We start from the raw sequence: 144,179 nt of genomic DNA, 5'->3' as shown, positions 1-144,179 counted from the left end.
TTTTCTTAAAAGTACCGAGACCAGCCATATACTGTATGTTTAAGTTCCAAAATTAATATTGTTTATGGCCTTCACACGCGTTACAGTATGCTCCTATTCTTTTTATGCTCAGGTACTAAGATTTCCCTTCAGTGGTAAAATTCCATATAAATATTCAATACTTAAACGGGCACAGTTAAGACATTAAATATACATATACATACTGTATATAGTACAGTTTGCATACGGTAATATGTTTATGTTCCTAAATCAATCTCTTTTATGAGCATGTGAAAGGCATGGTGAATCGATTCTCAAAAATTACTGTACTTTGCATGATTGGAAACAAATGCGTGATTACGAAATGCTGTGGTGTTACTTTTACAAAGACGGTCAATGAAAAAAAGAATGTGGACCATGGCAATACTTTGAGTTTACAGCTTGTCCAAGGTCATTCATTATTAATACTATTAGTAATATCTTCTTTAAAGACTTTGATGGCGACAGCTCAAACATGAGAGGTTGAGCTTTATTAGCTCCACCTTGCGGAAATTCCAGATACTATTATTTTGCTTGCGGTATTATAGGAGAATTTACGGTAACTAGCGGTATTTACCGGTAACTCGCGGTAGACTGCGTAAAGCGCACTGCAAAATAATGCGGTATCGCCCGCGCATTTTGAATGGCTGCATCTGTACCATATTGCATTTTTTTTGTACTTCCTGGCGGAAACGGGCTTCCATAGGAGAGAGAGGTGAACATTATTATGCAGAAGACAAAGATAACGATTTACGTTGCATTGCCAGATTGTGAATCAATAAAAATATTTAATTCAACACGGGTTTGCGATTTAAATGGAAATGGGGGTGACGGGAACTCTTAATCTAAATAAAAATAAAATAAATAAAACAGGTTTCGATAGTTAATAACCATTTTTTTTCCTCCTGATCTGTTTAGAAATCTGTGTACGCTGTAAGGTTTTCACTTCCTAATTAAACTTTTAAAATACAGGTTTCGAATAGAATCACCATATGCTTTTCTCTTCCTGCTATGTAGAATAGATCAGCAAGTTTTTTTTTCTCCAATCAGAGAGGTGTCAGGTGGTGTCAGCCAATCACCATTCTGAAGCCTACCGTAATCTCTGGTATAGGGATACCCCAGAATTCTGTCGCATTTTCATTTTAGGAAATTATTAAACGCTTGGTTAAAAGCAAGGGAGACTGTCCATTTTAGTGGACATAGAAAAGAGTTTGCTGTGGCGTTATTGGAAACCCAATTTTAACACAAATCGCAGGCATTATATCCTAAAAGACACAGACAGGCGCCAGACCAGGAGAATGCCTGGAGCATTAAAAAAAATTCAGACGAACTTGGGATTGGACAGTTACCAATTGCTTGTACAATCGATGGAAATGTTCAAATAAATGTGCAAAAGAAATAAAAAATAATTTATTCCTTTATCATATTGGATAGCTAATATCCTCTCTTTGCTAGTTACCTGTGGCTATGTTTCTGCGTTGCGTAGCAACGAGTGACTACATTCTCAGGCGCAAGAACGTAAACAGCTTAATTTTCGTGTAAAATAATTTTTTAAAATTAAAATTCATTCTATACAGCAATCGCATATTTGGGGACCGTTTCATAAAACTTTGATGCTTAAAATGTTTAGGGAGAAATGGAAGACTGGTGTGTATTTTTTCTTGAAACTACCAAGATAAGCCATATACAGTACAGTTTACATACAATAATATGTTCCTAAATTAATATCGTTTATGACCTTCAGATGTGTTATGCTCCTCTTCTTCTTATGCTCAGCTACTAAAATTTCCCTTTAGTGGTAAAATTCCATATAAATATTCAATACTAAGCGGATTAAAACGTGCACAGTAAAGAGATTAAATGATTAAATCTTTTCACTACCGACCAATACACCACAAGTGCCCCTGTCAGTCATTTTGGCCAGCCAATCACTTACCGGACTGCGGTGGCTTGTGGGTAGTTGCGTGCGGTTACGGGTTTAAATACATTTAAAAAATATATTTAAAAAATAAAAACGATTACAATCTAATCTTTCCACATTTGATCCCAAAAGTCAAGAAAAATAAATCTAAATAGGGAGAGAGCTATGCTGAAAGTTTATTTTAAAAATCTTAAGATTTCTGTATTTATGTCTTTAGTTAGTGGTTTCATTAGTGACAAAGGCTAAATGTTCTTGGAAAAATGTATTTTATGTAAACCATGTTTGCAATTAATTCACTTAGGGCTCACTGACAGATTTGCTGTTTTTTATGCATGCCAAAAAATTTTGGTGCCGTCATTAAAGGTACCCCCGTGCTGGAAGAATTTGACCTTGGAACGTTTGCCCAGCGTACTAATATAGGCACATCGTGGAAAGCTTGGATTCCCATGGACAGTATCTTATACACATATCTTTTTCTGTTGTCTTTGTTGATCTCTTGAGGGTCCTTGTGATATTTTGAGCTCTCATTGAATGATAAAAGTGTCGCAGTTTAAATCATTTTCGTTGTTAGAAATTATGAAACGCTCTGTTAAAAGCAAGGGAGTTTTTATATCTGTTATAGTAAAAGAAAATGCCCGACGAACTAGGGATTGAACAGTTTTTCAGTGCTTGTACAATCGATGGAAATGTTCAAATAAATGTGCTAAAGAAATAAACAAAAAAGTTAGTTATTCCTTTATCATATTAGCTAGCTAATGCCCCATTCTTGTTAGTTATATATATAACGAAATGCTGTGGTGGGTGTTACTTTTGTCGATAAAAAAATAAAGTCATACAAATAGTGTGGACCAGCGTAATACTTTGAGTTTTACTGGTGGAGCTCATACAGCTGTGTCTGGATATCTTGGTCAAATATTCGGCTAGTGTGTATTGTCTATTTAGGGTTCTGTAGCATTCCACACGGCTGGGCAGCTTGTTACCCCCTCCTGCTGAAGACTCGACCACTTGAAAAAACCTGTGAAACCGGTTTAATTTGTCACAGCCAGCACTCCCGCAGAGAGTGATGAAAACCACATGTAAGACTTTGGTGCTTAAAATGTTTAGGGAGAAATGGAGTATTGGTGTGTATTGGTGTGTGACTTGCGGAGTTAAAAGCTGCCTTTATTTTCTTCTCCGTCACCAACCTGCTCTCCCGCCAGAGAGAGACACACGACGAGCCCTGCTAATAAAGCACCTTGAAATAAATTGAATTGAGAGAGATGGGGGGGAGGGCAAGAGAGAGAGAGAGACTGTGCTCCCACTGCCAGCGGGGAGAAATAGAGACAGAGGTGCTCTTCCTACTGCACTGTGACAGATACTCTGGGATTAGAGAAACATTCTTCCCTAAACTCAGAAATCTAGTACCAGAGTTCCCACACCTGCCTGAATCACAACGGGTCCCAATCCTACTGGGAGAGGGAGGAGGGAACTCAGTTGAACTGGCAGCCCAGTATGTGATCTCCTGTCACAGCCTGAAGAACAGTGAGCCTGTCTCCCAATAATGCTCCTTCTGTCTACATTATATGTAAATATTCTATAATATGTCATTGTTGTAAATGTCTGTAATATGTCTGTAGATTTAAATTAATGTTATTTTTTGTTTTGTTTCATTTGAATTTCATTATTTTATTTGCTTTGGCAACACTGATTGTACCCATCGGTCATGCTAATAAAGCACCTTGAATTGAATTGAGAGGGCGAGCGAGCAAACCAGCAAGAGAGAGAGAAACACCCAGGGGTGTAGAACCAGGGAACTATTTACATATTAAAACTATTTCCCAATTTTAATATGTGCTTTTCTATATTTATCGTCAAATTAATTGTCCATAATATTGCTATTCTATTTTTTCAAAAAAATGTTTGTTAAAAGAAAAATTGCAGCACCTGTTGGATTTGAACACACAGCCTCTGGTTTATATGTTGGGAACATAGACCACAGTACCACCAGCAAGATCGCATGTGCACAGGTGAAACAGCCCTACACATACAGAATCAACAGACATTGTACAGCGTGTACTACTGTGTTGCAGTATATGAATATAATTATATCGTTATTAATTTCTTTAGATACGCGATTCCATATTAAATTAGCAGAAAAGCTTAAAACTACCACTTTTTTACATGCTATTTCACATAGTTAAAGACTTCGTTGTATTTTTTCTTTAAAGTACCGATTCCTGGAATCTGACTGGCTGACACCCTTCTGAAGTGGTTCCATAATATCTGGTATACGGAAAAGAAAGCATAGATAAAAAAGCTTGGATTCTCATGTATCTGATACAAGTATCTTTTAATACATTATGAAATTATGAAACGTTCCGTTAAAAGCAAGGGAGTTTTTATGTCCGTTACAGTAAAAGAAAATGCCTGACAAAGTAGGGCTTGGACAGATTCCAAGTGCGTGTACAAATGTGCTAAAGAAATGAGCAAAAAAAGTCATTTATTCCTTTATCATATTGGCTAGCTAAAGTCCTGTCCTCGTTAGTTAGATCAACGAAATGCTGTGGTGTTTGTCAAAGAAAAAGTATTTTCGTTTAAAATGACGGTTAGAAAGAATGTGGACCAGCGTAATACATTGAGTTTACAGCTAGTCCAAAGTCATTCATTATTAATACTATTAGTAATATCTTCGGTAAAGGCTTTGATGCATAAATTATTTCTGCATAACTAAAATATTTATGATAAAGGTAGGTTGTGTACTTTTGTCCAACTGAGCAATCTTGCTTTCATAAAATAAACCAACTTTTTAATGACTGATGATTAACATGCTGTAATACACAGTTTAAATTTAAAAGCTCAAATGCTGTACATGAGAGGTTAAGCTTTATCGGCTCCTCCTGGCGGTTTTACAAGGTGATACTTTCCAGCATGACGTCAAATAACTGCGTTTTCATGCAACACGCCCACCGCGGTGTACCGCGAAATACCCCACGCGTTTTGAATGGCTAAATCTGTATAAAAGTAAAAACCTTTGTTGAGTTTGCACAAGAGACAAAAGGTACCTTTTGAGAAGTCACTTGCAAAGAAGCTGATTTTGACAAACAACTAATTTTGCTTGAAGAATTTAAATCTGTCTGTACTGTAGCTTTATTTAATTGAGCAGAAAGTCACCTTTCTCTTACAAGTGGTTCTGTTAAGCAGAGTTTGTGTTAGCACACCACACCCTTTTGAATGAGTTTTAATCAACTTTGTCTGTCCAGGGGCAGAGTGATGGACAGTGAAAAAAGTGACCATGGGTACTTTTCCTTTCCCCCCAGTGCGAGGTGATAATGCAGAAAACCTGTTAACATTGAGTGAGCACTGGCGCGTACAGTGAGATTAACACAGTGAGATTACTGACCTTGCCCCCATGAAATTGTGGGAAAGAGGTTTAGTGGGCAGCATTACTCACAGTGTAGTTACCATAGAGTGTTAGTTTTAATACACTGTACAGTATAACAGTATAAAGCAATTATGTTTTTTTATGTTTGTAAACGCTTTTCTTGCAAATGTTGGTATATTTTATGAAAGCAAGATTGCTCAGTTGGACAAAAGTACACAACCTACCTTTATCAGAAATATTTATGCATCAAAGCCTTTACTGAAGATATTACTAATAGTATTAATAATGGATGACTTTGGACAAGCTGTATACTCAAAGTATAATTTCTTTAGCACATTTGTACAAGCACTTGGAATCTGTCCAAGCCATACTTTGTCAGGCATTTTGTTTTACTTCAACGGGGCATAAAAACTTCCTTGCTTTTAACAGGGCGTTTCATAATTTCTAGCTACGAAAATGATTTAAAATGCGACACCTATCATTCAACTAGAGCTTAAAATATCACAAGGAAAAATACACACTGGTATTCCATTTCTCCCTAAACTTTGTAAGCTTCGAAGTCTTTAACTAACGTGATACCGGAGTCAACAAGCATACTTTTAGAATTTGATTAAAAGGGAATATAATATGGAATCGCGTATCTAAAGAATTTAATAATGGTATGATTATATCCGTGTACTGCGGCAGGGCTGTGTAGGGCTGTTTCGCCTGCCTGATCATGCGAGCTCTCTTGTAGCCTACTGGTCTAGGTGTGTGACTACCAACTGGCAGGTTGTGTGTTTGAATCCAGCTGGTGCTGGACTTTTATTTTAACAAACATTTCTTCGAAAAAATAGGTAAGCGATATTATGGACAATCAATTGACTTTTATATTTCAAAATATCGCAACATGATCGATATTTGCGATATTTTGAACATATCTTCCCTTCTGACAGCGGTTCCTGCTTCTATTGTGTGTGTGTGTGCAACAGTAAATTTTTATAGAGAAATGGAGGCTGGACAGTTTGCGTTACAATATAAACATTTATATTGATTTAAATCGTGTTCTGATTTAAATCGCAAACACGTGTTTAATTATGTGTTTTTTAATCATAATCAGGCTAATGCATTTCTACATTTTCTGTATGAACCAGCTTAGAGGTTCATACAGAAAGACAGCTTGTGTTTAAATTGAGTGTAAGGTAATTTATGCTTCTAAAGTCATGGTCAGTATTGTTGTACTGTGCTGTACTGTGTCACATTATTTTATAGCGTTTTTATTGCGTTATTAAATCCGGTGGCGCTGTGTTAGTTTCCTGACTCACATTATTTAAACTGCGACACTGATCATTCATCTCTAAATAAACTTTATTTTATATAGCGTTTTAAGCGAATAGGTAATTAGATTGCTCATAAACCTAATCACTTTTTCTACATAAACACAGCGTGATTGCTCTCTGAAAATGCTTTTCCTTTATTTTTAAAGTAGGCTCAGATTTCAACTATAGATCGTATTATTATAAACTTTCTTGGAAAAATGTATTTTATGTAAACCATGTTTGCTATTAATTCATTTAGGGCTAAAATACGTTCATTGTCTTCCAATCGAGTCGAGTTGACATTGGAAGCCTGCCACACCCGGACCGTTAAACCAACGCATTAGCACGTCAAAGCCCATTGAGCCAGTATTGGCTTTAGTATCCCCCCCTTCTCCCCTCAATTCAATTCAATTCAAGGTGTTTTATTTGCATGACAGATGGGTACAAGCAGTGTTGGGTACTGTATGTATATTGTAACGCTTACGGCAGACAGGCACTGTGTAGGAGCCGACGCACCAGAGCAGCGCCTGCAATTTTTATATTTATAACTTCGTTTTTAAAATTAGTCAAGCAATACGAAGCATCTCCTTTTACTTAGTGCCTGAGCATACTGCAACGCGTGTGAAGCCCATAAACGATATTAATTTTGGAACTTAAACATACAGTATATGGCTGGTCTCGGTACTTTAAAGAAAACATACACACCAGTATTCCATTTCTCCCTAAACATTTTAAGCATCGAAGTCTTTAACTAACGCGATACCGGAGTCAACAAGCATACTTTTAGAATTTGATTAAAAGGGAATATAATATGGAATCGCGTATCTCCAGAATTTAAAGACCAGACAATCGCAAACTCGTTTTCAATAAAATTATTTTATTCATTCAGCAGTTTGTGAGAGGGACATCCAGCAGGGAGAGACACACACACCGGTTTTCATTGACAACATTGTTTTTTTTTCAATTCCTCTTGTCTAACAGGAATGTTTTGTTTGTGGACAGACTGTTAGACAAGAGGAAAAGACCGCCTCCTCCTACGAAGCATTTTGTTGATCCGATCACGAATTCTTTTCCATTCGTACGCAGCAAGGGTTGAGAATCTCCGATTCACCATCGTACTAATGGTTTCCCGGAGATTGCAAGGCAAGGCACTTTTGCCTCTGGACCCATCGAAATTTACAGACGTGGTCCACCCCCAGTAAATTTCAAAAGTCACAAGATTTCGAAACACGAGGGCGGCGTAGCGGTCGGCTCTTGCTTTCCCGTCTATGCCGATGCACTGCAAGTACAACCCCCCCTCCATCTCCTGGATGATGGGTAGCAGTTGGACATCTGGGAGAATTATTCGTCCCACTGGGATCTGTGAATTCCGCTGTGCTTCCTGGGGGGAGATAGCCGGCGGGGACACCATCAACAGATTCCTGCACGGTGGTGAACTGAGAGGCCGGGATGGAGTGTCCTGAGGCGGTGTGTGCTCTGGGGGGGGCAGAGCTTCCGCCAGGCATTGCAGCCTGCGCGGCGGGGAGAGGCACTTTTCGGGAGACAGCTGCTCAACTGTTTGACTGCTGGAACTCTAGCCTCCCAATCCTCCCCAGTAATGCATCGTAATGCTCCCGCTGCTGCCGAAATGTCTCCATACAGGTGCTGCTTCTACAGGTTGGCACCCTGGCCAGTGGCCGAGAGCAGAGACCCACGGCCTGTGGCAAAATAACATAATTCATGTAAGAAATAAAGTCACACAGTAGTATTCATCAGTCGCGGAACAGAAGTCAAAATAAACTTTTCTTTTTTTCCGTCTTACCGCTTTCTTTTTTACTGTCCTGGTGGTAGATCGTTTCGCCCGTGCGGTGTTTTCTTGAAGAACAGGCTACGAAGAAATAATTATAATTGAATTTAAAATTCAAAACGGCAATAATACCTTGTAATATGCGCTGTAATCGCGTATTTCAGATGAAGTCTGCTGTATTTGCTTACCCTTCGCTCTTTGGAAGCTGGGGCGGCAGAAGCACCCCGTCTCTTCCCGTAAAACGCCTTGGTCTCCATACTGTACTATGGTCGCTGTAGTGCAGGTTCGCAGTTTTTTTTCTGTGATGGGAGCTCACCCAATCCCTTGGTGTCTTTTATGCGTCACACATACTGTATTTCAGCGCCATATATTTCATGGATATTATGGAATATAATGGATGGATATCTTAGTTATCTTTCTAGTTCACAGGTTTGCATGCATAATTTAATTTTGAAAGCCACTGAGACATCAGGTACTACTGTTGTATTTATGAAAAAGAAACAAAACAAAAAACATACTAACAACTGTGCCATCCTACTCCTTAGTTAATACATTTTATTATTCATAAACAGTTAACATTGTTAGCAAAATATTTTGAATTATATTTAACCCTATTTTTTCTTTAGTTTTGTATTTAACTTATTATATGATAGTCAGACTTAATGTATATTTGAACAATGAAAATATATTTTTACAAGATTTTACATTAAGCACTTAAAATTAATATGGTTAATAATAGTAAACTGTAACATGCTGTAACAAGATCGGTTAAACTGCGAAGAAAATGCTTTCAGAGAAAATGTTTCAACCAAACCTGTTCCCACACACCCCGCCCCCACTACCATTAGAATATACACAAACATTTTAGCATTTTATTCTGAGCAGAAGACCCTCACACCTGAAGAGTGCTGGCTGTGACGAATTAAACCGGTTTTACAGGTTTCAATCACAGACCATGTGACATGGGACTCAGTAAACTACAGTAACACCGTATTTGATAACGTTTTAAAAACGCTATAAAATAATGTGACTTGGCACAGAACAAGTTTACAGCACAGTACAAAGATAAATGCTGACCATGACTTTAGAAGCATAAATTGCCTTACACTCAATTTAAACACAAGCTGTCTTTAGCCCTCTAAGCTGGTTCATACATAAATGTAGAGATCTAGGCTCAGAACACACAGCTTCATTAGCGAATACATATGCAGGACAACTAGAGAAGATGTTTTACAGAGGATGGATTTTTAGAAACATCCCATCAGACATCCCATCATATTCACAACGTGAAATCTAGAAAATAATATTACGTAACCAAAATCTGCAATATGGAAACAGAACCTGTGTAATTGTTGATAGATGATGTACTCGTAACATTTTTTCAAGACGAACTACAACATTTAAAAAATGACTTGTATGTACTTGATATCTCTAATCAATCCACGGGTCCCAGCACAAAACGAAAGTAAAACGCATACCGTTTTGCGCTTCTTATTAGTTGCTCAAAAGTAATTTGACCGTATGAAATGCATAATATAAACCTAGAAACATATACGTGAGCAGTACTTAAGCACTGTAGTATCGGTGTTAAGACATACCTCTCAAATACTGTAAATCAAGTTAAAAATATCTCAAGACCGATTCTGGTCGTAATGAAACCATGCAAGGGAGTTTTTATGTCCGTTGCAGTTCTTTTGCAACATGAATATAATTATATCGTTATTAATTTCTTGAGATACGCGATTCCATATTATATTCCCTTTTAATCAAATTCTAAAAGTATGCTTGTTGACTCCGGTATCACGTTAGTTAAAGACTTCGAAGCTTACAATGTTTAGGGAGAAATAAAATGTTTGTATTTTTTTCTTTAAAGTACCGAGACCAGCCATATACTGTATGTTTATGTTAAGATTTCCCTTCAGTGGTAAAATTAGATATGAATATTCAATACTTAAACGGGCACAGTTAAGACATTAAATATACATATACATATTGTATACAGTACAGTTTGCATACGGTAATATGTTTATGTTACGCGATTAAAAAATAAATAAATAAAACTGGAAGGTCCAGCACCACCATTATGTTTATATGGTTGTTTTTGTTGGTTGGTTGTTATTATGGTTGTAGCGGTGAGGCTTATTAATAAGGCAGAATTAAGTGTTTCTGAGCTTTCCCAAATTAGGCCTAATTTCTCTGTTCATCTCTGTGGTGCAGCCACAGAGAAAGAATTCATGCAAGCTGATTTAAGATGTTTTCTTGTGATAAGAAACCAGCTCCCAAAGGGGGATGCACTTAGCTAAGCCTGGCTATCATGATCAATGGTCATCCATTGGCGCCTATCTGTCTAGGGAGTGCGAGTTGGACATCTGGATTGCATTCCTAAGTGTCAGGAGTAAGTGACTCATATCTCACCTTGATCAACCAATCAGGGACTGGTAGGGCCGAGTAACCCACGTGGGACTCTGATGCCCATGGAACTTTCAGCCAATCAATGAGCTGAAGTTCCTCCAGGTAAAAACAGGCAACACAGAGATTCAACAAGATTCAGAAGGGATTCTGGAGAGGATTCTGTGGACTGTTCTAAAGGGAATTCAAAGGAGAATTCCAGGGCAGGACGGCCCAGGAGCAGAAGGCTCCCAAGGGCAGGACATCCTCGCAGCGCGCCTCCTGACCATCCTGAGACTCAGCCCGTACAACCACGGAACGGCCAGTGTGTCCGAGTGCCAGAACTTTCCTTTGTTCTAAGAGTCTAGAGTGGAGGTTGCCAGAGAGTAACCAGCAGCAGGCCTCGTGAACAGGTCGGAACTGTGGAAAGCTGAATCACTATTCAGAACTAGCTCTTCATCAGGAACGAACCGGTCCTCTTCCTGACTTGCTGGGACCCACAGTCATCTTTTCTCCTGTGCACAAACTTTGCTAGTTAAAGCCAACAATGAGCATCAGCAGCGCACCGTCACAAGCCGCACAGCACAGCCTGGCACCGAGCCAGAGAGCGCGGATTGGACAGCAACAGCCTGCAACTGTTTCTTTGTGCCCGCAGGAGATCTGAATCCCCAAAGATTGGATGAGTATTCAACTTCAATGCATTACAGCTCGAGAATTCAATTGTTATCCAAACCAGTTGATATCAATTTTATTCCTAAGAGTTATGTACTTGTTTTGAGTATCTAATGTAGAAGTTGTAACCAAGTTCACTTTACGAAACGGTCTTAATGAATGATATACTGAACGTATGTCCTCTTGATGTGTAACTCTTTGTAACTGATTGAATATATATCTTTTGTATTCTGATAACCCTCACGATAAGATTGGTTAGATTTACATGCATATTCTATGTATTAATAAATGTATCCTCGTGTATTAGTACCTGTGTGTGCGCGTTGTTTGAGTTATGTCGCATGGTTGGATTCTAAAGCCATCAAAAGAATCAACTTTGTGATTTACTGCTACAATTAATAATTGTCTCAGTAAATGCCCAAACCCTACAGAACTGGTGCCTTCAGAGAGCCACTATGATTACATATTTGGCGTCCCTGAACCGTTTTTTCCTACATGGTTATTAATAATACGATCTATAGTTGAATTCTGAGCCTAAATAAAAAGAAAAAGCAAGTGATTAGGTTTATGAGCAATCTAATTACTTATTCGTTTAAAACGCTATATAAAATAAAGTTTATTATTAATTTGCTGGACAGAGCGGTGAACATTATTATGCATAAGACAAAGATAACGATCCTGATCAGTTTAGAAATCTGTGTACACTGTAAGGTTTTTACTTCTTAAACTTTTAAAATACACGTTTTGAATAGAAAGAAATCCTCTTCCTGGCACAGTGTGTATAGCACACCAGCACGTCTTTTTTCTCCAATCAGAGGGGTGTCAGATAGTGTCAGCCAATCACCATTCTGCGTTGGGTAGCAACGGGTGACTGTTCTCAGGCGGAAGATGTAAACAGCTTAATGTTCGTGTTAAATGTTTTTTTTTTAATTCAATTAAACGGGCACAGTTAAGACATTAAATATATATATACAAACTGTATACAGTACAGTTTGCATACGGTACTATGTTTATGTTACGCGATTAAAAAATAAATAAATAAAAATGAAAAGTCCAGCACCAGCTGGATTCGAACACACAACCTGCCAGTTGGTAGTCACGCACCTAAACTATGTTATACATGCAGACACTCCCTCGGTGCCGCGCCGGGTGTAAATATCAAAGTATACATTCCCAACAAGAATTGTACCCATCTGTCATGCAAATAAAACACCTTGAATTGAATTGAATTGAGGGAGAGAGGGGGGTAGGGGGACAGAGATACTGTACTGTAGACAGGACTCAAGGCAAATAAGATACTTATGGGTACGCAGGCATTCACGACAGCAACATACGAAACGTTTGCACGTACTGTATAGTTAAGTTATTACTTGGTTTTCAAAGTGCAATGAAATACAATATTGTTGTTGCTGCTGTTCTGGTTGTTTTTATCCCGTAAAGCGTTTTGAGAAGCCACCTTTAAAGGCGATATATACTGTAAAACCGCTGATTCTTATGGAATGTGTTCCGCAGGAGATTCAAATTTTTATTAATTTATTTTTTAATCGCGTATCTAAAGAAATCTCAGTATAACTTTGTTCATGAACAAACAGTGGCATGTTACATTATCATTAGTTTTTTTAACAAGGCTCGCCAGCTAATGTGAATCGAAACCTGTCTTGCTAGCTTTTAAAGTCGTGCATGTGTAAACTGTACTAGAGGGCATGCAAGTTACTCTGCCCCTTTCAGCTGCAGGGAGTCCCTCTGCTGCAACACACAGCAGACAGAACGGGAGACTATTGCCTTTCATATCTGACACCAGTGAAGTAAAAGGGGTGTCTAAAGGGGTGATTTCAGACCACATTTTAGTTACTTTATTTTGTTTACTTTTAACATTTCTGTAATTTACAGTAGATGTCACAATAGAAGCCCGAAGCCTATTATACTCAGTCTAGCCTTGGATCCTCTAAGTCCCATGACTCAGTCTTGTCTGCTTTCCTAGAATAAAACCAGTTAAGTCTTGTGTACTATGCAATTTATATTTTCCGATTCCATGCATTCCCTTAATGTTTAGAGTTTACTATATTCTCCAGACTCAAACACATAAGTACTAATAGCTCTGTCCCTTTAGGAGACTCTTTGCAGTAATTTGTCCCACTACCCCCATGAATTCTTTAGGTTGGGTCTAATATTTTCCAGTAATATACAGAATGGCATTCAAAATGCTGTCAGGCAGGTAACAGAAAAGAGAAAAAATATAAATATTTCCATTTTACAGACGTTCACACATTTATAACATTTTGGCTCAATAAAAAGCTTACCCAATAATTAAATGTGATAAAGTATAGTTTGGATGTTTATACATTCATGTTAATCGTATTCTTGATTTATTTCAATAAGTGTTCATGTTTCATTTGCTTACTTAGAGCATATTGTGCAATGAAGAATAAAATAGCTGCATGACAAGTGACTTCCTTCTCTCAGTGGAAATTAAAAGGTAGCCTGATAAATTATAAGACAGTAAGAAAGGTTCCAATCAGGAGGAAACAATTCTTTCCATTTTTTTTTGTTTGATTGCTGGTAGCAAACTGATCTGAGGATCTACTCCAGCTCTTTCTCTTTTTATCATACAGTAAATTTTATTTTCTTGCTTTCTGAAACACAATATAACAAAAAATAACCTCACAAACTCAAAGAAAAAATCCTTGCTCCCCCCCCTCCCCTTGGCAGTACTTCCTCCCATGCTCTTAACTAAGGGCATCTAAAATACTGTCAAACAGCTACAATGGTATCTCTGTACAAGGCTTTGACTGTGTCAATCACAGCACCTACCGTTCCCTTACCAGCAACAACATGGATTCTAACACTCAGACATTAAAAAAAGTCAGGCCAAGAGAGAAAATACTGAGCTTTACAACATGCGGTACCAGTAACATTTTACCCACAGTAGACTCACCAACCAGATGTGTTTCAGTTTCTGTGATAAGCCTAGATTAATCATATCCTCTCCTCTAGTAGGAGCACCAAGTGTAAACATGTAACGTCCCTATTAAAAATAATGGCAAAACAGAAGTTCACTCTTTCTAGAACATACCTTCCTATGGACACTCCTAAAATGTATAAAATAGTGTCCACAGCATCTCATAATAGAGGCAAATGGGGAACTACAAACTCATTTCATACAATGCCATCCATGAGGGGTTAAATACACCCTGAGAGAAATTAATTTCTGGATAATTCAACGGCTGTGAATTCTGGAATATGTATTATCCCAAATATTTTCAAAAGAAATTGAATCATTTCAATGAATCTGTGCCATTCAAGTACCTTCTCCAGACAGTAACCACTGCTAAGGGTTTATATGAAGCTTGCATTAAAAGACTTTAAAAAAATGTCATGTTCCCATAAAAAAGTCATGCCTTGGAGTATAGACCCCCAAAGGAATGCCATAGACTCAAACTGCAAAATAAACACATATAGAAAGAAAGTATTTGTATTGTAATTGCAAATCCTGGTATGAGTGATTGGTATGACTTTCCTCATTACAAATCTCTTATTAGAATTTAAATTTCTCTGTAACTCCAGGTCAGAACAGAGAAAATGTAACTGCCTTAAGGAGTTTACGATTATGAAAAATAGAAGGATAAGCATGATACGTATGTCTTCTGTCATTTTCTAAGTCATGTTACTGAGCACCAAATCTTATTGAGAATATGAATCCATTTAAGGTTTATACCATTAAAGTAAAGGTTTATTCCATGCTGAAAATGTTTGTACCAGACTTTTTTGAGGCCTGTTTAATTGTGTCTGAAGTCTGATGTTGTAAATTTTATTGTTAAAAAGATCCATGAAAATGTCACTACTAAAGTTAGCTGGTACTGTTGGTATTGTAAGTGGCAAGTAGAGCTCATATTTTAGATTTTGTGTAGTTGCTAGCGTTGAACTGTGTGTTGGATGCACATGAATTGAAGGAATGGGCAAACATAGCTGATGTGGATCCACAGAGCCAGCATATTAAGATGTTTATAATTAGAGGCAATTTGTTTAAATAACTAAGTATGGATACTGATGTGCAAGAGAGGTGGAAAGGCTGTTTCCTTAAGCCAGCACTATAAAATATTTTATTCTCAGTGAGATGCTGCCATTTCATAGTGGGTTTCTAACACTGTGTATAGTTCCATCCACACAGTGCCTTTACTTCCATCCATTTCTAATCTCTTTATCCAGTACAGAGGATTTGGAGCCTATCCCAGTAAGCGACGGACACAAGGCAGAATACACCCTGGACATAGCGCCAGTCCATCACAGGACAGACAGACACAAACACATACACACCAGGGCCAGTTTAAATCTTACCTCAGAACCTTTCTTTTCAGAAGACTTAGTGTCTGTATCTGCTTCATTTTCTAATTTTGGTAGCACCTCTAACTGCTTGTCTTTCTTATATGCATTTACTTTGTAATCTGTGGTCCTTTTATCTGTTTTTACATCTACTGTATTGCTTTGAGATGCCACCTTTAATTGTGATATATCAAATAAAGTTTTTTATTATTGTTATAGGGAAACATGATCAGATTTTCCCTGGTTCAGAAAAAAAGATCTAAAGTATACTAGTTTGTCACTCTTCTCATTCCCTTTGCTAAATGACTTTTCATACTAATCTGATCAATCTAACTGCCAGTTTTCTGTGCTTTCTCTATCCTGCTAGATTTGCAATTATTCTGAAAATTTTCATCTTGAAATAACTCATTTCTAAATACCTTTTTCACTGTTAACATCTTGCAGCAACTCTGCAACAAAATATACACTCAGCTCAACCTGACAGTTCATCCTGCTACCAACATTAAATAAAACAAATCTTAAGATTTCTATATTCTATATGTCTTTATTTAGTGGTTTCATTAGTGACAAAGGCTAAACTTTCTTGGAAAAATGTCTTTTATGTGTTGCGGAAAAAACTGACTTGCTTTAACAAAATATGTTTACAAATCCTTTCACCTGGCATTTTTGTAGTTAGAAATTATGGAACGCTCTGTTAAAAGCAAGGGAGTTTTTATGTCCATTGCAGTTCTTTTGCAACATGAATATAATTATATCGTTATTAATTTCCCGAGATACGCGATTCCATATTATATTCCCTTTTAATCAAATTCTAAAAGTATGCTTGTTGACTCCGGTATCGCGTTAGTTAAAGACTTCGATGCTTAAAATGTTTAGGGAGAAATGGAATACTGGTGTGTATGTTTTCTTTAAAGTACCGAGACCAGCCATATACTGTATGTTTAAGTTCCAAAATTAATATCGTTTATGGACTTCACACGCGTTGCAGTATGCTCCTATTCTTTTTATGCTCAGGCACTAAGATCTCCCTTCTGCTTTGTGTAAGGATGGTATCAACAGCAATCTTAAGTGGTGAGAAAGCTGTGCTCAATGTATTTAAGGGACTTAAAAGTAAAAGGAGATGCTTCATATTGCTTGACTAATTTTAAAAACTAAGTTATAAATGCAGACGCTCCCTCGGTGCGCTGCTCTGGTGCGCCGGCTCTTACACAGTGCCTGTCTGCCGTAAGCGTTACAATATACATACCCAACACTGCTTGTACCCATCTGTCATGCAAATAAAACACCTTGAATTGAATTGAATTGAGGGGAGAGGGGGGGAATACTAAAGCCAATACTGGCTCAATACCCTCAATGGGCTTTGACGTGCTAATGCGTTGGTTTAACAGTCCGGGTGTGGCAGGCTTCCAATGTCAACTCGACTCGATTGGAAGACAATGAACGTATTTTAGCCCTAAATGAATTAATAGCAAACATGGTTTACATAAAAAACATTTTTCCAAGAAAGTTTATAATAATACGATCTATAGTTGAAATCTGAGCCTACTTCAAAAATAAAGGAAAAGCATTTTCAGAGAGCAATCACGCTGTGTTTATGTAGAAAAAGCGATTAGGTTTATGAGCAATCTAATTACCTATTCGCTTAAAACGCTATATAAAATAAAGTTTATTTAGAGATGAATGATCAGTGTCGCAGTTTAAATAATTTTTGTAGGAGGGCTTGGACAGATTCCAAGTGCATTTTTGCAATTTACGTTGCATTGTCCAATGTTCTGTTGTAATACAGGCTAGAATACAGTTACAGTAGTCTAAGCTTTATCAGCCTATTTAAAATATTTTTTTTGAATCCCCGGCGGAACACACTCCTTAGGAATCAGCGCTTTTATACAGTATATCGCCTTTAAACACATATATTTAAACACGCGTTTACAATTTAAATCAAAACGCGATTCAAATCAATATAAATGTATATTTTGTAACGCATAGGTGACTATTCATTGTTATTAAAAAGACTTAAATTCGATCATGTCATGATATTTAGAAATATAAATTTGTTTGGTGCGAGTTTGGTGAGGTTTTATTTAATCTCTGACCAAGGGAAACGTTTCATTTTTTCAAAGAAATGTTTGTTAAAAAATAAAGTCATAGTTCCATGGGATTCAATCACAGACCATGTGACATGGGAGTCAGGAAACTAACACACAGCGCCACTGGATTTAATAACGCAATAAAAACGCTATAAAATAATGTGACTAGGCACAGAACAAGTTTACAGCACAGTACAATAATAAATGGTGACCATGACTTTAGAAGCATAAATTACCTTACACTCAATTTAAACACAAGCTGTCTTTCTGTATGAACCTCTACGCTGGTTCATACAGAAAATGTAGAAATGCATTAGCCTGATTATGATTAAAAAACACATAATTAAACATGCGTTTGCGATTTAAATCAGAACACGATTTAAATCAATATAAATGTTTATATTGTAACGCATACTGTCTAGCCTCCATTTCTCTATAAAAATGTACTCTGTTGCACACACACACACAATAGAAGCAGGAACCCCTGTCAGAAGGGAAGATATGTTCAAAATATCGCAAATATCGATCATGTTGCGATATTTTGAAATATAAAAGTCAATTGATTGTCCATAATATCGCTATTCTATTTTTTCGAAGAAATGTTTGTTAAAAGAAAAGTCCAGCACCAGCTGGATTTGAACACACAACCTGTGCGTTGTTAGTCACGCACCTAGACCAGTAGGATACAAGACAACTTGCATGAACAGGGAGGCGAAACAGCCCTACACAGCCCTGTCGCAATACACGAATATAATCATACCGTTATTAAATTCTTTAGATACGCGATTCCATATTATATTCCCTTTTAATCAAATTCTAAAAGTATGCTTGTTGACTCCGGTGTCACGTTAGTTAAAGACTTCGAAGCTTAAAATGTTTAGGGAGAAATGGAATACTGGTGTGTATTTTTTTCTTTAAAGTACCAAGACCAGCTATATACTGTATGTTTATGTTCCAAAATTAATATCGTTTATGGCCTTCACACGCGTTACAGTATGCTCCTATTCTTTTTATGCTCAGCTACTAAGTAAAATTCAGTGGTAAAATTCAATATCTACAACGGGCACAGTACAGACATTTACAGTAAGTCTTTCTACGACTGACCAACGGACCAAGAGTGCCCCTGTCGGTCAACCAATCACGCACCGCGTCATAATGCGTCATGATACGCGATACCGCAGCCAATTACCTGCGGTACGTGTCTGTACCGCGCACTTTGAATGGCTGCATCTGTATCCAGAGGAATATAAGAACAATGAAAAGTATATATGCAAGGAAAACATTGGGTTTCTTGGAATATTTACCAACTGTGATTATCTCATTCAAAGTACTTGGCACAAATACCAGGTAAAAGGGAGATTTTCTCTGTATGACAGTTCTTCAGCAAGTGTCTTCTTTGTGGCTCTCACAGGACTGAAAATAACAGATACAGGGAAATACCGCTGGGCAGTGACTCTACCTGGATTTGATCATTACAGTGAAGTACAACTTGAAGTGAAAAAAGGTATGTAATTAAAAACATATTTTATTTTAACCTTGAACTATGGATTTTTAGCAAAACCTCAAGGTTTTTCAACAGTAGTGAACATCTGTGTCTGGATCTGAAACAATCCTGATAATATTGATAAATATCTTCCTAGATTAATTATGTAGTTTAAAGCAGTTCTCTGGGACTCAGACAGTGGTATGATGACAATCTCTAATATAAAAGAAACCGCTACTTGATGATTGTATTATGAATTATTTGTTAGTGTGTTAGTGTTGGTGAACCAGAGCCTTTCCCAGCATGCAACAGATGCAAGGCGGGATGGGACACTAGTCCATCACAGGGCACACACAGACACTCACACCTATTTTCCCTAAAGCCAATGAACTTACTAGCATGTGTTTGACTGTGGGAGGAAATCAGAGCCCCGAAGAAGATAAAAACTCTACACAGATAACCCTGAAGATCTAAAGGTGAATGCAGGGCCCCAGTGCAGTAAGTCAGCAATGGTAACTACTGCACTACAATGTCACCCATACTAACACTCTTCTACTGAAATTAAGTATGGAACTTAAAATATCCAATACATATTATCAGGCTAGTTAAAATTATCTTATAATTTAACATCGATTGGAGTACCTTCCATTTATTATACTGTAGTGTTATGAGATGAGAGTTTGATTCACTTAAAATTAAATGTGGTTACTAATTTTAGAGTTTTAGAGACCCTTGCATTCGTAGGAAAAAAAAAACATATTTGCCATTGATAAGAGTGAATTTGATTGTGTTCACAAATTTTTCCTTTGCAGATAACAATGAATGCACATACTGATGCAGCCATTCAAAATGCGCGGTACAAACCTGCGGTACAGTAAACTACCCAAAAGCCACCGCAGGGTACCGCGGTAAGTGATTGGCTGGCCAAAATGACCGACAGGGGCACTCGTGGTGTATTGGTTGGTAGTGGAAAGATTTAATCATTTAATGGAATTTTACCACTAAAGGGAAATTTTAGTAGCTGAGCATAAAAAGAAGAGGAGCATAACGCATCTGAAGGTCATAAACGATATTAATTTAGGAACATAAACGTAACTGTATGTACGTAAACTGTACTGTATATGGCTGGTCTTGGTAGTTTAAAGAAAAAATACACACCAGTCTTTCATTTCTCCCTAAACATTTTAAGCATGAAAGTTTTATGAAACGATACCCAGATATGCGATCGCTGTATAGAATGAATTTTAATTTTAAAAAATTATTTAACACGAAAATTAAGCTTATTACATCTTCCGGCTGAGACTAGTCACCCGTTGCTACCCAACGCAGAAACACAGCCACTAACTAGCAAAGAGAGGACGTTAGCTAGCCAATATGATAAAGAAATAAATGATTATTTTGTTTATTTCTTTTGCACATTTATTTGAACATTTCCATCGATTGTACAAACACTTGGAAACTGTCCAATCCCTAGTTCATCAGGCATTTTCTTTTACGCTGCGGGCATTCTCCCGGTCTGGCACCGGTCTGTGTCTTCTAGGATATAATGCCAGTGAACTCTTGTTTTTATGTCCACTATAACAGACAATCTCCTTTGCTTTTAACCGAGCGTTTAATAATTTCCTAAAATGAAAATGATTTACTTTATTTCCCTCATGGGATCAATAAAAGTATCTATCATCTATCGAAACTATGGGACGGAATTCTCCCCATACCAGAGATTATGGTAGGGCTTCAGAATGGTGATTGGCTGACACCATCTGACACCCCTCTGATTGGAGAAAAAAGACGTGCTGGTTTGCTATACATACTGTACCAGGAAGAGGATTTCTTTCTATTTGAAACGTGTATTTTAAAAGTTTAAGAAGTAAAAACCTTACAGCGTACACAGATTTCTAAACTGATCAGGATCGATATCTTTGTCTTATGCATAATAATGTTCACTGCTCAGTCCAGCAAATTAATAATAAAGTTTATTTTATATAGCGTTTTAAACGAATAAGTAATTAGATTGCTCATAAACCTAATCACTTATTCTACATAAACACAGCGTAATTGCTCTCTGAAAATGCTTTTTCTTTTTATTTAGGCTCAGATTTCAACTATAGATCGTATTATTATAAACTTTCTTGGAAAAATGTATTTTATGTAAACCATGTTTGCTATTAATTCATTTAGGGCTAGAATATGTTCATTGTCTTCCAATGAAAGAAGGGTTCCTTTCGCCGTAGTCGAGTTGACATTAGAAGCTTGCCACGCCCGGACTGTTACACCAATGCATTAGCATGTTAAAGCGATTTCATTGAGGAGCCTAGCTTTCTTAACTAGTAAGTACTGTACTTACTGGGTTTTTGAAGGGGGGAGGTGTCTTTCGCTGGAAATCTCACCCCCTTCTACTTTGAAAATACCTGTGAAACCGGTTTAATTCGTCAAAGCCAGCACTCCTGCAGAGAGGGGGGTTGTATTTGCAGTGCATCTGTTATACAGTAGATGGGAAAGCCAGAGCCGACCGCTACGCCGCCACGTGTTATGCTCTTCGTTAATGTCTAAGCTGGAACACATCATTATATCTCATTTTGTATTTCTTAAAAAAAAATAAAAATCATTTGCCCAGCCTAACAGTATTGTTCTTATTGTTTTTAACCTGTAAAGCGCTTTGAGGAGCCACCTTTAAAGGCGCCATATACAATAAAGTTCATTATTATTACTATTGTTAATTTGCTGGACAGAGAGGTGAACATTATTACACAGAAGACAAAGATAGCGATTTACGTTGCATTGTCCATTGTGTTGCTGTAATACATTTTTAAATAATTAAAAGTCCAAACAGTATCAGCTTTATTTATGGGTTTTAAATAAAGGCGATTTAAACGCGATTTAAATCAATATAAATGTTTATATTGTAACGCATAGGTGACTATTCATTGTTATTAAAATAACTTAAATTTGATCATGTTGTGATATTTAGAAATATACATTTGTTTGGTGTTGTTCCTAAATGAATATCGTTTATGACCATCAGACGCTTTATGCTCCATTTTTTATTTTTCCAGTGGATTGAACAGGGAGAGGCATTTCATGATGTACTTTTCACTGATGAAACAACAGTGGCTCTGGAACAGTTTTCAACCATGTCGTTTTATAAAAAGGGGAGATATGTGAACAAGCAAAACCCAAAACAAACATGTATGCCATACAGCGTACGTTACTGAAGCTAAAAGTTTAGCCTTTGTCACTAATGTAACCACTAAATAAAGACATATAGAATCCCTACGTTACAGACTGTATATGGCTGGTATTGGTAGTTTAAAGAAAAACTACACACCAGTATTCCACTTTCTCCCTAAACAGTTTAAGCATCAGAGTCTTACATGTGGTTATTTCGGAAACGTTTGTACGTGCTCCTTCTGACCATGTTACTGTTTACTGTTACTGACCATATTAAGTTTAAGTGCCTGTGGGCACTTTTCCTGTCCGTGGGGGGGTGGACCGTCTTTCATTAGAAGGTTAGTCTGTTCTACTCTGAGAATGTAGAGGGGGTGGAAAGTGCCCGTGGCCATTTAATTAGAATTAAAAGTCGCACTGGTTCCCTTGCGAAGATACGGACATAGGAATATTCGTGCGTGGTCAAAAAAATGGCATAAAAATGACAAAGTGAAGGCTGTGAAAACATTCACAATGTACTTTATACACAGCAAGTGTTTTCACAATTCTAGGAGGTTTCGTGAAAATGCTACAGGCGTGCCAAAATCTTTTTTTTTAATTCAAGGTGACTTTACCGTGGTTTTCATTTTCAGATTGTGAATCAAAAAGGCATTTAATTAAACACGCGATTGCGATTTTAATCAATTACTGTATTGATTGAAACACACATTCTGTACAGATACAGTACAGTCACATTCTCCTGTCGTCCAGTGGTGTAAAACGAATTAGCAGGTGATTGAGATAACAATGCACCGCCCACTGAGTGGAATGTTCTCATTTGTTCTAAATTGTAAAAAGAACTGATAATTCTTAATAATTCCGTGTCGCATTAACTAAGCTCTTCAGTTTATTCCGCCAGACAGTACATGAATATAATTATATCATTATTAATTTGTTTAGATACACAATTCCATATTATATTCCCTGTTAATCAAATTCTAAAAGTATGCATTTGTTAGATAACAAGCGAATTCACAGAAAAGGTTAAAAGACTATCACTTTTCACAAAGTATATAATCCTAATATAAGCCTAAATCCTAATATAAGTCTAAACAGTATCAGCTTTATTTACGGGTTGCAATTTAAAAAAAGTTGAAAACCACACTCAAAATGCAATTTAAAGCTTTCTGGCAAGAGGAGACATCCAAATTAATAATGTAACATGCCACTGTTTGTGCATGAACAAGGTTATACTGCTGTTTCCTTAGATACGCGATGCCTGTCTGTCCTGGCTGTGCTCTCTTGCGCTCTCTCTCTCAATTCAATTCAAGGTGCTTTATTAGCATGACAGATGGGTACAATCAGTGTTGGGTATTTACTTTGCTTTGAGATTCCACTTTTAAAGGCGATATATAAAATCAAGGCTTTAACAATAATTAAAGCAACTTATACACTTATATAGCACTTTTCTGGACACTCCACTCAAAGCACTTTACAGGTAATGGGGTCTCCCCTCCACCACCACCAATGTGCTGCATCCACCTGGATGATGCAACAGCAACCATAGTGCACCAGAACGCTCACCACACATCAGCTATTAATGGGGAGGAGAGCAGAGAGTAATGAAGCCAATTCAGAGAGGGGGATTATTAGGAGGCCATGATTGGTAAGGGTCAATGGGAAATTTGGCCAGGACGCCGGGGTTACACCCCTACTCTTTTCGAGAAACACCTTGGGATTTTTAATGACCACAGAGAGTCAGGACCTTGGTTTTACATCTCATCCGAAGGACGGCACCTGTTTACAGTATAGTGCCCTCATCACTATATTGGGGCATTAGGACCCACATGGACCACAGGGTGAGCACCCCCTGCTGGCCCCACTAACACCTCTTCCAGCAGCAACCTTAGTTTTTCCCAGGAGGTCTCCCATCCAGGTACTAACCAGGCTCACACGTGCTTAGGTTCAGTGGGTTGTCAGTTGTGAGTTGCAGGGTGATATGGCTGCTTTAACTCTGCAAGTCTGAGTTCTTGTGTCTGTCCTATCCGAACCCAAAAGTATTACAATATGTATCTTTATAGCAGGTGGTGTACAGCTTTTTAGTATAGATCAGGTGGGTAGCTGCACGCCCCACTTTTCATTTTTTTATTAGTTAAAAAAGTTTCAAAAATCCAATAGATTTCGTTCCACTTCACAATTGTGTCCCACTTGTTGGTGATTCTTCACATAAAATAAAAAATTTATATCTTTATGTTTGAAGCCTGAAATGTGGCAAAAGGTTGAAAAGTTCAAGGGGGCCGAATACTTTCGCAAGGCACTGTATGTAGATGGCTGGGCATTTACTGCTGTCTGGGTGATCCGGAATCTCTCACACCTGAAGAAGGCTCCACGGCCGATACGTTGTGCTCTCTTTTTTCTTTTTTTCAGCATGAAATAAACCTATTACTTGTTCCTTTTTAGTATAGATTACACATTTCTAAAATGTATTTACAATTACAATCTAATCTTTTCACGTTTGATCCCAAGATCCCAAGAAAAATAAATCAAAACGGGGAGAAAGCTATGCTGAAAGTTTATTAAGATACTTAGAAGACAAAGATATCAATTTATGTTGCATTTGTCTGATTGTGAATCAAAAAACACATATATTTAAACCCGCGTTTGCGATTTAAATCAAAACGCGATTTAAATCAATATAAACGTTTATATTGTAACACCTAGGTGACTATTAATTGTTATTCAAAAAAATTAAATTCAATCATGTTGTGATATTTAGAAATATAAATTTGTTTGGTGCGAGTGAGGTTTTATTTAATCTCTGACTCAGGGAAACGTTTCATTTTTTCAAAGAAATGTTTGTTAAAGGAAATTCATGGCTCTAGTAGGATTCGATCACAGACCGTGTGACATGTGAGTCAGCAACCTAACCCACAGCGCCACCAGCAAGGTCACATGCAGAGTGCTGAAAAAGCACTACAGAAACATTATCAACAGACAATGTACAGCGTGTACTATTCTTGTGTTCCGGTACATGAATAGAATTATATCGTTATTAATTTCTTTAGATACGCGATTCCATATTATATTCCCTTTTAATCAAATTCTTAGTTAGTTAAAGACTTTGATGCTTAAAATGTTTAGGGAGAAATGGAATAATGGTGTGTATGTTTTCTTTAAAGTACCGAGACCAGCCATATACTGTATGTTTAAGTTCCAAAATTAATATCGTTTATGGCCTTCACACGTGTTACGGTATGCTCCTATTCTTTTTATGCTCAGGTACTAAGATTTCCCTTCAGTGGTAAAATTCCATATAAATATTCAATACTTAAACGGGCACAGTTAAGACATTAAATATACATATACATACTGTATATAGTACAGTTTGCATACGGTAATGTGTTTATGTTCCTAAATCAATCTCTTTTATGAGCATGTGAAAGGCATTGGGAATCGATTCTCAAAAATTACTGTACTTTGCATGATTGGAAACAAATGCGTGATTGCGAAATGCTGTGGTGTTACTTTTACAAAGACGGTCAATGAAAAAAAGAATGTGGACCAGGGCAATACTTTGAGTTTACAGCTTGTCCAAGGTCATTCATTATTAATACTATTAGTAATATCTTCGTTAAAGACTTTGATGGCGACAGTTCAAACATGAGAGGTTGAGCTTTATTAGCTCCACCTTGTGGAAATTCCAGATACTATTATTTTGCTTGCAGTATTATAGGAGAATTTACGGTAACTCGCGGTAGACTGCGTAAAGCGCACCGCAAAATAATGCGGTATCGCCCGCTCTTTTTGAATGGCTGCATCTGTATAATACAGCAATCTGTGGCAGTCATGCTGACTGTTGTAACACACCAGGTAGCTACAGGTGTATCTGTCATCATGGGTTCGGCAACACAGAACATTCCACAGGACACTGCGCAGGTCTTTCTCTTTAATGTTGATTATTTGTAACCAAAAGACTCTTACAATGATAAGTGTCTTTCACATTCAGTGCATTACCACAAAATTATCAAATTATAAGTGAAATTAGTCAGCATTAAGAAATACTTTTAAATGTATTTACAATTACATCTCTGTCGGTCTGGTCGAGCTACACTATCTGCATACGCTCAACATGTTTGATCAAGATGAAGATTTTCTGTTCGTCAGCGAAGAGCTCGCGATTATATGGACATGTACCTTACCTAGAGGGTACTACAGCAACATCGAGCATCTCATGCATGAAATGAAACGTGCTGTGGAAAAATCCAAGTTATCTTATGTAAGTTTGAAATACAACCCCATTAGCCAGTCTGTAAGGATTGTTGGTGTTAACCTGCTTGTTATGCATGTGCATAACTGTTTGGAGCGGGTGTTGGGTTTCAAATGGGTGTCGGAAGTGTAAAATCACCGTACCCCGTCAATATGACTGGTGGATTTAACACCATGTATATATACACAGATATCATAGAACACCAGTTAATAGGTGACGTCTACGCATCGCTTTTGCGTTGTGTGCCCTTCAAAGGCGTGGATGGGGAATTCGTCACAGAATTGTATGACAAGCCCCATTACGTGCCAGTGAGCATCGACCATTTTAATACCATCACTATTGAAATAAAGAGGGATCAAAATGAACATGTCATTTGTTCCGGTTCTGGTCGAGAGGGAACGCTGGCGCGTTTGGTTGCCGCTCCTCTCACCAGTTTTTCATTTTTATCTACTTATTCATGTTTTTTTTTTCCTTTCTCTTCTCGGTGACACTGATTTCTCATTTATCTATTTTCATCCGCTTTGCGTTATCCACTCCACATTACAAATTCACAGATGCGGCTTTCACTTGCATCGTGAATTTGCTCAACTGAAGACCTTCACCACTTGCTACCGCCTTCTCTGGATTTCCTTCCCGCCTTGATTCATCGATCATGTCTCTGAGATACACTGCAGTGCAACTTCTTCAACTAAAACAAAGCTACTTCCTGGTGAAAGACACATTCGATTATTGCCGTTTTACTGGGATTTTACGACCGAGTCGCTACATCCATCGCAGCACAGGACGCCGCTTTTTTCGTTCGTCTGCCAGTGGAGTCTCTATCCCTACCTTTCGGCGCACGACTGTAAGTCCATCACGTACCGGCGCCGACCTCAAAAATCTCCTCTCACTACCGCACCTGGAACGCACTCCGCTTCCCCCTGATTCCCTGAGACTGGCCAGATCAGCGCTACTCAACACCTGCTCCATTAACAACAAGGCTCTTCTTTTATGTGACATCATCAAAGAAAAAAAAACTGGACCTTCTGTGCTTAACTGAAACATGGCACAAACAAAACGATGGACTCCTGTTCAACCAACTAGTTCCTCCTGGATATGGTTTGTTTGACCTTCCACGTCTTTCAGGCAGAGGCTGGGGCATTATTGTTATTTACAACATTTTTTACTGTCTAAGTCCTATCACTATACCTCTTCCCTCTTCTTTTAAGTGTCTTGTTTTAAATATTTCTATCCCCCAATCTACTATTATTGCCACAGTTTATAGACCACCCAAACCCAGTGGAGCCTTCTTAGGTGAGTTTGCTGATTTTCTCTCATTCTTATCCCTTAAGTTTAAAAAGATCCTTATTCTAGGGGACTTTGATATACACATCGATTCAACCTCTTCCAGTCTGGCTAAAGACTTCCTTTCTCTTTTGGGATGCTTTGACCTTACTCAGTTTGTTTGTACCCCTACACAAAACAAAGGACACACCTTAGATCTAATTATTGCAAATGACTCCTTTGTCTCCCACTGCTCTCCCCTTGATCTAGGCCTCTCTGACCACTTAGCCATTCTCTTCAATCTGGAATTACCTGTTTCTAACACCTCCTCCCCACGCTCTGTAAATTTCTGCAACTGGCGATCAATTGATGACCCAAGGTTTGCAAATTCTGTTCTGTCCTCCTTATCCTGTTTCTCTTCCTCTGACCTTCTAGAGGACAAAATACAGTTACTTGACAGTGCTCATTTATTGACACCTTTGCTCCTTTAAAAACTCGAACCATCTCTTTTTCTCGCCCTGCCCCCTGGTACAATGACCATCTGCGATCCATGAAGACAGCCTCTCGCAAACATGAGCTTAGGTGGTGTCTTTCCGGTCTAATGTACATTACCAGGCTTGGAGAAATTACTTATCTGATTATAAGGTTACCATAGAGTCTGCTAGATCCACCTACTTCTCTCACATCATTGAAAATCACCAAAACAACCCCAGACATCTTTTCTCCACCATCAACAGACTGCTCAAGCCAAACTGCCCTACCACATTACCTCCCTCATCACAACTTTGCAACACATTCTTAGATTTCTTTAGTTCTAAGATTGACAACATCCGGCATCACATTCTCTGCACTAAGCATATAATTTCCATACCTCCTCCCTCCTCATCCAAATTCTCTGGTTCCCTTCTCTCCAGCTTCTCTCTTCTTGACTCAGCATCCCTCAACAAACTAGTTACACGCATGAAACCCACCACATCTATCTTAGATCCCATTCCCACCACTTTATTCCTGTCCTGTTTCTCTTCTCTCTGTCCCATTGTCCTCAATATTTTACATGAATCCTTGAGCACTGGCGTTGTACCAATGGTCCTCAAAACTGCTGCCATTACCCCCATGCCAAAAAAGCCTAACATGGCTCTCAACAATCTTAACAATTTTCGCCCTATCTACAAATTACCCTTTCTTTCTAAAATTCTGGAACGTGCTGTCAAACTTCAGTTACATAACCACCTCATGACAAACAACCTTTTTGAACCCCTCCAATCTGGCTTCCGTCAACTTCACAGCACAGAAACGGCACTTGTCAAAGTCACCAACGATCTTCTAATAGCTTCTGATTCTGGTTCTCTTTCTATACTCATCCTTCTTGATCTCAGTGCTGCTTTTGACACTGTTGACCATAACGCCATAAAGTTCTGGCAGTGGCAACGGTCCTACATATTTTTGGCTTTCTGAAGTGTTCATCAAGTGTGGAAAATGCCCCTTAGCCCCAGGGAATTCCATGGCGATGGCAATTTGCTTAGTTTCTTAGGGAGAAAGTTTAGAGAATCAATAAATCTGATGTTCAGAGCTTTTACGGTCATACACATTATTTTATCACCCTGATTAATTAGTTCAACGTCCACCTTTTCATCTAGCAACAGTCTGATTACTAGGTAATTGTCATATCCCTTGCCAATGTGTGAAAGTATAGTTTTAGAAACGCCCATCGATAATTTACGCACAAAATCCTTTAAACAAGTTTCACCATAAAATTCCTAGCTTCGTTTATTGTTAATATGAAGGACATGGACGGAATTTGGAATGTGCGTCCCAGTTTCTTGCATGCATTCAAAGTCGAAAAAAATATACTTGCTTGAAATTTTGGGCTTGTCCAAAGGCTGGATGTAGCACAAGTGTGTGTCAGGGGTGTCGAATATGTTGTTACACCGCGAGCACAGTTTCTCTTTGCATTTGTGACTTGCGAGGTTATAAACCCCACATTTCTCACAAAAGGACCTGCTCTCACATTTAGAGAGCTAAGACAAAAGACTTTACAGACCGGGCAATTCTGAATTTCTGCATCAATTTCGCAACACTGGGGATCTAAACAAGTTTTACAAGAATTAACACGGGCGTGTGCGTTCTTGTGACTATACGCGGCATGGCTGTTACTGCAAAAATACGCCGACCCCACAAAAACTTGAATATTTAAAACCCCATAGAAATGATCTTCATGCAGTAGAACAAAAAGTATTTTAGAATCTGGCAGTGTGGGACCTGTTGTAAAATATTTCCAATCACCCTGATTGTGGTACAAAATTTAAAGTACCTTTAAATGTTTTTCGAAAGTTGTAATGTCAGACAAACTAATTTTCTGATTCTCTGGAAAACTCAACTCTTTGTGCATTTGTTTAGTGCCCTGTAACCGATTTCCCCATCGGTACAACCTTCATTCAATAAACCATACACACTACCGGCGAAACACAGATTACCACCCGTGTAATGTAAGTCAATAAGGTGCGCTTTTTTCCTCTCAATTACCCTGCTGTACAGAACAGATTTAAATCTTCTGCGGGCACCCCCCTGCATATTCCTAACTATCGTCACTACTAATCGGAGGCTGTCATCGGTGAGAACTTCTGTGTGGCTCTGTAAGAGGTCTGAGATGTGGTTTAAAACATCGGCAGCATTTAATTCTCTGGGGCGACTTCTGCGTGAGAACAAGGGTTTGTAAAACCCTCCCAAAGACAAACGCAACTGTACAAAATCATTCTGTCCTACAGATGGCGAAAGTTCATCCAATATTCTCTGGACTGCACCATGAACAGCGTCTATAGCCTGTACATACGACGCTATTCTGTCAAGATTAACAAAACAAAATTCTTCATAGTGCTCTGTTGGTCTAAAATTATTATAAGACCTATTCTAACTACGTATACGCTCCAGGAAAACTAAGGGGTCTCTATTCGCACCGACACCGCCGCCAACCTGATTCCCATCGTTCATCACAACCGGTTCTCGGTTTTCAAAGTTATCGCCATCCGGTTCTGCTACAGCACCCCTGGCCATTAAGTTATTTTCTACCAATGCATTCTCATTGTGTGGTTCAGGCTGACCTTGGGAAATCTGATGCCTCTCTCTGAATCTTTTATGTCTCAACAAACATGCTTTTGCCATTTTTAGTCTTTTATTAACATACAAACGCTTGTGCACAAAGTGCAGCAAACTCACTCCAGAAGTTCAGCGAGGATCTCTGAATGATCCAATGTTGTCCTAAATGACTGATGGTGATAAATAGAATCCACCTGTGTGTAATCAAGTCTCTGTATAAATGCACCTGCTCTGTGATAGTCTCAAGGTTCTGTTGAAAGCGCAGAGAGCATCATGAAGACCAAGGAACACACCAGGCAGGTCCGTAATACTGTTGTGGAGAAGTTTAAAGCCGGATTTGGATACAAAAAGATTTCCCAAGCTTCAAACATCCCAAGGAGCACTGTGCAAGCGATCATCTTGAAATGGAAGGAGTATCAGACCACTGCAAATCTACCAAGACCTGGCCGTCCCTCTAAACTTTCAGCTCAGACAAGGAGAAGACTGATCAGAGATGCAGCCAAGAGGCCCATGATCACTCTGGATGAACTGCAGAGAACTACAGCTGAGGTGGGAGAGTCTGTCCATAGGACAACAATCAGTCTTACACTGCACAAATCTGGCCTTTATGGAAGAGTGGCAAGAAGAAAGCCATTTCTCAAAGATATCCATAAAAAGTCTCGTCTAAAGTTTGCCACAAGCCACCTGGGAGACACCCCAAACATGTGGAAGAAGGTGCTCTGGTCAGATGAAACCAAAATCGAACTTTTTGGCCACAATGCAAAACGATATGTTTGGCGTAAAAGCAACACAGCTCATCACCCTCAACACACCATCCCCACTGTCAAACATGGTGGTGGCAGCATCATGGTTTGGGCCTGCTTTTCTTCAGCAGGGACAGGGAAGATGGTTAAAATTGAGGGGAAGATGGATGCAGCCAAATACAGGACCATTCTGGATGAAAACCTGTTGGAGTCTGCAAAAGACCTGAAACTGGGACGGAGATTTATCTTCCAACAAGACAATGATCCCAAACATACAGCAAAATCTACAAAGGAATGGTTCACAAATAAACGTATCCAGGTGTTTGAATGGCCAAGTCAAAGTCCAGACCTGAATCCAATCGAGAATCTGTGGAAAGAGCTGAAAACTGCTGTTCACAAACGCTCTCCATCCAACCTCACTGAGCTCGAGCTGTTTTGCAAGGAAGAATGGGCAAGAATTTCAGTCTCTCGATGTGCAAAACTGATAGAGACATACCCCAAGCGACTTGCAGCTGTAATCGCAGCAAAAGGTGGCTCTACAAAGTATTAACGCAAGGGGGCCGAATAATTTTGCACGCCCCACTTTTCATTTTTTTATTAGTTAAAAAAGTTTCAAAAATCCAATAGATTTCGTTCCACTTCACAATTGTGTCCCACTTGTTGGTGATTCTTCACATAAAATAAAAAATTTATATCTTTATGTTTGAAGCCTGAAATGTGGCAAAAGGTTGAAAAGTTCAAGGGGGCCGAATACTTTCGCAAGGCACTGTACGTATATTATACAATGTTGCATCTATAGGTAACAACACGGCTACATGAGACAAGAACACGATAGTAACGTTGTAATTTTATCTCACAATAAGCCAAATATACATACCTGAGAAATGTTGGAAATCGTCATCATCTATCAAGTCACGTAGTGTTAGGTTTGAAAAAACTGCGTCTTCAGAGTGCGGTATTTGGTCGCTGTGGTCCATTCTTCTCCAATTTTCTGACAAGTTAGTTGATCACACGAGACTGACAGACTCGGCCACTAGCTACCACCTACACTTCGTGTCCTTATACACTTTGATCTGGACCCCCGATAAGCATCCACTTCTAAGAAACACGTGTTTGTAAGACAAACATTTCTCTACACCCCATGTCCTTTAATATTAGGTACCATGGGGTGTGACCGTGTTGGGATGCAGACATTTTTTTAAAGAAACATTTTTAGAAAATATTTTAGAAAAGACCTTTATAATGTTAAAATCTATATTATTGTAATTTATACATCTGTGTCTGCCTAAATGTCATCGCTGTTAAAATGCGGCGAAATGTGGACTGCTGTTTGTGACTGATTCAACATCAGACCTCTATGAATATTATTAAGAAAAATGTTTTTTATTAATGGTATCGCTATAAGAAAATGTATCTTTTCTTTATATCAGCGTGTTCACAAACCTTCCTTGATGTTTTGGGGGGTTTAATTTACATTAATTTAAACCTAAAACGTATATACAAAACAACATTTAAAACAAAAGAAAAAAATATAACCAGTATAACCATTAGTTTATTATCACTGTTCATTGTGCCTGTATAAAAATTTTAAACTTTTATAAACTATGAGCTGTAAGGGTGCCTAATTGTCCACATGTGTTTGTCAAATAAAACATACATTATCTCTACACCACATAACCTTTAACGGACGATCCAGTTCATGATTCCACTCCCCTCACGACTCCCAAAGATGACCGCGTCTGTGTCATAAAAGTGTTATAAGTATTTCTTTTTTTTTTGTTCATGCTTAAAAGTTATCGCTGCTAAGCGTGTCTTATTAAGTTATTTTAATAACTTTAAGACCAATCCACTGGTGCTTAAAATGTATCACTGGTAAATGTGTCTTATAAAATTATTTTATAACTTGAAGACACACACCGCTCGTGCTTAAAAGTTATCACTGCTAAATGTGTCTTATTAAATTATTTTTAAAACTTTTATGACCTAGCCACTAAAATTTAAAGACCACCACCACAATGCTCTTCTCAAAAGATAAAATAAGTTTAACATTTTTGGTTCTATGTAATTTCTTTTCTGCGCAAACCCACATCATTTGAGGTTTGTGTTGCATGTTAATACTTTTAAGGTTTAAAGACTTTACATTCACGGTATGTGGAAATTAATTTCAAACTTTTGAAAAGCTGTCGAGAATTTGTCATTAAAAATAAGCTGATGTAGCGGCAATGCTTGTTAATAAGACAGAATTAAGTGTTGCTGTGCTTTCCCAAATGAGGCCCCATCTCTCTCTTCATCTCTGTGGTGCAGCCACAGAGAAACTATTCATGCAGGCTGATTTAAAGATGTTTTCTTTTGATAAGGGACAGCTCCCAAATGGGGATGCACTTAGCAAAGCCTGGCTATCATGATCAATGGTCATCCATTGGCGCCTATCTGTCTAGGGAGTGCCAGATGGACGTCTGGACTGCATTCCTAAGTGTCAGGAGTAAGTGACTCATATCTCACCTTGATCAACCAATCAGGGACTGGTAGGGCCGAGTAACCCACGTGGGTCTCTGATGCCCATGAAACTTTCAGCCAATGAACGAGCTGAAGTTTCTCCAGGTAAAAACAGGCAACACAGAGAAATTCTAAGGATAATCTCTAAGGAGTATTCCAGGGGTGCGAGACAATTCCAGGGCAGGATGGCCCAGGAGCAGAAAGGCTCCCAAGGGCAGGACATTCTCGCAGCGCGCCTCCTGACCATCCTGAGACTCAGACAACCACGTAATGGCCAGTGTGTCCGAGTGCCAGAACTTTCCTTTGTTCAAATAGTCGAGAGCGGAGGTTGCCACGAGTAACCAAAGGATCCACCCCAGGTTAGCATCAGCAGCAAGCTTCGTGAACAGGTTGGAACTGTGAACAGCTGAGTCACTATTTAGAACTAGCGCTTCATCAGGAACGAACCAGTCTTCTTCCTGACCTGCTGGGACCCACAGTCATCTTTTCTCCTGTGCACAAACTCTTGCTAGTTTCAGCCTAAACTAACTAGCAAAACTAACTAGCCCTGCGCTTCAGAGAGCATCAGCAGTGCACCGTCACAAGCCGCACAGCACAGCCTGGCACCGAGCCAGAGAGCACGGATTGGACAGCAACAAGCCTGTAACTGTTTCTTTGTGTCCACAGGAGATCTGAATCCCCAGAGATTGGATGAGTATTCAACTTCACTGCATTACAGCTCGAGAATTCAATTGTTATCCCAACCAGTTGATATCAATTTAATTCGTAAGAGTTATGTACTTGTTTTGAGTATCTAGTGTAGAAGTTGTGACCAAGTTCATTTACAAAACGGTCTAAATGAATGATATACCGAACGTATGTCCTCTTGATATGTGTAACTCCTTGTAACTGAATGAATATATGCCTTTTGTATTCTGATAACCCTCACGATAAAATCTGTTAGGTTTACATGCATATTTTATGTATTAATAAATGTATCTCGTGTATAAGTACCTGTGTGTGTGCGTTGTTTGAGTTATATTGCATGGTTGGATTCTAAGGCCATTAAAAGAATCATTTTGTGATTTACTGCCAAAATTAATAATTGTCCCAGTAAATGCCCAAACCCCTACAGAACTGGTGCCTCGTGAGAGCACACTACACTGATAAGTGATTACTTTTCGCTCTCGATAAAACACGTGTGATTTTGGGGGTGGGGAGATATGGTGGGGCGTTCTAAAACATCACAACCAATTGAAAAATGTCTTGAGTTATGCAGGCGCGGTTACGATGTTGGCGCTTATTCTTAAATGCAACGACTTGACGGTGGTGAAGCGTATTACTTGAGCTGTCAGGCTTCTTTGAGTGGCGAAACATCGGATTCCTCTGCTCTGCAAAGTGAAGAGGTAGGCTGCTAAAATATTTTTTCTGATCGTGGAATTGTTTCAATCTGCGCTTAGTGTATGTCATTTTCTACACTTGGTCTTCTTTTTAGCAAAAGCCAACCCTGCCCTCTGCAGCGTGTGACAGTGGCTGTCATGTGAGCTCTGACGGCGAATCAGGTGTTGGTGACCCATCAATGACTGATGTTGAAGAGTCGCTATAAATGGTACAGATGCAGCCATTCAAAACAAGCGGGCGATACTGCATTATTTTCCGGTGCGCTTGATTATGTTAATAATAATAATAATGTTTCTTTATTACCCCTATACAATTTCTTGCATTAGGAATTCATCTTTTCACATCCCCAGCTTTTCTTCATGGAGACACAGACAGGGAGAGAAGCTTGGGGCAGAGGGCAGGGTCTGCCATTGTACAGCACCCCTGGGGAAGTTAGGGTTAAGGGCCTTGCTTAGGGGCCCAACAGAGTATGACTCCTCTGCCAGCCACAGGATTTGAACCTTCCAGTCACAGGCGCAGATCCTTAGCCACAGAGCCACCGCTCCACCCCTTGACGCAGCATACTGCAAGTTACGGTATTAATACCGTATATTCTCGCATAGCGCTGCATGAAACCGCATGATACTGCAAATAAAATAATAGTATCCTGAATTTCCGCAAGGTTGAGCTAATAAAGCTCAACCTCTCAGGTTTGAGCTGTTGCCATCAAAGTCTTTACCGAAGATATTACTAATAGTATTTACAGTATAATGAATGACCTTGTACAAGCTGTAAACTCAAAATATTGCCCTGGTCCACATTCTTTTTTTCATTCACCTTTGTAAAAGTAACACCACAGCATTTCGTTGATCCAATCATGCATTTGTTTCCAATCATGCAAAGTACAGTAATTTCTGAGAATCTCCGATTCACCATGCCTTTCACATGCTCATAGAAGATATTGATTTAGGAACATGCAAACTGTACTGTATACAGTATGTATATGTATATTTAATGTCTTTACTGTGCCTGTTTAAGTATTGAATATTTATATGGAATTTTACCATAACATGTGTGAAATCCATAAACGATATTAGTTTTGGAACATAAACATACAGTATGTAAACTGTATATGGCTGGTCTCGGTACTTTAAAGAAAAAATACACACCAGTATTCCATTTCTCCCTAAACATTTTAAGCATCGCAGTCTTTAACTAACGTGAAATAGCATGTGTATAAAAAGTGGTAGTTTTAAGCTTTTCTGCGAATACGCTCGATACCGGAGTCAACAAGCATACTTTTAGAATTTGATTAATAGGGAATTTAATGTGGAATCGCGTATCTAAAGAAATTAATAACGATATAATTTGGTTTCTGTCAAAGCGCATATAACTTGATTCTTATGGACGCCCGGTCCCGCCAGGGATTAAAGAAAAACATGGAATCGCGTATCTAAAGAAATAACAGTATACAGTAACTATGTTCATGCACAAACAGTAGCATGTTACATTATTAATTTGGGTGTCTCCTCTTGCCAAAAAGTGCTAAATTGCATTTCGAATGGGGTTTTTGACTTTTTTAAATTACAAACCATACATAAGCTGATACTGTTTAGACTTTTAATTATTTTAAACTGTATTACAGCAGCACAATGTGCTTTTTCACGAAACCTAGAGTAAAGGAAAGTCTTGCGTTGTACAGCTTTTCAGCTAAATATATTTTTCGCTTACACCTGACACCTGAGGTGCCCGACAAAAACTGGTTGAACAGCTCTGTTGGAGGTTTGCAGATCAGATCAGATTCCCTTTCCCCCACAGAAAGACAGACTTATTAGTCGCTATTCACTGCGCGGCGAGCAGCTCCAATTTCAGGTGTAAGCGATAGATCCCAGTTAAGCCGATCTTGTTACAGCATGTTACAGTTTACTCTTATTTTAACCATATTAATTTTAAGTGCTTAATGCCATTTTTTGACCACGACGAATATTCTTATGTCCATATCTTCGCAAGGGAATCAGTGCGAATTGTAATACTAATTAAATGACCGCGGGCACTTTCCACCCCCTCTGACAGCAGGAACATAACCCATTCTCAGCTCAGCAGTTCATTACAATATAGGGTGTTCAAATCTGTTGCTGCCTTTTGCTGCCTCACAAAGCTTTAGAGAACATTTTTATTATCAACAAATTGTAAATACGACGTTTACATTGGCATTACTAATTTTTAACTTGAGTGTATGGAGGATTGTAAGCTGTCACTGAGAGCAGTTAATTAAATGTATTTTTTGATTCACAGACAAATGCAACATAAATTGTTATCTTTGTCTTCTAAGTATATTAATAAATTTTCAGCATAGCTTTCTCCCCATTTAAATTTATTTTTCTTGGGATTTTGGGATCAAACGTGGAAAGATTGGATTAGTAATTGTTTTTATTTTTTAAATACAGTTTCGAAAAGTGTAATCTATACTAAAAAGCTGTATTTATTTAATACCACTTGATACTTATATTAATGGTGTTTAGTCTATACTGTTTAAACTTTTAATTATTTTAAATTGTATTACAGCATTGTACACATGCTTAAAAGAGGAGAAAATGCAAGCCTTCTTCAGGTGTTAGGGTCTTCTGCTCAGAATGAAATGCTAAAATGTAATGTAGGCTCTGAATGAGTTCAATTATGATTTGGGCTTGATTAAGATCGCTGCCTTTCATCCAAAATCCTGCTTGAATCCTTCTAAACTAAAAATTAGACACGAGAAGGGGCTCTGGTGAAATTTCTCTTTTTTTAATTTCTCTTTTTTTCTTGGAAAAATATCTTACCCGCTGCAATCCGGGCACAGAAGGATTAAAAGAAGCCAGACAGGCAGGGGGAAGAGTGAGTTCTAAATAAAGAGGTATCCAGGTAACAGTGAAGGTAACAGCCGCAGACGTGGCCTACTTAGCCTGCCAGGGTTACCCTACTCTCCCGGAGGAGGCCCACTGGGAGATAGCGCTCCAGGCGTTCCTCTGGGCCCTGGCGCCGACTGAGGTGCAGTGCTATGTGATGCTGGCCACGCCGGTCCTCTTGGAGCAGGCCCTGGCTCTGGCTGAGCAGGCTGATGCCGTATTCGAGGAGACCGGTGGGCACCAACGAGGGGCGCACAGGGAATCAGATGGGGAGGAGGAGACGCCCAGCGCGGCGATGCTGGGGGAGCGACGATGGCTGGTCATCTGCCACCACTGTGGGGAGAGGGGACATATCTCACGGGAGTACCGGGTGCTGGAGCCCCGGGGACTCCGGAGGCCGTCGGGAAACTGGAGCGGGGTTGCCTAAAGAGGAGAAGGCCGCCCTTGAGCGATGCTACTCCCACTCCAGAAAGCCAGAAGGAGCACTTCACCCCGCCTGCTGCCGTGGGAAGGGTTGGCTACAGCCGGGGCTTATTTCTTCCCTGCCTCATTGAGGGCAGACCCTGCCAGGCCCTTGTCAACACCAGTTCGACCATTACCCTGCTGCGGCCTGGTATCCTGCTGGGAACAGAGGCAACCGGACCCCCAGGGCGCTCACCGTGCACTTTGGGGCTGCGAGGGTGAAACACCCCTTCTACAGTACCTTGCCCCATTCCGTGAGGACTGTATCCTGGGGTTGGACTGGTTGCAGCAGGTGGGTGGTTGCCTTGACTTGAGCATGAGGGAAGGGGTACTGCGCCAGGGGTGGCAGGTGCCCTCCAGCGGCGAGGTCAGGTGGCAGTTTGTGGTGGGGCAGTTCTCCAAGCGGTGCACGGCCAGCCGGAGGCTGCCAAGCAGTGACCTCGCCGCTGCAATCCCAGGATATAGTTCTCACGGACTGGGGCAAGGTAGAAGGGGTGTTTCACCCTCGCAGCCCCAAAGTGCATGGTGAGCGCCCTTGGGGTCCGGCTGCCTCAGTGCCCGGCAGAACACCAGGGTGATGGTCGAACCGGTGTCGACGAGGGCCTGGCACGGTCTGCCCTCGGTGAGGCAGGGAAGGAATAAGCCAACTCTTCCCACAGCAGGCAGGGTGAAGCGCTCCTTGCTTAGAATAGCAATATTATGGACAATCAATTGACAATAAATATAGAAAAGCACATATTAAATTAGGGAAATTTGGTTTCAAAAGTCCTCATATGAACGATGCCTATACTGTTTTCCTCTACAGTATGCTAATCTATTGTAGTGCATTCGCCCCCCTCTTAGGCTGCGCAAACGATCTTTTAGATTTTTATAGAGAAATAGAGGCTGTACAGTATGCGTTACAATATAAACATTTTCTGTCAACCTTTAAATCAACAATTGATTTAAAGACGATCTGCCAAAGCGCAATGAAACCTATTACTCAATTCTTATGGATTCCCGGTCCCGCCAGGGATTAAAAAATAACATGGAATCACGTATCTAAAGAAATAACAGTATACAGTAACTATGTTCATGCACAAACAGTAGCATGTTACATTATTAATTTGGGGGTCTCCTCTTGCCAGAAAGCACTAAATTGCATTTTGAGTGCAGTTTTGGACTTTTTTTTTAAATTACAACCCATAAATAAGCTGATACTGTTTAGACTTTTTTTAAAAACTATTTCAGCAGCACAATGTGCTTTTTCACGAAAACTCCTAGAGTAACGAAATGACTTGCGTTGTACAGCTTTTCAGCTAAATACTGTATATTTATCGCTTAAGCCTGATAAGAGGTGCCCGATAAAAACCGGTAGAACAGCTCTGTTGGAAGTTTAGTGAAAAAGGAGGTTTCGTGAAAAAGCTACAGGAGTGCCAATTGTAATCGTTTTAATTTTTAATCGTTCAATGCAGATGGCTGGTGGCATGTTCCATAAGAGTACGGTAATTAAAAACCATTAATACTTTCATTGGAGTTTAAATAAAGTTGATGTTTTATCTAGGGGCTGCTCGCCTGCGCTTGAATAGCGACTTCTAAACTGTGAAAACATGTGTCTGTCTTTCCGTAGGGGGAAGGGAATCTGATCTGCATGGCCCTTTGGCTACAAAAGTAAAAAGAAGGCGCTTGCTCTCTCTCTCTCTCTCTTGATTATTACATCCAATAATCAAAAATGACACTTATATAAACAATTATATAAACATAATAACCATAATAACGACCAACCAACAAAAACAACCATATAAACATAATACCAACCAAAAACAGATAACAACCACAATACAAAATCAAATATGTCAAACCATTAAAGCAAAACCGTCCTCCAATTATCAACAAATCTCAATATCTTGTACGAATTATTCGTAATACAAACCAAAAATAGCCCGCAAACTCTCTCAAATTCCTTCAATTATCATAATCCCGCCCCTTATGCAAAACCAAACCCTCCTCCAATCCCAGTTTATCCTCTTTATCATAAACAAAATCCATCTCAATTTTCAACATAAAGCATTACACAAAATCAATACCTCAACACTCCATACTCAACAACGATAATTCACAAACAGCCAGAACATGTAACTTCACATTCCCAAATAGACCACATTTCCATAGCCCTGCCCCTTATGCAAAACCAAAATCCCTCCTCTGTTCTAGTCAATTAAGCTTACCCATCTTTCACTTCTTTTTCCTTACCTTCAACCTTATCACTCCCCCTTCACTCTCACCATCTGATTAAGAATGAATAAAAGCATTGTATTTTTGTCTGGGTGCTGACAAAGTAAGCACTCTCTCTCTCCGCTGGCGTTTGTAATAGTTTTTATTTTTAAATAAATTTTAGCAGTCATGTATTTTAAAATATCTTAAGATTTCTATATTTATGTCTTTATTTAGTGGTTTAATTAGTGACAAAGGCTAAACTTTCTTGGAAAAATGTATTTTATGTAAACCATGTTTGCTATTAATTCATTCAGGGCTAGAATATGTTCATTGTCTTCCAATGAAAGAAGGGTTCCTTTCGCCGAAGTCGGGAGACATTAGAAGCTTGCCACGCCCCGACTGTTACACCAACGCAGTAGCATGTTAATGCGATTTCATTTAGGAGCCTAGCTTTCGTAACTAGTAAGTACTGTACTAACTGGGTTTTGGAGGGGGGGAGGTGTCTTTCGCTGGAAAGCTGTGAAACCGGTTTAATTTGTCACAGCCAGCACTCCCGCAGAGAGGGGGGTTGTACTTGCAGTGCATCGGTATAGATGGAAAAGCCAGAGCCAACCACTACACCGCCCCTGTGTTATGCTCTTCGTTAATGTCTAAGCCAGAACACATAATTATATCTCATTTTGTATTTCTTTAAAAAAAAATCATTTGCCCAACCTAACAGTATTGTTGTTATTGTTTTTAACCTGTAAAGCGCTTTGAGGAGCCACCTTTAAAGGCGCCATATACAATAAAGTTCATTATTATCACTATTGTTCATTTGCTGGACAGAGAGGTGAAGATTATTACGCAGAAGACAAACATAGCAATTTACGTTGCATTATGCATTGTGCTGCTGTAATACAGTTTTAAATAATTAAAAGTCTAAACAGTATCAGCTTTATTTATGGGTTTTAAATAAAGGTGATTTAAACGCGATTTAATGTTTAAAATGTTTATATTGTAACGCATAGGTGACTATTCATTGTTATTAAAATGACTTAAATTCAATCATGTTGTGATATTTAGAAATATAAATTTGTTTGGTGCAAGTGAAGTTTTATTTAATCTCTGACCCAGGGAAACGTTTTATTTTTTCAAAGAAATGTTTGTTAAAAAAAAAGTCACGCAACGTGTGATGTGGGAGTCAGGAACCAGGAGTCAGGTCACACGAGGAGTGTTGAAAAAGCCCTACAAACATTATCAACAGACATCGTACAGCGTGTACTATTCTTGTGTTGCGGTACATGAATATAATTATATCGTTATTAATTTCTTTAGATACGCGATTCCATATTATATTCCCTTTTAATCAAATTCTAAAAGTATGCTTGTTGACTCCGGTATCTCTTTAGTTAAAGACTTCGATGCTTAAAATGTTTAGGGAGAAATGGAATACTGGTGTGTATTTTTTCTTTAAAGTACCGAGACCAGCCATATACTGTATGTTTATGTTCCAAAATTAATATAGTTTATGGCCTTCACACGCGTTACAGTATGCTCCTATTCTTTTTATGCTCAGCTACTAAGATTTCCCTTCAGTGGTAAAATTCCATATGAATATTCAATACTACAACGGGCACAGTAAAGACGTTTACTGTAAATCTTTCTACGACAGACCAACGGACCACGAGTGCCCCTGTCGGTCAACCAATCACGTACCGCGGTACCGCGCGTCATCTTGCGTCAGAATGCGCGACGCCGTAGCCAATTACCTCCGGTACGTGTCTGTACCGCACACTTTGAATGGCTGCATCTGTATATTCCCTTTTAATCAAATTCTAAAAGTATGCTTGTTGACTCCGGTATCACGTTAGTTAAAGACTTCGATGCTTAAAATGTTTAGGGAGAAATGGAATACTGGGGTGTATTTTTTCTTTAAAGTACCGAGACCAGCCATATACTGTATGTTTATGTTCCAAAATTAATATCGTTTATGGCCTTCACACACGTTACAGTATGCTCCTATTCTTTTTATGCTCAGGTACTAAGATTTCCCTTCAGTGGTAAAATTCCATATAAATATTCAATACTAAAACGGGCACAGTAAAGACATTTAAATCTTTCTACCAACACAAATGATACTAAGCTGAGTATAAAGCACTTGCTGAGAAACGTAATTGATGACCGATCGCCACACGAGTATGTAAGCTCCTTACTTGAACATGTAGATGGAATAATAGTAGACGTGACTTTTGATGCATTGCAAAAGAAACATTATACTTATTTTTACAGAAGCGAAAAAAGATCTATGTAAAACCAGCGCTGTGAAATACTTGCAATGTGAATAGAGCTTTCACTCTGTTTTACATTGCAGATTTCAGATGTATGTCTGAATTCTTACAAAAAGTGCTTTACATTATTCTTTCTACAACGCTTGATATAAAAATCAATGAGTCGAATGCTAATGTCCTTACATTTGTTAAAGAGATAGAGTTGTATGTCAAGAACATGAGTGACATTACTGCACTTCTGCTGTTTTCAGATCAGAAACGGAAGCCTGGCAGGGTCAGCAGTGTGTGTTCCAAAATACAACGTGTTTTGCATAGAATCTGTGGTAACACCATCCCTCTGATTTAACAGGCAATTTTTTTTGCTCTGTTAGATCGAATCGCCCAGTGCGGTTCTCATGGTTTTAGACATGGTGAGTGGAAGAGCATTATGAACGGTTTTTCAGATGCATCAAAGTTTCTGAGCAACGTTGGGGTGATAGTTACATGTACCGAACTAATTTTCCGCACCAACATTTAATTGGTGGTTGCAAATTGGAGTCTGTGTGTGAAAAGTTTAAAAGTGTTTATTGTGATGTTCTGTATTTGAAAACCTACTGATGAAATAAAGTGGTTCACATTTCACATGCTATCTGTCCTGCGAGTTCTTTCCATGTGACTTTATGTAGTCAGTATATGTGTGTGTGAGTGCTTACACACCCTTGATGTTTTTTTTTGAGACGTGCTGTCAGGGTCAACCACTCTGTCACCCGTCCGCGGCAGGTGCCGCTCACACACCGGGATCTCACGGCCCTTATCAGACTCCCCACGCCACCGTAACCCAATTCCCTAGGGTTATAATAGAGCGTGCTCAACCCCGCGGCAACCATGATCACCTTCCAACCCCCATCCCTAATACGTGCTTTAGCCACTTATTTATAAATCGAGGACATGCGGTGGCTGGGGCTTTTGGACCCTGAGGCTCAGGACCACTCGGTGGTGGAAGGCGGGACATCCGACCCTTAACGACACACCATTGGCTCGGGAGGGGGCGGGACATCCGACCATAACAATGCACCATTGGCTGAAAAGGGTGCGGGACATCCGCCCACCGTGGACCCCCCATTGGCTGAAAAAGGGGGTGTGGCACCCGCCAAAACGTTTGACGAAAAATGTCGCTTTATACTACTCTGGTATTGGTAGTTAAAAGAAAAAAATACACACCAGTATGGCATTTCTCCCTAAACATTTTAAGCATCAAAGTCTTACATGTGGTTATTTTGAAAACATTTTTACGTGCTCCTTCTGACCATATTACTGTACGTTTCTATACTTTGTGAAAAGTGATCATTTTAACCTTTTCTGCGAACATGCTCGTTATCGGATTAAACAAAAGCATACTTTTAGAATTGGATTAATAGGGAATATAATATGGATTTGCGTATCTAAAAAAATTAATAATGGTATAACTACATTCATGTACTGTTGCACAAACAGTAGTATAAGACTTTCCACTGATATGTGTTTGTCACATGACTGCCTTGGTAACATGATAGTTTAAGTGACTGATTTATAACTCTGAGGTTGGGTGTTCAATAAATAAATATTCAATACTAAGCAGATTAAAATGTGGACAGTAAAAATATTAAATGATTAAATCTTTCCACTACTGACCAATGCACCACGAGTGCCCCTGTCAGTCATTTTGGCCAGCCAATCACGTACCGCGGTACGTCACGGTGGTGCACGTGTAGTTGTCCGCAGTACGGGTTTGTACCGCAAACTTTGAATGGCTGCATCTGTATGACATTATAGAATATAAGAATGGGAATATGCCTGGTGCCACGGGGGGGAGAGGTGTCGCCCCCCTCAGTTCTGAGCAAAAGGATTTTTGAACACTTTCGCTTACTTAACTTGCGCCCTAAAAATAGTTTTACTTTGTCAATGGTCTGATGTGCAGGAGGGCTATCCATCCAGGAACGGCACATGTTGTTATTGGGTGTAACATTACGATCCTGTTTGCTCAGGTGGACCGATTCCTTGCAGTAGTTTATCCTTATACTTAAAATCGTTATATAACTAAGACTAGTTATAGCAGTCTGTGCTTTCTGTTGGTTTTACAACTATTTGTTCTTAACGATTCAGAACCTCGTTACCATCAATGTAGGTGCAAAAATGAACGTGTATGGTCTTTTGTCGCTCCAGGCAATAATTTTGAGAGTGCTGATGAATGTGAAACTGAACTTAATCTCAAATACCAGATTGCTCATTATTATATCCTATCATGAAACACTAATCGATGGCATAGTTGATTTCATTTAGGTAGCTGCAACTCACGGCTCCGTTTCAACCAAAACATCACTGCCCCCCTCAAAATTTCAGACACCCCCCGAGAGAGTTTTCTCCGGGCACCGACCCTGATGGGGGACAGGTGTCCAGTAATTGGTATCAACTTTTCTTAAGAAAATAAAAATAGAAAATCTATAGGCATTCAAACAAAATTTTAGTAGTTTTTTCAGGCAGGTGGCAAGACCCCATCTGCAAAGCACCTGTATGCAAAGCTTTGTAAATAAATTGCTGCGAAAATAATTTACTTCGTACACTATGTAGATTGCGGTCATACTCCTAGCTACAGCACACACGATATATAAAAAGCCTCGGCACTGTGTTAGATATGTTTTCTACGTTATATATGCGTTTATTAATGTTGTCGAAATTACAGTTGTAATTCAACATTGATTATACATCGCGGCAATGTATATATACGTATAGCCGTTTTTTTGCTGGGTATATACGTATATTGGACGTATACGTCTCACTGCCCACTGGGCTGTTTTCTCAATCACCTGCTAATTTGTTTTACACCACGGGAAGACTGGAGAATGTGATTTGACTGTATCTGTACAATTATGTGTTGTGTATAAAAAATTAAAGTGTTTAAGATGTTTAATTAAAAAGTTAAAAAAATAACCGCTTACACAAAGATTCTAAGATAATTACTAGGTAGAAAAATCACCCTTTTTTGTGGATTTCGTGTTTTTAACTAAACGTTTTTATGGGTTTTAAAACCATGCAATATCTATTTGAGGGACACATGTTATTGTTTTCTATTTTTGATTTTCTTAAAATTAAAAGAATCGGTTGCCCATCTGGCCACACAATATTATGTTACATTTTTATGTATTTGAGAGACTTCAGAAGGCTTCAAGTGATGCATAAAAAAATGCAGCATAATACCTTCTTGCGTTATGAAGTCACTTGCACCTGGGATCCGCTTTATTCAAACTAAAGTTTCTAAAAAAGCAACCAGGTACTAGATATTGTTTAAGTAAAAGCTGTGAAATTTTATACAAATCGTGATCTTTAAACCCGTAGGTTGCAGGCTCTGTGTCATTTGTTTACAAAGTTATTGACATCTGAACATTATGTCTCATAAATAGGTATTTTAATAAGCGAAGCTTATGAAAACCGAAGAAAAAAATGTCTCTGAAAAAAACACAAGAAGCTTGAAAATTATTATTATTAAATTAATGCTGTTAATAATGACCAGACATATTATTAGAGTTTCAGTGGTATTTTTAATACCACTTTGTTATTCTCAATTCTAATTACAATATATATGATTTTGTTTTAAGGCTTGAGGCGTCTGTTAAATTGCCCCACTGAATAAAGTGTTTTGAATTAAACTGGTTGAACAGTTGACAGTACTGACATTTGCTAATTCACATTTTTATTTCATTATTAATATAACTTAACATTGAATATGTTATAATACAGTGCCCTCCAGAATTATTGGCACCCTTGGTAAAGATGAACCTTTTTTGCTCATCTTTACCAAGGGTGCCAATAATTCTGGAGGGCACTGTATATATATATAAAAAAATGTTACTATAATGTACATAATACATCTTGTGTGAATGAGTCAAATTAAAAATAAAACGTGTTTACAAAGATAGTGGATTACAGTAATACTACCAGCTATATAAATACATATATTTATATCCTTAAATTAATATCATTATTAATTTCTTTAGATAAGCGATTCCATATTATATTCCCTATTTAGCGGATTCTAAAAAGTATGAGTTTTTTTACTGCAATAACGAGTGCAAGTATTCATAGAAAAGGTTAATCACTTAACTCACTTAACTTTGAATGTGTTGTGATATATAGAAATATTTCTGAATTTGATTAATAGGGAATATAATATGAAATAATTGTAAAATTCCACATTGATATGCAATATTAAGTGGATTTAAACATGCACAGTAAAGAGATTAAATGAAGCAACCAATGCACCATAAGTGCTGCCTGTCGGTCATGTTTGCCAGCCAATCACATACTGCGGTATAACGAGGTGAACAGTAGATAATTTTGCGTGGGGTTGTATCGTGCATTTTGAATGGCTGCATCTGTAGCAATGCCAACCAATTCATTGGTGGATTTAGCTCTTAAAGTGGACTTGTTAAGCCTGGTGTTCCTCATGGCTTAATACTGGGGCCCATACTTTTCAGCATTTACATGTTTCCACTTGGTCAGCTTTTAAGATCATATGGCCTCAATTATCATTTCTATGTTGATGATATGGATGGCTCAAAATTTCCTTCATCTAAATTATGACATGACTGAAGTCATGCTTATTGGCACCCCACATCAACTTTGTAAGCCAATGCAGTAATCCTGTCTGTGGATAGTACTGTACTTGAGCTTCAGTCAAAATTGAAAAACTGTGGGGGTGATATTTGATTCAGACTTGACATTTGACCCACATGTGCAACATATTGTGACAACATCATTCTTTCACCTCAGAAATATCTCCAGACTACGTCCTCTGTTAACTCTAACTGTTAGTGAAAATCTGATCAACACATTTGGCTTCTCCCGAATTGACTACTGTAACGATCTACTCAATGGGGTTTCTAAATCCACATTGAACAAACTCCAATATGTTCAAAATTCAGCTGCCAGAATCCTGGCCAGATCTAGTGCAAGTGATCACACTACTCTTATCCTGCACTTCTTGCTCTGGCTGTCAGGTTTCATGTGGACTCTGCATGGTTTTGCACCTCAGTACCTGTCTGAGCTACTATCATCCTACTCCCCATCTCGCAACCTACGGTCTTCTAATTCTGGTCTCCTATCTGTTCCCCAAACCCGTTTGCGCTCTATGGGGGACAGGGCCTTCTCCTGTTTTCCCTAAGGATATCAGACAGTCATCTTCCCTAAACTCTTTGAAACATAGACTCAGAACCTTCTTATTTACCAGGGCCTTTACTTAACTGGTTCTGTTATATACCCTTTTGCTCCTATCATGTTCAGTACCCCCATCTACTGTCTCATTTTGTATTTTCATTGTGTACATCTTGTGTAATTTTTTTTTGTTTCTGTAAAGTGCTTTGAGAAGCCACCTTTGAAGACACCGTATAAATAAAGTTGATAATAACAATGATGATGATATAATAATAATAATAATAATAATAATAATAATAATAATAATAATAATAATAATAATAATAATAATAATTCACAACTATACCACCCTATAATTGGGAAATTTGGCTTTTAATATTATTGTGTGCTATGTTTTAGATGAATAAGCAGGCTTTATTGTTACTCCCCAAGTAAACCAATATTTTTTAAATATTTGTTTAATTCACTCTGTCCGATGAGAGAAAATATATCTTTTGAGTTTGTTTGGACATCTGAGATATTAGATTAGATTACAGTAAATGTCAACAATCTCTGGAGTATCTAGTTGGATAATCAGAATCCAAGTGTGTAAAGACCAAACAAAATATAAGAAGCCATTTGACCTCAATCCGTATGTGTTGCTCATGTGAGGATGTGTTATTATTTAACACTTACAAATTGTGTTTATTCAAGGTGTTGTCCAGACTGACTTTAATATGTAATATAATATAAGTATTACCTATCCTGTACTTCTAGTTATTTTCTAATACCCCCTTTCCTAAAAATATTATGTTCTTGTTGAGCTACTGCTATAAGTGGTTATATGCTACTATCAGCATTTACAAATTAAATAATTTTACTTTCTATATGAATACAAGACTTCAAAGGTCCCTTCAAAGGTGTATCCTGACTTGCGGCCATTGCTTGCCAAGATATGGTTCAACTCCTTCACAACAGTGAATTGGATGAAATGCTTAGAAAATGGATAGATGATTAATACAGAAAAAAATCAAATCTTTGCCATTTTTTTAGAAGAGGAACACATGCAACAACAAAGGAGAAATTTATTATAAATAATTCTTATATCTCTGTACTATTGTGGCGGTGTAGTGTATAATTACTACATTTAATAAATAATTAGCAAAACTTCATTGATTTATATTTTACTTCATGCAACTGTTGTTTTTTCAGGAAAATGCACAGTGAATCAAATTGTTGACCCTAAAAGGCAATAACACCTTGTTGATAGCTTTATTGGTATTTATAGAAGCAATGGACATGCATGTGAAATGTGTCTTCATTGGTTAACATAAACTTCTAGAAAAATACCTGGTCATACATTCACAATGAAGTAAAATAGTATTACATTTTAACACAGAAATTATAAAACAAAGCAGCCAACCAAAAAGCCTGAAGTATCTAAAAGTTCTGAGAAGTATAGACATGTTTAAGGCAAAATGATGTTCATTCTTTCACACTATATGTTGAGTTAATGTTTTAACAGAATATTAATTAGGGCAACCAAAGTTCAGGAGTTCTGATGCAACTTCCTTAATCTGTTCGCATTTGGTTTGGAATATTAGGCTTTGACACTCCACATCTGTTGGCCACAACTCAATCCATGTTCCACTGCCAATGAAATACACAAACCTGTAATAGAGGAAAAAGGATAGAATTTAAATGTTCTGCCTGAATAGCAGGGCAAAATACACCAGGAATTCTACCACTTGTTTTTTCATAGAGAGTATTTGTCTAATTAGTTGATTTTTACAAAGTATAGTATAGATATAAATATTCATTATAAATTATTTAAACCTTGACTTATGTAAACTTGTGTATTGTAGACGTACTTACAATTGTGAAACCAATTGTAACCTTAGTTACCAAAACACGGGGGCTACATAGCATACTTTTAAATAATTCAAAGATTTACTAGAAAACTCAACAAAATGTAATGTGATGTAATGTGTAGTTTTTTTTTTCTTTTCAATATGATACACGGCAGATATCAGGGAGCATGATGTTAATTTGGGGGGCCTCACATAACAGACACACTCAACTTATGTACTTAAGTGGACTAACGTTTACAAATCAGGTCAACTTGCACAGTTACACACAGCACTAGCTTTCACTACTACCACATACTGCTGCAGGGTACCCACACATCTGCCCCCCTTTTCCAAGTCAGTAGCAGTGACAATCACCTCATCTTGTACCCCTTTAGTTTGTCTGGTCACGCTCTTTTCCCCAATTTGTTTACCAGTGTGCCGACACAAAAACCAACTGAGCCAGTTACTCTCTTTGACACTCACAGAAGTCACACAGACATCATGAGCAGTGAGCTCTGTTCTCTCTCACACACTCATAACAGACTGATTAAAACAATTTTCAATTACCAATCCTCTTCAGAACTGCTGCTGGAACCCCACCCGTTCCAGGTTCTAGCACGTTCATTCACCTCCCCCTGAGCCCCGGCTTCTCTGAAACTCACTGCAACATACCTGTATGCTAGAGTGTGTATAACTCTGCTGACCTCACTTCTTAACTTGTCTTAAACAGGGAAACTGGGATCTCACAGCTGATGCCAACCCCCTCATTATCTATGTGCATGCATAGGTGGTATATGCCCTACCACTGTTCTATTAAAATAAGCATTTTCTAAATTTGCAAACCAGTGGAGTTCTATTTTACAACCATCTGTTTGTTATACCTATAATTCTATGAACCTAGGTACTCTTTGTCACTCTGATTTCATATACACTAAGTGTTTTGCTCTAACTACTCCTGGGAGATTAGGCATGTATAGTTCCAAAGTTAGACCTGCTGTTTAATATTTCAGAAAAGGTCATAAATATACTAGAAAACTAGAAAATGACATTTAAAATTCTCACCATGTGAGCTAGAAAATGCCTCAGAATCTGTTAGTGATATATGTTAATAATTTAAGAACTGTTGTTGCGACTAAATAAAATAAAGGATAAAAAAGCTAATTTGTCATTGAGTGTTATTAAAATAACTGAGTTTTATGTACTCTCTAAAAACGTAATAATTTAATAAGTAAAATTGTATATCACAAATATGTAATATTAGAGAAAATTGATTATTAATTAAATCAGTAAACTGAAAAAAATGACACTTCTGCTCAGTAATCCTCTTCTGTTTCTCAGTAAACAGGTAATAAAGAAGTCTCAGTATGATGTTTCAAGATTTTTAGGTTTCATTAGGGATCTGCAGTTGCTTTAAAGTCTTATTTTCTAATAACACACCCTTCACTTGTGTTAATCAAGTCCACAGATTTCCCCATGATGAGATAACTTCTTTTCTTTTCAAATCCCAGGGTTTCTCTGCAAGTGGAATGAGCGACAAATGATCTCATCTTTTCCCTGACTCCAGTATCACTTCCTAGAAAATAAGAGGCACAAAGAAGTCAATGGGATTGGAGTGGAAAACGGAGAATTACAGTATACCATCTAAAAATATGCTTATCAACTTTATTTTAAACATGTTTGGGATATGATTTCCCATTTATAATCTATTTGACTTCAGTTTACCAGAAAACAAATGTAGCTCTGTGGATGCTGTGTGATTTTATTTGCTTTTATTTTTATTTCATGAAAATAAGTGTAATATGAAATAAGGCTGGAACAATTTGAAAACAACTAAACTAACGGCTATAGTGCCTTAAAAAATAGATGACAATTTATGTTAACAAAAATTAGAGGAGTTTTTATTCTATATTTTCATGCAATTTCATGTTGTGAATGATTTAATTACAGATTATTTTCAAATTTCACTTTTATTTCAGGCATACCTCATCCATGAACTGCAATAAACAAGGAAGATGAAATCATGCTAATAGGTATTATTTTTGCTATTACTTCTACTTATTTATTATTTATTATTTATTTACTTATTTTATTTTATTTTAATAAGTAAACTGAAGGATAAAAAATAAACTTGATTTACCTTCTTTGATCACATCCTCAATGAGCATTATGTATTTATCAGAGGACTGGACAAATTCAACAAGCTTGACTTTGTAAACTGCAAAAAGAGATAATTGGATTTAAAATTCAAATTTATATTGTAGATTAAAGGCATATTATAACACTTAGATTTACATCTTTACATCAGAGGCTCTCTGACAAGAGATATCGTAAAACTGTATCAAAGCTGAACAGTGTAATGATATATAGCACAGATAAACTCCATCAAGGCACAGCGTGTTTCTCATCAAAACCACAGGTGTAAGATCAGCATCATGCAAAGGAAGGTCCAGCGAGGAGAGATCTGTAGGGTGACTACCAGAACTATTCCTGATAGCATCTCAGCCAAGACTGTTGACTGTTGACTGTTGACAAACCAACAGCAAAGAGCAAGCTGCACCACGTTTGATCATGGACCATTCCACCAAACCCTGTATCACAAATGGGAAGTTTAAATCATCAAGGACATATTGCCAACAGATCTTTGAGTATTAACTTATTTATTCACATTATAGTTCTTGAGAGCTATTATTAATCAATATTATCAATATACAGATGCAGCCATTCAAAACAAGTAGGGTACGCTGGGGTATAACACGGTGGGCGTGTCGCATCAAAACGCGGTAAAAACGAGGTATAACGAGTCATAATCATTATACCTACCAAGTAGGTATATTTTATGAAAGCAAGATTGCTCAGTTGGACAAAAGTACACAGCCTACCACCTTTATCATAAATATTTTAATCATGCAGAAATGTTTTATGCATCAAAGTCTTTAACAAAGATATTACTAATAGTATTAATAATGAATGACCTTGGACAAGCTGTAAACTCAAAGTATTACCCTGGTCCACATTCTTTGTAATCTTCTTTGTAAACGAAAATACTTTATTTTTTTCATTGACAAAAAGTAACATCACAGCATTTAGTTGATCCGATCACGTATTCATTTCCAATCATACAAAGTCTTGAGAATCTCCGATTCACCATGACTTTCACATGCTCATAAACGATATTAATTTAGGAACATAAACATATTATGTAAACTGTACTGTAAATTGCTGGTCTTGGTAGTTTAAAGAAAAAATACACACCAGTATTCCATTTCTCCCTAAACATTTTTAGCATCAAAGTCTTACATGTGGTTATTTCAGAAACATTTTTACGTGCTCCTTCTGACCATATTAATATTATATACTTTGTGAAAAGTGATAGTCTTTTAACCTTTTCTGTGAATTTGCTCGTTATCGGCTTAAACAAACACATACTTTTGGAATTTGATTAACAAGGAATATAATATGGAATCGCATATCTAAACAAATTAATAACGATTTAATTATATTCATGTACTGTCTGGCGGAATAAACTGAACAGTTAGTTAATGCGACACGGAATTATTAAAAATTATCACCTCTTTTTATACTTGAGAACAAATGAGAACATTCCACTCAGTGGGCGATGCATTGTTATCTCAAACACCTGCTAATTCATTTTACACCACAAGAAGACAGGAGAATGTGATTGTACTGTGTCTGTACGGAATGTGTGTTTCAATCAATACAGTAATTTATTAAAATCACAAACGCATGTGTAATTAAATGCCTTTTTTGATTCACAATCTGACAATGAAAACCAGAATAAAGTTAGCTTGAAGTACAAAAACGATTTTGGCACGCCTGTAGCATTTTCACGAAACCTCCTCGAGTTGTGAAAACACATGTCCTTATCTTTGCAAGGGAATCAGTGTGAATTTTAGTACTAATTAAATGACTCCTTTCCACCCCCTCTACATTCTCAGGGTAGAATAGGCTAACCTTCTAATGAAAGACAGTCCATGCCCCCCCCCCCCATGGACAGGAAAAGTGCCCGCAGGCACTTAAACTTAATATGGTCAGTAACAGTAAACAGTAACATGGTTAGAAGGAGCATGTAAAAACGTTTCAAAAATAACCACATGTAAGACTTTGATGCTTAAAATGTTTAGGGAGAAAGTGGAATACTGGTGTGTGTTTTTTCTTTTAAATACCGATACCAGCAATATACAGTTTGTAATGTAGGGATTTCTATATTTAAGTCTTTATTTAGTGGTTACATTAGTGACAAAAGCTAACCGTTTAGCTTCAGTAATGCGTACATCGTATGGCATACATGTTTGTTTTTGGTTTTTGCTTGTTCACATATCTCCCCTTTTTATAAAACAACATGGTTGAAAACTGTTCCAGAGCCACTGTTGTTTCATCAGTGAAAAGTACATCATGAAATGCCTCTCCCTGTTCAATCCATTGGAAAAAAGAAAAGGAGCATAAAGCATCTGATGGTCGTAAATTATATTAATTTAGGAACAGCATCAGAAACATTTTTTTTAACTGCACTGCATCGGAGAGAACATCATAGCTCGTTTTTTTTTTTTACTCCCTGGCGGAAACGGGCTTCCAAAAGAATCAGTATAGCTTCTGGGAAATACATTTTTCCTGCAAATAAAGTTAAACTCGTTCAGAGCGCCCTACATTACAAACTCCAAGCGTTTCATTTTGAGCTGAAGACCCTCACACCTGAAGAAGGATTCACAGCCGAAACATTGCAGACTGACACGGCTACCCACCAAAGTAAATGTATTGCAGTAAATGTTTATATCATTATATCTAATTTTTTATTTCTTTTTTAAAAATAAAAAAAATCGGACACTCCTCCATACACTCGTGAAAAAATAATAACGCCAATGTAAACATCGTATTTACAGTTTGTTGATAATAAAAATGTTAAGTTCTCTAAAGCTTTCTCAGTCAAGTATGATCATTTACATAGGGAGCTGTGTAAGCATGTGTAGGCAGCAAAAGATCAGCTAAACTGGGAAGAAAACACTTTCAGAGAAAATGTTTCAGGTGTGAAGAACACAGATCCCCAATGCAATTTCAACCAAACCTGTCCCCACACACCCTGCCCCCACTGCGAATATACACAAAGCACTGAAATCTTTAGAGTAGATGATCAGGTGTTTCACAGACGTAAGCATAGTACGTAATTTAGACTTTATGAACTCACACCTGGGATTCGATTAACTAGGGTTATTAATTATTAGAGTTCATAAAGCCTAAATTACGTACTATGCCTACGTCTGCGAAACACCTTTGCTAGTTAATGCTACTTCACTTTCTCGGGTGTGATTTTTTTACGCAAAAACCAGGCTAACAGGCTTGTTTTGTGATCTTCCTAAGATTGTTAAGCGCAGTGTCAAAATGTTTCCATATGAAAGGATTCATATGAAAGGCAGTGACGTCACCGTCCTGAGGCGTGTGTGTGTGGCAGATCTGTGATGTGGTTGAGTGTGAATTGTGGTGAGCCTCTGATTGGGGAAAAATAGACCTGCTGATCTGTTCTATGCAGGAAGACAACAGAATATGACTTTTTCTATTAGAAAACGTTTAATTAAGAAGTAAAAACGTTACAGCTTACACAGATTTCTAAGCTGATCAGGAGGAATAAAAATTGCCCGTGGTTTGCACATAAAAAGTGGTTATTAACTATCGAAACCTGTTTTTAAAGCTTTTAAAGTCGTGCAATGTCTAAGCAGGAACAAATTATATTATATCTTATATATGAAAAATACAGAATATATCTTATATATGAAAAAGTGTGTGTGGGTCTCTCTGTACTCAGCTGTACTGAAAAAAAAGCACAGTTTTTCATTCAACAAGTTTCTGAGTCACTGTGTCCGTCCTATATAATAATGCCACAATATTATAAACGCCACAGTTAGGCTGGGCAATCGAAATTTTTTATTTAAAAAATAAAATAAAAAATTAGATGTAATGATGTGTTCCTGCTTAACTTAGAAATTGCATGACTTATAAAAAACAGGTTTCAATAGTTAATAACCACTTTTTGTGTACGAAAAACGGGTGATTTTTCTTCCTCATCATCAGATCTTTCTTGGAAAAATATCTTACCCGTTGCAATTTGGGCATAGAAGGGTTAAAAAGAAAGTCAGGCAGTGGGAAGGGTGAGTTGTGAAACTGTTACCTGTCCTGGATAAAGCTGTTAGAAAATAGGTGGATTTACACCTGTGAAATATGTTCCAATTTTAATGCAATACAGATGACTTTATTCATAAAACATTATCATGTACTGTCTGTAAAATGAAAATGTATGAATGGGACATGTTGCGTATCGCCTCTTTTTACACTTGGAAGAACGTTCCAATGTTAATGCGACACTGAAGATATTATTAATAACCTTTAAAATCTGAAGGGAGATCTTAAGGGATCCACACAGCACAGGTCCCTGCTAGCTATTCAGAGGGAAAGTCGGTGATGTCACCATAAAGGCGAGCAGAAATACCCTCTAATGTCAGGTGTATGCGTTAAATATATTTAGATCTTTTAGCCTCACAACATTGTCCAATAATACTCTTCTTGTGTCTAATTTTTAGTTAAGCAGGATTTGAGCTACAGACCATAAAAAAACAGGATTCACTTTTTTCACATATTGATTATATCAGTAGCAGTTTGAAACTATTCGTTGTTATTAATAAATGGCTTAGATTCAAACATGTTGTGATATTTAGAAATATAAAAAGTCAATAGAGTGTCCATAATATTGCTATTTTGTTATTGCTATTTAAGTTTTTCAAGAAACCTTAAGTTGTTAAAAGAAAATTCGTGGCGATAGCTGGATTTGAACATCCGACCTCTTGCTTATAAATCAGTCACTTAAACCATCATGCCTCTGACGCAGTCACGTGACAACCAGTGGAACCAGTGGAACAGCCGTACACATACAGATGCAGCCATTCAAAGTGCGCGGCACAGACGCGTACCGGAGGTGACTATTCATTGTTATTAAAATGACTTAAATTCGATCATGTTGTGATATTTAGAAATATGAATTTGGTGTGAGTGAAGTTTTATTTAATCTCTGACCCAGGGAAACATTTTATTTTTTCAAAGAAATGTTTGTTTAAAAAAAAAAAGTAATGGTTCCGGCTGGATTCGAACACCCAACGTGTGATGTGTGTGTCAGGAAGCTAACCCACAGCGCCACTGGCAAGGTCATGTGAGGAGTGTTGAAAAAGCCCTACAGAAACATTATCAACAGACATCGTACAGCGTGTACTATTCTTGTGTTGCGGTACATGAATATAATTATATCGTTATTAATTTCTTTAGATACGCGTTTCCATATTATATTCCCTTTTAATCAAATTCTAAAAGTATGCTTGTTGACTCCGGTATCACGTTAGTTAAAGACTTCGATGCTTAAAATGTTTAGGGAGAAATGGAATACTGGTGTGTATTTTTTCTTTAAAGTACCGAGACCAGCCATATACTGTATGTTTATGTTCCAAAATTAATATTGTTTATGGCCTTCACACGCGTTACAGTATGCTCCTATTCTTTTTATGCTCAGCTACTAAGATTTTCTTTCAGTGGTAAAATTCCATATAAATACTCAATACTTAAACTGGCACAGTAAAGACATTAAATATACATATACATATACATATACATACTGTATACAGTACAGTTTGCATACAGTAATATGTTTATGTTCCTAAATCAATCTCTTTTATGAGCATGTGAAAGGCATGTTGAATCGGAGATTCTCAAAAATTACTGTACTTTGCATGATTGAAAACAAATGCGTGATTGCGAAATGCTGTGGTGTTACTTTTACAAAGACGGTCAATGAAAAAAAGAATGTGGACCAGGCAGTACTTTGAGTTTACAACTTGTCAAAAGACTTTGATGGCGACAGCTCAAACATGAGAGGTTGAGCTTTATTAGCTCTACCTTGCGGAAATTCCGGATACCATTATTTTACTTGCGGTACCACGTGGTAGTATGAGGTACTATACGAGAATTTACGGTAACTCGCGGTAGGCTGCGTCAAGCGCACCACAAAATAATGCGGTATCGCCTGCTTGTTTGAATGGCTGCATCTGTATACTACTGTTTATGTTACAGTGCATGAATATAATTATATCATTATTAATTTCTTTAGATACGCGATTCCATATTATATTTCCTATTAATCAAATGCTTTGTATACTCCGATAACGAGCGTATTCACAGAAAAGGTTAAAATGATCACTTTTCACAAAGTATATAAAGGTACAGTAATATGGTCAGAAGGAACACATAAAAACGTTTCCGAAATAAACACATGCAAGACTTTGATGCTTAAAATGTTTAGGGAGAAATGGAATACTAGTGTGTATTTTTTCTTTAAAATACCAATACCAGCAATATACAGTTTACATAATATGTTTATGTTCCTAAATTAATATTGTTTATGACTTTCAGATGCGTTATGCTCCTTTTTATGCTCAGCTACTAAAAATTCCCTTTAGTGGTAAAATTCCATATAAATATTCAATACTAAGCGGATTAAAATGTGTACAGTAAAGAGATTAAATGATTAAATCTTTTCACAACCGACCAATGCACTACGAGTGCCCATCGGTCATTTTGGCAAGCCAATCACGTACCGCGGTACGGTGCGGTGGCGCCACGTAGTTGCCTGTGGTACGGGTTTGTACCGTGCATTTTTAATGGCTGCATCTGTATTAAGCAGTAAAAGGTTTCTAAAAGTCAACAAATACTCTACTTTATTGTCGCAATTTCTTCCAGCATTTTGCCTAAATGATAAAACCCCATATCCCATTGCTAAATCCAAGTTAAATTTGCTTTACCGTAGTCCACACCAGGGTCACATGCTGCAGTAAGACGAACTGGAATATCAAGCTCGTCTTTACTTGATTTCTGCTTGCTGCAACTTTCTATGAAGAGGGAAGAGAAAGACTTAAGGATTTCTACATTGTACACAGGAACAAAATGGTGCATTGAAGGTCTGGTTCTGTGATTCATTGTTCCAGATCGTAGTGTGTTTTTATTTTAAAGCTTTACAACATCTCATCAATTTTAATATTGTAATATAATATTATCTAAGACAAGTTAACTGGTTTTAACACATTGCAGTTCAGATGTAAAATTTAATCTAATTATAGTTTTGTCTTAATCATTATAAAGTGCTGACACAACTATTAGTTTGATGTTTTTTTTACCTATAATATGTGTCTTAGCTTGCAAACAGTTCTCTTTAATTTTCAATTGATTTCTGGGCAAAATGTTTCATTCTTTTCCTCTGTAATGTTCGCTTTGACATTTTACTGCATCACTCATCTGTCTGTTTTCATTGTGTCATTGGTAAAACATTAGGTTAGGAGTGGCAAACTACATTAATAAATTATTTATGATTTAAATATTCTTATCATATGTTAGTAAAATGACATGATACCTTCTGCACATCTGCACACATCCCCTTGACAGATTCTGCTGAGCGTTCCAGTTTCTTTTTCTGGATGATAGAATTTTACACAGCGGTTCTCTGGAATTACATGAGGTTTACAGTGTTACTCACAGAAAAGAGCATAACATAAGAGCATACCATAATGCAAATAATGATGTATCCATTCAGCCATCTATTTTAAACCACTTAATTAAATTCAGGATTGTGATGGTGCCAGACTGTATCCCAGAACGCAAAGGGAGCAAGGCAGGGTTCACTCTAGATGAAATGCCAGTCTATAGTAGGGCACAGACACATAGACACGCATATACTCACACCAAGGTGAGTTTTCTCAGAAGTCAAGTAACCTACTGTACCAATATGTCTTTGGATTGTGGGAGGGTACTGGAGCACCTAGCGAAAACCCGCACAAACACAGAATGAACATACAAACACCGCTAAGCTAGCTCACCGGGTCAGGATTAAACCCAGGACTAAAGAGCTGTGAGGTAGCAGTGCTAACCACTGTGCCACTGAGCCACTTTGCCACCCTAATGACATGTATATTTGGTGTGGCTAAGATTATTAACATCACTTTCCACCTTCCTTTTTCACACTCTGAAACTACAACTTACAGCAGAATTGCTAGACACCAGTGTCACTGTGTGACTGGATACAGGTCAATAACTGTGGCTTTTCTGAGAGTTTTGAACGTGTAATATTATCAGAAAAACACCCTACTATTTCAAGGGACTATATTTTGGTTCAACTATCATAAAGAACAGAAATAATGTCTGAATATGGATACTTTTCATCCATATGAATGCCGGTAGAATTGTAATTAAAATATTTTAAAACACTGAACGAAAAATAAAACTCTACATCCTATATCTGTGTTACTAAAACTCTACATTTTTCTTTCTTCTCAGAGTAGTATCACAGCTAATGCTGAGTTATTAATAATAATACCATTAGCATAGTACTCATAGACAGCCACTGCTGCAGGTTGGATTAGACCCACTTGGTACATCTTGTGCACTTTGAATGCAATTCTGTCAGCCAGCTTGTGGGAGACCTGCCCAAAAAGAATTTATTTTGTCTTAAAACAATACAAAGCAGAGTTTACAATGATGTTTCATTAAAGAGATATTCATTATTTATATTTGTTATTCCTTTTGGCTATTTAAAGCAACTGAAGTCAATATAGAGCATTGTTTATTACTTATGAGATAAATGCTAGAGAGGTGCTTCCAGTATTTAGCCTGAATGAATGGTTTCCACAGTCTCTTCAGGCTCTTACTAAATCTGACGTAATAAGACAGAGCCAGTACAAATAATTCTGAAGACAAATATTTTAAACCAGAATTATAGTTCTGGGTGAGATTTGTCCCTGTTTTTTTTTAGTATGGATCTTCTGTCATGAATCTTACTTTTTTTTAAGAATTACATTTTTTTTTCTACCAACAACAGGATCAAATTAAATTTGATCCTTTTATGGAACAGTTCTTTACCCCTTGGGTCTCAAATATCTGGGACATTAGTGATTCTTAATTGCAGTAGTAATAACGACTTACAGATACAAGGCCTCTTTGCTTTAAAATATGGATTATAAATGTACAAACGAATTACAAGATTCTCATCCCACTTTGAATATGGAAAAATAATTTGAATACAGCCTTAATAAACAATTGAGAAGATTATCTTGTAATTGTTGGTACCAAAACTGAAGGACCTTTAGATGGCAATGGAATTGCTAAACTATCTTAATATGTAATATTCCAGTTGTTTGACCCAAAACTTGTATGCATTCTTCAGAAATATGAAATTTTGACTAAATAACTTTAAGAATTATCTTAATAGTGTTAGCTACCTAACCAAATTCAAACATAGGCCACTATTCCATTTTTATGTCAGCAACATTGTAAATGTCTATGAAGTATTGTCATTCCCTGTATGAACTAATTTAAACCACATGGAATCTTTACTACAATTTGTATGAATGTTGCATTCCATTATAACTGCATGTGAAAGAGCAGCAGCTCCAGACAAGAAATTATTGTCAGGACCACATTACAACTGAAAGGTATAGAGAATGAACTGATGCTCTCAGTTACCTTTCTTATGCAGGACAATTGGTTGGCTGACAATTAAAAAAGTAAGAAGCATGGAAGTCCAATAGTCAGATTGATCTGGTGTCTAAGAGTACCCTTTGTGCAGTATCACCAGAGGAAGAATGAGCTACCGAGTGCCTGGAACTGTGAGTAACTCTCCATGAAGAGAATAGGATGTTTTGAGAGACTGACTTTATGTTAAAGTAATAATAAACTTTAATATATATATTATATATACAGTATATTATCTACTATATTATCTACTCAAAGAGCTTCAGAGGAAAAGTTTAAAAAAATCATTATAAAAATGAAAACAGTAACAAAGATAATAGATAAAATTAGCACAAATGATTTGAAATCTAAGAAAAGACTCAAGGAGAAGACACAGATAACAATTACATAAGTCTTTCTGAAGAAGAAGGTTTTGAGTCTGGATTTGAATGCTCTAACAGTAAGTGACTCGCTGATATCCTTGGGAATATAATTCCAGAGCTTTGTGGTATAACAAGAGAAGACAAGACTCTGTCATCCATATGGTGTAAACAGGCTTGGGGGAAAACAAGGGGACCAGAAGTCTGGGAGAAACCATTTTGGAAACTGGTAAGGAGCTTAGAAATCAAACACATACAGTACCTTGTCCAAATAAATTATAAGGGAGCCTTTTTCAGACAGTGCTTTATCCATCTCAAACTTCTGAATGTACTGGTCCACTCCATTTGATAACTGTTGAAATAATAAATAAACACAATTATGCTGAAAATTCAGCATATTACCAAAAATAAACATTTTAACCATTTTGACTTGATGCCATTCATTACCTTTCTGAGATCCTCAAAATCAGGTATAAATCCAGTTAGCATGGTGACATCAAGAATGGACATTGTTGCATCTGTATCTTTCTGATAACTAGAAAAGAAGACATCAATAATAGTATAGAATGTTTCCAAACTTCCCAGGACATAAAGCCCACAAGACAGATATATCAAGTATCTGCATCAAGTTAACCACACTAAAATAGTATAGTTAAACACATTTACATGTAACTATTGATACATGTAACAGAATCATTTATTGAACGTTTGTTTTAAGAAAGTTCCCCACAAAATAAAAAAATAGGGAAATTATTATGAGGTAATTAAATATATCAAGTTAATTAATGGCATTAAATATTTAGTTAGTTTTTCAGAAACAATTGGAGTGAAAGTAACATGGAAAAAGAAGAGTATTCTTGATAACTTGGGTTGGAGTGGATGAAAAGTTTTAGCAGCAAGGTTAGAGTTTTGTGAGTTGTTTGTTTAGAAGCTGGTAAGCAACTTACCTGTCCAGTGAGATAGTTACAATATGAATGGAAGATGTTAGTAGCTTAAAATGGTTTGGGTTATTGTTTTGGGGGTTACTGCACTGCAAATAAATTTAATTCTGTTTATACTTAATGGCTGTGCCTTGTGTGTCTGTTTTACCAATTAAACGTCCTATTTTTGACATCTCGTACCAGCCTGTGTCACAGGGGTATAATGATGGCACGTTATAACATAAATGGAAAACATCCTGAGTGAATCACAAGGGTACAGTATAATGGAGGCCTTTTGAAAAGCAGATGGAAAATGGAAAATAACCTGAGTGAGGAAAGGAGATTGCTGCTAGAGCGGTGGAGCTATAAGAGAAGATCAGATTTCAGAATGAATAAGGAAATACAAATAAAAATGTTTGACATAATTAGAAATTAAGTTAATTTTGTATGAGGACAATATGCATGCAATCTGGTGTTCTAGTTTTACTTACGTTATTTCAATCGTGAGCTTAAATGTATCTAGGGCACCTTCTGGTCTCCTGGCTTTAAAATATAATAAAATGACTTTTCAGAGTATATACAATACACAATATATAAACTCTGCCATATCTGTGTTTTGGGGAGTATTTAATTAAAACAATGACAATTCCTTCTTTTCCAATATTCTGTATATTGTGGTAACTTTTGATTCTTTGAAAGTTGAGAGCCTTCAAATAATTAAATATATAAATATTCATCTTCTTATCAGATGCAGAGCACAACACAAACAAACATACAGCAGACAGTAAGTAGAACCACCACATACCATATTGTGGTTCCCAAAAACATTTTCTCACTCATTAATCTTCTACCTTTTACAGCAAAATAACAAAAATTTTGCTGAAATAGTTTCAGTACAAAAGTGTGCATGATATACACTTCAAACATTTTTACTGGGGAGAAACTAATGTTAAAAAGAATGCTATGTTTCAGTTCAATATGATCCACAAGAGAAAATCAAAATCTTACAGAAAAAGTATGAAACCAATTTAAATGCTTCCAATTAAAGTTAAAAACTTTAGCTCTTATTTTTTGTTGAAGAAATTCAGTTTTGTTTTCTGGAAAAAAAGCAGTTTGTATTTCCAGAACAATATTCCAGTCAAGGTAATAGTGTACAGAAGAATGTCTTTTTATAACAATTAAATTGTACTTATCTTCACATGACTAAATACCAAGTTTAGAACTGATGGATTAAAACATTTTTAATAGAAGCACTTTTATTACTGATACTTCAAAACTGATGCTTTCATGTCATAATTTGTGTCATTTGTCTCAAGCCACCATCTTTGGTAAATGAGGCAGTAATTATTGTTATTGTTTTATACAGATGCAGCCAATCAAAACGTTAAAACTCGGTGGTTTTGATTGCAGGGTTACCGTATAATACTGCTTAATACCGTTAGTAAGATAATAGTATCTGGAATTACCGCCAGGTGGAGCTAATAAAGCTCAACCTCTCATGTACAGCGTTTGAGCTGTCGCCATCAAAGTCTTTTCCGAAGATATTCCTAATAGTATTAATAATGAATGACCTTGGACAAGCTGTAAACTCAAAGTATTACCCTGGTCCACATTCTTTGTAACCGTCTTTGTAAACAAAAATACTTTATTTTTTCATTTACAAAAAGTAACACCACAGCATTTTGTTGATCCAATCACGCATTTGTTTCCAATCATACAAAGTAATTCTTGAGAATCTTCGATTCAACATGCCTTTCACATGCTCATGAACGATATTCATTTAGGAACATAAACATATTATGTAAACTGTATATTGGTGGTCTTGGTATTTTAAAGAAAAAATACACAGCAGTATTCTATTTCTCCCGAAACATTTTAAGCATCAAAGTCTTACATGTGGTTATTTCGGAAACGTTTTTACATGCTCCTTGCTCCTTCTGACCATGTCACTGTACGTTTATACAGTATACAGTACTTTGTGAGAAAAGTGATAGTTTTAAGCTTTTCTGCGAATACGGTCGATATCGGAGTAAACAGAAGCATACTTTTAGAATTTGATTAATAGGGAATATAATATGGAATCGCGTATCTAAATAAATTAATAACAGTATAACTATATTCATGTACTGTTGCAAAAACAGTAGTATAAGACTTTCCATTGAGATGTGCTTGACACATGATTGCCTTGGTGGCGTGTTCGCTTAAGTGACTAACTTGTTACCCTGAGGTTGAGTGTTCAAACCCAGCTGTTGCCATCAGTTTTCTTTTAACAAATAAAACTCTCTTTGAAAAACTAAAATAGCAAATATTATTGGCGTTATATTGACATTTTTTATATTTCTAAATATCACAACATGTTCGTACTGTATGTACACAGCGGTAGGGCGCAAATTCACGTGAGCCCGAAAGCCCTACATTAATGTGCAAAGGTTGTTATCGCATCTCTCTCTCTCACACTCTCTCTCTCTGTGTTTACATTGTAAAGAAAGAAATTGTAAATTTCACAGATATTTTCAAAGTAGAATAAGGGCAAGTCCACCTCCCCCACTCACATGTTTTCTTAGAAAAACAGATTCATAGCAAGAAGCTGTGTCAGTCTTCTGTGTAAAAAAAAATATATTTGAACACCATGGGTGCTGGTTTTAAGATGCTGCTGAGTAAAGGAATTTTCCTGCTGTCAGCAGTATTGTGTATATAGTTGACCCTTACCTGAATGAAAACAGGACATAAAGAAAGGGTTTCAGAAATCAAACAAAGCTTTATTCCTTTGTTTTGGGGTCTGGGTAATTGGAGGCTATGCTGTTATGTTATTCCTATGGTGATATACGGGTTTTTCGCACAAAGCCAAGATGCGTTATGCTCCTATTCTTTTTATGCTCAGCTACTAAAATTTCCCCTTAGTGGTAAAATTCCATATAAATATTCAATACTAAGTGGATTAAAACATGCACAGTAAAGAGATTAAATGATTAAATCTTTCCACGACTGACCAAAGCACCACGAGTGCCCCTTTCGGTCATTTTGGCCAGCCAATCACGTACCGTGGTAGGGCGCGGTGGCGCATGTGTAGATCCCAGCAGTACAAGCTTGTACCGTGCATTTTGAATGGCTGCATCTGTATAATTTACAATCAGCCTAGCATATCTACTAATTTTGTGATCATTTATATAATATTCAACCACATGCAGGTTTAAATTTCAGAATACAAATTTGATATCTGATATAGTGATTTAAACAAGAATGACACTTATCAAGGTATAAAACCAACATTTCACTAGATAACAATTCTATTGTCATTAGCATTGTCCTTATGAAATTGGCCAAGCAGCATTTGAACAAGGTACAGAGTGTAATTCAGGCAACGTTTTAAAACATGACCTCGTGTGAAGTTCATTTACAAAGCATTGGGGAGATGTTAACATCACTGTGTCATGCTCCCCCAGGTTCTATTCTGTGGGGCGAGCTAGCTGTGTCACAGGTGCTGGCTATGTTATCGTCAACCTGTCTCCCTGTGTGAGTTGCCATGGAATCTAATCACCTAGAGACTAGGAGCATATGTAGTCAATTTACAACCATGTCCTTTCCAGTTGTTATTTAGAATAAATACTCAGACCTGACAGAGGTTTGTGCACTCTCATTGAATTTCAACACTGACCACCTCGAACCTTGTCTTTGTGTTTACCTAGTTACACTTCAGTACACTGACCTCTGCCTCCTTGCTTATTAAATGTCTCCTGGATCACCTCCCAGCTTTGTTTACAGTGTATTCCTCGGTTCTAACTCATCTCTCTGATCCCCTATAGCTTGTACTTCTCAGTGTCTTCCTAGCTTTGAACTTAGTCTGTTACTTGACTTAATTTCTTGGATTAGCCCATTGCTACTAATTAAGCTTCTCTGGTTCTCTGGCTAGTCACAGCACCACATCTGTCTGCGTGCATGGTTACTCAGCTCGCATGTAAGCAGGCAGTCTGCTACTTGTCTCCAGAGCATGTATTTCCCTCTCCCTCTGAAGTGAGTGCATGTCCATATCTGCTTGAGGGTTTAAAACTCGGAATCAGGCTACGAGTCCCATCTCAGCAGTGCAACATTACACATTGATTGGATAAGGACAGTTTTTCTCATATATCAATTGTCTTGATATAATCTATATGTCTGTGCTAGTATATCTTCTAGGTTTAAACTTGTTCACCCAAATGATGTTTGAAATTAGGAAGAAAACTTTTTTTTTTTACAATTACCAGAGGTTTGCATTCTCAGAAGCTTAAAATCTTACCATTTGGTGCCCTCTCAATCTTTACATCAAGATCAAAGGTCTTACAAGGAGTTTTTTTTTCATCAGGCAAAGCATTATACAGTGTCATTACCTAGGAAATATTCATAATAAAGGGGAAGAAGAACAGGGAGAATAATATGGCAACAAAATTATCTTTCAGAATTGGGAAGGAAAATAATTGAGTCAAAAGAGCAGAATAATACAAAATTTTTCTAACGCCTTTGTACAGTAATGTGTGTATCTCTATAAAATATTGCATGCACAAATATTACGGTACATGTACAGATGCAGCCATTCAAAATGCACAGAACAAAGCCGCGGTATGGTAAACTACCCACAAGCCACCGCAGGGCACCGCAGTAAGTGATTGGCTGGCAAAAATGACCGACAGGGGCACTCGTGGTGCATTGGTTGGTAGTGAAAAGATTTCATCATTTAATCTCTTTACTGTGCACATTTTAATCCGCTTAGTATTGAATATTTATATGGAATTTTACCACTTAAGGGAAATTTTAGTAGCTGAGCATAAAAAGAAGAGGAGCATAACGCATCTGAAGGTCATAAACGATATTAATTTAGGAACATAAACATTACTGTATGTAAACTGTACGGTGTATGGCTGGTCTTGGTAGTTTAAAGAAAAAATACACACCAGTCTTCCATTTCTCCCTAAACATTTTAAGCATGAAAGTTTTATGAAACGGTACCCAAATATGCAATTGCTGTATAGAATGAATTTTAATTTAAAAAAATTATTTAACACGAAAATTAAGCTGTTTACATCTTCCGCCTGAGAACAGTCACCCGTTGCTACCCAACGCAGAAACACAGCCACTAACTAGCAAAGAGAGGACATTAGCTAGCCAATATGATAAAGAAATAAATGATTATTTTGTTTATTTCTTTTGAACATTTATTTGAACATTTCCAAAGATTGTACAAGCACTTGAAAACTGTCCAATCCCTAGTTCATTAGGCATTTTCTTTTACGCTGCGGGCATTCTCCCGGTCTGGCGCCGGTCTGTGTCTTCTAGAATATAATGCCAGCGATTTTTTGTTAAATTTGGGTTTCCAATAACACCGCAGCAAACTCTTGTTTTTATGTCCACTATAACAGACAATCTCCTTTGCTTTTAACCGAGCGTTTAATAATTTCCTAAAATGAAAATGATTTACTTTATTTCCCTCACGGGATCAATAAAAGTATCTATTATCTATCTAAACTATGGGACAGAAATCTGGGGTCTCCCTATACCAGAGATTATAGTAGGGCTTCAGAATGGTGATTGGCTGACACCATCTGACACCCCTCTGATTGGAGAAAAAAAACGTGCTGGTCTGCTATACATACTGTACCAGGAAGAGGATTTCTTTCTATTGGAAACGTGTATTTTAAAAGTTTAATCAAGAAGTAAAAACCTTACAGCGTACACAGATTTCTAAACTGATCAGGATGAAGAAAAATAACCAGTGTTTCGTGCATAAAAAGTGGTTATTAACTATCGAAACCTGTTTTATTTATTTTATTTTATTTAGATTAAGAGTTCCCGTCACCCCCATTCTCATTTAAATCACAAACCCGTGTTTAATTAAATGTCTTTTAACGTAAATCGTTATCTTTGTCTTATGCATAATAATGTTCACCACTCTGTCCAGCAAATAAATAATAAAGTTTATTTTATATAGCGTTTTAAACTAATAAGTAATTAGATTGCTCATGAACCTAATCACTTATTCTACATAAACACAGTGTAATTGCTCACTGAAAATGCTTTTTCTTTTATTTAGGCTCAGATTTCAACTAAAGATCGTACACTAATTCATTGTCACTAATTCATTGCGCTTTGACAGAAACCAAATTATATCATTATTAATTTCTTTAGATACGCGATTCCACATTATTTTCCCTATTAATCAAATTCTAAAAGTATGCTTTTTGACTCTGGTATCGAGCGTATTCGCAGGAAAGCTTAAAACTACCACTTAATTACCACACGTAATTTCACGTTAGTTAAAGACTGCGATGCTTAAAATGTTTAGGGAGAAATGGAATACTGGTGTGTATTTTTTCTTTAAAGTACCAAGACCAGCCATATACAGTTTACATACTGTATGTTTATGTTCCAAAACTAATATCGTTTGTTATCCCAAGTTGTTTGAATCGCCACAATTCAAATAGAGAAAAAAGAGCTGACTGACAAGATTTAAGATGTGGCTGTTAATGTTGGATTAAAAAAACACGTTGCCCGACATTAGTTGCATTGCTTGAAAAAGAATTCTATTTGGAGAGACTGGATAAGTAATTCAAGTGTTTTTTTTAACTTCCTGAAAAACAAGTAATAATTTAACAATATGTGCAAACGTTTTATGATATGTCACTGTTGTGAATGTCTGTGGAGTGTATGTTATTTGCCTGTCTGTCCTGGCTGTGCTCTCTCTCTCAATTCAATTCAATTCAAGGTGCTTTAACTTTAACTTGCTTTAACTCCACAAGTCTGAGCTCCGAGTTCTGAAGTCTGAGTTCTTGTGTCCTTCCCATCCGAACCCAAAAGTATTACAATATGTATCTTTGTAGCAGGTGGTGTACAGCTTTTTAGTATAGATTACACTTTTCTAAAATGTATTGAAAAAATAAAAACGATTACAATCTAATCTTTCCACGGGCTTCTAAATCTAATCTTTCCAGAGCGGCTTCTAAACTGTGAAAACATGTGTCTGTCTTTCTATAGGGGGAAGAGAATCTGATCTGCAAGGCCCTTTGGCTACAAAAGTAAAAAAAAGGTGCTCGCTCTCTCTCTCTCGATTATTACACCCAATAATAAAAAATGACACAATAAACATAATAACCATAATAACGACCAACCAACAAAAACAACCATATAAACATAATACCAACCAAAAACATAGATAACAACCACAATACAAAATCAAATATATCAAACCATTAAAGCAAAACTGTCCTCCAATTATCAACAAATCTCAATATCTTGTATGAATTATTTGTAATACAAACCAAAAATAGCCCCCAAACTCTCTCAAATTCCTCCAATTATCATAATCCCGCCCCTTATGCAAAACCAAACCCTCCTCCAATCCCAGTTTATCCTCTTTATCAAAAACAAAATCCATCTCAATTTTCAACATTAAGCATTACACAAAATCAATACCTCAACACTCCATACTCAACAACGATAATTCACAAACAGCCAGAACATGTAACTCCACATTCCCAAATAGACCACATTTCCATAGCCCCGCCCCTTATGCAAAACACCCCTCCCCTGTTCTAGTCAATTAAGCTTCCCCATCTTTCACTTCTTTTTCCTCACCTTCGACCTTATCACTCCCCCTTCACTCTCACCATCTGATTAAGAATGAATAAAAGCATTGTTTTTTTGTCTGGGTGCTGACAAAGTAAGCACTCTCTCTCTCCGCTGGCATTTGTAATCGTTTTTATTTTTAGCAAAATTTTAGCAAAGTCATGTATTTGAAAAATCTTAAGATTTCTATATTTATGTCTTTATTTAGTGGTTTCATTAGTGACAAAGGCTAAACTTTCTTGGAAAAATGTCTTTTATGTAAACCATGTTTGCTATTAATTCATTCAGGGCTAGAATATGTTCATTGTCTTCCAATGAAAGAAGGGTTCCTTTCGCCGTAGTCAGGTTGACATTAGAAGCTTGCCACGCCCGGACTGTTACACCAACGCATTACCATGTTAAAGCGATTTCATTGAGGAGCCTAGCTTTCTTAACTAGTAAGTACTGTACTTCCTTGGTTTTGGAGGGGGGGAGGTGTCTTTCGCTGGAAATCTTGCCCCCTTTTACTTTGAAAATACCTGTGAAACCGGTTTAATTCTTCACAGCCAGCACTCCCGCAGAAAGGGGGGTTGTACTTGCTGTGTGTACAGTAGATGGGAAAGCCAGAGCCAACCACTACGCCGCCCACATGTTATGCTCTTCATTAATGTCTAAGATGGAACACATCATTATATCTCATTTTGTATTTCTTTAAAAAAAATCATTTGCCCAAGCCTAACAGTATTGTTGTTATTGTTTTTATCCTGTAAAGTGCTTTGAGGAGCCACCTTTAAAGGCGCCATATACAATAAAGTTCATTATTATTACTATTGTTCATTTGCTGGACAGAGAGGTGAACATTATTACGCAGAAGACAAAGATAGCGATTTACGTTGCATTGTGCATTGTGCTGCTGTAATACAGTTTTAAATAATTAAAAGTCTAAACAGTATCAGCTTTATTTATGGGTTTTAAATAAAGGCGAATTAAACTCGATTTAAATAAATATAAATGTTTATATTGTAATGCATAGGTGACTATTCATTGTTATTAAATTGACTTAAATTCGATCATGTTATGACATTTAGAAATATAAATTTGTTTGGTGCGAGTGTAGTTTTACTTAATCTCTGAGCCAGGGAAACGTTTTATCATACAGCGTGTACAATTCTTTTTTGAATTGTACACGCTGAATTGAATTTTGAATTGTACGAAAATGGTAAATGTACTGTTGCGGTACATTAATATAATTATATCGTTATTAATTTCTTTAGATACGCGATTCCATATTATATTCCCTTTTAATCAAATTCTAAAAGTATGCTTGTTGACTCCGGTATCACGTTAGTTAAAGACTTTGATGCTTAAAATGTTTAGGGAGAAATGGAATATTGCTGTGTATGTTTTCTTTAAAGTACCGAGACCAGCCATATACTGTATGTTTATGTTCCAAAATTAATATCGTTTATGGCCTTCACACGCGTTACGGTATGCTCCTATTCTTTTTATGCTTAGCTACTAAGATTTCCCTTCAGTGGTAAAATTCCATATAAATATTCAATACTTAAACGGGCACAGTAAAGACATTAAATATACATATACATACTGTATACAGTACAGTTTGCATACAGTAATATGTTTATGTTCCTAAATCAATCTCTTTTATGAGCATGTGAAAGGCATGGAGAATCGGAGATTCTCAAAAATTACTGTACTTTGCATGATTGGAAACAAATGCGTGATTGGGAAATGCTGTGGTGTTACTTTTACAAAGACGGTCAATGAAAAAAAAATGTGGACCAATGCAATACTTTGAGTTTACAGCTTGTCCAAGGTCATTTATTATTAATACTATTAGTAATATCTTCGTTAAAGATTTTGAGGGTGACAGCTCAAACATGAGAGGTTGAGCTTTATTAGCTCCACCTTGCGGAAATTCCGGATACTATTATTTTACTTGCGGTACTATAGGAGAATTTACGTAACTCACGGTAGACTGCGTAAAGCGCACCGCAAAATAATGCGGTATCGCCCGCTTGTTTTGAATGTCTGCATCTGTATATGTTATACCTTAGTTCTCCAGACAATATATGTAAAGCTTTAATATTAAGTCTGGGACATGTAACTGGACAGATCATTAGGACACTTACTGACATGGTGCCCTGGCCTTTTCCTCTAGCAACAAGCGTAAAGTTCTGATCAAGTCTGGCCTGTAACAGTCAAAAAAGTTAAGTGTTACCAACATGTCCAACATTTACAAAACTGAAAGAATCCACTCCTTTTTACCTCCTTTCTTAACTTGTTTTCACATTCTTACTTCTGTTTTATTGATATCATTGTTCAGGTAAAGAATGACATTCAGAATTAATTTTCTTCTTTTAGAGGAGAAAAAAAAAACATTAATTAAATCCCAATTAATTTTGTGTGAAAATTTTATTAGATCTAACAAAGTAATGCTAGACATTTGTGAGCCAGGCAAACGTATTAACAGCATTTATAATATTGCAATGTATGTTTATTTTCATTATGTTTATGAAATTGAATGTTTTCAATGCCCTAACATTTTTATGGTATGAACTGTAACTAATGTAAACTTATAACCCAAGAAGTAATGTAATGCTTCCACAGCCCATTTGAGAACCAGACATTCCCACACCACTACTCATATAGTTCCTTTCACTTTGTTATACAGTAGGTTGCGGCTAAAAAACAATATGTGATGCTCTTCCAAGTCCAAAACCTGGGATAGTACGGCCCCCTGACCCATATCAGACACATCTGTATACAAGATCAATTGCTTTGAAAAGTCAGGAACTTTACGTAGAGGATCCTGACACAATACTTTGGTAAGATCTGCAAATGCCTTTTCATCCTTTGTGGGTCTGTTTTACCACATTAGGGGCACCTTATGGCCTTCATGAAGTCTATCAGCAAACCTGAGAACAAAATGGCGATGATATCCCATAAAACCTAAAAATCCCTGTAAATGTTTTTTTTTTTCATTTCCAGGCTTAGGCCAGTTCTTAATTGCTGCCTATTTATTAATAACAATGTGCACCTGTGCCCCTGCTACGATGTACCCCAAATATCTGTTATACAGAAAAGCCATGTGGCTTTTCGTGGAACTTTTTTCAGTCCTGCATCTCCTACTTAAATGGACATGGTTCTCTTTTATTAAAAAGGGGTTTTCTCTCTGGTACAGAATGTTACAATTGCAATGTTAAAAGACAAACACACAACATAGCATTGTGCAGGATTTTATGGGGTTAGAAACAAAGTTGCATGATATTATTACATGCTGATTGTGTTGCATGTTTGATTTAAAATCTTGTTATTTAGAAAATTGTTTTCTGTAGTTCTGTACATTGGTATGTATATTATCTAAAGTCTAGAGTTGATGGTGAGTATATATATATATGTGCTCTTATAGCTTCCCATGCTAAAATGCTCCATGTGTCACTTCATTTGGGAGGCAATGTAATGGAAACCACCACATGAAAAAAGCTCCTGGGAAACTAGAAATATGTCTTAAAATATATACAGTATGTATGCATTCAGGCATTTTGCCTCTGTTATCAAAAAACTATAATTAGAAGATTATTTCAATAAAAATTAAATAATTTAGTTACTTGAGGTTTAATTTATATATAAAGTATATAGTTCCTTCCTATTATACTTTATGGCACACAGGGTATGTGATAATAATATTTAGGACATGGCACTTACCCTCTCTGATTTGGCAACATAGGCATTGCTATTGACAATTTTCCATTTAGTTGGCTTGGAACGACCAGCCAGAGAAATTTCAACATCTAGATCTATGTCTTTGAAAAGAGGTACTTGGATCCTGTATTCAGCCACAGCCTGGAACACCATGATCGTGGCCTAAAACAAAATCACAAGACTCTTCATACTTTAGTTCATGTAACAAGTAAGAAGAAAACAGAATAAACATTTGTCAGAAGAAGTCATGAAATCAACCTTTTATTTTACAAATGTGTCACTGGCATCATTGAAATTTGCTCCAGTCCTCTGAGGTCTTGCTGATATTTAAACACGTGCTTCTTGAGGAACAAACATACAAACTGCATGCAGATAGAATCCCATGTCAGTAATGGAACCCAAGGCCCCAGCATAGCAAAGCAACAGTGCTAACTACTGTGCCACCATCATGCTTTAATGTGATCATGTGTGATCATGTCTATAAAAATTTGTTACATGCACAATAAGTTATTTTCCTGAACCACTGCTTTGTTTTATTTATTCACATAGTTTGTTCAAACTGAATAAACAAGCCATACCTGTGTAGAGCCATATCCTCCCCCATAGAACCTCTGCTCTGTTAACCATCTCACTATGGCACCAGCTTGGTCAAATTCTTTGTACTTCAATAGGGCCAGAAGGGCATAAGATGAGGCCTCCAAAGAAAACAGATGGGAACCAGGGACTGGCCAGTGACTTTTATCTGAACAAAGATAAATAATAATTTACAATATACTGTAAATTTGAGAGAGCACTGGATCAGAGAAATGTCATTAACTGTCTGATCTCCCTGCAGATTGTGAACCTTTAACATTGGGATAAAAATATTGAAATTAATACTTTAAAATAACACAGTGCTTCCAAGCTATACAAACTAAGTGATTAAGTTAATTCTTTAAAAAAACCTTTAGTCAGGGATTTTCAGAGCAATGGAGGAATTTAACTGAAAATGTAGGATTATTATACTGATTTAATACAGTGTTTTATTAAAAAAGGCTAAGTCTTAATAAAATGTTTTTTAAAACAACTTTTCAAAAATATCTTTAGAAAAACACTACAGATGAAAAATACAGGCTTTCACACCTACCTGCTGAAGCAAACTTCATTAGAGTTTCTATGGTGTTTTGTTTATTCAGAGCTAAAGCATAACTTGTCATGGCCACAGCATATGGATTAGTGAGACTTCTAATGCGTCTTTGCAGGAACTGAACTGCTTTATTGATGCTGCCTTCCATGCTCTGGAAGAGTACAACATTTCAATGTTAAATGAAATAAAATGGTAGAATTCTTTAAACTTTATATACTGTACAGTATGTATTTTGTCTTCCCACATCAGCTTTGATTTTCTGCATCTATATGCATAATTCACGTTTAAGTGCAGCATGTGATGTTCTCTAATCCTTTCAATCTAAAAGATAATTAATATAAGTTTCAACTTATATTATGGCATTTTTGTATTGACCCTCCAGACAAGGTGTCTTGTTTGAGACATCTTTGGCCAATGACGTCTGACCCTATGTTGCCTATGGAATCTGGGTCTGGATCTGAAGTGGAAGAATTCAGGATTCTTTTCAAAAGAATGTAAAAGGACATTATTTTTGTTACATCCCAGTGTGTGGTCTGTGTCTTTGTTGTTATGTTCCACACTTACCTTGATTGTTTTCCAATTGCAATGGACTCCCATTGGTCCACCATTACACCACTGTTTCAGTATGATATCATCATCAATCAGCCTCTCAGCCAATCAGAGTGCATCTTATTCAGTATATAACATGGAGGCCTTTCGTTTGACTTTGGTACCGCTCGGCTTTGGTTATCGCTTTGCTTCTGATTTTGCTTTGGCTTTGTTGGTTTGTTTTTTTGCTTTGTGTGTGTGTGCGCTTTCGTATAGCTTTGGCTTTGTTGGTTTGTTGGTTTATGTTATTCTCTTTTTACTTTCGTTTGTTTGTGTTTATCCTTATTTCGCCATTACCTTGCCCTAACGTGTTATAGGTTCAACCATTGTGTTCTTTTGTACCCTGTTCCTGTTGATTACTCTCGTTTTCCCTTATTTGTATTCCTAGTTCACTTGTGTATTTTGTGTGAACCTCTGTGTATAAGGTTAGTCTAGGTTGTTGGGTACATTCTACACACTTAGATGATTTTGTATTAGTAACACTAGTTTAGAACGGGTGAGTACAATTTGTCTTGTATGGTTTTGGGTAGTCAGTGGAGGTTAGCTAGGGTGTAGAAGACGCAGGAGACCGTGTTTCGGGTTTTCTTTTGTATTTAGGTTAGCTTTCCCTCAATTTCCTAGCCAGCTCCATTTTTGTTTGCTATTTTCTTTTCTTTGGCACCATTCTAGTTCCTTACCCATGTGTATTATCGTGTCTTACCAGTCACTTATTCAACTTAAATTCATCACCTTTGCACCAACCATTGTTATCATGCTTCCTAGTCCCTCACCAGAACTCACCTGCTTCCAAAAATTATCCTAAATGTTACACCCCTTTTCTCCTAGACACTTGGCGTCGTAACACTTTTGCTTTAACACCTGCTGTAGGGTGTTGTCATTCAAAACAAGGCCAGTATCTAAAGATGATGGAAAGACTAATTTACAGTGTTGTGAAAGGACTGAGGTGCTATGAGTTAAGGCTAAAGAGGATAAAAAACAGCTGAGATATAACTCCACGGTAAGAAGAACAGAAAGTGATCATCTCAGAACAGCCTGTTTTTTGCTTTAAAGCAAAACAAATTAACTGAGAATCTAGTTTTCTCTGGATATATTTTTGGTTTCCATAAAACAGTATAAGAAAAAAATCTGTGTCTCACCTGTATTTGTTGACCACAAATTTCCCTTGATTCCTGCATTGCTATCACAACAAATGCAGTCAGAGAAGCGTCTGCATCTTTTCCCCGCACATCTCCCTAAAAACATACAAAAGAAAACAATTTTAATGGCTTGGACACACAAGAAAATGTTTTTGTACACAGTTTCAGCCTCTTGTTAAGATTAAAGCTTATTTCATTTTTGTTCTACATTAAGAATTATACCCCTTTTTCTATTTTGGACAGACAACTACAACTATGACTACTCAAAGAAGACATTGGTTCTATACAGATATTTAAAAAGAGAAAGTTTCCTGCACTAAAAATATATTACCTGTACTTGAAACAGAAAAAAACACTATTTGGATTTAAGTGCAATACTCAAAAATGACCAATTTAAAGCTTGTAATGAGCAACATGACCATGACATACATGGAAATTAAAAAGCAAGTGACTTTTAGACTGAAAATTGCTGGGATTTATTTACACAAAAAAGTGCACCTGTAAATTTTACCTCATCATCTACATCGGCACTCTTCAAATGTTCTTGCATCAATTTATTTTACTAACAAACAATATAAACTAGGAGAACCAAGCTCTCTCCTTATGTTTGTAATCTTTTTGTGTCTTAAAACTACTGACTGATATTCTGTCTGTTCATAAATACTTGTTGTATGTAGTGTTTCATGCAATGTCTAATGATTAATTTCTGTTGTGAATCTTCATATTCAACTCTACATTACCTGCATTATTATTACAATTTGTATGTTACAAAAGGTGAAGTTTTTTTATTGTCAACAAATATATGTGAATTCACATTCCCCTGCTTTATCTTTTATATCAATATGGTGTGAAACTAGACTGAAATGCACTTTCTACAATGCACTTATCAGAACAAAACATCAACATTGCTGTTATATGGAAAATGTTCAGATTGTAAGCTTACTGGTTACAAACAATGTATGTTCTAGTTTATTATAGTTACAATTTAAAAACACTTCTAGACTGATGGGAAGTGACAATATTTAATTTCAATAGTTTAGAAAGTGTTAAAGACATCCACACATATTTAATAGTGCTGAAAATGAAAGCAAAAAAGACATTGAATGTCTTACCAAAAGGATTACTGTTTTCAGTCTTTTTAAAGTAGTATTTTATGGATATGTTCATACCTTGCAACACATTATTTGTCAATGATATATAAGCAGTATCAGTTAGTAAACTAGTTTGGATTATAAATTGAATTAAACAGTTGTTTAATTGTTATTCAACAATTGAATAAATAGTTCTTTATACAATTATGTGTTAATAAAGCATGTTATAGCATGATGATTGAATAATGGAGATATATAACCAATATAAAACTGTCCTTTTACAGTACTAAGTCCTAAGCAATGTTTTTTTCTATTCTATTTTATTCTTCATTAAAGCGTGCACAGTTTTACAGTATTATATAATGTTATTTCAATTAATTAATTTGTCATATTTCAAAGAAATATGATTGTAATCTAATTATTTCATACCTTTCGCCTCAAACTGTCTATGGCAAATACCATACATGGTTTATTTTATAATATTGATATAAATTGCTATTATAAAGCTTTCATTTTAGGAGGTAGTGACTACAGAACAAAGTGGGTGTTCTAGAAAGTTAATGTAACAGTCAAAATGAATAAATCAAATCAAACAAAGAGTGATGGAATTATATACATATTTTTGTATTACAAAAAATTAATATATATATATATCTTTGCAATTAGCATGTTACAAGTGTTTATGGAGTACTTAGGAAGAGTTTTGTGGATTCCAATATAAAGTGAAAAATGTAATCTTCTCAACAGAAACATACCACCATCTCTCCATGAATTACAGGGGCATCCTCTTTAAAGATTCCATCAGGTTGCTGCTTGTTGAGAATAAGCCATTTTATTGCTCCACATAAAACTCTGTCATCCACAGAAATCAGGGAGTAAGCTAGTCCAAAAATTTTGGCCACATAAGCTGTGAGCCTGGTGAAAAAAAATAGTGTATCACTATTATATATTAAAAAATAAAATCACAAAAAACAATTATAGAACAGGTTTTGACATTCAAAGTAACTGAAGTAACTTTTTCTTACATTCCCAAGATCTTTATGTAGCCTGAAATAGATTAATTTGATTTTTTATTTATTTTTACTTTAAATGTGAAATGATGGCACAAAAATGCCCTGCTTATTGTATTGTGCATTTCATGGTTGTCATTGTTATGCTATTCATTTGCTTATCACAACTAAATTCACCATGAAAAATAAGTAAATCATGAAATCATTTTCAATCCCAAATCAGCTAAAAAATTGTTCTAGATTTATGGAAACTAAATGGTTTCAACAAAGGTGGTTTCTGAATATTGCCCTCTTTGCAACTAAAGAAACTCCTATAAACTCTTCCCCGAATCTACTAAATCAATCTAAACCTATTGTAGGTTTATAATTTCAGTGATGCAAATATAAAATCTTAAAACTAGTGCATTTTGCTGCTTCTTTTTAGTAAAGACATTGTACAGTAGTTTTGAATTAATCACTTTTCAATTTCTTTGAAAATCAACTCCTTTGTATCGTACAAATAATACAAAAACTTAACTCGTGTGCAAAAAATGTAACTTTAGGTCAGTAGTTATCCTTTATTTAGGTAGACATAAGAGGAGGTGTCTCTAAGAGTTCAGATAAAGTGTGACACCTTCAAGCTCCAAAGCTGATCAAGAACAATTGTAAAGTTTTTGTTGGTTTACCTAGTTAATAAAGTTGTCGGTTAACAATTGTCAATAAGCAGTCTAAAAACACACCATATAAGATAGATAGATAAGACTTTATTAATCCCTAAGGGAAATTGAGGATATAAGATCACATCAAGAACACAGGAGAGGAAAAAAGACAACAGGAAAAAGAGAGAAAAGAGGACAAGAAGAAAGAAGAGAGGAAAAGGAGGAGAAAGAAGGTCAGATCTCAAGAGAGGAGGAGTTGGAACTTAAAGGTTGTGCCAGGCGAGAGCCCCTACTTCTTAATTATCCAAACAAAACCTGATTGGTGCTAGGTATTTGAAGTTTTCTAGAGTGAACTTGCTATTCTGTGTGTTTAGGAAACTTGGGTTTCCTGGATAAAAGATACCTCAGTTAGAGACATCTTTCCTGCTTGTGGATGCATTTTTACAATAGGGAGACACTGTAGACTCACATTTATTTTGTGGCATGCAGGTTTGCAGAGAGAAAGATTTAACTGCAAGTTGTATTGCATTTATTTAGAAAGGCAGTTTATCTCTTTTTAAGGCTCCGTAGGCATTAAGAGTTTAATACTTTGTAGGAGTCTGGAGTTTTCTGGGTGATTAGACCTCTGAAATGCCTTGTCTGTAAATGTTTTTTCATGTGTAGCATTGTGTTTGTATTGTATTGTTAATGTTTGTTTAACCAAGTGTGCCTGAATCATTACTCTTTTCACCAAAGCTGTGCCAGAGAAAACATTCACATGCTGGGGTTATGGATATATTTTTACTTATTGCTTTGCTTAATTGTTTGGTCAATTCCTGATATTCACCATTTTTGTGACCCCCCTGTAGCAATGTTAATGATGTTCAAAAGCTTATTGCTGGGAAGAAAAGGTTCTCCCCACTTTCTAAAAGAAATTGTAAATATTTAAAGGAACAAACTAGAAAAATATAGCTTTGCAAAAATGCTTTTTGTGTGTTTACTTTTTCACTGACATATTTTTCACAGAGAGGAAAAAAATATGCACAATTTGCCCTGGCGCTACGTACTTTCACAAATGTCATGTAAAAGCACAAAAACCAAAATCCAAATTACAAATTCTGTGTGCTTCCAATATTTCTGATGATACCCTAACCATACTTGGCATTTATCTTTGAAAGGTAAACTATTAAACTTCCTAAATGTTTGCATGTTGGCCCCCTCTTATCGTACCTATCTTAAAGCACCGCTTGGAAATTCAGATCACGCAATAATTTTGCTTATTCCGATTTAAAAAACGAAAATAAAAAAATATCAAATCAAAAGTTAAATCAGTCAAGGTCTGGCCCCCAGAAGCTATAAAAAGCCTGAAAGGGTGTTTTGAATGTACAAATTGGAATGTGTTTAGTTCTGCTTGTGCCTCCTTGGATGAATATACTGATTTTACTACATCCTATATAAGTATTTGTGAAGAGGCATGCATCCCTACAAAAACTATCAAGACATACGGTAACAAGAAATCATGGTTCTCAAAAAAACTGCAAGATCTTTGTAGGAAGAACAAGGCTTTTATTAAGGGTGACCAGACTGAATATATCTCATCTAAGTATGAGCTGTGCTCTGCAGTGAGGAAAGTTAAGAGCTACTACAGTAAAAAACTAGAGGAACAATTTGCTGACAACAACTTAAGAACAGTTTGGAGGAAAATTCAGTAAATAATTATAATAATAATAAAAAACTTTATTTTATATAGCGCCTTTAAAAGTGGCTTCTCAAAGCGCTTTACAGAATGACAACAACAATAAATAAAAAGAATACACAAGATAAAACACAATTACAGTATACAGAGGAGACCCTGGATGGTGGTACTAACAAAAGCAGAGGGGTGAAGAATGGAACCAGTTAAGTAAAGGCTTTTCTAAAAAAGAAGGTTTTGAGTCTGGATTTGAAGGAGTTTAGAGAAGGGGACTCTGATATCCTTGGGCAGAGAGTTCCAGAGCTTGGGGGCATAACAGGAGAAGGCCCTGTCACCCATACAATGTAGATGGGCTTGGGGGATAGTAAGGAGACCAGAGATAGAAGAGCGAAGGTTGTGAGGTGGGGAGTAGGGCGATAATAGTTCAGACAGGTACTGAGGTGCCAAGCCATGCAGATCAATTACAAGAAAAAAACTCTGCCACCTTACTGGATGAAATCCCCAGTCCCAAATAAATGTACATTAACCAGTTTTATGTTCGCTTTGAAAAACCTGATGTGAAGGCTTCCTCATTACCTTAACTGTCGTCTACCCCTCTGCATCCTCCATTTTCCATCCATACAGACGAAGTAAGAGCAAACAAATCTTCACAAAACAAAATAAAAGAAAAGCCACAGGTCCAGACAATTTGTCAGCCGCAGCCCTCAGTTATTGTGCTGATCAACTGGCTCCTGTGTTTACCAACATGTATAATACTTCACTTTCTCAGCAGAAAGCCCCTCACAGTTTTAAAATATCCACTATAATACCTGTTCCTAAATCCCCAAAAATACCTTGTCTCAGCATTTGGATAAGCCAAATTCCTATACCAGTATCCTATTTTTGGATTTCAGCTCAGCAGTTAATACCATTGATCCACATAAATTATTCAGTAAACTGATGGACTTGAACATCAACCCTGCTGTGTTGTTGGATTTTGGACTTTTTAACACATTGTTAACAGACTGTCAGGGTGAATAACGTGACATCTTGCCCCCTACTCTCAGCACAGGTGCGCCCCAAGGCTGGTTCCTATCTCCATGGCTTTTTTCCCTTTTCATAAATAACTTTACATCTCGAGATAATTCTGTCTAGATTTCAAATAAGCAGATGACACTACTATTGTTGGTCTCTTCTCAAAAAATGATGAGACTTGTTACCTAAAGCAGATTGATTTGGGAACAGCCTGGTGTTTGGACAATGATCTCCTACTCAACACTTCTAAAACCAGGGAAATCATCATTGACTTTTGACGTATCCAGAACACAAAACAATTTTCATTAGTGATCTTCCTATAGACATCACAAACTCCTTTAATTTTTTGGGGGTACATACATAAACAGTGATCTTAAATGAAGCATCAACACTGACCACATAGTCAAGAAAGCACAGCAGAGAATTATTTTTCTTACAGAGTGAACAGGCAACTTCTTCTTCAATTTTACACAACCATAATCCAAAGTGTTCTGACAACCTCTACTACAGTCTGATATGGAAGCTTGGATAACTACTCAAATGGCAAACTGGAAAGGATTGTGTCCAAAGCTGCAAAAATTGTTGGCTGTGAACCTTCCATTTCATTCTCTATTCAAGTCACACTTCCAATTGTGCCAAGAAAATTCATTTCAGACCCCTATCATCCAGATCATAATCTTTTTCAGCTTCTCCCTTCTGGAAAACGTTTCAAATCCTTCCTCTCAAGGACTGCCCCTTTCAACCTCAGTTTTTTTCCCACTGCCATACAAACTTTGAATTCACATTGAGCTCTGAATTTTACTGTATAATTATGCAACTACATGGAAAGTGTTTACATATGTATGTGATGATGTTTGTTGTCTTTTGTTCTATTTAAATTTGTACTGTATATGTTGTATGTATGTCTCATCTGTGTTCCTTGCTGTTCCGAAAGCAAATTCCACCAACTGCTGCTGTGTGACAATAATGAATAATGAATGTGTAATAACCTTCTGTCTCATTGTTTTCAAGAATAAGGAAATGTATAGAAGTAAATATAATGAATCTGTACTTGACAAATTCATACCATGTGCTGCTGGGCCTGCTTAGCCATGCTGCATAGGAATCATCCGGATGGCGGTAAGCCAGCTGTTGAGTATAACCTATGGAAAAATTTAGGAAAACTATGAGCTTGAAAGAAAGATTAGATTTCTGTGAACCCTCTTTTTCTTGAAAATGTTTGTGATTTTACAATAATGTTTCAATAAAAAAGGTAATCCACTTTTGAGGCACCAGTCAAAATGATTTTGTTTTGAGTAGGTAAAGTAGGACTACTATAATATTCTCACCTGCATCCTTATAAGCACTGAGAAATATAACTATTTCATAACTATAACATGTTGCAATACAAAAGACCACACACACCCAACTGAACTCCTGAGTGTTTGATTTACTTCTGGCAGTAGGATGAACCATCCACCTCAGAGTCCTAACCTATCACCCAGTGAACTTAAAGAATCACTTGGCAGTTTAAGTCTTGACCTTAAGAATCTGATGCAGGCATCTGCTATGCTAAAACATTGGAAAAGTGACGAGTATACATAAACTACAGTTTCTTCTATACTATATCTCAGCTTATATGTGGACAAGGGAAATGCTTCAAAGATTATTTTCTAAGATTGCTACACAATGTTTTTGAGAAATGAGGAATGAATCGAAAAGAAATGAATCTATTGCATTCTAGTTTATACCAGAAAATGTCATTAAAGACATTTAGGAAAATGCAAAGAAAATTAATGCTTACAAAATCAACCCAAAAACAAGTAGATAAATTGATCTACCATCATTATATCAAATCCTTTTCTAATTATGAATATAGAATTCTAACACACATTTCAATAATTTACAAATAGAATTGTTCAAAATTAGGTAAAATGTGTTGTTACATACTGTACGAAATCAGGGTGTCAAAATCTAAATCTGAAAAGTTTATATTAGCAGCTGACAACAGGCAAAATTAAATTTTAGTTATAGCTGCAGTACTGTAGCATTAAACTAAATTAATAATTTAATTTATTCTGTGCCCAACACATGTATACGCCATGTATGGATGTTCATTAATTTGAAATTCTTCTGTGGAGTTATTGCATATGCTGAAAAAAGCAAATGCTAAATTTATGTGTTAAAGTGTTTTTAAGGTAAGATAAGATAATAAAGTACTACTAAATAATAAAGATAAAATTACTTTTAATAAAGATAAAAGTATACTAACACACATTAGAAAAATAGACCAGACAATTTGAAGAGGCTTGGAGAATTAATTTAAATTAATAAATAATTTTTGTTTTCAGTCCTGAATATTACTAGACATTTGTTAAGTAGTTCTACCTTGTAGCCTGATTTAATAATTATAATATTTCTGGCCTAATCTAATACTTTGTTAAATTTGTATAGTGTTTTTCATCCCAAAGTATCACAAAGCATTTTATATATAGGAAATAGTACTTAATCCACAACTGAAGTACAGACAGACTTGGGTGATGCATAGAAAAAGTTATGCACCAGCAGTCCCATTAAACCACAGATTAGGTACAGTACATTTAGAAATAACTTCAGCAATAGAATCGTGGGTGGAATTTAAGGGTGCCAATTATGCACACCTAAAACGGATTTTAATCATATGAACAGTAACATCTTTAATGACAAGTACTCAGGACCTTGACTTAACATCTCATTTGTAGGATGGCTCTCCCCACAATACCACATCCACAGATGCAAAACTGGACTATTGATGTTTAACTTCTGAACCAGGGAAAACAGAAACTTCTGAGATATGATATGACTGGCTTACAAGAAAGTTTTCTTATACACAGTACTTCATTAAGCAGCTCCTTTTAAAAGATATTTTTGAGAGAAATGGTAGTTAATGTCTTAATTTTCTGTAGATATGCATTCCTAATGTAGTTTAAAAATAATAGTTTTGACAGTGACATTGAAAAACAGTTTTTGCAAAGTATATTTTTCTTACCTTTGTTAATATAATTAATTGCCTCAGCTCGACGCTCCAGACCAACCTTTTCCCACTGTTGGGTGGAGTCCAAGTAATGTGTAGCAATAACAGGTGAAGTCATGTAAATCATGTTCTGTTCTCCACACCCACTAGGCTGTGTAATGAGACTGCCCAAGGGTTCACCACTAATGGCACTTTCAATAGTTTCAGTCAGAATCTCACCTGTTGAGGGATACAAAGGTTTACAGTAAATCAAACTCATTGGTCCATTTCATTCATTTGATTACTAACTATTGTATACCACAATTTAGATCAGTGATATAAATTAGGAAGAGAAGAATATACATTACATGCAGTAATATATATTCTTCTAATTACAAAACCTCAAAGTGAACATTTAGCACTTATTTGTTATTTATTTTCTATCCATTAACAAGTTCCATCCATCCATTTTCTAACGACTTTATCCAATATAGCATCACAGGGGAACAAGAAACTATTCTGGCAAAAATGGGCACAAGATAGTATACACCTTGGACAGGATGCCAGTCTAGCGCAAGACAGACACACACATACACACAAAGCTAGGAACAACAAGCTAGAGAACATACAAACTCCACACAGATAGCACCACAGTTCTGAAATGGAACCCAGGGTATCAACACTACAGATGAGCTATGCTAGCCACTGCACCACTTTTGCCTAGTTTTCAACCCAAATTCATGCATTACCTTAGTGACTAAAGTATGATAATTATTTTTGAGAACTCTCTAGAATCATTCTACTGTATATGAAGCTTTATTTAAAGCATTTGGAAATCTAAATTTACCATATCATAAACACTGCTTGTATCTTTTCTGCTGTTAGTTTATCAAATAGTTCAAACAAGTTAATAAACAAGACCAACCTCTTCTAAACCCATGCTAAGAATGACTAAGAATGATTTTATCATATGCATAATCCTCTGTTGCACTTATAATTATGATTTCCACAACCTTACATTATTTTAAAATGTAAAATATTTTATGCACCCATCCATAAAAAGGATGACTACATTAGGGATTTTCCAGTCAGTGAGTAATGCCTTTGTCTTGAGTCTGCTTGAAACGTTATTAATCACCTATGTATAACACTTCTTGTTTCCTAAGGGACAATTGGTAGAATTGCTAATTGTATAATCTTCTTGTAACCATAACACTTCTTCCTTTTTTTGCTATCATTATTTAATATTGAACTTTGTCTTTCCTCAGCCTGAAGCTTTTTGTCCATTTCTTTCTTGAGAAAGTTTTTTTTTTATTTTATTGAGTATGCCTTTTCTGTATGATTGTCCATTGTACTTTACAGTGCATATGCTTCTTTACTATATTAATAATAGAACAGTTCTATTGTTGATTACCTGTTACACTGATGAAAGTCTGAGGTTCTGTTTTTGGTACTAATGATGGCAGGACAATTTTATCAACTTTTTCACTTTGAACTCCACCTATGAGAAAATTGCAAAGACATTGCACATTGGATATATTCTCAGTTTTAATTCAGTACAAGCTAGTATCTGCTCTACATTATCAGTATGGTAGTACTCTGGTTTCTGAGAGCCCAGTTTTGTTAATATGCTTGGCTGTTACTGATTTTTACCATTATGTCTATATTACCTCTGAAGCATTTTTCTCGTGTGTTAAGAGTGACTCCACAGAAATGTACAAAGCTAATGAACACCATTAGAAGGGACTCAGAGAGAACACAATCATAGGGATTTTCAGTATTCAATGTACCAATGTAACTTGCTTGGCATGAGGGGTGACAACTAGACCATATGAAAGAGGTGGTTTAGCCCTATGTGAAATGACCAAAGAGTTGCTTAGCAGTTCCTGGGAAGGAAAGCCTGATTAGTCTTATTAATGTGGTGGAGGGAACAGGTGATTGTATTAGGGGCTGACTTTACTGGGAAAATTTAAATATAATTTCAATTTGTATAAATATAAAAATATATAATATGTATATAATTTAAAAATAGGTGATACAGTTTTATGCATAGTAGCCTTTCACAGAATGGCTAAGGATCTGCACCTGTGGCTGGAAGTTGCCAGTTCGTATTGGCCGGCAGAGGAATTTTACTCCGCTGGGTCCCTGAGCGAGGCCCTTAACTACAACTGCTCCAGGGGCGCCATATAAATGGCTGACCCTGTGCTCTGACCCTAAGCTTCTCTCCCTGTCTGTGTGTTTCATGGAGAGCAATTTGGGATATGTGAAAAAGACAAATTCCTAATACAAGTAATTTGTATTTGGCCAATAAAGTGATCCTTCTCTCCCTTTTAAAAACTACTTCTGGAAAGAGCATTTGAAAAATACATTTCATGTTGTTTTGTGCCATGAAAAATATTTAGAATTAGAGTAATCTAGTGTAATCTATGAACAACTCACCGTGGACAGACGGATTCAATTCAATGGTTTTAATAGTCTTTTTCGTTTGCACACCTTCTGCCTTTGGAAAAAGGTACAAATTAATTTTATTTCTTGTTTTTTTGCATTAATGTATTCTCTAAAGATAATAATCTACCATATTGCCCCACTTTTCAATGCTAAATAAATTCAGTACTGATTTGCAATAGTAATTAATTTTTGAATCAGTAATTGTTTTTTATACTTTCTTCTGGTTTTGGAATGAATCAAATCATCACCTTGTTTATTGCAACATCCCCTATGCTGCACATTGAAAATATGTAATTGAACAAACACTCATCTGACATATCCAGCTGCCTTACCGACTTTCCTAATTTATTGTGCTACAAGCTCCGCATTGCTTCATAGCAGGGACAGAGCTGAGTGGAAGAATGACACATCTTTCTTGCACACCCCAGGAGTCAGCTGAATTATCCCTGTCCATCTTAAGCTTAAACAACTCCTGACAGCATTCATCCATTGTGCAGTGTTGCTTGAAGAATGGCTAATGAAAACTTTACTATTAAAAGTAACTAAGGTTCTTAATTGATCTTCAGTAAAGTTGCTAAATTGTATTTAGAACTGATTTACATAAAATCTAAATGTATCTAATGTTTTATTCAATAGTTTGTGTGCTTTTTAAAGCAAGAACAATGTAAACTAAATTATTAGTTAAGATATAAATAAGCTAAATATAATTAGATATAATAGCTAAATAAAGCCATTGTTTATGCACCACAATATTACAAAATATCCTTATTAAACATAATAATGATGTTCCATATGGTTATTTTGTAATATTGTGGTGCATAAACAATGGATTTATCATTTATAAAGCCTTCATTCAAATGTTTGCTTACCACAACCCGAAGCTTCTTCTTTACTCCATCATAAACTGCAACACCAAAGACTGAGGCCTTAACTTCAATCTCCAACTCTCCTTTCTCCATGGGGATGATGACAAAGGGCACAGCTCTTGAAGATAATGGATCAATATTCACTTCCACCCTGTATTTTCTCTTCTGACTGGCAGCACTGCATACCTGTTCATTCTCCATCAGCTCCACACGCACCTGAAGGGAGGAAAATAAGAATTTCAATCAAGTAAATTTAAAATGTCTAGGAATAGACATTCAAAAGGAAATTATTTTAATTTTTACCAGAATAGTTAAAAAAAACTTCATTACACTACTTTAGTAGTAAAACGTTCCAGGTTGATATCTGGCATAATTAAAGGTTGCTTGTTTGTGAGATGTAAAATTGCCTGGAAAATGGAAAATTCTGTTTCAAGAATCAGCAAAGGAGCCCAGCGAAACTAGATCTGTAATTGACAGGTCACATCCTGAGAAGCAGAAAACCAATCAACTGGAGCACCTTCAAATCCATCTGATCAATCAGCATAATAATATACTAATTTTCAGAGTGCAGTCGCTTAAGTACAAGACACATCACTATAGAAAGATAAGATCACTTTATTAGCCGTATACAAATTCTTGCATTAGGAATTTGTCTTTTTGTATACCCCAACTTCCTCTCCATGAGACACAGACAAGGAGAGAAGCTTGGGGTCAGAGTGCAGGCTCAGCCATTGTACAGGGCCCCTGGAGCAGCTAGGAGTAAGGGCCTTGCTCAGGAGCTCAACAGAGTAGGATTCCTCTGCCAGCCATGGGATTTGAACCAGCAACCTTCCAGCCACACAGGCAGACCCTCAGCCACTGTGCCATCACCAAATAACACATCCTGTGATATGTTTTTATTTAGGAGATTAATCTATTTTGCCTATGGCAGAATAAATGGAAAGAATATGTCGCAAGTTTACCATGGTGAGGTCACAGTGATAATTTTACACGGTGTAGATGTTTTTTTATCTTGTGGCAATTCTCCCTTAACAACAGAACATCTTTGGTGGAGACTAAGGACATGTATACTGTTCAGCAATCCATGTCATATAATCAAATATTCCACTGTTCTTGCATGCTGTCTGTAGTTGGGAGCATCCAGGTAATGAAATGCAGTTTGACAAGCTTCATGAAGGATGTATGGAATGAATCTTACAATTTAGAATTTAGAATTTTCAAAGCTAGCCAGTATATCTACAGGTGATGGAAGTAAATGAGAGCATCCGAAGAAAAACAAAACTAACACAAGTACAGTAGAACATACGGGGTCAATTACAAAGAACTGAAAGCAGCGTACTTACTGGAATTCAACATGTGGTTAGCTGTTCTCAATTGCAATGAACCCAAAGCAACACCTTCTGCCCTTTAAAAGTTACTAATGTAGGGGACTAAGTTAAACTACCTCTTCATATGGTGTAAGCAACTTTATAGCATAGTAACTGAAACATTGGATCACAATAGAACATTCTTGACTATAGTTATATACATAACAAATGTAGGGATCTGTCACATAACATTTCCACATAATCTAACAACACCACATTCAATTATGTTTATTAATACATAGGTTTATTAATAAAAGTGATGTTTATTAATAATACAGTTTAATGTTCATATTTATAGTCTTTTAAGTCTTAAAATTGTTCTGTCACATCTAGAGAGCAATTGGATGGATTTGTTGTATTTTTTTACTGTGGTGGGATTCTACACTTGTGGTTCTTGGGGGAAAGAAAGAATATTGAGAAAATGGGGGTTCAGATAGTAAGTTAGTTATAATGTTAGGGTATGTTAAAGAAAAAAAAACCTCTTAGATGAAGTACAACAAATGTAGCCTATTCATTAAAAGGAATCTATATTTTTTATCAATGGGAATAAAAGTCATTATAATACAATACATGTTCAAATTCAAACCTGTTTGTTTTGTGACTAATTGAAACTTGAATAACACATTAGTAGCTACATATCCTAATCTGGTATATTTAGCATAAATGCAGTTTTAAAATTAAAAATGTATAATTATTAATATTAAATATCACTAAATACTTAATAAATACTAAATAGTAATGTGGCCTATATATTAATTTACTTGTATGATTAATTGAAATGTTCTGATTCAGACCCCCCACAGTTTTTGCTAATAAGATGCTGAGCTCTTAGTATACTGTAGTACTAAGCACAAGTTCATCTAGTCTCCAACTTTGTTCCATACATTTTTTTCATTATAATTGAGCTCAGAGTGGAGATGATCTCCAGACAGTATCGCATGAACAAATCTGCAAATTATTATGCATTTACGTGTTAAATTCAATAAATCCAGTGTGGGCTGAAAATGAAGAGAATGTAGTGCAGATATTTTATCTAATGCTGGTATTTTCTGATTATCAATCTTTAAAGAATAAGACATTTGGGAACAGCTAACTGAAAATCATACTGCATTTATTTAAAACAAAAACTTACTATGGCCCCTGAGTCAGTGAGAATATTGTGTATTATTATGGAAAGCAAAAGACTGATGGAGTTTCTTTGCTTTTTGTCACCATCTGTTATATGTAACAGGGTGTGGCCTTTCAAGCACAAATTGTATGCGGCATGTCATGAACAGGTGATCAAGTATAACACTGGTGTACATTTTAATTGATGTCAAATACATAGATCACCTGTCTGTATGGAACTTATTTGACTGTATTATCTCATCTGCAAATAAACCATTAACAATTCCCAGCAGGAGTTGGAATCAAGAAATGTCTTACTTTGATTGGCATGTCTTCATAGTTGTACACCACAGCCTTAATTTCCACTTGTTCATTTCGTACCACAGAATAGGGTAGCTTCAGGTCAATGAAGAAGTTCTTCAACACTGTGATCTCATAAACATCAGCTACACAGATTCCTAAACATACCCAGACAATATACAAGATTATATTACATTTTTGTTCAAAAAGTGCTAAATGACTACACTTTGAACCTTAAGTAGGATGAAGCCTTAGTACAACTCACTTAACCTACAGTAAATCGTGTAATGTAGATGGAGTTAGTGTCATTTTACGTAATCTTCAGCAAAACAAAATACCACATTAAAAAGATCAGCTTAGACGTATACAGCATTCCTTATATTATTATATATTATTCCTTATATAGTGTATATTCCTTAGACTGCCATTTTTCTGTTTTACTGAGCTATTATAGGTGTACAGTACGTCTGTAGAAATCTGTTTACTACTGTTTTAATTCTGAAAAAGCAAAATAAATTTACCTTTCAGTGGAGACAAACTGATGGCTGTAATTTCCCAGGTAGTGATAGAGTCTTTCAGGAAGCTCTGGATATCTTTTTTAACAAGGCTTAAACAAGAAATAAGGCCTCTTAAACCATAATGCTTTCTCATTAGGTTTCACACATTTCTGAATTAGAATCATGTCCTTGGTCACAGACATATGCCTTTCTTGTATTTATATTATATTGCATTCTTATGTAATTGTTTCAAGTTCATGAGCATTTTTTTTCATTCCACATAAAATTGTACAATTAAAGGATTTTTGATATTTATTTTTTTATATTTAGTTGAATATACTGAACAAAACTTCAGTATAATTTACAATTGCTAAACAGCCATTTGATGCATGTATCTTTCCCCATCCCGCCCCTTATAGTCTCTCCAATCTGCTCTAAACTTCAGAGCTTCATTCTTTTGATTTCATTAATATTTCAATTAATTAATAATTAATTTCATTAATAATCAATTAAGTGTCAGTTTGCATGGCCTGTTTGGCATCCAAAGCGCTGATGATAATTTATAGATAACAGGTAAGGAAAGATGGGGGGAAATATGTTGTAAAACAAGTGCAAGAAATCTGTTATGATGGTAGTAACTTTGGCTGTTGTTAAGAAAAATTATGACTTCACTGTAGTGGAACAGAATGTTGGGGGGTCTTCTAGTATCACATACTGTCTTGTCCAGTGTCTGTGAAAACTGCTGGTGTTTCAATGCCAAAGTGGAACTACTAAAGACATATTGCAGTGAAAGACATATTAAAAAGTTAATGATAGTATATTAATATGTCACTATTAGAACATTAATAGCATTATAATCATTATTATTACCATATATGATTGCGCTTTTTCCACCATGTAATAGAATATAGATGACTCTCATACAGTATGTGTTCATTTTAATTTAACCCGATGCCGACCAGAGAAGGATAGGCCCCCGCTTCCGAGCCTTGGTTCCTCTCAAGGTTTCTTCCTACTTTAGTCTAAGGGAGTTTTTCCTTGCCACTGTTACCTTAGGCTTGCTCACTGGGGGTTCAGGCCTGGAAATCTGTAAAGCTGTTTTGTGACCATGTCCATTGTAAAAAGCGCTATACAAATAAAACTGAATTGAATTGAATTAAATTGAATTGAATTAAATTGGATTATGTTATTTTTTAACTGTTATTAAAGAAGTGGTAAAAAAACAGCAGTTAATTCCTTATAAAATAAACTCTTAACTGCTGTTTGGTATTAAAATAAAAACTGCACAAACTAAATCTATTTGGTTCAGTGCATAGTGTTGAAAAAAAAGACAATTAAATGACTTAGAGCACATTACTACAGATCATATAAATTGTTGCCATACCCATCTTTGTCTTTGGGTGCTGTTGGTAAAGTTTCAATTTGCCACAGCCAGCTTTCTGGGAATTCAGTTCGGGACACAATTTCATCGTCACTTATGTAATCATCATCTTCTTCACCTACATTGAAACAAGGAGTGATGAACTTTGGAATAATTTAGTACAAAATAATATGCATAGCACATACACATTCTCCAGGTAAAAATACATAGTATTATTAAGACTCAGGAAAGTGATAGTTTAAAAAAATATAAGTATAAATATAAAGTCTTTTAAAACATAACTTTGCAACAAAATCTTCATTTAAAAAAAATTCTAATAAATAACATTAGAACCACACCGAATTTCCATATATGATAAAGGAATATGCTACCTCAATTAGTCAAGGTTATCTGTCAGAATTAAAAATGTTTTGATAAGAAAAGTTAATCTGGAATTAATGTTAATTTCACTAAATCTTTTTTTTATGTTTGTTAGAGACCCGGCTTTCAATAAAAAGGACCAAAGCCAGTAATGTTTCTTTCTCCAGCTGGTTTTGTGTTGTAAATACCCCCAACACAAAGCAAGAAAATAATTAACTTTAGGCTTTTCTGAGTTCTGTGCTGGCACAGGTAATAGTATCGTTGAATATTAATTGAATAAAAGTTATAACACAATGGTTGTATTCCGTAGCTACTATAAGTATCTAACAACATTTCAGGAACTGGTGATCTCGGGCTTTTAGGGATTCAGTGTCACAAATGACACAACAAAAAATAACAGAGTTGACCACTCTTGTGTTAGTCATCCATCCTTCTCTAACCACTTTATCCAATACAGGTTCAACCCGAGCCAGTCCCAGTAAGCAATGGGACCAAGGCTGGATACACCAAGGATGTTCATCACAGGCCCAGTTCATCACAGGGCACACACAAATACATACAGTACACCAGAGCCAGTTTTCACAGAAGCCAATTAACCTACCAGGATGTCTTTGAATTTAGGGAGGGACCTGGAGCACCCAGAGAAATATGGGAACAACATACAAACAATAATAATAATTCCTTACGCTTATACAGAACTTTTCTGGACACTCCACTCAAATAATTTATAGGTAATGGGGACTCCACCTGGATGATGCGACAGCAGCCATAGTGCACCAGAATGCTCACCACACATCAGCTATCAGTGGGGAGGAGAACAGAGTGATGAAGCCAATTCATAGATAGGGATTATTAGGAGGCCATGATTGGTAAGGGCCAATGGGAAATTTGTCCAGGACGCCAGGGTTACACCCCTACTCTATTCAAGAAACGACCTGGGAATTTTAATGGCCACAGAGAGTCAGGATCTCGGTTTAACATCTCATCTGAAGGACGGCACCTTTTTACAGTATAGTGTCCCAATCACTATAATGGGGCATTAGGACCCATATAGACTGCAGGGTGGGTGCCCCCTATGGTCCCCACTAACACCTCTTCCAGCAACAAACTTAGTTTTTCCCAGGAGGTCTTCCATTCACATACTGACAGGCTCACACCTGCTTAGCTTCAGTGGTTTGCCAGTTGTGAGTTGCATGGTAATATGGCTGCTGACTATACATTTTAACGTATATAGCCCTCCAGGAATTGAACCCAGGACCCCAGTACTGCAGGTCAGCAATATCAACCTGATTTGATATTCTTTTTTAAGATAATTGCATGTTTTGTCTTTGCAAGAGGATTTAAAGTCACTGAGGGATGAAGTGGTATTTCTATGATCACAAATAGGAAACAGCATTAAAAATAAGAAATAAATATTTGTTTAAAATTAAAATAGATTAATAAAATGCTCTAACAAAGTACGGTCCAGTAAGTACAGTTCTTTAAATTTGCCACAGTGACAGTGATATTGTGCTTATTTGTTTTAAAGTGACTGCCTTAATATGGAGAGTCAATTGCTGTAGTGTACATTATACATTATTCTGTTGATTGAAATATGAAACTCACTTCGTGCAAGAGCTAACATTTCCCTCTGACGTTCTTTGTGTCTTTTGGCGATCTCTTTACAGCAGTGCAAGAAAGCATCAATACACTCTTTGCCTTCGATAATAAATTGGGTCCTCTTTTCACAGGTGTAGTCCATAATATTCTCTGCCATTCCATCTCTACAGCACTTCTGCAGGGGTCCTGAGAAATTGCTTACTAAAAGAATAGAGTCAGAAAATTTTAATTACAGACTAATAAGCTACTAACCATTAATCAGGCGTACACTTTCAAAAATCACTTCCAAACAGTTTAGTAAACAATAATAAAAAAACATGCTTCATGATATTCTTACTCCAACACTGTAGTCAGCTTTTTCTAAACTTTTAGCTAGGATTTTTGCAGAAAAGTTGCTGCATGATAATTAAATGTATGTTTGTCCTTTCCATGTGGCTGTGATTTAAAATCTAGAAAACTATAAAAAATAGTTAAATAGTTAATAAAATAAAAGTACTTGCCCAGACTTGTTATGATGTCACCCAAAACTAAAGATCGGCGTCTCCTCTTTGGAGGCTCTGGGCACGTGGGATCTGGAATAAAATATTGAATCTATTATATTGCATAACATTTCTCCGAAGAGACTCATTATAATTAAGGTAAACCTGTCATTGACAGTCTGATACTGCTGTGAGTGCACATAGCATCTAAATTTAGCATGTGATTTAAGGTTATCATGTTCATTTGATACTGAATGTCTGTTGTATTGTATTTATATTGCAACTCACGGCAGCTCACACCTACAAAGTGCCATATGGTAAGGTGCACTGACCCTCAAAAGCATTTTGCTTTTCTCTTCCTTTTCTTCCACAGGCTTCCAATTGACATGCATATACAATTCGTATAAAATTATTCTCATTAGTCTCAGTTTTCTGAAAATTTCTGACAGGGATTAAAGTGTTATCAAATGAACCTCTGTATGCTATAGCAGGTTTGAACCTAGATGACATACAGTAGGAAGACAAAAAATTACTAACAGAATAACAAAATAGTCTGGAAATGGCTTCTGTTCTTTTGACCACATGTGCACTGCTTCCCTTTAGATGGTAAAAATGATATTGACCACATTACATAAAGATAAACAGCCAAAATAAAGGAAACACCAATATAAAGTGTCTTAACAGGATGTTGGGCCATCTGCTGTAGATTCTATAGGTGTCTGGAACTCTACTGGAAGGATGCAATACCATTTTTCCATGAGAAATACCATGATTTCATGACTGGGACAGCCATGGCATATTCATGCTTATTAAACCATTCATTTACCACTCATGCCCTCAGGGGTATTGTCATCCTGGAAGTTTTTACTCCCATCAGGTCATCTTTCACCACAGGATGAACTTTATCACTCAGAATAGCTTTGTATTTATTGGCATTTACCTTGCTCTGTTAGGGGTTGAATGGACCCAAACCAAGCCAGGAAAATGCACCCCACACAATAACAGAGCCGCCAGAACCCTTCACTAGAAATAAATACTCATACCAGTAGACATATTTTTGTGCCACACATGTACTTATGCATTTGTTAAGAACAGGGTGCAAGATGACTTATCTGACCATATGACTTTTTTTCACCATTTTTCCACTTCTCAGTACATTGTCTGTGTTCTTTATACCACCTTATTAAAAAAAGTGCATTTTAGGATGTAATAAGTCTTCATGCACTCAACCTGACCATGGTATCCTTTTCTGTGAAGTTCTTGACGAACTGTACTGCCCGCTCACACCTTAAATTGACACTTGCAGTCAACTGATTCAGAGCTGCACATCTTTATTGCCTTGCATCTTGAACCAAAGATATCATATTTGAGTAGTATGCACTTTCATCCACAGTTGCCCCTTGTTAATGTCTTCTTTCCCTAACACTTCCATGTCAGCATCACTTTACCATTGTTCCTCGGGAAACATCAACAAGCTTCTGCCAAACTGTGCCTCAATAATCACTCCTCTTTCAAAGCCACTGAGATCTCTTCTTTTATCCTTGGTAGCCAAAATAATGAGCAATTGGTCTAACCCAGCATCTTTATAAATGATCTTAAGCATGAAGGGATTGCTTCATTAAAGGAACCACCTGTTTTGAAGCACCTCTTTTTAAAATACTTTGCATCCCTCATTTACTCAAGTGAGTAAATCTATTTTGGTAAAAAATCTATTTTTACCTGTATAAGTGAAAAAAAAGAGTCTGTTTATCTTGTAACCAACCATGGGTAAAAGCAGACAGCTGCTCTTTAATCCAAAATTTTTAAATGTATTTTGGTTATATTACTTGGCCTCTTTAAGTTCTGTATATTTTGCTAAATGAAAAATTACACCTGCTTTAGACTCTATACATCTCCCTTCTTCTATTAACTACTTAATTTCATTTCTTAGATAAAAAGTCACAACCTCTAGTCACTCTTTATGATCATGGTTTAACTAAATGTGGAACTATCTGACAGTAACATTACTACTATCTAAAATTGGACCTGGACTGTACTGGGATGGAAGTCCTCGAAGAAAAATCCGATTACTGCTTTAAGTGGTGTTGATAGACAAAGGTATTGCTCCTTCCCCTGAAGCACAATTTCTAAAAAGTCAATGCTCCAATATGATTACCTGGTACACAGCACTATGCCTCAGATGAGAAGTTAAACCAAGCTCCTGAGTATTTGATTAGTAAATGTCCCATCCCACATATCGCATGGTTTGTAAGAGAAAAATTGTTAACCCTAGTTTCTTGTCAAAAATAAATTTTGGGTGTGTACAATGTGCCCATTCTAAATTTCCTCAGTAATTCATATTGTAAAGCAATTTCTATCTTTTCCATCTATGCTGTCCAGTGTATTGGGGCTTGTGGTATAAAAATACTGCTGCATATCAATCACTAGACTATACTTCAGTGGGCTATGAAGTGGTTTCCCTCAAATATCTGTAGTGTAATATAGAAACAAACTACAAAATAGATTTTGGGTGTTTCCTGAAATAATCACTTAATCACATTTTTAAATACCTGTTCTAGGTTTTGTTTCACTTCCAGAGCTTGATTTAAACATAAGCCCAGCATCGTTAAATACATTCATGTTGTCACTGCCACTGCCAGCTGTACAGCCAATGTCATTCTTCTCTACAATGTCCCAGATCTGTAATTAAATAAAACAAACAATCCTTAAAACAAAAGTTAAACAATTTTCCATCCATTCATTTTCTCTTTTTCAATTTTTCAACAATGAAATGTATTATTAAATTATGTGCCCCAATGATATAATACAGAAAATGCTTTAACCGAGGCAAAAACACTTCCAATGTTTTCCAGCAAAATTCAGTGACAGTAGATATGAATTTAGTACTGTGACTATCAGAATATCACAAATAAATTATACTTTGTATTACTGTCTAATGTATCCAAATACAGTGGAGCATTGTGTCACAACCTGACACACATAAGATTGGATTGCAGCTTCTTATTCAAAGTAAATGATTACTCACGAGATTGTTTAAATAACATAACTAACTAAAACAACAGAAGCACTGAAATTTAGTAGTGAATAGCTTTGTGCACAATGATAGGTACATGTATTAAGAAAATTTCCATAACATTTGTGCTACAGTAAGTTCCTCTACTTTCATTTAAAAGGATGTGATTAATTATTTCAATTGGTCTTGTACATAAGTACTCCTCAGTTTTTCTGGCTTGTCTCTTACCTTGGATTGTGAGAGTCTGTTTTTGTTGTTCAAAACATAGACTCCTTTATCAACAGCAACAAGTCCAACCTTTGCTCCTGGGTCCCCTATTAATGTTAGACTAAATGGTCTGCGTGGTTCATACACCCTCCTGTCTCTGTCAGTGGTTGGGGTCACACGGAGCTTGGAGGCAGAAGAAAAAAAAAGAAAAAACAAGGAAGAATTAAACTAATGTAAGGCATCACTGATTCATTCAGATCCCTTATCTGCAATACTTATAGTAACCGGTTTTGTGATGCACAGCACATCAATTCTAGAATAAAACTCAATACACTCTTACTCCTGACAATGATTGGTTTTGCCAATCACGTATTCAGTGCATGAAGCCCTTTGTAATGACAATGCACAGCAAATACAAAGAATGTGAGAACCCAAATATGTGTAGCGGCAATGCTTGTTAATAAGACAGAATTAAGCGTTGCTGTGCTTTCCTAACGTCTAGGGCTAATGATGATGCCTGATGCCTCATTTCTATGTACCTTATAACTGAGAGCAAGTATATGCAATGTTCTTTCCAACACTATTTCCTGTACAAATTCTCGAGAGGTAATGTGAATATTGGATGGTAGAATCCACCGTCGTACAACAGACATCACTTAACTCTGTTTTTGTTTTGAAGGCAACAACGCCTCAGGACCTCGTGACCTTCAAAAAGGGGAGATATGTAGCGGCAATGCTTGTTAATAAGACAGAATTAAGCGTTGCTGTGCTTTCCTAAATGAGGCCCCATCTCACTCTCCATCTCTGTGGTGCAGCCACAGAGAAAGTATTCATGCAGGCTGATTTAAGATGTTTTCTTTTGATAAGGGACAGCTCCCAAACGGGGATGCACTTGGCTAAGCCTGGCTATCATGATCAATGGTCATCCATTGGCGCCTATCTGTCTAGGGAGTGCCGAATGGACATCTGGACTGCATTCCTAAGTGTCAGGAGTAAGTGACTCATATCTCACCTTTATCAACCAATCAGGCAGGGCGGGGTAACACCACGTGGGTCTCCAATGCCCGCCAAGCTCTCAACCAATCAGCACACATCTGTGTCTTGGTCAAAAAGGGAGTGCAAGCTCAGATCGGGGCTCTCCTTGGCCATTTTCGCACATCCTCAGAGACAATCACGTGACAACTGCTGTTGTCTGCACTGGGACTTGGACTTTGTTCTAAGCGCGAGACCGAGGATCCCGTACGTATTCAGAATTCTACCAACGTGAATGCTCCGCTTGAACAACGGCAGCCTACAGTTGGACCCTTGTCGACAACCTGAATAACTTATTCAGAAGCAGCGCTGGACTGGGAACGAACCAGCTTCTTCCCGGGCAAAAGAGTGACTTGTGAGGACTCGCGGTCACACTCTGTGCATAGAGACTTTCTACTAGCCAGCCGGACTGCTGGTAGATCCCCTCGGAACAACGACTGCCCTGCGCGCCGCAGTTAGATTCCTCCGCCCGTCCTACTCTAAGCTGTACCTCGACTGGTTGGCCGGTAGTCAGAGGACGCCGGGACAACACCCATTGGACAACCGCTGGAATGGAGGCTGCAACAGAGCCTGTCAGCTGGTTTGGTGTTTGTGCTGGGAAATTCCAAATCCATACACAGTGGATAAGTAAACCCCATGTTCTACATTGCGTCTCGAGAATTCAATTGTACCTCAATACAAGTTGTTATCAATTTAATTCATGAGTAATGTATTTACGTCCGAGTTTAGAGTAACAGTGGGTAATAACACTGTTTAGCGATTTGGTAACCGAACGATATATATTGACATATATTCTCTGTTGTATCTCTTTGTGTTGGCATCTCTTCGAGATTATATACTTTGTGTATTGATAACCCTCACAGTAAGGTCTGCCGCTTGTATCCAGGCAGACTAGTATATGTTTGGTGCACAATTTATATTAATAAATGTATCTCGTGTATTGAACCCGTGTGTGTGCGTTGTTAGTTGTTCTGACATTTGATTTTCTAAAAGCCTAAACGAACCACCTCGTGATTACTGCTACAATTAATAATTGTCTCAGTAAAACCATCAAATCTCTACATATGGAACATACAATGTATGACCCTTAATATGGCAATAACTGATCAAATGCTTCGTGCTTTCCCACATGCTAGCTACTGTATGATATTAACAATTAAAATTGGGTCGTTTTATTTCTAAAATATTGAATAAGATTGTAATTATTACAAAACAAACAAATCAAGTCAAAATTATTTACATAGAGTGCAAAGTTGACATTATGTCCCAATGCATTATAGAACTGCCCCACACACATAAATCTCTTGTAAATCTGATGGGTTTTTTTTTTCTAAAAATGCCAGAGATGTATTTGATTAAAAAAAAAAGCTAGAGGGACTCTAATATAATACTCCACTAAAAATATACCACTAAATATTACCTTATGTATTTTTTCTTCATTTTTTTATATTTTAAAAAACTTAATAAAATGATGTATTATTTTACTGGTAACTAACTGTTACAGGCAAACCAAATCAACTGACTAAGTAAAAAAAAAACAATTTTTTATGCTGTATATTGCTTTTAACTTTTTAAACGATTTTAGACCAATTTGTTTGAATGACTAAAAGGAACAAAAAGTTATCATTGGTCAATATTTGACCTCTGCTTTCTTTCGATTTCCGTCATTGTCCTTGTTTGTCTTGATTTTAAAGACTGCATTTACTAAATAACCTAAAAGCTACATATTCCTGTGATAAATGAAGTACCACAGGATCTTTATTAAGTGTTCATGCAAGGCTAAACTTTTAGATTTTCAGGTGTACATTAACAAGATACACTGGAAATTCTATCCATTAAATGAAGGAAGAGAGAAAATAATTTATTCAGGACTCATATTAGGTGGATTTAAATTATTAAACTTGAATTGAAATCAAGCAAAACAGAGCTAAAAAAATAAAAATATCTAAATGTCTAAATGTCTAAAGATTCAAAACAAAATATTCAACTTTTTCAAAAATACTATTGAAATGTACAGATGCAGCCATTCAAAACGAGTGGGGTATGCCGCGGTAAAACGCAGTGGGCGTGTTGCGGTATAACACGTCATAACTCGTCATACCGTATAATACCGCATAATACCGCAAGTAAGATAATAGTATCCAGAATTACCGAGCTAATAAAGCTCAACCTCTCATGTACAATATTTGAGCTGTTGCCAGAAAACACCCGGATTTGACTCCCGATCACTGCTGAGGGACAATCTTTATTCAATTAAGAATTTAAGTTGTATACTGTATTACAGCATGTTAATCATTATACATTAAAACTGGTATATTTTATGAAAGCAAGATTCATCAGTTGGACAAAAGTACACAACCTACCACCTTTATCATAAATATTTTAATAATGCAGAAATATCTTACGCATCAAAGTCTTTAACGAAGATATTACTAATAGTATTAATAATGAATGACCTTGGACAAGCTGTAAACTCAAAGTATTACCCTGGTGCACATTCTTTGTAACCGTCTTTGTAAACGGAAATACTTTATTTTTTAATTGACAAAAACTAATGGGAAAGATGGTGACTATTCATTGTTATTAAAAAATGACTTACTGTAGATTCGAACAAGTTGTGATATTTAGAAATATAAAAAGGTCAATAGAGTGTCCATAATATTGCTATTTTAGTTTTTCAAAGAAATGTTTGTTAAGAGAAAACTCATGTGATAGCTGGATTTGAACAGCCAACCTCTTGCTTGTAAGTCAGGCACTTAAACCATCATACCACTAACACAGTCACATGACAGGTGGTGAAACAGCCGTACACATATCAATAGATATGTGTATATACTACTGTTTGTGTTACAGTACATGAATATAATTATATCGTTATTAATTTCTTTAGATACACGATTCCATATTATATTCCCTATTAATCAAATTCTAAAAGTATGCTTGTTTACTCCGGTATCGAGCGTATTCACAGAAAAACTTAAAACTTTCACTTTTCTCACAAAGCACTGTATACTGTATAAACGTATAGTAACATGGTCAGAAGGAGCAAGGAGCACGTAAAAATGCTTCCAAAATAACCACATGTAAGACTCTGATGCTTAAACTGTTTATAGAGAAATGGAATACTGGTGTGTATTTTTTCTTTAAAATATCAAGACCAGCAATATACAGTTTACATAATATGTTTATGTTCCTAAATTAATATAGTTTATGACCTTCAGATGCGTTATGCTCCTATTCTTTTTATGCTCAGCTACTAAAATTTCCCTTTAGTGGTAAAATTCCATATAAGTATTCAATACTTGCGGATTAAAACATGCACAGTAAAGACATTAAATGATTGAATCTTTCCACGACCGACCATGCACCACGAATTCCCCTGTCGGTCATTTTGGCCAGCCAATCACGTACCGCGGTATGACGCGTTATGAAGCGGTATGACGTAATGATTTGCCCGCTGTACGGGTTTGTACCGCGCACTTTGAATGGCTGCATCTGTACCTACAGTACTGCCAAAGCACTGAAATGTGCCTGCATTATGATGTCTGTACTATTTGCTTTTCCGATTTCATTGTAGCAAAAACTATTTTTTGGTACCTGAATAGGTTAGTGTGTTGTACACCCATGGATATTTACCAAGCAGTTCAAAGACTACATGTTTTACCTACTGTATGTAAAGTTTAAGAACTTTTAAAGTTTGGAGGACCTTAAGTAGTTCTGAACATTGACAAATGTTTGTCTTTTGTTCCTTCTTACCTATTTCTTGTAAAGTAATTGTGATATAATAATTATGTAAGCCTGGACTGACATTTTAGACAGCTGCTGGTGCCAATCACCATTAAAGAACTCTTCCTTAAGTTCCACTTTCCTTTATAATACTAGATAAAAACACATACAATTATAACAGTTATTACTTTATATTTTTTAGTCCACAACTTTGTTTTTGGAGTTAAATCAATTTTTGTATTTATAGGCAAACAGTACATTTTTTATTGTTAGTCGTATGCACTTTGTATTGACTACCTTGCCTTAATTTAAGTTTCATTTTAGAAGTTTTACCACGTAGAGACTGCTTTCCAAAATAGATGATATTTTTTTTTACAAATAATACTTACATTAACTGTCAGATACTTACTGTTCCCATACATGTGTCCTTTACATCCACCCAGACTGAATCGGCCACAACTTCGATTTGTCCACCTTTTCTGAGGTAATAGTATGCCACAAACCGGAAAGAAGGAATCATTTCTTTTTCAATGCGCAGTGATAATGTAACCAAGGACTGCCCAGGTAATCTTGCCTGTTTTCCAGCTGTCATAATCTGTCCTTTGTTTACAATCTGTTGAAACACAGTGAAGTTACAATTACAGTTCTAAGATTCTAATAAACCTCAATGGAAAACAAAAAACTTAATTGATAGTCTTCACACTAGCTTGAAACTGAAGACAGGATTGAAAATATATATTCAGACAAAATCAGGCTGATCTGCTTTGTCACTGATATCTCTAGGTGATGAGCCAGAGTAAAAATACTTCTTTACAGTACAAAGACTTATTCATATCATGATTACCTTTCAGGTGAAATGTCTGAAATAAGTCATAAAATGAATGTGCAAAAAACATCAGCATATGAAAGGAACAATTTATACTGTTGGAATAAATTCCAGCTGTAACACTGTGGTATCCTTTATCAGGAAGAGCTGAGACAGCAGGGATGCAGTTGGATATGCAGTCTGCTGTTTATGCAGGGCTGTCCTGGAACAGAGCATACAGGCTGACTGGAAAGGATCCTCCTGGGAAACAGGCAGATGGGCTGACAAGATCAGGGATGCCCGAAAAACAACTGACAGATTAAGAGCTTCCTGGTAAACATACAGAGAGGTATCACCTCTGGCCACGTGCTGAGATGGACCTTACCTTTCAGTTTCAGTGAAAGTGAATATCAAGCAGAGAACTAATTGGACTGCTTTCAGTAGCTTAATGTCAGATAACTGGTAAAGCACTGAATTAGCCTTAAATGTGATGTTTAATTTGTAGCATGATAGGAAGATTGCTGCCTGATTGATAGGCAGGCAAGTGGATAGACCTGGGGTCTGGTCTCATTCTCACTGAGATGGCTTGAGGGCACTTGGGAGAATGCTGCGTTTACCCATGGCAACTTCACATTGCAAGCGTGACACCAGTCATTTTAGAATTGCCTATACACTTAAAACAATTTAAAGTTTCTTTGTTTGAATTTTTGTTTCAATAGTTTGATCAAATTCTAATGACAAAATAACCCAGTTTTAAATTTTAGGTTGAGAAGCGGTCATAATCAGAAACCTCTTAAAAATCATCTTTTGTAATCATCTTAAAACTCGTCTGTAGTGTTTTACACTTTGGGAGGAAAGGATAAAATATAATGAACTGAATGTCATGACTTATTGCACAACAATTTCGTATGTTCTTTTGTGAAAATGAGGACCTTTTAGACAGACTTCAGGGGATTCAATTAGACAACTAAATACATACCTGATATGAAAAATACTTTATTTGATCCTGGACTCCAGCATCATTGCCTAGATTCAGATTAACTTGCAGATTTGTTCCTGGTTCCAGTTCAGCTGCCTGGATTCCAATATGAAGGTAGTTTTTAGAATTCAGTTGTGTCCTATAAGGCAAGGCCTCCATGCTTCCTGTAGCTTGGCGATCAGGAGTGAGATTAGGAGCTTTAGTTTTCACCTGTCAAAAATCACAATGTAAGATAGAGGCCATTACAGTCAAAGATCACAGGGATGATTATAGATGAACTGAAAGATCATAGCCTGGAGTCCAGAAGAACATTATTCATATTTGAATAGCAATTTTGTACATATTTAACACATTGAACATGAGTTCCTAAAACAGCATGTGGAACATACAGTGATTGGTAGTCTTGTAGCATCCCCACGTGTGTTAACGGTCATCTTTGTTGTTCCTTGTTGTTGAGTTCTGCCAGAAATTTCTGGACTTATTTCAACATCAATGTTGCTTGCTGGTGTGCCATCTGGATTTGTCACGAGAACCTTTGGGAACAGAAATATTTTATTAGGATACAGAGATAAAAAAGTAGATTTCATTATTAAAGGTTTTCTTTTTCTGTACACTGTGTGATAAAAAAACTCTCAATGTCAGAAATAAATGTAAAAGATGGAATATTAAAGAAGAACAAGTTTAGTAAAAATCTCTTTTAGTTGTGAAGCCTATCAGCCTATAGTGGATCTGAAAATTGGAACTATTCTGTTATTTCATTTGTCCATTGTCTTTTTGTTGTTTTTGACATACACATGTAGTGATATGATGATGAACAAACTAATTTAGGGTATTTAGGGTATTAATAAGAGCACAACATCATTTGCTAAGAGAAGATTTGAATGTTATAAATTTTAAAATGAAACAGAAACCTTTTTTTTTCTACCTTTGAAACAAATTCCTATATGAGTTTCATGATAGAATATGCACATATCCTAAAATACTATATGCAGTTATGTTAAATATCATAGTAGCATTGCTGATAGTGTGAAATTACCATGACATCAAAGGGCATTCCAGGCTTGAAGTACTTGGGAGTCTTTGTGAAATGAATGGCATAAGGGGACTGAACAATTTGGATGCCTCTCCTCTCAGCTTCCACTATATCACTGCCTTTAACAAAATTACAAATATAATATTAAGGTATGAATACAGAATTTTACATAGAAACATAAACTCAGTGACTCATTGCTCCTCTACAGTTTTATTATTTGAACATTTCTGGTTGAGAGGAGTCAAGCTTTATCTTAAAATTATAGTGACAAAACTGATTTTAAAATTATGTCCATAACAAATTTAACATAATACTTAATTCTAGATATATCTATACTCTATGTTAAAATTTTATAATACAGCCTTTTCACATATTATTTTTTTCATTATTGATTTATTATATATACAGCTATTTTAAAGGAGACTGGAATTATTCTTTGGAATCCATATTGGAATGAATAAAAACAATCTGGTGTAAATTTCCTGTGGATTATGTATTTATAATATGATACTCTAGTAGAGTGATTACTTTGATTCCATTCAACTGTTTCCTAATGTCTGAGTCATGAACCTGGATGTTTTCCCTAATGGATTAATTAGGGAATTATCAACACTTCTATACTGTTAAATACAGATCCAGCCATTCAAAATGGCTGCGGTAAATCGCAGTGCATGTTCAGCAAGGAAATGCAAGGTACCAAATGTTTTTTTTAAAATAGGGTGAAATACCTTGTTAAACTGCTAAGTGGTGCTGGGAAAGCTTAAAGTCTCATGTGCTGCATTTGGGCTGTCGCCAGAAAATGCACGGTTTCGAATCCCGGTCAAAGCTGAGGGACTATCTTTTGCCAGTCTAAGAATTTAAGTTGTATACTTTTTTTACTTTTAATGATTTTAAACTGTGTATTACAGCATGGTAAACATTAAACTTATTAAAAAGTAGGCATATTTTATAAAAGCAAGATTGCTCAATTGGACAAAAATACACAACCTTCCACTTTCTACATACATTAAATATGTTAATTATGCATATATATATATGCAATAAATATTCTATGCATCAAAGTCTTTAACTTGGTAACTTACAGTGGTTTGTTGTTTTAACGTGCTTGTTCTAACATTATAAAGCTTATATACTGTACTTCATTAAAAGTTATAACATTTTATCCTTTTCTAAGAATACGTACTGTAGTAACAACACCACTTGCTGTTATTGTAAAAAAGTAAAGTTGTACAGATTTAATACCACTTGATAGTAATATTAATATGGAGTCGTGTAACTAAGCAGCTAAAATATCACAAGTGGACATTTTAGAAACATTTTGACATTGGCTTTAAAAAAAAACTTTATACATTACCACTTTATAGTGTTAATGAAGAACAGCTTATCAATATGTTTAAACTGTACCATGACACTGAAGATGTGTTACATCTTTAAGAAAGCCAGTGACTGTTGTTTACTATGTTGTGACAATGCTGTGTGGCTCTGTGGAATTATTCTGTAAACTGAAGAGTTATAGAGGAGAGTTATAGAGGAGACATATTGTATATCGTCTTTTCTTATATCTGTATAAGAAAAATATATTATATCTTGATATCTTATATCCTGGGCTTGTGCCCTAGTTGATCCTGCCTGAGTTTGTCCTTCACAGCATGGGCTTGAACTGAGGTCTCCGGCGTTGCTCAACAGGAGTATTGCCGGCTGAGCAGGCAAAATTTGCTCCAGTGTGAGTGTGTGTATCTGGATAAATTATTATATGTGATGGTTTGTGACTAAGGATTTCTTCACAGAATTCTTTAAGATAAACAAAGGAGGGAAGAAGGGTCATTTTTGGAATTGCCAATAACTGGAGAACAGTTTATCAATATGTTGAAATGGTACCATGATATTAAACACAGACATGTTACACCTTTAAGTGAGCCAGTGACTCTTTTGTTTACTAATGTACACTGTCTAAATGCCGACCTGAAATATTTTAGACCAAAGCACTTGCTTATTAAACTCCAAGATCCTGATTTGACTTTATTTCCCCTCATTTAGCTGAAACGGAAAAATAAATCATAGTAGTTAATTTTATTGGAGGGCTCTGTATTATTAACAGACACTCTGACTCAAACCTGTGTCGTACAGTGATATAGATGTGGGTAATGTCAGTCCCTTAAATAATGTGCTTATCGCTCAAATCCTGCTAAACTAAAAGTGTTGCAAAAGGTGACATACTGTACATTATTTCTGAAACGCGGTTTAGTTCAAACAAGGTCCCGCTGTTTATTGGTAACAAACACTTATATTATTAATAATATCAATAATGAACAACCATTGACGAGATGTAAACTGAAGAGTTACAGAGACGATACGTAGAGTCTTGTCTTTTCATCTTGGAATTTAACCTTTAGAGCAATCCTTTTGGCTATATTTTTACATAACCAGATGTATGAAAATAGTTTGTTATTATAGCTTGTTGCGAACACGATGTGCCTCTCCGGATTTATATTCAAATTAAGAACAGCTTTATTTTGTGTTAATACAGATACTGCACTGTAGTGGCTTTCATACCATACGGTATCATATTTTATATACAGTATACAGTATACGATCACACTGCCGTTCATTGCTGTGTGAGCTACTATTTCATCGAATCTGTGAATCTCACTTCATGGGATTCGAGCAGGTGGAACAGGGGGAGGCAAGACCTGGTGAGGGAGGGGATGGGATGATTATTTTCATTATGCTATGAATGAGTCGCTGAAGCATACCGTTCAAATTTCAGAATTATAACAAATAAACCTTTGATGAGTTTGCACAAGAGAAAAAGGTATTTTTTCAGAAGTTGTGTATTGCGCAAAGTAGGTGAATTGGACAGCTACTGTAGCTAAAGAATTTAAAATCTATCTGACTGTACTTTAGATCTCATGTAATTGGGCAGAAAGTCACCTTGCTCTCACAAGCGGCTCTGTTAAATTTTGTGTTAACAGACTGCACCCTTTTGAATGGATTTGTATCACCTGTATCACATTTGTCTTTCTGGGGCGAGGAGGTTGAATGCCTTTTAACATCTGATATGTCCCCAGCAAACAAAGAGACTAAAACCCACTATCTGCCTTGAGACATTTCTCAGACTGCACCAAAGTGCAGAATAAAATCCACTAAATTGACACCACAATTACCCATAATACAGACTGCAGTACCATAATACCTGTAATACAAAGGACCACTACAAACTAAAACCAGCAGCACCCTGATTATTAATTTATTATTTTTTATAAAACCGCTAACATTGACACAGGTGCTGCTGCTGTTCATAGCCTCTCAGTAATTTAAAATGCGCTGAACTCTGCCACAGGCACCCCTTTTAATTTTTAACACCTACTGTAATCACATTTGTCTGTCCAGGGTGTCGCTATGAGAATGTGAATGTTTTCCATCCCCATCCCCCAAGCAAAACTATCTATTCTACATAACAAACATAATGGGGTGTAACACTCCTAGCCTTTGTGACAAATAAAATGCTTGTTAAAGTAAAGAGCTGCGTTACATAAAGTGGCTGCAATGGACTACGTAAAAGTTAATTCCAAACTGAAAAGAAAAACCTCAACATGTCTCCTCTGTAACTCTTCACCTTACAGATTGTCCAAGATATTATTAATATCTTCCACATTGCATTAAAAGTTTAACATTTTTACAAGTTTAATCCACCAGTCTATATATTTTCTAACCGCCTTATCCAGGACAGATAGCAATCTCACCTATAACATTTGGATATTTTTTTTAACGATATTGACAGACTTCAGAATGGTTCAACTGATGCATTGTCCCATTATTATTATTATTAAGTCACTTACACCTGAGATCCACTTTATTCAAACTAAGGTTTCTAAAAATGTAACCAGGTACTAGATATTGTTTAAATAAAAGCTGTGAAAATGTTTACATATTGCAATCTTTAAAATGCTGTGGTTTGAAGGCTCGGTGTCATTTTACACAAAGTTATTGACATCTGAAACATAGTATCTCATAAATAGGCATTTTAATTAGAGAAGGTTATGAAAACCGGAGAAAACAAATGACTCTGAAAAAGATTCAAGAAGTTTGAATTTGTATTAATAGTATTAATAACAAAAATTAGTATTAGTATTTTTATTATTAGTAATAATAGCAGTATTATTATTAAATTAATACTGTTAATAATGATCAGACACATTATTATAGTTTCAGTGGTATTTTTTATACCGCTTTGTTATTCTCGATTCGAATTATAATATATACGATTTCGTTTTAAGGCTTGTTGTAAAGGCTTGTGTTTAATTGCCTTTCACGTATTCACGTTTGCTCATTCATGTTTTTATTTAATATCACTTAACATTGAATATCTTATATAAAAAAAAATGGTTAATATAGTGTACATAATATTAACTATTTTATATTTTAAAAAGGAGTCTTTGTTTGTTAGAAGAAAAATTCGTTCCCAAACCAGGCATTGAACTCGGAACACCTAGACAGAACCCCTGCTGTACCTGCTGTACCAACGGGCTACTCGGAAACACAGCTGAGACAAACAACTTAAAAATGTTTCTAAACGAATCATGTGTGAATGAGTCAAATTAAAAATAAAAGGTGTTTACAAAGAAAGTGGATTACAGTAATACTACCAGCTATATAAATACATATATTTAGATCCTTAAATTAATAGCGTTATTAATTTCTTTAGATAAGCGATTCCATATTATATTTCTTATTTAGCGGATTCTAAAAAGTACACATTTTTTTACTGTGATAACAAGCGTAAGTATTAATAGAAAAGGTTAAAACATATAGCTTTTTATAAAGTATATAAACTTAATATAGCCAGAATGAGCACGTCAAAATGTTTCCAAAATAACCACAGCAAGTGACCGAGTGAAAGACTTTGATGCATAAAATGTTTTTGAAGAAAGTGGAATACTGTTGTATATTTTTTATTTAAACTGCCACTTCCAGCCATATACTTCCAATATATTATATTCCTAAATTAATATAGTTTATGACACTCAGAGACGTAAAGCCCCTCTTATGTTTATGCTTATCTAACAAATTTCCCTTTAGTTGTAAAATCCCACATTAATATTCCATATTAAGCGGATTTAAACATGCATGGTAAAGAGATTAAATGAAGCAATCATTACACTCACAACTAATGCACCACAAGTGCCACCTGTCGGTTTTTTTGGCCAGCCAATCACGGACTGCGATATTCTATGGTATTCTGCAGATACATTCCCAAAGTATGGGGTTGTACCCCATTTTTGAATGGCTGCATCTGTAAATAACCATTTTTTCACCAAATTAATTTGGAGTTGACAAGATCTGCAGGGTCCCTACAGTTATGGGTGATCTTGGAAACTTTCATAAAATCAAAATAGTCCAGGTGTATTCAAAATCACTATGTTTTGAATCATATTAATTATCAAAGAAAAATGACTAAGTATAACAAGTTGATAAATTTCAATAAGGATAGGCAGTTGGTTTCTTAGTAGCAAAACATCCCCAGAACTTATCTGTTTAAAGTTTGAAACATTTAAAACAATACTAGCTACTCTGCCAACTTACCCTTCACCTTGAACTTTCTGAATTAAGTTTTACTTTTAAAAAGAAGCTTCAATGAAATTACTATTGTATTCTACTCTGAATTATGCTGTAGTGAAGACTAAAGTCAAATTCACAGCAATTCACTAGAAACATTTAGTTTGACATGGACCAAACATCTAAAAAAACAAAATAGTATAGATTCAGAAAATGAACTTCACAAATGTCAACAGCATTTGTGTCTTTTGATGTTCCAACAGTTTTTTTTTTCACATACATCCTCTGCCAATGTCTTGCACGCTGTCTGATATTTAAGAAAATGTTAAAGAAAAAGACTTACCAGTTGATGTTAAAACTGTTGCAGATATGTAGATTGATTTTTTAAGGATTTCCTTCATTTCTTTGTATATCTTTAAAATATGTTGTCTTTTCAATGTGGCTGTTCCCTTTCCAGCTGTAATCTGAAATAGAGAACAAATTAATTCAATTTGTTTGTTACATTGTGCAATTTTTTTCACTTTTCAATGCCATAAATAAGCCTGTCCATCATTAACTCCATTGAGCCAGGACGCAAATCAATGCAAATCAAAGGAAAGTTCATGTGATTACTTTGAATCATGAATGACAGGGAAAAATTAAGTTTCAGCCATTTTTAGGTCTTTATCTTAATTTACAATATGTTCACTTTTGTTTACTCAGAACTAAAATGATTAATTTTGGTCCACATATAACTAACCTGTATACAGTATGTGTAGTTTATTGATCTGTTTAAAATATCTTGTAATGTATATATTGTGAAATGATACATTAGTTATATATTGTTAAATACAAACTTTAATGGCTATTGAATTTTACTACGCTTTGCTTCCTCATTGATAGTTATAATTGTAATGTGTCACATAAAACATTTAATTCTTTGGATTATAAAGTGTGATCAGGTGTCAGTAACATGTCAATGGTGGAATTCATCAGTGTCTGTGCAAGTCTGAAGATGCATATCTGTGGGGTGTAAATGAAAACTTCACTTTAGTGCTGGGGAATATTATAAAACCCTCAAAGACTGGATAATGTGCAGGCAAATCTAAGGTGTTCAAAACAATTTTTGGTTTCTACCAAGCAAGTAAGAGTTTACTAGTTTGAGTAAGCAGTTGCATCAGCCTGTGTAGGCTATAAAGAAACAGATAAAGGTTTATTTCATGCTAAAAGGAAAACAAAAGAAACACAGTGTGAAGCTTCAGGTGTGAAGCCTTCTTCAAGTGCGAGGGAGAGAGAGAAATTGGCATGGGAGAACAACAGACAGGGTAGTTAGCAAGGGGCACGGAGAAGGGGAGAAAGAACATCGACAATCAGGGAGAATGAGAAGAGAGGTATGAAGCCAAAACCAGCAAATGCATAAAAGGATTTAGAAGGAGACAAGTCTGTTGTTGAGAGGAGGGGGAAGGTGTGATCCTAGCTTCAGGATAATTTTGGTTAGGGATATAATCTTTGGTCTGACAGTTCTGACATGTTCCCAGAAATGGACTGCCAGTCTCCTTCTTGTCTCACCAATGTAAATAGCTGGGCATTTTCTGCATGAGATGCAGTAAATAGAGTTGCTGGAAATATACGATGTCATCTGCATAGTCTGGAATTGTCCAGAAGGGCCGTGAACAGTTTAGTACATTAACATATCCCTTTAGCCTAAAGACAAAGTGAGGGAGAAAGTGTTTCCATTTATGTGGGAAAGGAAGAAGTTAAAAGTGGACCCCTCACACCCTTCAGAAAGCTTTCATTTGTATCAAACTACTGTTGTTTTAAAAATATCTACTGTTGCAGGAATGGTGTTTACGCCTTAGATTAGATAGAAATGATTTTTTTTATATTACTTTCGTCTTTGTAAAAGAGCACCAATTGTTGTGTGCGCTAAACTTCAGTGATGCCAGTGTGTAATCAGACCCTTGTTATATGGTGAAAATGGGAAAATGGGAACTTGATTCTTACTTCTATTCGTTGAAGGGAGTCTGGGAAGCTTCTCTTTTCATCATTGTCCAGCACTACTCCAAACACCACATATGCAGACCCCACGACATCTTTTCCGTACAAGTACCTAATGTAAACAGTACGGGAAATGAAAAGGGCTGCAATCAGGTGTATGTTGAGGCAGTCATCTCTTCAATTATAGTGATATTTATGTTTTTCTTTTAGCAAAATTCCATCCCGTTTTTATTCTTAGTAGTTCAATAACATTCACAGAAAAAGAAAAACAATAGCCAGTATAGTTTATATTATATCTGTAAAAAATTTCAGGGGCAAGACAAATTGTATAAAACTTGGCTGTGCTTTCTGCGGCACATAGACATGACATAGGATCCATGAGGCTTGGCTTTCTGTTAGAGTGAGACAGTTTTAGTCCATGCACATTTACGTTTGTTTCTAGAACATATGACACTCATGACAGTAAGCCGTATTTAGGAACTCTTCAGCAAAGCATGTTTCATTTTCTCTGTTGCATGTTTTAACTCACAGCATCACCTGTTTTGACTGCTCATGACTGACAAATAAATTTGTATAATTCAAGTATGATGAAAGGGTGGCAGGCAGGTTGGCGTTGTCATGTAATTTATCTACAGTATAACTAACTACAGTATGACAGGTTGAAGACTCTCTTCCCTGGAACATCACACCATGGATACTACAGTACATTTCCTTACAATGACACATGTGCTCCAGCAGGAGGTAAGACCACATTGTTAAGGGCTATACCTGCTTAAGAAATTTCTGGCAGCATCTTGTTGGAGGAGTGTTAGTTTGGAGGGCTAGCTGTTGTTTATAAATGGTGTTTAACTACAAGTCTGTTACTTTTCTCCAGGAAGAGCAGGACTGTGCAGTGAACCTTGATACACAAGATTGGATACACAAGTGGTTGGTGGTCTCATGTATTGACTGGATTGTAGGAGAAGAGATCCAGTTCCTGTTCCTAATTTGTTCAGTTGTAAAAGAAGACAATAGATTTAATTTACAACGATTTCTGTACTGAGTTGCCTATTGTTAAAAATTAACACTTTTTACTGTATGTACAGATGCAGCCATTCAAAATGCGCGGGCAATACCGCATTATTTTCCGGTACGCTGTACACAGTCTACCGCAAGCTACCGGTAAATACCGCGAGTTACCGGTAAATACCGCTAGTTACCGTAAATTCTCCTATAATACGACAAGCAAAATAATAGTATCCAGAATTTCCGCAAGGTGGAGCTAATAAAGCTCAACCTCTCATGTTTGAGCTGTGGCCATCAGTCTTTAACGAAGATATTACTAATAGTATTAATAATGAAAGACCTTGGACAAGCTGTAAGTGTAAACTCAAAGTATTGCCCTGGTCAACATTCTTTTTTTCATTGACCGTCTTTGTAAAAGTAACACCACAGCATTTTGCAATCACGCATTTGTTTCCAATCATGCAAAGTACATTGATTCACCATGCCTTTCACATGCTCATAAAAGAGATTGATTTAGGAACATAAACATATTACCGTATGCAAACTGTACTGTATACAGTATGTATATGTATATTTAATGTCTTAACTGTGCCCGTTTAAGTATTGAATATTCATATCTAATTTTACCACTGAAGGGAAATCTTAGTAGCTGAGCATAAAAAGAATAGGAGCATACTGTAACGCGTGTGAAGGCCATAAACGATATTAATTTTGGAACATAAACATACAGTATATAGCTGGTCTTGGTACTTTAAAGAAAAAAATACACACCAGTATTCCATTTCTCCCTAAACATTTTAAGCTTCGAAGTCTTTAACTAACGTGATACCGGAGTCAACAAGCATACTTTTAGAATTTGATTAATAGGGAATATAATATGGAACATCAATTAGATTGCTCATAAACCTAATCGCTCAATACCCTCAATAGGCTTTGACGTGCTAATGCGTTGGTTTAACAGTCCGGGTGTGGCAAGCTTCCAATGTCAACTCGACTCGATTGGAAGACAATGAATGTATTTTAGCCCTAAATGAATTAATAGCAAACATGGTTTACATAAAATACATTTTTCCAAGAAAGTTTATAATAATACAATCTATAATTGAAATCTGAGCCTAAATATAAAGGAAAAGCATTTTCAGAGAGCAATCACGCTGTGTTTATGAGCAATCTAATTACCTATTCGCTTAAAACGCTATATAAAATAAAGTTTATTTAGAGATGAATGATCAGTGTCGCAGTTTAAATAATTTTTGTAGGAGGGCTTGGACAGATTCCAAGTGCATTTTTGCAATTTACGTTGCATTGTCCAATGTTCTGTTGTAATACAGGCTAGAATACAGTTACAGTAGTCTAAGCTTTATCAGCCTATTTAAAATAATTTTTTTGAATCCCCGGCGGAACACACTCCATAGGAATCAGCGCTTTTATACAGTATATCGCCTTTAAACACATATGTTTAAACATGCGTTTACGATTTAAATCAAAACGCGATTCAAATCAATATAAATGTATATTTTGTTACGCATAGGTGACTATTCATTGTTATTAAAAAGACTTAAATTCGATCATGTTGTGATATTTAGAAATATAAATTTGTTTGGTGCGAGTGAGGTTTTATTTAATCTCTGACCAAGGGAAACATTTCATTTTTTCAAAGAAATGTTTGTTAAAAAATAAAGTCATAGTTCCATGGGATTCAATCACAGACCATGTGACATGGGAGTCAGGAAACTAACACACAGTGCCACCGGATTTAATAACGCAATAAAAACGTTATAAAATAATGTGACTAGGCACAGAAAAAGTTTACAGCACAGTACAATAATAAATGCTGACCATGACTTTAGAAGCATAAATTACCTTACACTCAATTTAAACACAAGCTGTCTTTCTGTATGAACCTCTAAGCTGGTTCATACAGAAAATGTAGAAATGCATTAGCCTGATTATGATTAAAAAACACATAATTAAACACGCGTTTGCGATTTAAATCAGAACACGATTTAAATCAATATAAATGTTTATATTGTAACGCATACTGTCCAGCCTCCATTTCTCTATAAAAATTTACTCTGTTGCACACACACACACAATAGAAGCAGGAACCGCTGTCAGAAGGGAAGAAGGTGACTTCATTGTTATCAAAAATGACTTAGAATCGATCATGTTGCGATATTTTGAAATATAAAAGTCAATTGATTGTCCATAATATCGCTATTCTATTTTTTCGAAGAAATGTTTGTTAAAAGAAAAGTCCAGCACCAGCTGGATTCAAACACACAACCTGTGCATTGTTAGTCACGCACCTAGACCAGTAGGCTACAAGACAACTTGCATGAACAGGGAGGCGAAACAGCCCTACACAGCCCTGTCGCAGTACACGAATATAATCATACCGTTATTAAATTCTTTAGATACACGATTGTATGCACTTCATCAATGAGGTGGACTTGAGGGCACAAATAATCTAATCGGGGTTCTTACAATTTAAGAATATTTTAACCTCTTAGAGAAATCAATATTGTATAATTTCTGTTCTGTTGTATAATTATGTTTGTTTTATTCATTTCAGGGCTGGAGATTAACATAACAATAAAATTTCAATTTATATTGTTTATATTTACTTTGTATTTTCTTGACACAGTATGGAGGTTAATTGTAATATAAGAATTGAATTTACAAACAAAACATATTTATAATATAAGATTTGTTTATAATTACCCTACCTGGCAGTTACTGAGACAGTAAGTTCTTCATCATCAATGTAGAAGAACAGCTGATGTGGTTCCAGCTTCACTTCAAAATTTGGCAGTACTAGACAACAAGTAAATAAGTAGGATTAGATCGTTTTTAAAGGTTTGTCTACATTTCTATTCAATACTGTAGTATCAAAGGTATTAAAAACCATGAAAACAAATTAGCATTTATTATATTTAGTATTTTAAGTAGTATAAGTATTTTATTTATATTCTATTCATTTTTTAATATGTTTGAATGTTATTAATTTAGCACCTTTTCAAACTAATATTGGTTTGACATAAGGCCAGAAAAAATATTATATACACAAAATAAAATATAAAAAAATGAATGTTGAATTCGAAAACAAAATAAAAGGCTTACCATATTCCTTTACTTCAAAATCAGCTGTAAAATTTTTCTGAGGTGTACTTTCAAATTTTGTAACAACTTTCCATGTTCCCGTACTAGAGAAAGAAAAAAAGAATTGTCATACTCTGTATAGAAAAACTAGGAAAGATTAACATTCCTAAATTTAATAATAAAATAACATAAATTAATAAACACAGAACAACTTTTTTGTGTTCCAAAACCTTGCCTCTTCTTTACCTTAAGGTCATCATTTATCAAAGTGCTTAAAAAAGTATGTTCTGTTTGAACTCCTGACTCCACCAAACACAGCATCTCTACCATCGTTCAGAATTCTGTTCATTGTGTTTTGATTGAGGTGGTGAAAGAGACAGCAACTACAGCATCTGTACGCTTGTGGGTGAAGAAAAATGTATGTGTTATTTTAGGGTGGAGTAACAACCTACCTTTAGAGCTACAGTGTATCAGAGATCTGATCATATGTGTAGTCATGGCTCATCTGTTCGTGCTATTTGTTTCTGTATACAGCATTTAATCTGATTGTGGTTGAACCTGGCTTTCTTTATCTTTGTTACAGTATTTGGATACATCAACAAGGTCCCCATTTTAAAGCGAGCATCTCCAATTTATACTGTATATACAGTATATTTGTGTGTTTCCAATGGGCATGTCTATGTGTGGGTTGCCTTCACAAGTTCATGTTGATCAGTTCCTTCAGTATTATAAACACAATTTCAATTAACATGAAGCTTACCTAAGTATTTCTGGCAGCTTATATGATCCTGAAATAATTCCATTGGCTGAAAATAAGAGGTCTTTCTGAATTACAATACCATCAGGAGTCTGAAAAAGAGAAAAAAGAAGAACACGTATTAGTTATAATATATACATACTATATACAGGAACACACAGATGGTAACTCTGCTGTAAAAATAACCTTTTTCTGATTTTTTGTGATGTGTGCCTCAAAGAGTGATTTTTTATTCTTTCTATGTCTCAGCATGGGATTAAGCTCTGCATGTCCCACACTGACACAGCTCATGTCTCAAGAGTCCTCATACAATACATACATATATATATAAATTAATACATATGTATGTACATATAAAAACACAGATGAACTAAAGAAATGCAAAACTCACATGTAATGGCTTCAAAGCATCAATCAAACATTTTAAATATAAATATTAAACAAATAATACTGGCAATTCAAAAGGACTATTGACTTTGACTTCCTGAGTATTGCACAATCTTCGCACATCATAACTACCCATATGATCATACTAGGTATTTTAAGAGGTTACATTTCTGAAGTGTTTCAGAATACATTTACACAAACTGAACATTGCAAATGCCTAAATATCAAAACTAGGTAAAATTCCTGCTTAATTAATGGCAAACTTAACAGTTTTACAATGGTCCATTCCTGATTTAGTTTAATTCTGTAAAATAAGAGCAATAAATACTTTACCATGATTTCAACGGAAACTGAACTTTTACTAGGATCCAGACGATTGGTCAGGGCAAAAACTCTATAAAGAACTGAAAAACAAGATCTCTGTGAAATATACAATATAGTATTTCTTTATTTTATTACGTTATAGATACAATTCAAGTAAAGCTATGTAATTGATTTTAATAAAAAAACATTTTGATACTGACTGGCAAGTTTGAGGAATTAGTGTTTCTCTGAAATGTAAGCTCTTGGCTGTCAAAGACCCACTATTTCTCATGTAAAATAATCAATTAGCATTGCTTTGTGGAATATTTTTACAAAAAAGGTGCCAGTGGTACTGAAAAGTGCATAGAAGATTATATTCTTATTTTAGTTACAGTATAGTTTGTGTTTTCAGTTTTATAGTTGTTATACTGCCATTCATGATTAAATATCACTAAAACTTTACGAAGAGAAAACAAAACTAAACAAAGTTGCAGTAAATGTCAATCCTAATTCATATAAGATCAAACTAAAATATTATAATATGCTTTTAAACAAATTTTAACAATATAAAAAAATTAAAGTTAAAACACTCTTAGTCTCTAATGAGATTTGGGTGGGAATTATAATGTCAGGATGCCTCAATGCAGAATTCCCTAACAACTATACATACAATTATTACACAATGTACAATTTGAAAAAAAAGTGTACAGTACAATGATGAGCTTTATACTTGAGTAAAACCATTCTAAAATCAATTCTATGTTTTACAGGTTTTGAATGTATTTGTGCTAAAAATGGTTAAATGTGGTGACAAATGTTATTTTAACAACATTTATTTGCTCAGGTGAATGTTGAACCCTTTATAGAATCCACAATTATACAGTAGTTATAATAATCAAATAATAATATCAATATCAAAATAATAAATTAGCCTCTTAGTCATTCTGCTTTACAATAAATAATGCCTTCTTACCTGTATCAGTGGGAGTGTAAATAGATTTGTCTGTCTGCACAAATATATATCCAGACTGGAAAGAAACCAATACAGCTGACTCCACTACATGTCCTCCAAATTTGGCTTGCAGGTATACATACTGATTAAGCTTGGATTCTTTATTAAATGATCCCTCGGGAATCTAGATTGAGAAAAAAAAAATGGTGCATCTACTTGTATATTTGTTCAAGTAAATAATTAGTATTTACGGGACCATACCATAGTCAAAATGGCACTCATTCCTTATTGCATTATCTGGTCATTTCATATACTGTAATTTTCTTTAAAAAGGATCAAGCAATGACTTTTGCTATATCCTGTCTGAACAAGGAGTCATTAATCTTTTAAGTCTTCTGCACAGGAGGGTTGAAGACATGCAGTTACTTTCATCTGATTTCATTCAATTTAATCTTTTGCAGTGTGGCAAGCTCCACCGTATCTGACAGTAAAATTAGTGCTGATTGAAAGAGGGTTCTGTCCCTCACTGAAAGCCTGCTAGTTTCTGATAGTGCCTGGCAAGTTTTAGGAATTATTGTTGCTCTGAAATTTAAGAATCTCTTGGCTGTCAAAGACCCACCCTACCAAAGCAGTACAGAGCAGGTAATAAACTGTCTCTTTTTCATGTTTGGAATTTAGGTTTTAAATAATTTCCAACTTTGTGTGTGAGAAACTCTACCAGGGTTCTCAGGGTTCAGCACACAAGGAAATTCATAATGAACATCAAATTAAGTACAGGAGGCTTTATTGCAGGCTTTTCCATAGCTTGTTGAAAAAACCCACTTCCATCTACATGCTGTTTTGATACCAAACACAGAACACATATGTATAAGTCAATATGTATTTTGGCTGTTACATTCTTCACTGTGCAAAGTCTATCTTCATTAAAATATCAGGGTAATCAGGGTAACTGATCAATGCAATGGTGTTTTCCGAATCATACAAATTTCAGGCCTTTCCAAACCAAACGAAGTCAACAGCCAGTGAAGACCAACAAGATTTGGTTAATTTTCATTTTACAACAAATGGAGGAACTGTTATTTCACCATTGTTTTTTACATCAATGTCTGTAGTACAAACAACACTGAATAGCTTGCATGTGTAAGTCCTATAATACAAGTAACACTGCATTAGATTTGAAACAACTATAATTCTAAACATAATGTCTCTCATGTTCTGGTACTGGACCAAGGTTCCAGTATTTATAAGCCCTTTCACAGGTGATTGTTAATAGTGAACTCATCAATTGGTGAAAATACTCTATGGTGTTCAGCAGTATCACAAAACACTATGTAGTTATCTCTGTATTATATTTTGCTACGTGGCATAGTGGACATTTTCTTTTTTATGTCTGTAAACCATAATAATAGGTAAATGGTTTATTCCATTCTGGAAAGTAAACACAACATTTCGGCCCTGGAGCCTTCTTCAGGTGTCAGACTGAAACGTTGTGTTTCCTTTCTTAACTTTTCAGCATGGAATAAACCCATTACCTGTTCCTTTGCAGCCTACTCATGCTGACGCAGCTACCTACTTGAACTACTTCAACCATAAAAGATATACTTTTATATGGCAGTACTGAGTGTATTAATTGACTACTACAGGGGGTCCTTATTATTAGTCATAGATGTATTCCAGGAAAGTGCAATGAATAGTGGCAGTCGGTATAACAAGAATTTATAATAATAATAAGAAGAAGAAGAAGAGGAAGAAGAAGAAGAAGAATTCATTAAATCATTCAAACAAATTCTTCAAATTGTATTTGTGATGACTAGTAAGATTTTTTATGTCTTAAGAAACAATGGAAAAGGGTGGATTAAGTTACAACCAAAATACAACCAAAATATTTGTATGTACAATTTGAATGTACAATTCAATGAGATTTGAAGAGGATAGTTAGTGATTTTTGAAATCAACAAGTTATGAACAATAATCCAGCCAGTAGTACTGTATGGTGCAGAGCTTTAGACTCTCACTAAAAAGATGGAGAGTAAACTCATGGGTTTTGAAAACAGTGTCTTAAGAGAATTACAGAGAGCTTTATAAGGACCCTGATATTGTTACTAGTGTCAAAGGAGACTACTGTGGTATGGCCATGTAATGAGAAGAGATCAAGACCTAATAAAAGAAGGTAGAAAGTTGGACCAATAGTAGAAGAGAATATTGAGGGAAAGAGGTCATGAGGAAGACCTAGAATAAGATGGCTTGCCTCAGTGAAAGATGCTGACAAGAAGGAAATTGATGTAGATGCCTGGAGAGATGTGATGGAGGAGGCTAGTGGGCAAGGCAATTGACCAGCTTTGGTTCGAGGATCCATCTCAGTAAGCAGTAAGCAGTATTAAGCACTTTTACATTGTAATTCTTGAGCTTTGATAGTAATCAGGTTGCTGAAGAGTTTATTTTTTTCTGCGGACAAAACTATATAATTTCTTGGCGTTTTTTGAAGCTGTCTTGGTTAACATAGAGTCACACACATAATTTGAAGTTATGTTAATTTTTTTCCTGGGGGTTAACCCAAAATGCCAGTCAACATCCCTCACCTAGACGGCACTCCACTACTCCACACTACTGTGTGGTTGCTGGTATGTTCTCCAGGTGTGCCTTGTTTTGTCTCCCTCTATTTAATCCCAGTGCCTCCAATGCTCATTTCTCACCATTAGGGTTCAGATGTCGCGAAGCCCGCCTATCACCAGGCTGCTGCATGCTTGAGGGCAAAGGCCTCATCCCCAACATCGCCTGACCTTTGAGCCCGGGACCTGGAGGACCTCGCCCTGTTATCCTTGTTTATGTGCAGATGCAGCTATTCAAAATGCGCAGTAAAACAGTGTATTGTGCGAAATTATCTAAAGTGTAGCGCTTTATACCGAAGTATGTGTATGTGATTGGCTGACCAAAATGACCGACAGGGGCACTCGTGGTGCATTGGTTGTTAGTGAAATGATTGCTTCATTTAATGTCCCTGTTTAAATCTGCTTATACTGAATATTAATATTGAATTTTACAACTAAGGGGAAATGTTGGTAGCTGGGCATAAAAATAAGAGGAACATAACATCTGTGAACATCATAAAAATTTTAATTTAGGAATTTAGGCTGTTAGTGGTAGTTTAATTTAAAAATACACAACAGTATTCCACTTCATAAACATTTTAAGCATCAAAGTCTTTAATTCGGTTACATGCTGTGGTTATTTTGTAAAAAAAATTACATGCTCCTTCTGACATTAAGTTTATATACTACATAAAACGTTATAATGTTTTACTCTTTTCTATGAATACTTGCGCTCGTTATTGCAGTAAAAAATGCATACTTTTTAGAATTTGATTAATAGGGAATATAATATGTAATCCCGTATCTAAATAAATTAATAATTATATAATTATATTCATATAACTCAAATTATTACAATAGTACAATTACTTGGAAACTTTTTGCCTGCCCTTTACAGTTAAAGCTTAAGTTGTCAAGCAGCATGTTGGTGTAATGGCTTTGCCATATGACTTGCATGCTGGAGGTTGGGGGTTTGAACCCAGATCTTGAGTTTTTCTTTTAACAAATAAACATTTCTTTAAAAAACTAAAATAATAAATATTATCGACACTATATTGAATTTGTTGGTATTTCTAAATATGACAACACATTCAAAGTTAAGTGATTTAGTAATAATAACTAATAATTTCAAACTTGCTTGTATTTAAAAAAAATATTTAGTTTGGGGTGATTTGTCACTGTTTTCACAAACTTCAATGTATTAAACGTCTATTTTTGAGACAGGGTGTTCCAGACCTCTGTTTAATTTCTGAAACTCCCTCTGTATTCCATGTTTAACTAACACAACAAAGTTCCAGGGTCATATGGCGTACCAGCTGGCGGCACTCTGCGTATCACTCCTGGTACATGTACCACATTTTGAGAACCAAAATGTCAAAATATTTCCAAAATAATCACAAGTGAACGAGTTGAGGGATTTGATAATAATAGAGAAATCATAACAATATCCCCAAGTTATTTCATTCTAATTATGCAAGCCAACTGAAAGGACACTTAAATCAACACGAAAAGACGTTATTAAATAAATCAGTTAAAAACACTTTTTACTCACGAAAAATCATTAGTTTTTTTTGCGCGATCAGCTTAGAGTCGTTGTGTAAGCTGTTAGTTCTTTTTACTTCTTAAACTGTTTAAACACTTTAATTTTGTAAACGCAACACACATTCCATACAGAAATAAAATAATGTTTGTAAAGGTTGCTGACAAAATACCACAACGTCCACTTACAGTAAAGACCGTTCTACAGCTTCTATTTTTGAAAAACATTTTGAAAAGTTTCATCTATACAAATACCACAGACTATTCTCGATTGTTTTTTCTGAATGTCACACTTAGTTCAATATTTTATTTACATCTAAATAAGAAAGTCAAGTGTTAGCATATTAGGAATCAATAATAAAATTCGCAATGTAATAATTTGTTGCACTTCTTCCACATCATGTAAAAACATTAATTTACAAGACTTTGTTCCAGTATATGTTGAATATGACTATCAAAAAATAAGTAAAATACAAACTTATAAAGTAAAAAAATGAAGGTAAAATATAATTTGAAATTAAGACAGGATACACTTTTTTCTGTGTCTCTTCCTACTCTCTCTCACCCGCTTTGATTCGGACACAGAATGATTAAAAATGGGAGGGATTGTTTCATGCCAGTCAATGCATTATCATCTCACACCAGAGGGAAGGGAAAAAGCTGGTAGTGCTTGTCATTTAAGTCTCCATCACTCTGCACAGTGATATAACTTTTATATAAACAAGATATAGTATCTTGTTCAATTTAAAAAAAAATGTATTTTGAATTAATCAAATCCCAGGAGTGAGTTCATAAAGCCAGAATTACGTACTATTCCTACATAACACCTGCCCATCTACTGTAAAGGTTTCAGTGCTTTGTTTGTGTATGTTCCAATCGCAGCAGGGGCAGGGTGTATTGGGAAACATTTAGGCTGCAATTGAATTGGGGCTCTGTATTCTTCACACCTGAAACATTGTTTTCTCTGAAAGCGTTTTCTTCCCTCTTTAGCTGATCTTTTGCAGCCTACACATGCTTACACAGCTCACTATGTGAATTCTCGTTCTTGGCTGAGAAAGTTTTAGAGAACTTTACAACCATTTTTATTTTCAACAAGTTGAACATATGACATTTACATTGGTGTTATTATAATTTTTACACTTAAGCATATGGAGGAGTGTCAGCTGTCAAAGAGAGCTCCCCCCCTTCCCCCCACGGATAGACTAATAAAGCAATTTTGAAGTGTTAAGTATCCAGCCGTTGCAAAAGGTTCAACTGCAGCAGCCACAAATAAATAAAAAATAAACTTTTTTTTCTCCTGATGGTAACTGTAACAAATTGTCACGTTTCACATCCTTGCAAAACAATCATGACGTTCTCATCCAATCAAAGGTTTGATGTTTTTTTTTTTATTTTGAAACCGTGATTTTGACATGCAGGTGTGAAATAGAGTTAACAGCTTCATATTTTAAAGGTTATTAATAATATCTTCTGTGTCACATTTACATTGGACTGTTCTTACAAGTGTAAAAAGAGGCAATACACAATGTGTCTCCTTTATAACACTTCAGTTTACAGAGAACTTCCACCAGAGTCACACAACATTGTACAATAATACTCTACTTGTGTCTAATTTCCAGTGAGTAACCCTGTTACAAACGCGCATCGGTCCTTGACGTCTCATCAAGCTGTTAGTTCTTACAAACGTATCAACGTTTTGTACCAATAAACAGGGGGGGCTTCACAGTGATTCTTCTTTGAACTCAACTGTGCTCCAGTAAATAATGTACAGTTTATCACCTTCTACAATGCTTCTAGTTAAGCAGGATTTGCGTGATGTGCACATTGTTTAATGGGGATGACATTTCTCACATCTATATCACTGTATGACACAGTCAGAGTGTCTTTTAATAAAACAGAGTGCCTTCCAATCCATATAACTACTGAATGATTTCTTTATCTGTTTCAGCTAAATGAGGGGAATTAAATCACTCAGAATCTCAAAGTGTCAATTGTAAAAAGAACCCTTCTTCCCTCCTTTGTTTAACTTAAAGAATTTTGTGAAGAAATCCTCAATCACAATACTATCACTTAATTTATCCAGAAACACAAAGCTATAAGCTATAAGAGTGAACTATTTTTATGTATTCACTATATAAGAAACAAATCCAAAGTAATACTCTGATTGCACTTTGAACCATTTGGTGCAGTGGTTTGTCCATTATCACTACAAGGACAATAAAAGTAAAAAAAAAAAACGAATGTCAAAATATTTCCAAAATGTCCACTTGTGATACTCTAGCTGCTTAGTTACACGATTCCTTATTCATATACATAACAGGAAGAGAAGAGAATGTGATTTTTTTTCTGTATGAGATGTGTGTTGTGTTTATGAAATTCAAGCATTTTAAATAAAAAGTAAAAATCTTACAGCATATACAAAGATTCTAAGCTGATCTTGAGCAGGAAAAATCACCCATTTTTTGTGCATAAAAAGTGGTTTTCAGCTTTCTTAACCAGTTTTTTACAGCTTTTAAAGTCAAGCGATGTTAGGCAGGGATACATCATTGTATCTTATTTTGTGTTTGCCCATCGTGCTGATAGGCTGTTCTGCGATTACTGGCAAATGTGAAAAAATAACCATTCCCCCTCCCTTGTTTAACTTAAAGATTTCCATGAAGAAATGCTTAAACACAAAACCATCATGTATAATAATTAATCCAGATACACTCCCGGACCAATTTTGCCAGACACAACCTCCCAGAGCAAAGCAGGCACCTGGGCAATTACTTTCGGTTTGTTTGTTTGTATGGCTACGATCGCACATTGAACCGCCAGGGTGTAGCTCGGTACGTAGCAGTTATTACTACTACAAGGACAATAGAAGTTAAAAAAAATGAATGTCAAAATGTTTCTGAAACGTCCACTTGTGATACTTAGTTACACAATTTCATATTCATATAACTATCAAGTGATGTTAAATCACTACATGTATCTTTTTACAATTACAGCAAGTGGTATTCTTACTATGTATTCTTATTAAAGGATAAAACATTATAACTTTTTATGACGTGCAGAATATATGCTTAATAATGTTAGAACATGCACATTAAAACTCGAACCAACTGTAAGTTACCAAGTTAAAGACTTTGATGCATAAAATATGTATGCGTAATTAAATTATTTAGGATGAAGGTGGAAGGATGTGTACTTTTGTTCAACTGAGCAATCTTGCTTATATAAAATATACTGACTTTTTAATGTTTAATGATTAACATGCTGTAATACACAGTTTTAAATAATTAAAAGTATAAAGAGTATACAACTTAAATTCTTAATTGGAAGAAGGTTGTTCCTCAGCAGTGACCGAAACCGTGGGTTTTCTGGCGAAAGCTCAAATGCTGTACATGAGATGTTAAGGTTTATTAGCTCCACCTGGTGGTTTTATAAGGTGCTTCCAGATACTATTATCCTATTTCAATTAACATGCGGTATGCTGCGGTATTTTAACGCAGCATACCTTGCTCATTTTGAATGGCTGGATCTGCGTGTTTGTGTTTTCCCCTTTCCAAGAATTTTAACCTTGTGCCGTTTGAGGATGGATCTCACAGTTTTGGACTAATGGATTGTGCCCTGACCCTTCTTTGGACCCACTTGGATTTAGATGCCTGTCTTTATTTCCTTGTTCAACATAATAATTGCTTACACTTATATAGTGCTTTACAGGTAATGGGGACTCCCCTCCACCACCACCAATGTGCTGCATCCACCTGGATGATGCAACAGGAGCCATAGTGCCCTAGAACACTCACTCAGCTATCAGTGGGGAGGAGAGCAGAGTGATGAAGCCAATTCATAGATGGGGATTATTAGGAGGCCATGATTGGTAAGAACCAATGGGAAATTTGGTTACACCCCTACTCTTTTCGAGAAACGCCCTGGGATTTTTAATTACCACAGAGAGTCAGGACCTCGGTTTTATGTCTCACCCGAAGGACGGCGCCAGTTTACAATATAGTGTCCCCGTCACTATACTGGGGCATTAGGACCCACGTGGACCGCAGGGTGAGCACCCCCTGCTGGCCTCACTAACACCTGTTCCAGCAGCAACCTTAGTTTTTCCCAGGAGGTCTCGCATCCAGGTACTGACCAGGCTCACACCTGCTTAGCTTCAGTGGGTTGCCAGTTGTGAGTTGCAGAGTGATATGGCTACTGGCTTAAGTACTGTCAGTTACTTTGTTGCACTATTAAACCCCTGTGTGTCTTCCCCGAACTACGTCTCCTGTTTCCTCCAGCTCTTACCGTTTCACATAGGGTCTAACATAACACCCAAGACGGACTGCTGAGCCAATCCATAAAATGAGGATTTAAGAGAAGCATTTGACTAAGATGCTTATTTAATTTCATCTGACTTTAGGCTGTCACAATTATTCCAGAATTTCAATGAATGATGAGAAAGGGAAATATATAATTATTTTATGACACAGTGTATATACATTGCATACCATGGTCATAGAGAGGCCCAAACCAGTTATTCTTATAGGTTACATTAAATGGATTGTTAAATTGTCTAAATTACTTAATTGAACAAACACCCTCTTTAATTGTTTAATAGATAATAATTCAGTTGTTTTAGGCTTTTAGAAGGTTTAAAGGATACCAATACAGCATGCTGGACTGGGGATATCAAAGATCCCCCTGCTGTATACTGTGTTATAACCTCCTAAAACACAAGAAGGGCTCAACTGTTAGCTGCTGTGTTTGACACTCACCTTAATTTTGTGTGTGGCTTGGTATTGATCTGGTTTCAGAATAACACTGCCTACATAAAGCTGCTGCTTTTTTCCTGGAAAATCAAACACAAGAATGTCCACGTTCAGGTCTCCACCAACGTAGTCATGAGCTTGAAGGAGTATATTTTCTTCACTCTCCACTCGGAGGACATTGGGAGCAGTAAGAACATAACTGGTGAAAACAGAAACAGAAACATTAAATATTTTACACCCACTCCAAATATAACCCTCAAGGAATTCAGATGCTGTTTATAGATACAATATGTGAAATTAGTGCAGTTTTTATGTTTCAACAATATGCTTCTCATTCAAAGAAGGGTCCGTGCATTTACTCAAATGGATTTCAAAACAAAATTTGTTTTGGGAAATATGTTTCAGTTAACATGGGTGATTCATGTCTGCTCTGTAGTTCAAATCTTTTATTATGTAATTTAATTCCATTATATGTTTACACACATTTTGTTGAAATATTTCAACCAAACACAGCTAGATATTTTATGAAAGTGGAAAAAATCCACTAGCAGGGTCATTGCTAGTCTCTCAAAAACTAATGACAGACAAAACTAGTTAAACTAAATTTTTATCTTTATCTTTGTTCTGGAGATTGGAGTATGGGCTTAATAGAGGACAGATTTTTAGATGAATCTGTAATAAAATAATACTATTTTAAAATATTTTACCTCAATATGATACATTTAAACAATTACTAAAAAGGGAAGGTATTTTGACATATTTCACAAAATTTAAATTATCTTTTTTTTTCAAAAATAACAGTTTTACAAAAACAGATTCAGTATAAACATTATATAGATTTTCCCAAACATCTGTTATATTTAAACCTTTACTGTAAATAAATCTATGTTCCTTGAAATTTCCTTTACCTCTGTAAGTAATAAGCCACTGAAATGTAAAAATGTGTACTCTTAAACACATAAACATTATACTTACTGCATATTTTCTCAGAACACAAACATCTATTCATATAAATATTCAGTCAAATAAATAAATGTTTATTTTTATTCACATAAATAAACAGTATAAAAGTATACTCACAGAGGCTGACAGCTGACAGTTGTTGGGTAAGATAAACCCAGCACAGTGAGGCATACCACAAACACATTCATCTTGCTGAACTGGGTATGCCTTACTAAGCCTGCATAGAGGGCAGCCTTTGTATTTATACACAAGATTACATAAAGAGTTAGGCAATAAGACTAACCTTTAAACAGAAAGGAGGATCCTAAGAATGTCTCCAATTCCAAAATAATCATCCCCCCGAGCAACTTAAACTTCCCAGAATTTCTATTGAGAAACATTAGAATGCAGTAGAGGTGTTTGGAAATTAAATTAATCCAAATCAAGTGAACTGAAAACAATTGAATCATTGTAAACATTTAGTGTGGTTTCTTCTTGTTCCTTCACTTTGTTTGCCTCAAAAAGTTTCAACAGCTAAAAACATTAAAACCACCATGCTTCTCTAAAGATGGATCCATTGAATACATACTATTTAACATGTGTTTCAATTTGTAGTACACATGTCTTCTCTCCAATTTCTGTCTTCTGTGAAAATCAAAAACAAATTAGTTTAAGTTAAAATAAATGGATATTCTGTTTAGCAGTGATTACTCAGTGATAATTTTTTTCTGAAAGGCTATTATATGCTAGTAGAACTTTTAGCAACTTATATCCCCTTTTATGGCAGCACAGTGGTGCAGTAGTTAGCATGCTGCCTTGTAGTGCTGGGGTCCTGGCTTTAATTCCAAACTTGGATTGCTATCTGCATGGAGAGTGTATGTTTTCACCATGTTTGTGTGGGTTTCCTCTGAGTGCTCCAGTTTCCTCTCATAGTCTAAAAACATACTGGTAGATGAATGTGTGTGTCTACAGTATCTGTCTATCTGCCCTGCGATGGACTGGCATCCCATCCAGGGTGTACCCTGCCTTGCACCCATTGCTTGCACCCATAGGCTCTGGCTCCCCCCGTGACCCTGAATCGGAAGACGCAGTTAGAAAATGGATGGATGGGAATCACTGTTACAGAGATGAATAAGAAAATTAATTGGCGGGTAGAGTTTTTTACGTTATATGTAATTATTTCCTAGGTGTTTTCTTTCTAGGAAAAGGATAACATTAATTCAATTTTTATTCAAATCACTGACTATAATGTTTAATTGTTGTAGTCAGATTATAGAGTTGAATGTTCAAACATATTTCATGCATCAAGAAAGTCTGCACACAACTGAGCATGTGTACATATTCATGGATTTTAACTATGTGCACACTCTTGCAGAGTGTAGAAGAGGTGCATGGTGGGTGAATAGGGTAGGCAGTCATCACATGCAAAATGTGTATCCATATGTTGTAATGTATAAATATGTGAGCATTTGTGCAATCAGTGCAAAATGTGGAACAATGTAAAGGGTGAGGACATATCTGTATTGCAATGTGCAGTCAAGGAGCTATCAATGAAAACTAATTTTGATCTCTATCCACACTGTGTTTCTGCCTATCATTGCTCTTGAACTTTTTTAGCCATGGCTCCTTACTGAACATAGCATTGTGTCAATTTGCAGTTAGAATGTCTTCATGCACAGACACAACTTGTTACCCAGTTACCAAGAAGATATGTATCATATGTTCTAGTGCAATATTGGATAGGACAATTTACTGATACTGAAAGTTCTGATACTGAAGATGTCCAGGTGTCTCTACAGCAGTTTCGGATGCATTTCTGATCCCAGGGATGTCTCATTTAGATATACAGTACCAATCAAGTGCATGCATAGCAACACATGATATTATCAACCTGCATGCCAAAGTGTCTAGTGAAACTGGACTTTACCATTGACATTCTTGCCTTTAATATTTTAATACTCTTTTTCTGACTACTTTTTGGCTGTGAAGTCTTTGTGACATTACCATTATTAGTGCAGATTTACGCTAGCTTTTTTTAACTATGGAATAACAGTTACAGTAACATGAACAGCTGCACAGATGAAAAAAAAACATATTTGTTAAACTTTCTGCATGCCCTAGGACAAAATGAATTCAATACTGCAAATAGAACTAATCAAAGTTCAAAGTTTATCATATATGAAAATCTGGTCAATGTGGCTATGGTTGTTATTTGTGTTTACATATGTTAATATTTAATTACATTTCCATGGTCATTGTGAGTAGTAAGAAACAGTAAAAGTATCTTTCTGAACTGATATTTTAATGTTGATGGGCAGTGCGGTGGCTAAGGATCTGTGCCTGTGGCTGGAAGGTTGCTGGTTTGAATCCTGCGGCTGGCAGAGGAATCCTACTCTTTTGGGCCCCTGAGCAAGGCCCTGAACCCCACCTGCTCCATGAAGAGCAAGTTGGGGTATGAGAAAAAACAAATTCCTAATACACAAAATTGTAGATGGCCAATAAAGTGATCTCTCTCTCTTAAAGTGATCTCTACAGTATATGTTCACTTTGTTCTGCATTTGTTTAGGGAATTGCTTAACAAATGCTGCATTTTTGCGGCATGTCACCCAGCCCCACTCATAAGGGCATATTTTAATATTTTAGTATCTTAAGATTTAAATGTATATATTTTAACAATTTTTCATATTAATGCTTTGAATTAATTGCTTTTGTGACACTACTGTACACGCTCCCAGTTATATGAAGACTTCATTTGAAAGATTTGTAATTGACTGTCAGCCATAAAGCAATATTATAGAGAATGATATGCACATCTTCACCAGTGACATTCTTTGTCTACTAATGAGTAAGTTTATAGTTAAAAACTTATAACTGCTCTAGATTCCCTTGCCCCAGGCAATTCTTCATGCTGCAATGAAGAATTATTATCATATCTCTCTGTGGAAAGATAAAGAAAATACAATTACACCAATACAAAAGTTGAAATTTCTGAAACAAAATCTGAGAAATGTGAAAACTAATCCTATATTCAATATAAAATTCTATTAAAAATCAATTTTGACACTCCAAATTAAACATTCTTAACAGGCAATGTAAATCTTAAATAGTTTTCTTTTTGGAGAAATACCATCTGGGATGTGACTAAAAAACTCTTCTATCTTTACTCTAGAATAACATATATCACCAGGGCTCTCTAGCTTTATTTTCTCTCACAATCTGTTTTTAAAGCCTTTGTAAAAAATAACTAGAGTTATATGCAAAAGTATACCAATTCCATTTTATTTTAATTTCTCTCAAAAGGACTTGAATTTGTGGTGAATTTATTGGCCCTTGTAAGGATAACAAATGGATTGCTGATAAATGCAGAATTCCAAGAATTAGGCTAAGGAAAAAGGAAGGAATGTCTTTCAGTGTGTGGTCTCCATGACTGAAACTTCATTACTGTCAAAACTCTCTTTCTCTGTCAATTTCTAATTTTCCTTTTCTCACAAACTGTCTATAGATGGGTTTTATGCAAACCAATTAATACAAATTATACAAACTTTTTGTTTTACTTTTAATATTTTTTAGCTTTATAAATTATGCTGTGAATTTTCAGTTCCTCATGTTACTTACTGATTTCTTTGATTTATTTCTCTGTGAAGTGATTTAATAACTATTTTGTAATGAAAGGCACTCCATAAAAAGTTTCATCTAACCATCTATTTTCATCCAGTTCAGGGATGAGGGAGAGTTGGAGCCTACCCCAGCAAGCCATACTGTAGGTGCAAAGAGGAATACACCCTGGATGGGACACCAGTCCAACATAGTCAACACACAGACACAAAAACCAGGGCAATTTTTTCCATTAACCTACCAGTATGTGGTAGGGTAAATGTACAAACTCCATCCAGATAGCACCCCAGGTGCAGAATTGAACCCAAGGCCCCAACACTGTGAGTAGCTACAAGTTGATGTGTTTGTATTTACAATCTTTGAAGAATAGGGGGAAATTTAAAACCTGTAGGATATTATCTAAGTACAAAGGTATCTTCAGAAGTTAGTCAAAATATTTGGATTACAAACTCAGAAAGCAAACACTGAAGCAATACATTTGTACAGGGAAAGCAGACTAGACTGAAATATATTTGGATTAATTCCATGAATGAGCATTATTCTAGTGCAAGTATCTCCAACCCTGGTTCTGGAGAGTCCCAATCCATTTACTTTTATGTTACTCTAAATATCCTGATTTACACTGAGATTGCTTTGTTCGGTTAAAGAAAATATGAACCATGGTGAATAAAAACTACTCAGATTTTGTCTCACATTTTCTCAGTTTTATATAATTTAACAATTCATTTGCTTAATTGGTCACAGTAAAATTGTTCCAATTTTCCAAAAGTCGATTATTTAGAGATGACCTAAAAACATGTTGGAATGGGGCTCTCCGGGACAAAGGAAGTCTATTTAATGGTTAACTTAACAGTTTACTGGTTAAAAAAATAACTTTTTAAGAGACATAATACATTTTAAAGAGGCTATGAAATTACCAGAAGAATACATAGTGCACAGAGCTGCAAGTACACAATAAAAATGCATTGAAAAGTTAAAAAGAGACAATTTTATAACTGTTTTTTAGGAGCACTGCAAGTAGTTAAACACAAACTTCTCAACTTTTTTTTTAAATTTTGTAACAGGTATTATTACAATATATTGTAAATATAACAAACATTTTAGCATGTTATTGAGTAAGAAAGAAACCAATAGAATTCCTTGGGTTCAAGCTTCTATGCTCGATACTGAACAATCTCAGCATAACAGAAAGAAGACAATTCAATCCAAAGCGATTTACATTCGTACTTATTTACTCAACATGGAATTCTACTGAAGAAATCAGAATATTTATCTGGGTTAAGAATGCGACTGCATCACTGCACCGAGGATATCAATCCGCAGATTTAAAGTTCTAAAAAAAGAGCCCCAAACATGACACCACACTGCTGCCTTGTGAGAGGACTGCTGTTTGTGATGCTGACACACCATCTGTCTTATTATGTCTTCATCTCATGCTTTAGGTTTGTATATTTTATTGGTAGAATGATTTTTTAATTAGTGGTTGTTCTTTCTTTCTTTATTTTATTAATATATTTTAAAATATTTTTTATCTGATTCACTTACTTTAATACTGTTTGCTGCAAGTTTCAAGGTGGCTGAGACTCATCAGCTGGGATCAGTTTTCCCTGTCTTCTTGTTGCCACTTGCTTGACTACCCAATTTTGTTGCTTCAATCTTTTCTCCAAGAGATGGGAGGCACCATCTTTCAGATGAGATGATAAACCAAAGTCCTAAATACTTGGAACTAAGAACTTAGGTAACTGTACTTAAGAGAAAGAGTGTTAGATTTTCAAATAATAGTCAATTATCAACTTTATTATTCAAATTATTCACATTTCAAATATTCAAATAGTCACAATGTTTTGTGTTCCATTATGACCAGTCAAATGCCTTCTCAAAATCTATAGGAAACACTACACAAGAAAGTGGTGGTAAGATGCCAGGCCTATGACATGAAGAAATTACTGTACATTGTCGAAAGCAAACTTTCACAAATCTGATGTGGTCATGATGTATTTAATAACAAGTGTATTTCTTAATAACTTAAAATGGCACCTTGATCATTGCATTGCAAAATTAAAGGTGATCTATATGAAAAGATATCTGATGATAATATATTTGATATTTTACTGAAAATCTAATGAATTTAATGTTAAATTGAAGATTTGATCCCTTACTGCCAGCAGAGCCTCAATCACCACCATTGTCTGATCGATAGAGAGATCAGACATGACAAAATAGACAATGAAGACAGAAATAACAAAGCAGATGTGATTAATGACCTAGGACAATTAATATATAATATGTTCTCAACATCTGCAAATGTAACATTCATATTACATGTATTTGCCATTCAGTCTTGCCAATGGGATTTTTTTGTAACAGAGAATAGTGGGATGATACCAAGCCGAAAATTGTTAAGTGCAACTTTCAAATTAATATCTCCACAGACTAGACTATAAATTCTAGCTCATGAGTGAGCCCCTTCCTGCCCCCTGCCCAAATAACCACTACCTAACATCTGCATCTCAATGTGGTCTTGTTTTTGAATTGTTACAAACAATTCCCCGTTCTATGTGGGGACTGACAGGCTGCTGATGGCTTTATAGGCTCATTGACAAATGTATTGCCCTTTTCAATCATTTTACTAATAAAGGAGGCAGAAAGAGAAATTTCAGGCATCTGCTGGATGCAGAGGTAGGTTCCTGTTGTTCATTTTAGCTGAGTAATCCGAAGACTGGGGAAAGTTGATCAGAATTTTGCTTACTTAGTTCACATTACTAAGATGTATTTTGTTTTAGTAAAACCTTTTTCAAAATTAAAGCCAGAAAACCACCTGAACTTTCAGAAATACCTGTATTTGCAGGATTTTATGCATGAAGGTCACCTCACTCATGCTCAAGCAGAGATTTTCCACACATGTTGAAACTGCAGTCAGAAAAAACATTAAAATATATTTAAATGAATCTTGATTGTAATTCAGTCATAAATCAAACTATTGCTAATGACTTAATTCTTCTAATCATACATACTATATACTGTAATACATTATGCAACTGTATGGGCATGTACTTTATTATATATGAATTTGGCAATTCACAATGCCACTCTGCACTGAACCCCAGTGAATGTTGGGGCACTATTATCTGTTTTAAATGATGTTTATGTAGGGAGCTGCATCAGCATGCAGGCTATAAAGAAAGAAAACAAATGTAGTAGAAAATGAAAAAAACACCACATTTTGACTGTGGAGACACATCTGAAGAAGGCTCACCTGCAGAAACACGTTCTTTCTTTTTTTCTGATATTCAGTTTGTAATGAACCTCTACTTAAAAGTCCTCATCAGACACAGACCAAACATTTAATCTCCCGTGTAAACAAAAAGCCCACTAGTTGGCAAATAAATGTTCCAGCACAGTCTTCATTGCCAGTCTCACCAAAATGACTTCACTGTAGTGCAAAGTTCACACCCACTCAAGCCTCAGCAAATAATAAAGGTCAGCAAATGGATAAATGGAAAAAAGAGAGGGGGCAAAATTAAAGGAAAAGGAGAAGGGAGGTGATATTTAAAAGGTGCATAAATACTCCTTCTTTTTATCACAGATATAGTATGTGATATATCTGATATACATACTATGTGAGTCTACATAATAAATTCAGCATGAATCAATAATCTCCCATACATATTGGACCATTATAAATCAACATCCTCCAGTCAGCTATACAAAAAGATATATAAGAATCCACAACAATATCATCACAAATCTCAAAAAAATATTTTTGAGAACCTAAGACTAACATGAAGAACAGACATTACTAAAAAAAAGACAATTTAAAACTGAAAAGGTACAAAAGTTAAGAAATTAATATTCCACGCCACAATTTATTTTAATATACAATTATAACCAGACAACATTTCTAAAACAAATTGTTATGTTAAATGCACAAATCATGATTTAATTTCAACTGTGGTTCAAACGGGATATAAATATTTTATATCTGCAGCGCTAGCACTGTGTTCTCAGGTTGTTTTTATTTCTGGAAACAAAAATTAGGCAGCAACAATTATATTAAGTCAATTGCCAAACATCATCAGTTTTCCAGCTTTTTAGAATCTTGTATTTATATAACCATGTCACAGAAAAACTCACAAAATAGATGGAAGCTGGAGAGAGAGGTACTTTTTATCAGTTAGCATAAACAAGCTTGCACAGCACTTTCACTGAACGATGTATTATATAAAGAGTACATAGTATATCAGCAGGTCTAAAATGTCTAAAAACAGGTGGAAATTTCACAAAAAAACTGTATAGTGGTCTAACTGAAATTCAAACAACTACAATTTAGTACTACATCCAAATATTCCTGCTGTATCATGTAGTTGTAAAAAAGATACATGTGCATTTTCAACTTATTTTTGATTAAATACACACAGTTGTGAAAGCACATAGTAAAAATAAGACACATTTCTTATTGCAGCTATAGCTGATCAAATGAAAAACATTTTAGAAATGTTATGTGCTCAGTCAATTGTTTTGATATTGATATTCTTAAATGTATTACATTAAAATTAAATTAAAATTTTCACCAAAAAATTCCTATACACGTAAATCACTTCTTAATGGTGTAATATCAAAGATGAATTTGGTGATATATTTGATTTAGTTATTTAGAATATTTAGATTTGCTAAAGATTAGAAGTACAGTATAACAGGGTATAAAAATGACAAGCACAATTGCACTAATAATAATAATAATATTTGCTTACACTTATATAGCGCTTTTTCTGGACACTCCACTCAAAGCGCTTTACAGGTAATGGGGACTCCCCTCCACCACCACCAATGTGCAGCATCCACCTGGATGATGCGACGGCAGCCATAGTGCGCCAGAACGCTCACCACACATCAGCTATCAGTGGGGAGGAGAGCAAAGTAATGAAGCCAATTCACAGAGGGGGATTGTTAGGAGGCCATGATTGATAACAGCCGATGGGGAAATTTGGCCAGGATGCCGGGGTTACACTAAATAGCCTGCCTCTTCTCATTACCAATCTTTTACTGGATATCTGCTTGTCATAGGAATATATTATTTTCAAAGCTCTGAGGTTCCTCAATAACATTGCTGATAAAAAAGAGAAACTTGGTGAAAGGCATCAAAACATCATGTAACATGCACAGACTATTACTTTCACACATTTATGGACTGCAGGGACCCAGATGTGATGTGTTTATATTGTGGTATCAATACACATATCTTGCATAGCTGGTCAGCAGCATAGGGTGAATTGCCCAGGACTGTGTGGTCATACACATTATGTACTTGTGAAGTGGAAATTGTTAATCAAGTGGACTTTTCCATAATTAACAACATAAGAGAATAGAAGCATGCAAAGCAGTATGACAATATGCTAATTTATTAGAGACATGTCATTTTTAACACTGACACATAAGACAGTTGGCATCAGTCAGAAAAGCATTATGACTCTTATTGACAACACTGCATGCTCCTTGTAAGTCACTGGGACCACTGTGAGGATAATTCACAATTCCAGGGCTGAGTCAATCCAACTAAATCCCAAAGGAATCGGAGCACTATCTAATATACTAATCTCAACATAATACTGTCACAACTGGCTCATGAAACAGCCCAGAATCTAGCACGAGAGAACCATCACTTTGAGCTTATTATCTCTGCAGAACCCCTTATTCTATGTATTTTAACAGATCCTTTGCTTTGCTAATGTCTGTGCTTCACACATTTTTGTTCTTCATAAACAGTTGAATCTTTATATCTTTATATTTATATTTTTGTCGAAGTGAACTAGACTCACCTGTTTGTCCCAGTAATTGGTCAAGAGAAAATCATTCTTGCAAACAAAATATAAATAACAATACACCATACATTTTATTATGTGTTTCTATCAATGGAATCACCTTCTATGAAGTTGATCACAAATTTTAATGCAAGTACTAATAAGGACAGCTTAGTAGGGCTCTGGATGGAAGGCATGATGTTGATAATAGCTCTCATTCAGTCTTAAAAAAGCTTTCTTTATTTTATTAAACTTTCAGCGTTCACCAGTAGTGAAGATAGTTTACACATAGGCTATGTTAACCAGTACTGTATCTACAGACACTTTAACAATCGGCAGAATCTCACATTATTGTAAATAGTTAATAGAGTATGTGTTGAACCTTCATTTATATAACTTAATATAAATTCTTACCTTTAAGTTTTTATAGTCAACATATGCCACAACAACAAGGTTCTTTGCCTTTTTTCGAGGCATTTTACCAAGTAATTTCACAATGTCAGTTTAACCTCTGGACCTCTGATAAGTAAAGTATTTGCCAGGAATAAGTATTTATCTTAGATAAGATACCCAGGTCTGGAATTTCTTTTAACTTCATACTGCTGAAGGAAGTTAAACTTGTCAGCATCTGTTTCTTTTCACTGTTACTTGTTGCAGTTTCATGTGGTGTGAATTCCACCATCTGTCAACATGACACTGAAATAAAAATGTGACTTTTGGCATTGCAAGGGTGTTGGAAGAATTGTAAATTGTAAGTTTAGTAGGAGATCGAATCTACTAGGGGATTTTGTGATAATTAATTAAATCAAAATGGCTGAGAATTACAAGTAAGATGATCATATTGAGATTGTGGAACATTTTATGTTTCTGCTTTTGTTTTATTTATATAAACAAATGTGTAATTCCTATTGGAATGATAAATTTAATTGTGGTAGAAAACTTTGTAAAGGAAATGAACAGAATCATTTTCATACTGTAGGTGCCCTCTGGAAAGGTCAGATGAGATGCAAGATAGATTTAAAGGTCCTGTCTTTCTTTTAACAGTTGGTATACTGATGGGAGGAAGTTCACCTGCTTAGCTTCTTAGTCAGTAGATATCAGATCAGATGTAATCCTCTTCTACAAATTCTGATCTCATGAAGTGGCTCAATTTAAAAGAAATCAGTGAGTGGGTCTGTACAACCAACAGCAATGGTAGTTGTATAGCTGGATCCCTTCTAAAACTAAATTGAATGGCATTTATAGCACAATTTCAGGATATATGAAAGCAGTCAGGTTTGACTTGCTTCAGCTGATCTAAATTGTAATCATTCCTTTTGTAATTATATGAATTAAAAAACTGAAAAATGTAATTGTAATTGTAAAAATATTGTAATTTTCCTTATTGTAAGTTAAATTATTGAGGTGAAATCAAAATGAACTCTTTAGTATACTTTTCCCTTTTTAAGATAAAATTTCTGCTTTTTGTTGAACAGATGTTTCTGTTGTGCAAGTTTGAAATAATGTAAAGAGACCTGAGCCAGAATGAGTAGTTTTTTTAATTAATGCAGACAATTGAAAAATAATACTACACACACAGCTGGTGTGTCCCCGGTGTTGTCTTGTCTTCCTTCTACTTTTCTTCTTTTTTTTTTTCTCTTGCACAAGACAAGGTTTATATACCCTAATTTATGTAAATCAAATTAAAAAAAATCTGACAACAATGCCCTGATGTGGCAACAATACTGAACACAGTTTGAACCATGAGCAGGGTTTATGTAAGATGAAGAAGGGGATGCAGGGTGAGCTAGGGACACTAGCCGAGTAATGATTGGTTACAGATGTCTGCTTGGTCTGCGCCTCGGCTGTGTAGTTGGAGTAAGTAATAGAGGTTGGGGTTCCCTCTGGTGGCTGAATGGTAGATCCATAACAGTAAACCACCTCCTAGGGACAGCTCCTGAACCCCTCGAGGGATGAACTGGGAATTGAATATGAAAATTGTAGATCAAGGTACTTCAGGTACCCAAGAACGCTCCTCTGGTCCATAACCTTCTCAGTTGTCAAGATATTATAGTTTTCCATGGTTCCAACGCAAGTCATGGATGTCATTGACAGTGTAAGCTGGCAGGCCATCAATCACACGAGGTGGAGGCAGTCGAGGCTGTGTTCCGGATAGTGGTGATCTGTGATAAGGTTTCAGGAGGGAAACGTGGAAGGTGGGATGAATTCAAAGAGTAGGTGGAAGAGCCAGACGGTAGGTAACTGGTGTAATCTGGGAAAGGACATGGAAGGGTCCAGTGAACTGGAGACCTAATTTGCGAGAGAACTGGTGTAGTGGTATGTTGCAGGTGGAGGGCCATACAAATTGTTGTGGGAAATTCTTCATCAGAGGAGCAGGACATAGTCTTGTGCAGATTCAGTTTTATTGAGCTCAATAAGTCCGACAACGCGCCCTGGGTCTGCCCCACAGAACAGACAAACTGCAAGGGTTTCCCAGCTCTTACTGTATATACAGTCAGAAGAAAGTTTGTTTCACAATCTGAGTGCTTGTTCTGTTCTTTGATATGTAATTACTTCTAGTCCTACTGTCTTGCTCTAGGTTCTGTCCTTTGATATGCAGCAGACATAGGTCTGGTTTATCCTGTTTGTGGGTGTTGTTCCTGTCTTTTATTATGTAATGTTAAGCCACTGGGGCTGCTAAAGCAAGTCAGTGTCTTAGTGTGTAACTTTTGTTTGAGGCTAAATTAACAGACCCTATCAACACCTCTCACAATGTGCTTAAGTGGTGATACTGTGATCCTGGATAAGTGAGATATATACATGTCAGACTTCACAAATTATCCACGTTTGATTCAGGGAACAACACAACAATATTGGTCCACAGCCTTATTTTGATGATCAGCTGTACGCTAGAGGGTTGCTTTTGCCGTTTTCCACAATTCTTGCTGATTGGAAATGTAGTCCTGAACAGAGGGCACCGAAAAATCAGGAGTGGTTTCAGGGAAAGGTGGGGATTGATAGCCCAAGAAGCACCAGAAGGGTGACATGTCTGTGGATGAAGTTGCCAAAGAGTTTTGAGCATACTCTGTCCAGGATAGGAGGCGTACCCAGTTATCCTGGGTTGAAGATCTTGATTGACACGTCCAGCTTGGGGATGGACGTAAGACTGGGGATGACAACCAGAGGTCAAAGAGACTGAGGCCCCTAAATAGTTACAAAAAGCCTTCCAGAACCTAGAGATGAATTGTGGTCTGTGATCTGAAACAACATCTTTAGGGATCCCAAGTAATCCGGAAACATGTTGTACAAACACGCCAGCCATTTCTTGTGCAGTGGGTAAAGCAGGTAAAGGAATTAAATCTGCGGTCTTGGAAAACCTGTCAACTATGACTAGAATAGTGGTTGTGCCTTGACATTCCGATAAGTCCAATATAAAAGTCAGCTGATATGTGAGATCAGGTACAGGCAGAGATTGGACTGGGCAGGCCAGTCTCAGTCAAGGTGATTTGATCCTAGCACAGATACAGATGCAGCCATTCAAAATGCGCAGCACAGACAAGTACCGGAGGTAATTGGCTACGGCCTCGCACGTCACAATGCAAAATACCGCAGTACGTGATTGGTTGACCGACACGGGCACTCGTGGTGCGTTTGTCGGTCGTAGAAAGATTTAAATGTCTTTACTGTGCCCATTTTAGTATTGAATATTTATATGGAATTTTACCACTGAAGGGAAATCTTAGTAGCTGAGCATAAAAAGAATAGGAGCATACTGTAACGCGTGTGAAGGACATAAACGATATTCATTTTGGAACATAAACATACAGTATATGGCTGGTC

The 144,179-nt window shown here is 36.1% G+C and overlaps 1 protein-coding gene across 1 annotated transcript; it reads right to left on the bottom strand.

Moving 5' to 3' along the window:
* Positions 1-49,915: 49,915 nt before the first annotated feature.
* LOC148650214 (complement C3-like) lies at positions 49,916-131,175 on the bottom strand. The gene is made up of 41 exons (XM_088603785.1): positions 131,086-131,175; positions 130,012-130,204; positions 121,155-121,317; positions 120,212-120,282; positions 119,495-119,583; positions 118,756-118,838; positions 118,362-118,449; positions 114,634-114,739; positions 112,994-113,114; positions 107,098-107,213; positions 106,451-106,594; positions 106,062-106,271; positions 104,687-104,890; positions 99,541-99,702; positions 98,849-98,978; positions 96,317-96,392; positions 95,827-96,017; positions 93,865-93,979; positions 92,505-92,590; positions 92,002-92,141; positions 89,213-89,425; positions 88,335-88,395; positions 87,310-87,396; positions 85,932-86,135; positions 83,991-84,066; positions 79,346-79,505; positions 77,500-77,595; positions 75,776-75,926; positions 75,228-75,391; positions 74,653-74,811; positions 73,077-73,136; positions 67,628-67,718; positions 63,846-63,897; positions 62,882-62,969; positions 62,697-62,786; positions 60,922-61,027; positions 59,962-60,051; positions 59,357-59,443; positions 52,645-52,722; positions 51,945-52,080; positions 49,916-50,328 (listed from the first exon to the last, which is right to left on the bottom strand). The coding sequence occupies exons 1-41, from the start codon at positions 131,154-131,156 to the stop codon at positions 50,187-50,189; spliced, it is 4,950 nt and encodes a 1,649-aa protein (XP_088459911.1). The 5' UTR covers positions 131,157-131,175; the 3' UTR covers positions 49,916-50,186.
* Between the last annotated feature and the right edge of the window lie 13,004 nt (positions 131,176-144,179).

This window comes from Lepisosteus platostomus, chromosome 13, assembly GCF_059453375.1.
Source record: "Lepisosteus platostomus isolate fLepPlt1 chromosome 13, fLepPlt1.hap1, whole genome shotgun sequence".
Classification (NCBI taxonomy): Eukaryota; Metazoa; Chordata; class Actinopteri; order Semionotiformes; family Lepisosteidae; genus Lepisosteus; species Lepisosteus platostomus.
This window is presented reverse-complemented; position numbering and strand designations above follow the sequence as displayed.

Bases quoted from the DNA above. Each gene is read 5' to 3' on its own strand.
- LOC148650214 (XM_088603785.1), bottom strand. From the start codon at position 131,156: ATGAATGTGTTTGTGGTATGCCTCACTGTGCTGGGTTTATCTTACCCA. The intron at 113,115-114,633 runs GTAAGAATCAAG...TCTCTATTTCAG, and splicing joins ACTCCCTTCAACGAATAGAA to ATTACAGCTGGAAAGGGAAC. The intron at 62,787-62,881 runs GTAATGAATGGC...TTATTTCAACAG, and splicing joins ATTTTGAGGATCTCAGAAAG to TTATCAAATGGAGTGGACCA.